This window comes from Lithobates pipiens, unplaced genomic scaffold, assembly GCF_037356315.1.
Source record: "Lithobates pipiens isolate NorthernLeopardFrog02 unplaced genomic scaffold, aLitPip1_a1.2 Scaffold_23, whole genome shotgun sequence".
Classification (NCBI taxonomy): domain Eukaryota; kingdom Metazoa; phylum Chordata; class Amphibia; order Anura; family Ranidae; genus Lithobates; species Lithobates pipiens.
The window spans coordinates 278,733,622-278,877,800 of NW_027507785.1; the positions used below are offsets into that span (position 1 = coordinate 278,733,622).

Consider the following 144,179-nt stretch of genomic DNA (forward strand, 5'->3'; position numbering starts at 1 on the left):
CCATTCACTTCATGTCCTGTAGCCAAAACAGGAAGTGAAAGGTAGTCCTCTCAAAGTAAGGGAATCCCAAACTGTCTACAGAGGCATCAGACAGAGCTAGTATCCCCATTGGTTTCCCCTCCATTCCTGTTCTGATGACAACACAATATTTGGGATTTTGTTTTACTTTAACTTTCAGTGATAATGGCCACCAGGACAAATAGAGGGTGAATCTCCCTAATGGGAACATAGACAACAGCAAAACTGACAGGTGTTCTAATCCCTCTCCGCTCTATCCAAAAAAAAAAAAAAAAATGTAGCTTTTTACTTTAAGGTCACTTCATTGGAACCCTTTGTACATCAAGACATGTCAGGTAAACGCAAAAGAGAACTTTGGGCAAAATATTAAATTAAAAACATTTTTGCAGATAATGGTTTACGTTACCTTCATGATTTCGAGTGCCTTTTTTGGGCCTGATACAGGAAATGAGGCAGCAAGCATGCAGCAAACTAGACACTTCATGCAATATGTAGTTTTATCCAACAGCAGCCCCAAACCCTATCCATATAGCAAATTTACAGACCTGCAGTGGAGTCATTTTTACCTTCAGAAACGTTGTTGAGGCCTTTGTCTACTCACTTCAGGCTTCCAGGTGCATTGAGCCTGCATTTGAAATCAGTTTGGGATACTTCTGAGATCATTCACAGTTTAATAAGAGATGTTAAGCTGGCCATAGATAGCTGGATTTTTTAAAGAATAGCTTGTATTTGTGTACACTGGTTCAGAAGCGATTCAGGTCTGAATTTTAGCCTGAATTTGCATCCAAACTGAGCTCAAAGACCCTTTTGCTATCCGGACTGCAGGCCCGGACGTGTGTGAACCCGCTCCATTGCCTGTCATCCAATTCTCATATTTGTGAACCCGGTCTTAATGGCATTAACCTGCTTCAAGTTTTTATTGCATTTCTTTCGACTTGTATGGGAAGGGAAGCATTTTTTATGTCAACAAAATGGAAAATTTCATATCAAATACTTACTGTAATTTTCTTTCCTGATGGACTCTATGGCAGCCTACGTATGGGTTAGTCCCGCCTCTCATACCTCAATGGACCCTTCTCCCATAAATCTTTGCTCTGAGCCCGAGGTCATGTTTCATAACTTAGCTTTCTCCAGCAAATGGGAGGGAACTCCTAATGACATGGACTCTATCAGGAAAGGAAAATTTACAGTAAGTATTTGATAGAAAATTTTCAGTTTTCCTGACAGACTCCATGGCAGCCTACGTATGGGAAAAAACTAGCCATACACACCCGTGTGGGCAATTGTTGGTCAAAAAAGAAAAAAGGTTTAAATGGCACCATCAAGAGACAGAATATGCAAAAAACAAAATTAACAGAAGAAAAAGAGGCTGGTTCTACGCAGTATTGTGCCATGAACGTATTAATTGAAGACCATGAGGCCGCTTTGCAAATAACTTCTGGAGCGACGTGTCGGGAAGCCGCCCATGATGTAGAAATGCTTCAGGTTCAATGAGCAGTCACCACCTCTGGAGGTATCAAGCCCTTAGCTTTAAAGGCCCACTGAATGGCCTGAACAATCCATGCTGCAATAGGTCTGGAAGAGGCATGCAAGCCCTTGTTTTTCCAGTGGAATAGAATGAACAGATGATCAGAATGACAAAAGTAGCTTTGTCTTCTAAATACTGCTTCAGAGCTTCTCAAACATGTAGAACATGAACACTAGAGTCTTCAGCTGACCTAAACATTGGAAGAGCAATCTCCTGATTCTCGTGAAAGACAGACGATACTTTGGGGTTTGAACCCAGCATAGAAATCAAAACTACACGATCAGGGGAAAAGGTTAGGAATGGCTCATTTCGGAGACCCTCTTGGCCGATGTTAGGCCACCAGGAAGGCAACTTTTAGAGAAAGTTCCTTGATAGAGAACAGATCAGTGTGTTCTCTTCCTGAGAAAAAATCCAGGAGAAAGGGAAGATCCCATTTAGAAAATCTTGGCTTTCTCTGAGGTCTGAGTCTTATTGCTCCTCTGAAGACCTGCAGAGTAAGAGGGTGTCTAGCCCAGGATAAGCCCATGAAGGCAGAAATTGCAGAGACTTGAACCCACAAGGAGCTGACTGACGAGGAAAGGTGCAGGCTCATTTGTAGGGAGCTCAGGATATCCTGTATCTTGTGTATAGCATGACTCACAGAGAGATTTAACCTTGGGGACCTGAGCCCCACATCCCCAGTAAGATTTCTTTTGAGAACAGCTGAAATGGTGGTGAGAGTGGTGCCCAGACATGGCTTTGGGCTCTTCTCTGTGACTTCTAGACTTAGAGGATGATCTATGGCATCTGGAACTTGAAGAGGAATGGCGGTGTTGTGACCTAGGATGGTCTTTATCTTTGTGTGGCGTATATTGGTGTTCAGACCTAGAAGGGGTGAGAGGGAAGAAAGAGTTAAAGTGGTGTTGCCACCAAAAAATTAAAACTACTTAAAATTCGTAAAAAAAATTTAAAAAAAATAATTGGCAAAAAAAAAATGTTTTACTCACCTCTAAATACCGGTTGCTAGGGGGTCCCTCGTAATCTGCCTTCTTCATTGCCCGGGCTGGTGACATCACTTCCTCTCACGCCGCACATTCACCTGGGACCTTTCATGTGTCCCAGGTGACTGTACGGCGTATCACGGCGCAGCCGGGTGCCCACAGTATGCATGACGGCGCCGCGAGCGGAGCGGGGAGCGAGGGGGGGGCTTCGTTCCCCTGCATCGCTGGACCCTGGGGCAGGTAAGTGTCCGATTATTAAAAGCCAGCAGCTGCAGTATTTGTAGCTGCTGACTTTTAATTTTTTTTTTTTTAGGGGGTACCCCACTTTAAGGCACTCCTGAATAACCCAAACAAACAGGCAGAAAGAAACCCAAACCCAGAAATCCTGCCTGTAGCATAAGGGTTGGCCATGGCGGGGGGGGGGGGGGGGGGGAGGGGTGCGGTCACACATCCGTAGCGAGGCAGCTTGATAACTGAAAAGCACCAAAAAAAAAAAAAATAAAAACTAAAAATCTCAGAAAAATTTCGCAAAGCTAAGACTTCACCTTGGTCCTAGGAGGATGAAAAAGGAACATGGCCTCTCGTTCAGAGCAAAGATTTATCGGAGAAGGGTCCTATGAGGTATAAGAGGGGGGATTAACCCATACGTAGGCTGCCATGGAGTCTGTCAGGGAAAGCCCGTTGACATTAACCCTTAAAACATATGTACATAACCCAACATTATGTAAACTTGCTGGTAACTATTATTATTTTACCCTTAAAGCGTAGTTCCACTAATATAAAAATCAGCTGCTACAAAAAATGTAGGTGCTGACTTTTACACACACAGATCCCAGTTCTCGCACTGTCACGAGTGATCGCGGGTGCCCGATGGTCATTGCGCATGCTGAGCACTCACATCAGCTCCGGGTACACGCAGGCTCGCCTCCTACAGTGTCTCAGGGCTGCCGTAAAGTTACGGCATTTTGCCCAGGGGAGCCAACCTGCCGCAGTACAACTGTGGCGGCTGGTCCAGAAGTGGTTAAATACTACCAAAAGGGGGGCGTGGTCAAGCTGGCAACCTGAGTGGACGTGTCCTACCTGCCTATTTTAGGGTGGATCTTCTGCTCTCATTAGCCCTAGGTGAGGCCTTGGCCCTACTGACACCACGTGAATGCCTTGTCTGGGAGCTCCCAGCGAGCGCACAAAGATTGCACATACTGCCTTTTTATTAAAATAAGCAAACTGTATTGGTGGAATAAACTTACAATATAACAAAGCAGATTGGTATGTTGGAGTCAATGCACATAAATGCTACAAAACAAATAGAATGCAATAAACAGAGGTACCTATTAAGGTAATACTGCATACTGCAGTACTAAGAGTATAAACAGTACCTCTCCAAATGAGAGGTTTTCGCCTCAAGTGACCAATGTAGGATTATAAAGACATACAGTACAACAGACCACTTAAGTCACTTAAGGGTTCTCATCTCCCAAGGCGCTAGGCTTAGGCCTTGACAATTCAAGCTCAATAACAGCAAACATGTTTTGCTCTTAAGGGAAATGTGGTGACTTGGACAGTCTTCATGGTGAGCTTCTACTGGTAATGTTGGGGCCCTTTAAACATCGACAAGCAAAAAGGTGAAGATGACTCAAAGGGGTGGTGTTTATCAGAGCTCTGGTGTAAAGTTTGGACTAGTAGGCAGGAAGGCTCCTTAGTGTAGCCAGGCAGAAAATGAAGCAAGTTCAAAGGGGCAGTTAGGGGTATAAAGTTTAAGATATTAGGCAGCGGGGGGGGTAGTTGGAGAGTAAAGCAGAGCCAGCATTCTGGGATATCAATGGCTTACAGTCCTGTATTAAGCTTTGATGGCTACCCGCCTAATGATGAATGCAGCCGTAGACAAGATGGATCTCTTATAGCAAAGAGATTGTGGATGGGAGTGATCCATTATCAGGTTTAGGCTGGAGGGTTAACAGTTAGTTAAGACTATGATGTGGATCAGAGAATCTCTCACCAGATCCCTCTGCAACAGTCCTTGAATAGAAGCAATTGGTGTCTGTATGGTGGGGGACCCCTTAAACAGTGACATAGCAGAGGCAGCAGATAGGATGATGACTTGATCAGCGATTCTAAGCCCACGCTCTGATCAACTCCTAGTCTCTGCGTCCAGCCCAGCAGTCAGCTCTCTATCGCTAGCACTGCACAGTTTGGTCAAATTCGGCCTGGCCTGGGACAACTCAGCCGTCAGTACAGCAGAACTCAATGCAGCACAGTTCTTTCACTCCTTCCCAGTTAGCATCCTTCCCTCAACTGTCCAGCTCCTTCCTGTCCTTTTACTTTTATAGCATCCCTCCAGGTCCTGATGGGCTTTGTAGTTGTGGGGCTCCAGGACAGCTGTAGACAGGATCGTCCTACAAGACTGCATCTTCCTGGCTGCCCCTGGCAGTTGTATTTCAGCCACAGTTAGGTAAAACTAGTTGGCACCGCCATCTTGTAGACAAATAAAATTATGCAACTCAGTAACAATCCCCAGTGTTACATATCATTAGGTGTCACTTTAAAAAATATTCCCATCTCTATACGTTGTTAAAGAGTTTCCAGCACTTCCTAGTGAAATAGTTGTCCCCGGGTAGGTGAGGGAAAATCTCTCTAATGGAGCCCGGGATAGCAGTAAAACCCAACAGAGCGTCTAATCTTTTCCTGCTCTTTCCAAAACATATAAAAAAAGAAAACTTTGGCTATAGATACACTTTAAAGATGGGTCTTTAAGTACCAGTTCCTGAAGATCTGAAATAAACATGATTATTATAACCTTTGCATTAAAGAGGAAGTAAACTCTGATGGGTTTACTTCCTCTTTTTTTCCCTGCAAAGGTAAAGCATAATGGACTACTATGCATCGCATAGTAGCTCATTATGTGTCACTTACCTGACACAGGAGCCAGCGAAGTCGCCGCTGATCCCTGTAGTCCGCCGCATCCATGTTGCTGGTGGCGTCTCGCAGCTCCGACGAATCACAGCGGCGAAGCCGCGATGACGTCACTCCCGCGCATGCGCACGGGAGTCGCGTCTCGCAGCTCCGCCGCTGCCACTCGGCGAAGCCGCGATGACGTCACTCCCGCGCATGCGCACGGGAGTCGACAAATTAGGCAAATCCATTCATGGATTTGCCGCATTTAGTGCGCCTGCGCGCCGCTGTCTACGGTGCATGCGCCGTAGACAGCGGTGCCCATTTTCGGGCAAATATCTCCTAAACCATATAGGTTTAGGAGATATTGCTTGGACCTACAGGTAAGCCTTAATCTAGGCTTACCTGTAGGTCCAAGTTGTTTGGAAGGGTTTACTTCCTCTTTAATACAAATATATTTGGCCAGGACAGAATCAATAAGTTGGAAGGCTGGCCGCAGGCTAGCCTGAATTTGTAGGAGGAGTCAGAGGGCTTTAAATCCCTCCTCCTCCTCCATCAGAGCCTTCGTCGGCTCATTTCTGGGTTCGGGCTTTGTCGGCTCTGGGTTATGCACGTCACTTCCGGCCGCAGCGTGATGTCCATTCCTCTCCTGGGCACCATCGAGGGACCACGCGCTCGTCCCCCCTGTCAGCCCCGGGGTTCTACCGGCCCGGGGGGGTGTGCAGTCAGCCGCATCTCCCGGCATTGATGCGGGGGCCGTCCATCTTTCCACCTCCTCATGCACTTCAGTGCGGCCCGCCCGCTTCTCACGGCGCTCGTGCCGGGGGGGGAGCGGGGGGGCCATCCATCACTCCTTCCTTCACGTCCTTGCAGTTTCGAGCCGCCCGCCCGCTTCTCCCGGCGCTCGTGCTGGGGGGGGGAGCGGGGGGGCGTCTTTCATTCCTCCCTCCACCTCCTTATGCTCCTCCGTGCCGCCCGCCCGCTTCTCCCGGCGCTCGTGCTGGGGGGGAGCGGGGGGGCCGTCTTTCATTCCTCCCTCCACCTCCTTATGCTCCTCCGTGCCGCCCGCCCGCTTCTCCCGGCTCGCGGGGGGGGGAGCGGGGGAGCGTCCATCACTCCTTCCTCCACCTCCTCGTGCAGGTTACTGATTCTGACTGGTCTGAGTTCAGTACTGCTTACAAAAATTCATCACTTCTAGGGATAGAATAATCCAATTAAAATATTTCATCGTTATCATCTCACACCTGTTCAGTTGTATAACATGGGCTGATTATTTTAGGGGCTGGGGGGACTCTGCTCAGCCATTCCTGGCCTGCCCCTCTCTCCCAGAGCTCATGGGGGGGGGGTCCGTCTTTCTCCACAGGTTTCTTATTTATGTATATACATATATTTAAATCTGCGATTTTCCTCGTGGGGGGAGGGGGAGGTGATCGGCCGCCGCCGGCTCCCCCTCTCCCCTCGCATGTGCTGTGCTCCCGCCGTTTCTCCCAGTATGGGGGGGGGGGATTGGCCGCCCGACAGCTCCTCTCTCCCCATGCACTTTGCCTGCCTCTGGGGGCCTCCGGCCGTTTCTGGGGAGGAGGGGGGATCGGCGTCTGTCCCCACATCCGTGCCGCACACCTGGTGGGGGGGAAGAAAAAAAAAAAAAAAAACTTTGGTCAGTGCAGTGTTTTGATCACAGCCAGCGTTTTCTGTCTTAAGCGTTTTTCTGTCATTAGCGTTTTTTCTGTTTCTGTCTCAGCGTTCGGTCCAGCATTTCTGTCTCAGCGTTCGGTCCAGCATTTCTGTCTCAGCGTTCGGTCCAGCATTTCTGTCTCAGCGTTCGGTCCAGCATTTCTGTCTCAGCGTTCGGTCAAGCATTTCTGTCTCAGCGTTCGGTCCAGCATTTCTGTCTCAGCGTTCGGTCCAGCATTTCTGTCTCAGCGTTCGGTCCAGCATTTCTGTCATAGCGTTCGGTCCAGCATTTCTGTCTCAGCGTTCGGTCCAGCATTTCTGTCATAGCGTTCGGTCCAGCATTTCTGTCTCAGCGTTCTGCCCAGCATGTCTTTCATAGCGTTCTGCCCAGCATTTCTGTGACTTCTCTTCTGGTCTTCTGTCTCAGCGTTTTCTGTCCACTTGTCGCTTGCCAGCCAGTTCACCTCCCAGGAACTCTCGCCATGCGCTATGGAAGGGATGCCCACGCGCTTTCCGGTTTTCATGGGGGGGCACTCACCCACCTGTTCACCTCCCGGCACTCTCGCACCCCCCCTGCACGTCCAGGCACCCATTTCAGTCACAAGGGTTTATCACGGCTCTCAGCCCCAGGTTTCTGTCTTTGCGTTCTTCAGTCATCATGTTCTGTCCAGGGGTTTTCGTCATATCGTTCGGTCCAGCTTTCTGTCAGTTCGTTCGGTCCAGTGTTCCTATCATATCGTTCGGTCCAGCTTTTCTGTCATATCATTCGGTCCAGCTTTTTTCCGGCATAGTGTTCTGTCCTGCATTTCCGTAATAGCGTTCCATCCTGCATTTCCGTCATAGCGTTTCCGTCCTGCATTTCCGCCCTGCATTTCCGTCATAGCGTTTCCGTCCTGCATTTCCGTCATAGCGTTTCCGTCCTGCATTTCCGTCATAGCGTTTTCCGTCCTGCATTTCCGTCATAGCGTTTTCCGTCCTGCATTTCCGTCATAGCGTTTCTGTCCTGCATTTCCGTCATAACGTTTTCTTTCCGTCATAGCGTTTTTTCCGTCCTGCATTTCCGTCATAGCATTTTCCTTCCTGCATTTCCGTCATAACGTTTTCTTTCCGTCATAGCGTTTTTCCGTCCTGCATTTCTGTCATAGCGTTTTTCCGTCCTGCATTTCTGTCATAGCATTTTCCGTCCTGCATTTCCGTCATAGCGTTTTCCGTCCTGCATTTCCGTCATAGCGTTTTCTTTCCGTCGTAACGTTCCTGTCCTGCATTTCCGTCCTGCATTTCCGTCCTAGCGTTTTCTTTCCGTCGTAGCTTTTCCATCGTAGCGTTTCTGTCCAGCGTTTCTGTCAGATCCGTACGGGCTGAGGTTTGTTTCATTTTGTTTGTCGTCCCTTTATTTTCTCCCCCATATAACACACATCATACGGTGCACGCTCATTTCTTTGCACGTCTACCCACCACGGTTTGTGGGTATTCTAGGCCGGAGGGTTGTTGCTGCCTATCTGCTTTCTGTCATGGCGTTTTGTACGTAGCTTTTCTGTTAGCCAGGGCTCATTTCCTGGTCTGTCACGCCTACGGACCATACGGGCTGAGGTGTCGTTTCAATTGATTGCCATTCCGCAATCTTCTCACCTGCATACCATACGTTATACGCTGCATGCTTTTTCATCTCACTTGTACATCTACCCACCACGGTCTGTGGGTACACTAGCCCTGAGGGTTGTTTGCTATCTGTCTCTGTTGTTCTGCCTTAGCTTTTCCATTCGTAGCATTATGGTCGTTCGTAGTGTATGTTAGCTGGGGCTCACATCCAGGGTCTGTCACGTCTATGGACTCATACGGGCTGAGGTTTCGTTATTAATTGATTGTCGTCCCACAATCTTCTCGCCCGTATACTGTACGTCATACGTTTGCACGCTTATTTCTTCACTTTTGTACGTCCACCCACCACGGTCTGTGGGTACACCAGCCCCGAGGGTTTGTTTGCTATCTGTCTCTGTTGTTCTGTCATAGCATTTCGTTTGTCATAGCATTTCATAGCATTTCGTTTGTAAACTTTCATGTCATAGCTTGATGTTCGTAGTATGTCTGTTAGCTAGGGCTCACATCCAGGGTCCGTCACTTCTACGGACCCATACAGGCTGAGGTTTTCGTTTTTAATTGATTGTCGTCCCACAATCTTCTCACCCGTATACCATACGTCATACGTGCACGTTCACCATACCTTTACTACTACCCACCACGGTCTGTGGGTACCTCAGCCCTGAGTGTTCGTTTTTAATTACTTGGCGCTGCAGGTTGCTTGGGCTCACTCACTACATACACTATGGTTGTGTCAGCATTAGGTTCATATTCACGCGCTGTTGGTCTTGTCATTTCTGCACTTACATCCTCATACTTGTTAGGTACGTAGGGGTATTGTTTCGTGTGTTGGTTGTCTGTTCACTTTTCGCTTGTTGGGTGTTTCTTGGTTCATGGTTTTGGGGGGGGGTTGCGGAGGAGGCCGGTGCTCATTCATCCCTCCACCGTCGCATGGGGGTTCAGTGCTTGGTAGCACCCCATTTTTAGGGGTGGGACCAAACTCTCTTAGCTCAGTTATCGCCGGGGTACCCCTTTCCCGGCCTCAGCTGGGGGGGCAGTATTCAGTGGGTTAGTCCCCACTCTGTTCAAACCTCTTACATCCACCAGTGCAGCGCATGTTTCGTGCAGGATTCTTCAACCCAGTGCATGAAGTTTCTCTATGCGCTCTTATTTGTTAGTCAGGATGGTGGGGTTCATAGCCCGTTAGGCTTGCACTGAGGTCTCATCTGTGGCTCCTGTTCTTCTCAGTGCGCCTTCAGGTGTTGTTGGAATTTCTCACAGTGGCTTGTAGAACTGGGAGCAGTGTGGTCTCGCATTATCAATCTGGCCATTGGTTCTTATCCAGAGTTTGCAGTGGGCTTCTCACAAGGCGGGATGGTCTCATAGGTTCATGTTTATGGCTTTCGCTGGGTATTGCATCAGCAATTTGGCCTCATCTGCCAATTCCATGAAGTTTCTAGCAGGTGACCAGTTTTCAGGACCTACAAACTCCTGTCAAGCTGTCCATTTTTGCGGCTCACCCTCTCTAACCATTAAGGGAGGAGAGTCAGGGATGTTTCTCTTTGGCACGGCTACCAGTTACCGGACAGGTTTTCGTGGTGTTTCAGACTTCCTGTCTCCTTCCCTTGGCAGTTCCCAGTTAGTGCTCTAGGCAGTTTCTCTCTTACCACTTACCCATCTATACCAATGAGGGGGATGTTGTAAGCTAGGGGTTTGTGGTCATATTTCGGTACCTTAGCCTTGGTGTCGGGCAAGTAAGTTGGCCTTCTCTGCATCATTCCGTGGGTCTGCGCTTTCTCCATCCTCTCACTTCCAACAGTTGTTCTCACGCCCAGGTTACTTGCCAAACCTGTCTGGAATCCAAACCCCCTTTTCTGGTTATTCATCTGGTTCCTTGGCAATTTTGGTAGGTCTCGCAGGGGGTCCTTTCTTTACATCAGGTTCATGGGGCGCTGGAGATCCTCCATGTTAGCAGCTACATACGTAACCCCCTTTCCTGTAGTCAGCCGGGCATTTGCATTTTCCGGACTAAACGATTGTTGCGGGCCTTCTTTGTAGCTTTCACATCACACCTACTTTGTGTCTTTTTGCCCTCTTTTAGGCATACTGTCCAGCCAGGCCAAGGCACACCTCAGGCCCTGGTAGTTGGGGTTATCGTATTTCCGTATAAAGACTCTGACTACAAGTTGGAAGGCTGGCCGCAGGCTAGCCTGAATTTGTAGGAGTCAGAGGGCTTTAAATCCCTCCTCCTCCATCAGAGCCTTCGTCGGCTCATTTCTGGGTTCCCACCCACCCGTTCCCCCATATTTTCATCATTTTATTTACATTTCATACATTCATTCAGGGTATGCCCTCTTTTAGGCATACTGTCCAGCCAGGCCAAGGCACACCTCAGGCCCTGGTAGTTGGGGGTTATCGTATTTCCGTATGAAGACTCTGACTACAAATCATACTTAGGAGGGACAGGGACCATGGATCATATTCTCTATTGAGAAACATCCATAGCAGAATACATTAATAACCCACTATGAACCACACACAAGTGAATGTGTATTCAAGAATATATGTATCTTCATATCAATGAATGGCAATGCAGCTTGACTGCTTAATGAAATGACATACGCTGTGGCAATGTGTATGCAGAAATTGAAGAATACAGTAAATGAAAGGAGTTAAGGATTATCTAAGAAAAAAAATGTTATACATTGCAGATTTTCATTCTTAGCTATTGTGGTGGCATTAGTTAATTTTCAGAGAAAAAATATGTTCAGCAAGTACATAAAATACCTGAGCTGAACTTAAGACACAAAGAATGTTATCTTCATTCTGTTGTCCCCCACAACTACCACCAAATATATGGGTAGAGAGGAAGAAATGTCCAGCTTGGGTGACAATATATGATAGTGTCATGGACTGGTGTGACCAGAACTGTGTGGACTGCAACAGAGCGAACCAACTAGTCGTAGCTGCAAAAAGTCCATGACATCAAACCAATCTTTGGTTAAAGGATCAGCAGAGGCTTGCTGGAATGCAGGCATTGGATAATCAGGCTGGGTGACAGGCAGAGGCACATCAAGCTGGGCAAAGGCACATAAAAACTGGGCAGCAGGCAGAGGCACATCGAGCTGGGCAGTGGGCAGAGGCACATCGAGCTGGGCAGTGGGCAGAGGCACATCGAGCTGTGTAGCAGGTAGAGGCACATCAAGCTGGGCAGTGGGCAGAGGCACATCAAGCTGGCCAGTGGGCAGAGGCACATCAAGCTGGGCAGCGGGCAGAGGCACATCAAGCTGGACATCAGGTATTGGATCATCAGACTGGAGAGCATGCACTGGAACATCAGGCCAAATAGTGGGCACTGGAAGATCAGGCCAGGCGTCAGGAACTTGATCATCAAGCTGGACATCGGGCATTGGATCATCAGACTGGACAGCAGGCACTGGAACATCAGGCCCAGCAGTGGGCACTGGAACATCAGGCTGGGCAGAGGGCATTGGAACATCAGACTTAACAGAGGGCACTGAAACATCAAGCCGGGCATCAGGAACTGGATCATCAAGCTGGATATCGGGCTTAGGATCATCAGACTGGACAGCAGGCACTGGACCATCAGGCCGGACAGCAGGCACTGGAGCGACAGGCTGAACGGCGGGCACAGGAGCAACAGGCTGAGCAGTGAGCTGGGCATCAGGAACCATTTTATCAAGCACCGTATCAGTAGGCTGGGTAACGGGCACTGGCCCAGTAGGCTGGGTAACAGGCACCGGCTCAGCAAGCTGGGTAATGGTCACTGGCCCAGCAGTCTGGGTGACGGTCACTGGCTCAACAGGTTGGGTGACAGGCATCGGCTCAGCAGGCTGGGTGACGGCCACTGGCTCAGCAGGATGGGTGACAGGCACTGGAACTTAAGGCTGGACCATTGGCACCGGAACTGCAGGCTGGACCATGAGCACCTTCTACCTTCTGCCTGCACCAGAACATCAGGCTGGACAGCAAATACTGGAGCATTAGGCCGGACAGCAGACAGAAGGTTGGCAGGGTTAGGTGGGTCTTCAGTTTCAGGACCATCAGAGGCTAGCCTAACACCATTGGCAATCATGGTGGCAGGTTGGAGCTGATCGGCTGGCGTGGAGCTAGGCTGGAGAAGATCGGCTGGCATGGAAGCAGGCTGGAACATGGCTGGTGTGGAAGCAGGCTGGAGCAGATCGGCTGGTGTGGAAACAGGCTGGAGCGGATCGGCTGGTGTGGAAGCAGGCTGAAGCAGATTGACTGGTGTGGAAGCAGGCTGGTGCTGATTGGTTGGTATGGAAGCAGATAGGCTGGTGTGGAAGCAGGCTGGAATAATGGCAAGATTGTATGAGTTGGGAAAAACTTTCCATTTCTTCTTTGGTTTAGCCACTGAAGTTCTGTAAATGACTGCAGGGCTGTAAGTAGGGGTGCAGCTGATTGAAGAGAAGGGCTGGAGTTTGGTAAAGAAGAGGGAGCAGTTACTAGGGGAGATCTTTGTGGAATTGTTGCAGGCAGCAGAGAGGAGGCAGATGGGTTAAAGGCAGGATAGGTGCAGCAAGTGGAAACAGGATACTGATATTTAGTTGGTGGCAGGGTATATTGGGCTGTGACTGTGGTGGCCGTGGGTGATGGAGAAAGAGACCACTGAGCATGCAGGTCTCTGGCAGCAGGATGGCAAGGACAAGGAGGGAAAACAGTCATGGGATTTCAGCAGTGGAGGTTTCTAGTCTCCCCTCAAATTTGCGGGAAGAGTTCCTTTTGGCTCCCTGACCTCTGGAAATAGGTCTAGTTGTATCCAGGCAGTGACAGGGGGTGTCCTTAGTCTACTATTGGTAACCTCCTCTGGTCTGGAAAAGTGCAGGAAGCATTCCCATTGGCTTTTGGCTACCTAGCTGGTCAGGTGAACTCTGTATCTGGGCAGCTAGGTGTTTTTTGCTATGAGTATTATCAAATAAAAGGGGGATTCAGAGCCCTATGGGCTCAATCGCCTCAGTAGCATCAGCTGTGTTCAGGGATTTTATCCTCAGAGCAAACAGCACTACTGAGGTGGAAGAAGATGTCCCTCCTGAGGAGCCTAATTGAAAAAGCCAGAGAAGAGAATGGGGAAGATTGGATCTGCAGATGCCTCGACCTATCTCTGTCTGTGAGTCAAGATACGCCTGTAGCTCCAGGATCCATCGGCAGCAGCCTCGGATGAAATTTGCCTAAGCTGGCACTGTCTCCGCCATGGCTGGGGCTCCTGGTGGCCACGATGGAGCTTCCGAGGCTCTGGAAGGAGGAGAGATCTGGAGCGAGGGGATAGCGTTAGAGGCAGAGGACGTTCTGCACGAGGTAGCGGTTCCGGGTCAGAGGTCAGCCCAGCAAGTCACTTCTCTTCCAACACAGGGGCCGGTGTTCTGGCAGATAGTGTCCTGCCATCATATAGTGTCCGCCCCGTACTGTGCATGCACAGTACGGAGCAGAAGAAGCTTCGGAAAATTTCCGAAGATGAATTGCGCCTGCGCTGTGAGTGGAGGTGGTAGCCCCACCATCCAAGCGGATATAGGGCTGGGAAAATTAGAGGGCCCCTCGCCAAGCTTCGGGCTCAGCCTCGCTGCGCTCGGCTCTTTTATATTTCAGCTCTATGTCCACTTGGATGGTGGGGATAGAACCTGGACTCATGGCACAGGCGCCGTTCATCTTCGGGTATTTTCGGAATCTGTGTGTGCTGTGTACTGCGCATGCGCAGTACACAGTGGACACTATCCGATGGGGGACAGTATATGATAGGACACTGGCGAAGAGGCGGCGCTATAGAAACCAACGCTGCTCCCCCTCACCACCACGCACTATTCCTTCCTGCACCGCTGGAGGTCCTCCTCAGCGTAAGGCTAACATGCCTGTCAGCGGGGTTGGGGAGCGCAACAAGAGGAGAAAGAGCCCGGCAAAGATAGCGCTGCCTGTATCGATAGGGGCGTGGGAAGAAGGCGGATCAAGATCAGCACGTCCAGTCCCTCCGGTGGTCGGTCAGCATCCAAGTGGACTTCCTATCCCAGTGGTCTGCTCATCTGGGGAACAACAGTCAGATGCTGCTTCTGCTGTACCTGACCCGGGTGAGTTTGCTCCTCTGTTGTTGAGTTTATTTTCATTTGTCTTAGTCAGAACTGTCAGGGAATTGAATGCTGTCAGAGATAGCACAGAAATGTCCTGATCTGGGTTACTGGACGCTGCTCCTTTCCTCTGGCTGTGAAGAAAATGTAGCCTCAGTTTGGGCGCCATCTAGTGGACTTAATGCTAACTCACAGGTTTTTTTCACACATACATTGTCAGCTTTTCCCTACAGTGGAGTCCAATCCTTTACAACAACAAAAAAAATCTAGTGTTCCTGAAATCTGTAGGAAGGAAGCTTTGCCTTGTACCTTGTCTCCTCTGGGATTTCATTTATCCACTGGTATAAAAGAAAAAATTGGAGGGGGGAATTTCTGGATTTATTATCTTTACTCCCTTCATCTAAAGAGTTTCTTCAGAGGGCCGGTGGAAAAGATGATAAATCTGGAGAGGATAGGTGACACCCAATCAATAAAAATTTTAATAATTCGTTACAAGCATTTTTGATATTTTCCCAGTGTGCTGTATGAACGGCATCCGCAGAAAAGTCCGGGGCTTTTCCAGCATTTGGACATAATCCTAGAGCCTTACAAAAACTTTGGTGCTACGGCTTGGTTTGATTATGACGAATCATTTTGTCAGAAATTGGCGGTTCACCCTATCTTACAATTCACACTACTGCGATGCGTGAACCCTGCGAATCCACTAGGGGTTCCCACGTTGCACCCAAATCGCATGGCAGTTCACACTGCCATATGCGGACTGCTGGGGAGCGTCATACAATGTTAACAACACCCCCATTTTAGCTCGCATATCGCATTGTGAACTGACAGTTTGGACATGAATCAGATCACATAGGTGTGAACACCCATGCGATCCAATTCTGGTGCGGACCAAAAAAAGGGTCCTGTGCGTGTTTGGTCTGAATGTGGTGCAATATCAGCCATACTATCTGTGTGGCTGAAATCACATTGTACAGACATCGCATGTGATTTGCACTGCAGTGCGGTGCAAATCACATGTGATCACGCACACCGTGCCCCAGTGTAAACCGGTCCATACAGATAACATGGCTGATATTGCACCGCATTCGGACCAAACACGTACAGGACCATTTTTTGGTCCTCACCAGAATCGGATCACATGGGTGTTCACACCTATGCGATCCGATTCATGTCCAAACTGTCAGTTCGCAGTGCGATATGTGAGCTGAAATGGGGGTGTCATTAACATTGTATGACACTTCCCAGCAGTCCGCATATGGCAGTGTGAACTGCCGTTTGGGACGGGTACGATGTGGGAACCCGCAGTGGATTCACAGGGTTCCTGCATCGCAGCAGTGTAAACCAGCCCTGAAAGGGGTCCTTCAACCTTTGTTCAGCATCACTCACATTGTGTAAGACCCCCTTTCATACTGAGGCACTTTCCAGGCATTTTTGTACTAAAAATAGCACCTGTAAACTGCTTCTTCTCTGCTTTCACACTGAAGTGGTGCGCTTGCAGGATGGGAAAAAATGTCCTGCAAGCAGCATCTTTGGAACGGTGTGGGAGCCATGTATACACCCGCTCCTCCACCGCCCCAGCCCATTCAAATAATTGGGTACAGCTTTCAAAGTACCTTAAAAGTGCTTTGAAAGCAGCACTAAGCGGGTGCTTTTAACCCCTTCTGCTTGCGGTGCCAAAGCACTGCTGTAACAGTGGTTAAGCGCCGCTAAAATTGGCGTCGCTATACTGTTAACGCCCAGACCACCCCAGTGTGAAAGGGGTCTCTAAGAGAGACTGACCACAGCATGCTTTCATTATGAATAGTTTAAAACATTGGCAGGCAGGATAAAAAAAAAACATTGGCAGCCAAGATACAAAAAAAAATTGTCAGGCAAGATACATTAAAATAAACACCATTGGCAGACAAGATACAAAAAAAAAAAAAAATAACACATTGGCAGGCTGGCACGGTCACTTACCTTTCTAGCAATCCTGGGTCCTTTCACAACATCATGCAAAGGCCAGAGCTCCTCCCCCTTCATGGTCACATGACCTATCCTCCTGACCTCTTCATTTCCTCCTAAGCTGAACAGAAGGCTTTGCGGGACAGCTGCAGCGGCGGACGTGGAGCCAGCTGTGGTGAGTGGCGCCGGCGCAAGGAGCAACCCAGGTGCTTTGAGAGTGGGGACCCGGGACTCTCTCAGAAAGAAATACGGCCATCTCCATGGATTCGCCCGCGAAGCCGGTTACGGAGCTGGCAGCAGAGAGATGCAGCGTTGGATGAGAGTGGGGAAAAGTGGCATGCGGCTGTGACAAGCAGAGATGGCCACGGAGCTGGCAGCAGAGAGACGCAGAGGTGGATGAGAGTGGGGAGAAGTGACATGCAGCCCCGGCCCATCGGGCCCATGCCCAGTGTGCCCTATGGCCAGTTCGGGCCTGGTGGCAAGGGTAACGGGTGTGTCCTCACTGATCCATTACTTGGATGATTTCCTTTTCCTAGGCCCTCCCAATTCTAACATGTAGGAATCTGCTGATCTCATTTTTTTCAGTTTGCGAGGCGTTTGGGGTCCCACTTGCAAAGAAAAAGACAGTTCTTCCATCTGTATCTTTGGATTTCCTGGGTATCACAATAAATATGGTTAATATGGAATTTGGGTTGCCCACACAGAAAATAAGCAGACTTACAGTATGTATTATTTTGTTGATCAGAAAAAGGAAAGTTACTCTTAGGGAGGTTCAGTCACTGTTGGGCCAATTGGCGTTTGCCACATGTATAATGCCCGTGAGGAGGATTTTTTCCCGAAGGTTTTATATGGCAATAGCCAGCCTCCCTTCAGCTCATATACAATTGTCACGCGACATTCAGGAGGATTTATTCATCTGGTTGGGGTTTTTGGAGTATTTTTACAGTAGGGCAGTTTGGTAAAGGGACACACAGAATCACAGATGAACAATTTTGTCTGCAGACAGATTCTGCGGGGTCCCTGGGTTTTGCCGTAGTTTGGATGACACATTGGTGTGCTAAGCAGTGGGATCCTACATGAAAGATCAAGGGCTATTTAAAGAACAATGTGTTAATGGATAAAACAGAGGGGGGGGGGGGGGGGGAGATTGGGACTTTAAATGAAGCACAACATAGTCCCGATAGTCAGTAAAAACTGTAAAGGGGTTTTGGGACTTTTAGATGAAGCAATTGTATAGTAAAGACAAACTGTAAATGAATAATATTTAAATATTTAATTGAAGACATTCATCTAGAATCATAAAGAATATCATTTATTTTATATACATATATACTGCACATAAGGCCTGAACGTAATGAGTAAGATAATATAATCAAAACGATATAAGATCAAAGTCAAATAAATAAGTAAATAAAAAAGGAAAATGATTTTGAAAAATTATAAATGCTATGGCGCAAAAAATGCCACAGCGACAGACCCAAAACTGGCATATGCACCCACAGGGTATATATAAATCTATTGGCTAATCTAAGAACAATATCATAAAATGTTGATAAAAGCTGGGTAGGGATCAATCCATATGGAATACAACTGTGTCATCAAGTATAGCTCGACGCGTTTCGTGGATTTTTCCACTCGTCAGGAGCAAATGCACCAGAGATTCCTATAAAGGTATATAAGATATATCAATATTTTAAATAGAATTATACAAAAGATTATATGTCAATAGATGGCTCACCAAACACACTCACCAACCCAAACCGCACACGCAGCGGATGGTGACCGGCGCAGGGTAGGCCACGGATATAGACCCCAACACGGGAGATGAGGCGGCATAATGTGGAGGTGCAACATCAGACGAACAGAGGAAGTGTACAGTGTGGACAGCCAGTTTGATATAGCCAGACGTGATGATATGTAATCAGTGGAACAGGAATATCTGAGAAACAGAATATTATACTAATTATGTGTGTTAGTGCATAACAAAAGTGTATTATAAATGAATTATTTGTGTAGTGAACTCAATGTGACTACACAAGGAGTAATTACCATGATGTATGAAATAGAAATAAAACAAAGAAAAATTAATGATAAAAAAAGATTCAATAATTGAATGATTGGTGAAGGGATATAAGGGTGTGAAAAGGAATGGTGAGAATGTATGAATGTGAGGACATGAAAAAAAGGCCCACCGATGAAAAAAGGAAAAGCAAAGAAAATAAAAAAGAGAGACAGGACATCGACAAAAGAAGATGGGGAAAAGGGAAAAAATAAATAAAATAAAATAAAACATACCAAAATGTTGCACCAAAGCACCACCGGCAGAAAGATACACTGGGTGTGCTGTACCCCCAGACAGAGACCGGTCCGATGAACGGCCAGCTCAGAATGAGGGATATATACTGTATATATATATATGCCGCCAACGCCACACGGTGAACCAATAGGGGGGATGAGACATCACCAGGGCTGAGTGACCACTTAGTAACCGGCAAGGAAATATATATCCCTCATTCTGGGCCTTTTTTTCATGTCCTCACATTCATGCATTCTCACCATTCCTTTTCACACCCTTATATCCCTTCACCAATCATTCAATTATTGAATCTTTTTTTTATCACAATGCATGCCTCACTTCACATTAATTTAGAATTGGGGCAGCCATGGAAGCAGCTAGACTGAGTCTCAGTGAGGGGGTAATCAAGAGTCTAGGGAGATGGAAATCGTATAGTTTTCTGTTATATGTGTGTCCTAATTCTTTCATTTGAATACTTTCAGGTCCCCAGAAAATATTCTGGATTATCGGTCATTCATTCATACACTGGGCCAGCAAAAGAGTGGATGAGAGAGTTTATCCTAAGAATTTGGGTTTAGCCCAGGAAGACTTCAAAGTAATGTGGCATGGAAAACTTGGTATGGTTTGGGCAGAACTGTTTAGAGCAGGGGTCTCAAACTAGCGGCCCTCCAGCTGTTACAAAACTACAAGTCCCATAATGCCTCTGCCTGATTGTAACAGTCAGCCTTGCAATGCCTCATGGGACTTGTAGTTTTGCAGCAGCTGGAGGGCCGCGAGTTTGAGATCCCTGGTTTAGAGAGTTAGGCATTCTATATTTACAGTGGCCCGCTCCTGATGTTTTGATCTTGCATTTAGGAGGTAATGACATCGGGAAGGTAAAGACCCTTGACTTGACTTTTCAAATCAGGGATGACTTATTGAGACTTCATTTGTCATCCCCAGGGACAGTTGTGTTTTTTTTCTGAAATTATCCCTAGATTGCGATGGTTAAATTCAAAAACTTTATGCCCTTTGTAGAAAGTAAGAAAGAGGATTAACAGGTCCATACAGAAGTTTTAAATTTCTATGGGGGGGGGGGGGTCATTTAAAAACAAACAAGATATTTGGGGGGCACACCCTGAAAGATGCATAAAGATGGTGCTGCCATAAGACCATACAACAGAACAAAAATATTACAGCGCACACATGCAAAACTGACATTAACCTCCAGCAAGGCTTTTTTAAAACACCTAGACATTTTCAAAAAACATTATCAAAAAATATGGGGATTTGGTCACACCATATTGCTATATGGTGCTTAAGCCCACTTACTATGACAAAGTACCCCATGGGTTTTCATTTAGGCACACTGAATTAGAAGGTGGGATTCCAAGCTTCTATAGACGGGATGGGGTACATTTAACGGAAATAGAATTGGACATTCTCAATGTTGGTCTCAGCACTTGCATTGACAAGGCCGCTGTTTTGGGGTGTGGGTGACAGGTGGCCTGTCTTTTGGGAGATGCCCCTTTATCTTGATTATACAGCTTGAGCCGTAGTGGCTGAGCTGTTTTACGTGTTATTAAAGTTTAACTTTTGAATATTTGTTTGTCAAAGCCAATAATAAAGGCCGCGGACAAAATATTTTCCAATAAAAAGGTAGTTGTGTTTTTTATTGTGTTTACAAATCTGATGACTGCTATCCCATGGGATGTTGAAATCTGACTGAGGCTGAGTGTAATAGATCTGACCATGCCTGTAGTAAAGGTTGAACAAAATTTGGCTTACATACTGCCTGTCTAACCAGGGGCTGCACTGCGTTAATACACTCTAACAACACCTGCTGAGAACATGAGGAATAATGCTCAAAGAAAGAAACTGGGTCATCCTCCAATAACCACACCAGAGACTCAACCTGATCAAAACTGAAGGGGGTGGGGGGAGGGGAATCATCACTGCCTTTTGGAGTACTGGACAAGGCTAGCTCTGCACACACCTGAATCAGAGGCTGAACTTCCCCAAACAGCATATGGCGCTGATCAACTAGGGAATGAGCCAGTCAGATACATTCTAGTGACTGGTCACTGGTCCACTCCTCTGCCACCAGCAAAGAATAATAAACAACTTCCTCTGGATGCATGTTAGCAAAAACAACAGAACCAAGATGGTTCCTCTGTGCAGCCACTTCTGGTCAGGGATGGCCTTGGTACTATGTCATGGACTGGTGCGACCAGAACTGTGTGGACTGCAACAGAGTGAACTAAACGTGTAAAGTGAAAATAATATAATTTATTATAAGGACAGTAAATAAATAAAAGTAAACGCACCTCCAATATGACAAACAGTGATTAACCAGCCACCAACCCCAGTGACACAACAAATGACTGCCTAAACCAAAAGTATATATAGGGGAAAGAGGTCTTATTAATCGTACACAATCCAGGGTCATACACGGGAGATCAAGATTGGGCTGGGAACAAGACAGGACAGGGAGAGGGTAACAGGAGATGGGGGGGGGGGGGACAGGTGGAAGGGATCAGGCTGCAGGGCAGGAGTCCAGGAACTAATACAGGGTCACAGGATCACAGGTCAGGGCCCAAGCAACAATACCAAGGCAAATGTGTGCAGCATCTGCTGGCTATATATACACCTCCTGCAATCAGTCTCAGGTGACGCCTTATTGCAGGAGATGATGTCAGATCCAGAATGCCAGGAGACACCGGCTGGTGAATACCAGTACTGCAACCCATAGAGCATCTAAGGACTAGTAATATGCAAAATATAAAAATTTGTTCTTGGGTTTAGATATGTTAAAAGGGGTCTGCCAACCACAGCCAAGCAACAAGATATTAATATACCAACACCTGACTTTCACAAGAGTCAGAGAGTAGAAACAGATAAATGGCAGCAGAAAAAGCCAAGTAAACCATCAAGTCTGACCTTTTTTTTTTTTTTGCAGAATTACACTCACCTAGGTGAATGCAGCATCGGCAGTGTTGCCAACCGTCAGTATTTTTACTGGCAGCCAGTAAAAAACAGGAAATTTTCCTCTGCCAGTAAATGCCAGTAAAAGGAAAAAGTTGCCAGTAAAAAATATGGCTGTGATGTTCGGCTCCGCCCAGAGCCGGCCGGGACCATCCGAGTCCCTGCTACAGTGTGTTCAGGTAGCTCTGATGAAGGTGGTGTCCGAGCATGTTGTGTGATGTCAAGGAGCCAAGCAGAGCAGCCAGAGCCTCGTGTTGGTCTGTGGGACAGGAGCAGGGCAGGTCGGGAGAGCGGGACTGTCAGTGCTGTTTAGACTGGAGTGGACTGAAGGGACCAAGAGTCAACTTCATATGTGTGTGTGCCTTCCTATTCTAATTTCTTGCCCTCCTGAGTCCTGTCCCTGAGCTACTTGCTTACTATATCGAAAATCAAATAAGAAATATGTTTTTTGCCCTAATATCTACCTTAAATCACATTGCTAATTGCATAGTGTACTTGTTTGTTGCCTAAATACTAAAATTTGCACTTAAAACTGTAATTTGTAACTTTTGGAAATGCCAGTAAAAACGTGGCTGTGCCAGGAAGTTTTAGGTGTCATGTCAGTAAATTTCAATCTGGTAGGTTGGCAACACTGAACATTGGTCCGATGCTGCATCTGTTCCCCGCCGGCTCTAAGGCTAAGAAACAAACGATCAAACATCCCCGAGCATGTGGTTCTCACAGTTCCATGAGCAGAGAGCTGATGACTGTCAGGCACCACTGTCTGCCCTGCTCCCCCCCCCCCCTGCTCACTGGAGCATTGGGCTGTGGAAGGGGCGTGAGTGGCCGGCTCAGGCTCTTTGGGGCTCACTGAGAGCCTGAGTCGGTTGTAGGTCCAGGCTTGGGAAAGATCACGACCATATGGTCGAGCTACACCCCTGTGCCTGGACCGACAACCGACTCAGGCTCTCAGTGAGACTGTGACGTCAGCCATCAGCGGGCTTCAGCCCGCTGTCTGCTGAAAACGGGTCACAGGTGTGCAGAACAAACTACACTCCTGTGATCCACAGAAGTACAGCCAAACCAGCTTTGGCTGTACTTTTCCTTAATTTTTTTTATTCACTTTGTCTGAATATAGATCTATGTTTGAAGGGGCATAAGGAAAGAGGGGAGGATATGAGAGCCCAAGCCTTCCCCAAAGCGCTTGTAGCACAGCAGCTACTACAGACAGTTGCTACACAGCAGAGGCACTTGCAGCTACTGCTTCTGCCACCTGACAACATTCAGAGACAGGTACAAGCAGTACAGAGGGAGGGAGATTCCTTATCTCCTCCTCACCTCTGGTCACCTGGCACAGTCACCTCCACCATACTCTGAAATACCTGGTCTAGTGAGTGGATTTCCTGAAGGCAGTAGAGATCTGTACTGGGAGGAGCTGTACTAGTTGGGTAGGTCTGTAGGAAGGGGGTGTGATTTTGGCATGTGATTTTTTTGGGGGACAGAGATCCGAGCAGAATTTCAACCCCCTCCTTCCCCCGCAGCCTTCTGAGACACATCACAATTCTCAGAAAGCTGCAGGGCCATTCAGATCACGTGGCTCTAGTATGCGCAGTAAGCAGCTGGCTGTGACATGACAAGCAGTCACAGCTGGCTCCCCACAGTTACTATGCTGGCACAGAAACCAGCCGGGTGAGGACAGCACTGGATCTTGGGACAGGTGAGTGTCTGTTTATTGAAAGTCAGCAACTGATGTTTTTGTAGCTGCTGACTTTTCATTTTTCCATCGGAGTACTTTGTATTTATTTATACATGTATTTTATTTTGTATGTTTTTTGTTTTTTTTGATGAGTTCAAATACACATATCATGTATATAGTTTACTGACCTGGATAAACAGTGGCAAGAGATATGAAAAGAAGGAGGTGGGGCACGTCAGCCTCCTGTCCCTCTGCATTCCTCTTGCCAATGCTTGTCTTGGGCAAGTGCTTAGAGCCAAGACAAGCACTGGTTATCAAGCAGCTGTCTCCTTGCTAGCTAGGTTGTTGGGTGGTCCTGTAAGTGCCCTGTCTAGCCTTGTAGCTAGGCTTACAAAGCATGTAGCAAAATGGTACAAGATGCTACATGTACTTTGTTACATAGTAAGTGAGGTTGAAAAAAGACACAAGTCCAACCTGTGTGTGATTATATGTCAGTATTACATTGTATATCTCTGTATGTTGTGGTCGTTCAGTTGCTTATCTAATAGTTTTTTGAAACTATCAATGCCTTCCCGCTGAAACCACTGCCTGTGGAAGTGAATTCCACATCCTTGCCGCTCTTACAGTAAAGAACCCTCTACGCAGTTTAAGGTTAAACCTATTTTCTTCTAATTTTAGTGAGTGACCACATGTTTTATTAAACTCCCTTCGGCAAAAAAATGTTATCGCTATTGTGGGGTTACCACCAGTATAGTATTTGTAAATTTAAATCATATCCCCTCTCAAGCGTCTTTTCTCCAGAGAGAATAAGTTCAGTGCTTGCAACCTTTCTTCATAACTAATATCCTCCAGACCCTTTATTAGCTTTGTTCTCGCTCCATTTCCAGTACATCCTTCCTGAGGACTGGTGACCAAAACTGGACAGGATACTCCATATGCGGCCGGACCAGAGTCTTGTAGAGCAGGAGAATTATCACTTATTCCTGGAGTTAATCCCCCTTTTAATGCATACCAATATTCTGTTTGCTTTGTTAGCAGCAGCTTGGCATTGCATGCCATTGCTGAGCCTATCATCAACTAGGACCCCCCCCCCCCCCCCCCAGGTCCTTTTCTATCCTAGATTCCCCCAGGGGTTAACCTCCTAGTGAGTAGATTGCATTTATATTTTTGCCACCCAAATGCATGATTTTACATTTCTCTACATTAAACCTCATTTGCCATGTAGTTGCCACTCCCATTAATTTGTTCAGATCTTCTTGCAAGGTTTCCACATCCTGCGGAAAAGTTATTGCCCTGCTTAGCTTAGTGTTCACAAATACAGTAGTGTTCACAAATACGGAGATTTAGCTGTTTAACCCATCCTCCAGGTCATTTATGAACAAATTAAACAGGATTGGTCCCAATTAAAATCCTCCATTATAATAACACTTCCCATCCTTGCTGCTAATCCAAATTGTGATAGGAGGTCTGTCTCCTCCTTCTCCCTCAGATTAGGGGGCCTATAGCATACTCCCAGTATTATTTCCCCTTAGCGTCATCCCTTTGGAGCTCTACCCATAAGGATTCCACCTCCTCCCTAGATTCCTTATTGATGTCATCTCCCACATTCACTTGTACATTATTCTTGATATATAGGCATACCCCTCACCCTTTTTGTACCATCTCTATCCCTCTCTATCCCTGCAATATAGGGAATAGCCTTGAATGGTTGCCAGCCAATCAAGAGAGCTGTTGAACCAGGTCTCTGAAATTCCCACAAAATCGTAATCCTCCTTGTTTAATAGTATCTCTAGTTCACCCATCTTGTCCACCAGGCTCCTGGCATTGGTGAACATGCCACATAGTTTTGAACCAGTCGCATACCGTCCTCTTATTGGGTGTTCTGAGATTGTAAATTACTTAGTATACTAAATATTACTATACTTACCTCGAGTTTATGTGCTCTACTCAACCTCACATACCTGGTAAGAGTCTGAAATTACCAGGTCGGCCTCTCTTGTATCTCCAGTCCAAGCCCCACTGAAGGTGGAACAGATGGTGGCTAGGGTCTGGAGGAACACAAATACCTGTAAGTGTTGCTTGCAGAACTTGCAGGACATAAAAAGAGATAACCCCTAACTGGACTTTTAAGGCATTAGGATTCCAATATAAGAAGAAAAGTATAAATGTTTTATTAATAGCGTACATGTGTCAAAGATACAAGATAAAAATAGAATATTTAACAATCACGCATATGAATTGAAACAGTCACCACAGTGAGTGATAATGTTGTCTTATATTTCACCCAACGCGTTTCAGGGTTTTAAAAACCTCCTTCTTCGGGGGTATGTAAGAGAATCAATTATGTGTCTATAATATATTAACAGACAGTTTAAATGCATATTTATTGAAAAAAATTTAAGCAGTACAAAAGAGTTGTAAATACGTTACAGTAGTCATTAATATTGGCTAAACATAGCAATGGCAACATCTTACAAGTTTCAAAAAAGTAAAGTAAAAACAGTTGTAAGTACCAAACAAGAAAAGAAGGAGGATACACCATGTATCTGTATACAATAATATTTGCATAATAAAAAGGAAGAAAAAAAAAAGGAAAAAACAAAGACCAAATGTGTGGGTAAGGGGGGAGGCACTGATCTGATACGATATGATATAATAAACCCGATGTCAGATCCCGATGAGGCTACCCTAGAGAGGGTATTAACAGACAGTTTAAATATACAACATAAAAAGTATGAAAAATGGCAGCATAGATTGTTAATGAAGATATGCGTATAACGTATACTTATATACTGAGACTGTCATATGCATAACATTCCACTTAAAGTATTAAAAACAACAAGAAAATGGAGCGGAAATGTGTCTTGGATATACCATCTATGATTATATGGTATCACACTAAGCGTGGGAGTAAATGCTGAAAAGTGGCCTATCCACCCGGGAGAAAGTCAACACCCAATATTGCCGAAGTCAAAGAGAGGCAGAGCCCTGCAGATAAAAGCAGTAAAGATGTTTTATATATTTATTATAGCTATGTCTGAAAATCACACATTTCCATACATAAGATATTACTTCAACATCATACCTCATAATGAGAAGTTTTGTACTGTTCATTCACAGGTAAGTATAGTACATTATCAAGCAAGTAGCCACTGAAAAATGAAGTATGAAGAGTGGGGGGTGTGTGAATATGATTACTATTAAATTAAGACTGCCAGAATGCCCAGGATAAATCATTGCGCACATCTAATCTCACAACCACTCACAGTGATGTGCCGCAGCCAGTATGTCAACACAAAAACGTGACAAATCTTCAATATAACATAAAATAAAAACTATACAAAATATTCATTATTGTGCATATAGATTTCAAAAATGCAAAAATAGTGCAATAAGTGATCTGTTAATGTCCAATATTCTCATGTCCTTTCTCTTTGTCTAAAATTTGGGATGGAGGTCAATTACTTTTGGTGCCTTGGACCACATCATTCTCTATCAATATTCTCATCAAGTGCATAAAACATACTAAAGTGCAATTTCCAAAAGTGCAATCAAACTCCAATAAGAAGGAAACAAATCTCCATATAATAGTTCATGCAAAAAGATAAAGAAAGTGCATGTGCAATATATTCAATCAGTGTCCACTTCCTACAATCACTAACACCATCCGCAGTGCACCAATTGTTCCCCCCAGCCTTTCACCTCAAATGGAGACCCATCGGGGTCAAATTGATCCTTAGTTTGAAGTCCCAGCAATCAATCGACTTCCAGCGATCACCACGAAAATATCAGTGTTTTTAAGACGGCTTTCAGGCTCATCCAGTACAGTGAGAACATGGAATAAAGAGGAATGGCTCCAGTGTGTATTATTTCCAAACCATTTATTAAAAAGAAAACGCAGTAACTTTGTTTGGGCCTATCCAGTGGGGTGAAGCTTGAGAAGTATCTCGAGTGCCAAGCTAGGGACCCAGAAAAGAAGCGGGGTTGACACTTGAGGAAGATACTATAGTGAAGATTTGAGGAGCTCAAGGGATTCAGTGGCAGTGAATCATCTAGTCTAGTGAGAGATTGGGAGCTCAGTGGTCTGAAGCACTACAATAAGTGATTGTAGTAGAAATGAAGTTACTGTTAGCCCTTGTACACACAGTCGGAGATTCCGACGACCAAATCTGTCGAAGTAATTCCGACGGATTAATTCCAGAAGAGGTCCGGAAGTGATGTTGCATTCACACGGTCGGACTAAGTTGTTGGAAAATCCGATTGTACATAACGTGATGACGTTATTTCATTACGACGGGACTACGTTCAGGCTAGTAGCCAATAGCTTTGGTCTAGGAATTTGATCTGAGCATGCATGGCACTTTGTCAATCGGAGTAGGCTACACATGATCGGAGTATGTCCGATAGGAGCATTTTGTCGGAAAATATTCCCGGCAAGTTGGAAAAGTTGGTCCGACGGATATTCCGACGGAAACAGTCCGATGCAGACCACATACAGTCGGAATATCCGACAAAACGCTCCGATAGGAAACATTCCAACGGAATCTCCGACCGTGTGTGCAAGGGCTTACACTTTGTGTTAGATACTGTTAAAGGCTGTTGCCATAGGAGGCAGCATTCCTACACATGCAGATGTGGCGTCTTGCTGGAGGCCTTTCCCTGCATGGCTGTCCTCCTGTTGAAGTCTCGGAGTCTGCCAATTAATATTGCAACTAGTGATGGACGAACTTCCGACGGGACGTTTCGCAAATGCGGACCGCGAACGCGGCCGATAGTTTGCGAACCAGAACGTTCGCGGCGGGCCCCATTGACTTCAATGGGAGGCGAACTTCGCAAACCTACAGGTCAAATTTGCAGCCACAAAATAATTAATATCTGTGCAAACATAGTCCCACCACATGGCCAATGACATAACACATGTATGAGGTGAATCTGGGATCGACAACTACAAGCATTCTTTTTTTATATGGGAAATTGTTGTAACAATTCAGGACTGTGGAGCGCATGAAGGCAATGGAGGAGAGGGAAGGTCAGGGACCAGGGTAGGCAAAGAAGAGGGTGCAGGAGATGATCACCAGCAGCGTGACATACAGCAATGACACCTGCACCGTGATAGAGTCATCTGACAACAGCACAGTGATAGAGAGCACTGACATCAGCAGCGTGACATAAAGCACTAACACCAGCACCGTGATATACAGCACTGACAGCAGCACCGTGATAGAGAGCACTGACATCAGCAGCGTGACATAAAGCACTAACACCAGCACCGTGATATACAGCACTCACAGCAGCACCATGATAGAGAGCACTGACATCATCAGCGTGACATAAAGCACTAACACCAGCAACGTGATATACAGCTCTGACAGCAGCACCGTGATAGAGAGCACTGACATCAGCAGCGTGACATACAGCACTGACACCTGCACCCTGATAGAGTCATCTGACAACAGCACCGTGATAGAGAGCACTGACATCAGCAGCGTGACATAAAGCACTAACACCAGCACCGTGAAATGCAGCACTGACAGCAGCACCGTGATAGAGTGCACTGTCATCAGCAGCGTGAGATACAGCAATGACACCTGCACCGTGATAGAGTCATCTGACAACAGCACCGTGATAGAGAGCACTGACATCAGCAGCATGACATAAAGCACTAACACCAGCACCGTGATATACAGCACTAACAGCAGCACAGTGATAAAGAGTACTGACATCAGCACCGTGATATACAGCACTGACACCTGCACCGTAAGTAGCCCCAGGAGGAAGTCAGCATAGCACAGGGATGGTGGGAGCCCCTCATAATGAGCATAGTACAGGGATGGTGGGAGCCCCTCATAATGAGCATAGCACAGGGATGGTGGGAGCCCCTCATAATGAGCATAGCACAGGGATGGTGGGAGCCCCTCATAATAAGCAGCCCCAGGAGGATGTCAGCATAGCACAGGGATGGTGGGAGCCCCTCATAATAAGCAGCCCCAGGAGGATGTCAGCATAGCACAGGGATGGTGGGAGCCCCTCGTAATAAGCAGCCCCAGGAGGAAGTCAGCACAGCACAGGGATGGTGGGAGCCCCTCATAATGAGCATAGCACAGGGATGGTGGGAGCACCTCAAAATATGCACAGCAGAGGTACAGCCCCAGGAGGAAGTCAGCACAGCACAGGGATGGTGGGAGCCCCTCATAATATGCACAGCAGAGGTACAGCCCCAGAAGGATGTCAGCACAGCATAGGGATGGTGGGAGCCCCTCATAATAAGCAGCCCCAGTAGAAATATGACACCGCTATGTCAACCTCTTCAAAGAGGAGGGTACGGGCATTTAGTACGATGTGCTTTTTTTGGACATGGAAGTGAGCCAAATGAAGAAAGAAGGTCTCTGTGCTCGATTAAAAAAATTGTTTATAGACATATATATGGTCTACTGGTCACATGTGTTGAATTCCTCCGAGATCCATGCCTCATTAATTTTTAGAAATGTGAGGTAGTTAACACTGTCGTGAGCTAGGCGAGTACGCTTATGGGTCACGACCCCCCCTGCTGCGCCGAACGTCCTTTTCGGACAGGACACTGGATGAGGGGCAAGCCAACAGTTCGATTGCAAATTGGGCAAGCTCTGGCCAGAGGTCAAGCCTGCCCACCCAGTAGTCCAGGGGTTCATCACTCCTCAGAGCGTCCACATCGGCCGTTAACCCGATGTAGTCGGACACCTGACGGTCTAGGCGTTCCCTGAACCTGGATCCGGATGACACCTGTCGATGGGTCGGCTGAAAGAATGACCTCATATCCGAAGTCACCAACACATCTTCAAACCGGCCTCTTCTTGCAGGCGCTGTTGGATTGGTACCCGCAACTCCTTCTCTGGGAGTGGGAATTGCTCCTCTGCCAGCACACGCAAAAGCAGAATGCAGCATTTCTCGAAGCAAGGCCTGGAAGTGCTCCATTCTGCCAGCCCTCTGTGACGGCGGTAACATTTCCGCCATTTTGTGTTTGTACCGGGGGTCTAAGTACGTTGCCACCCAGTACTGGTCCTTGACCCTTATGCTTTTTATACAGGGGTCCCTATTAAAACACTGGAGCATGAAGGCCCCCATTTGCACTAAACTGGAAGTGGTGTGGTGGCCTGGCTCCTGCTCATCATCCAGGATAATGTCGTCCTCTTCATTCTCCTCTCCCCATCCACGCATAACAGGGATCCCAGAAAGGTTTAAAGCATGCTCTTCTTGCTCCTCCTCATGCGCCCGGCACCATCCTCCTCTGACTCCTCTTCAGACTCCTGTTGTTGACTTGTCTCAGATAGAGTAGCCCCCCCTGGGAATTCATCCAGCATTGCGACTTCCTCATCTTCCCGCTCCTGCTCCTCCACAGCTTGATCAATGACACGACGCAATGCACGCTCCATAAAGAAGGCATAAGGTACCATGTCACTGATGGCGCCATGGCTGCGACTGACCAGTTTGGTGATCTCCTCAAATGGCCGCAGAAGTCTGCATGCGTCGCGCATGAGCAGCCACTGGCGCTGTGAAAAAAAACCCAGCTCCCCAGAACCGGTTCTGCCGCAGAGTTCATACAGGTAGACGTAACTGCACGTTTCTGCTGGAGCAGCCTATCAAGCATATAGAAGGTTGAGTTCCATCGCGTCGGGCAATCGCAAATAAGACGTCTGACCGGCAGATTGTGTCGCCGCTGAATGTCAGCAAGGCGAGCCATGGCCGTGTAAGATCTTCTGAAATGGGCTGAGATTTTCCTTGCCTGCCGTAAGATGTCCTGGACCCCAGGGTATTTGACAAGGAATCGCTGCATGACCAAGTTTAAGACGTGTGCCATGCATGGCACGTGCGTGATTTTGCCCTGTTTCAATGCGCTAAGCAGATTGGCACCGTTGTCACACACCACTTTACCAACTGTCAAATTGAGCGGTGTTAGCCACTGATCTGCCTGTGAACGCAAAGCCGAAAGGAGTGCCGGGCCAGTGTGGCTCTTGGCTTCCAGGCACAACAGACGCAGCACGGCATGGCAACGTCTCACCTGGCATGTCGAATAGGTTCTGGGGAGCTTGGGCGGCGCAGCGGAAGAGACGCTAGCAGCGGAAAAGGAGGAGTCAGCCGAGGAGGAGAGGGAGGAGGATGGAGTAGGAGGAGGAGGAGAAGAAGAGTCAGGCCTGCATGCAATCCGTGGCGGTAAAACCAAATCTACACGGGTGCCACGGGTTACATGCTTGACGACCATCAGAAGGTTCACCCAGTGGGCAGTAAAAGTGATATACCTTCCCTGCCCGTGTTTGCTAGACCACGTGTCTGTCGCACCGACACTGTGTGCCAGAGATACATTCACTTGCCGCTGAACATGGCCATATAGCTCTGGGATGCCCTTCTCTGAGAAATACTTCCTTCCTGGGACCTTCCATTGTGGTGTTCCAATGGCCACAAATTTGCCAAAGGCCTCCGAGTCCACCAGTTTATATGGCAGTAGTTGGTGGGCTATCAGTTCTGACAAGCCAGCCGTCAACCGTTGGGCAAGAGGGTTATCCGGCGTCATCATTTTTTTACGCTCGAACATTAGGCCCACGGAAGCCTGCCTTTTTGCAGAAAACCGTGAGCTTGGCGTGATGGAAGGTGGAGTGGAGGACAATTGTGAGGAGAGAGGAGAAGGAGAAGTAGAAGACGAGGCTGGATGGTGAGAGCCTGCATTGTGGCTTTGTGTGTTCCATTGCTTCCACTCGGCTCGGTGATGGCTGCTCATGTGCCTTCTTAAGGCGGTCGTCCCTAGGTGAGTGTTGGGCTTACCGCGACTAATGCGTTGACTGCAAAGATTGCAGATGGCAACGCTATTGTCAGCAGCGGACACGTTAAAAAAAGCCCACAGTGTGGAGCCATGTGCCAGTGTCCTGGGAGCGCCAGATGTGACCGTACATGGTCGATGACTCGCTCCTGATACATTTGCAGTCTGCTTTGTCCCTCCTGTGCAATGTAAGTTATTCCTGCTTCTCCTCCCTATCTGCTGGTCCATATATCCCTCTGAACTCCCCTCCTCTTCTTCTCTTGTGGGCACCCACGTGACATCACTAGACACGTCATCATCAACGTCACCTTCTCCACCGCTATAAGTAGAGATCTCGGAGTAGGCAGCAACACCGGGGACCAACCTCCTCCTTGGGCTGATCTGGGTACTGTCGTCAGACTGCTGAGTAGTGGTTGTTGCTACCTCCTCTTCCTGATCCAATGCCAAGAGTGGCTGCGCATCAGAAATTTCCTCTTGATATGGATCGGAAAATAATTCCTGTGACTCAAGCGGAAGGTATGTGGTGGTGGTGTTGTTGGTGGTAGTGTCTTTGGGGGTGCACATAGCAGAGAGTGAAGAAGAGGGTGCAGATCGAGAGGATGAGGAGGGTGCAGAAGAGTAAGGCTGAGCGAGCCACTCAACCAAGTCTGGTGCGTCCTTTAAAGTAATTGAACGCACCTTCTGCAACTTCCCACTTTGGCTTAAGCCTGTTGCTCCTGCCCTACCCCTACCACCCCTGCGGAAGGGCCTGCCTCTTCCTCTGCCTGTCATTTTTTAAATGACCCTGTGACAAAACTCTCAGTCCCTATACCGATGAAGGACTGCTGCAGTATAGGGCAGCGGTCAGTCAGCAGTAGTGCACCTCAACCCTATGTATTGTGGTCCTATACCAGTCCTTATAGAATGGCAGACTGTACCTCACTCAACCCTATGTACTGTAGTACCCTATACCTTACCAGTCCTTATAAGGACCTTTATGGAACAAGTAGGTTGTGAATGATTAGCAGACTGTACGTCAGTCCCTATACTGATAAAGGACTGCTGCAGTATAGGGCAGCGGTCAGCAGTAGTGCACCTCAACCCTATGTATTGTGGACCTATACCAGTCCTTATAGAATAGCAGACTGTACCTCACTCAACCCTATGTACTGTAGTACCCTATACCTTACCAGTCCTTATAAGGACCTTTGTGGAACAAGTAGGTTGTGAATGATTAGCAGACTGTACGTCAGTCCCTATACTGATAAAGGACTGCTGCAGTATAGGGCAGCGGTCAGCAGTAGTGCACCTCAACCCTATGTATTGTGGACCTATACCAGTCCTTATAGAATAGCAGACTGTACCTCACTCAACCCTATGTACTGTAGCACCCTAGACAGACCAAGTTACCAGTCCTTATAAGGACCTTTGTGGAACAAGTAGGTTGTGTGTGACTGATTAGCAGACTGTACGTCAGTCCCTATACTGATGAAGGACTGCTGCAGTATAGGGCAGCGGTCAGCAGTAGTGCACCTCAACCCTATGTATTGTGGACCTATACCAGTCCTTATAGAATAGCAGACTGTACCTCACTCAACCCTATGTACTATAGCACCCTACACCAGGTTATTACCAGTCCTTATAAAGGACCTTTGTGGAACAAGTAGGTTGTGAATGATTAGCAGACTGCAGGAGAAGGGCAGCAGTCAAGTATAATATTCTTTCTATATTTGGAAGAAAGAATATTATACGTGTACAAGCCTATTACCATACCACTGATACCAGTCCTGAAAAGAACCTTTGTGGACCTAATATAGTAACAGCTACTGATTAAACTGACCCTCACTGCCTCACACACTGCTTCCTGCCTGTCCCTATATAAACTGACAAAACAGAGGCTGCTGGAACAATAACTGGTTACTGGAATAGCACTTTTGTGGACCTGATAGTAACAGCTAATGATTAAACTGACTCTCCCTGCAGCATACACCGGCCTGTCCCTTTCTCTAAACTGACAAAAGACACTCAGGCTGCTGCAACAATCAGTAGCACAGCGAACCTATATACACCTAACACCTATACCAGTCCTGAAAAGAACTTTTGTGTACCAAATAGCTAGCGATTTGGGTCACTGCAATCTCTCCCTGCTCCACACAGCAACCTCTCCCTATAGTGACAGAAGAAAGAATGTAAAATGGCCACAGGATCGGGTGTATTTATAAGTTAGGGGGAATGTCCAAGTGTCTATGTGCTGTAATGTCTCAATTGGCTGTCCTGTACCCCATGATGGATGTGCCATCATAGGTCAAAGTTCTTTTTCACAGAAAACACGGAAGTCCGCCGGGCGAACGGCGGCAATAGTCTGCCGATCGGGCGAATCGCGAACAGCCGAAATTCGCTGCGAAACGACCGCAGGGCGAACCGTTCGGCCATCACTAATTGCAACTACTTAAGGGTGTCCTGGGCCTAACCCTCTCTCCTAAAGTTCTGTTAAGAGAAATAAAACCTCTTTTGCATCCAAGAAGTGTCTGGTACCCAATGAATCTACCTTGCATTACACCCACCATGCCTTGCAACCCACCATATACAGAAGGATGTCAGCTATCTCTGGCCCTGGAGGATCTCATTAGACTGAAGGAGGTCTGGGACCTTGCTACATTTACAAGAGATATGTTATTATCAGATTGTGTCAGTGCTATAACCTGGAGCTCCTGAGATCCTCAGCTCCTGTCACAGGTCTAATAATAGCCTTCCTAGAAAGCGAGAACTATTAAAAAACATTGCAAGGCTGTTATTACAAGAGATGATTCTATCTGAGACCAGCTTCTACAACAATCTAAATCTGTCACTAAATTCTCTATTTCTAGGAAAACCCTATCGACTCATTTTGTATGAAAGATCGGCTTCGGACACTATTTCTATGCTTACTGTATATATCAAATGACCTGCCACAATCATCTCCCAGCTGAGCTCATCAGCAGATCCAGAGCAGATATAGAGAACGATGACGACTAGTCATACATGTCAGAAAATCTTTGTATGTCATAATGATTGCTTTCAATGTGTTGAAGAGTTCATTATTACACTTGTTACCCCCACTGTGTCTGGTTTTCAAAAGCAGTGCACAGATCTCTTGTATGTTTTCCCAAGAAGTACAAGACTGCATTTACAAGACCAGGGGTGGCCGTTGGTGAGAATCACTAGATTCTTGCTGGTGGTTCTAAACACTGCCCAGATACATAGTGTACAAACAGCTGCAGAAGAAAAAGAACAGCAGGGCGCTGAGGTCAGTATCAAATTAAAAACTCTTTATTAAAATAAGCAGCACACTTACATTGAAGCAGGGCCATCTTAACCACTTTCAGACCGGACCAATTTGCTGGTCAAAGACCAGACCACTTTTTGCGATTCGGCACTGCGTCGCTTTAACTGACAATTGCGCGGTCGTGCGACGTGACTCCCAAACAAAATTGACGTCCCTTTTTTCCCACAAATAGAGCTTTCTTTTGGTGGTATTTGATCACCCCTGCGGTTTTTATTTTTTGCGCTATAAACAAAAATAGAGCGACAATTTTGAAAAAAACGCATTATTTTTTACTTTTTGTAATAATAAATATCCCCCAAAAATATATAAAAAAACATTTTTTTCCCTCAGTTTAGGCCGATATGTATTCTTCTACATATTTTTGGTAAAAAAAAATCGCAATAAGCGATTATTGATTGGTTTGCGCAAAAGTTATAGCGTTTACAAAATAGGGATAGTTTTATAGCATTTTTATTATTAATTTTTTATTATTTTTTTTTTACTAGTAATGGCGGCGATCAGCAATTTTTATTGTGACTGCGAAAATGTGGGGGACCCATCGGACATTTTTGACACATTTTTGGGACCATTGTCATTTATACAGTAATCACTGCTATATAAATGCAGTGATTCCTGTGTAAATGACACTGGCACTGAAGGGGTTAACCAGTGGGTGGCAGTGTAGGGGTTAAGTGTTCCTAGGGGTGTGGTACTAACTGTGGGGGGGTTGGGCTTTCATTTAGTGAACACTGATCTCTGCTCCAATCACATGGAGCAGAGATCAGCGTCACTAGTTGCTAGGCAGAATGAAGAAATGCTGTTTACAACGGCATTTCTTCATTTGGCCGCTCCGTGAGACGATCGCGGGGATTCCCGCGGCGATCGTGTCCGCGGGTCCCGCGACCGGACTCACGGGGGACCCGACCAGCGCGGGAGCGCGCCGCCGGCGGCGCGCTCCCGATGGCAGGGCGGCAAATTTAAAGGGACGTACATGTACGCCCATTTGCCTGCCCGTGCCATTCTGTCGATGTACATCGTCGTGCGCTGGTCGGCAAGTGGTTAATAACATCATGGGCTCCTGGGCAAAGTAATACACTAGGGCCCCTATCAGTGAAATGATGACCTGTGGTGCACTATGTGCGTGGTGGCAAGGAGAGGGTGTGGCTAAATGATGCTAAATATTGGCCGTGGCTTTTGAGTCTAGAAACAAAAAATACACACAACCAGGTAATTAAATTCACCCCATTCATACACACTGCCCCCACCCTATATACACTGACCCTCTGTATACACTATTTTTCCCTGTACACATTGCTCCCACTCCTTTTTGAAACAATTCCCTTCCCTGTACTCACTGACCCCCTGTCATAAATGCCTCTCCCAGCCTATCAACAGCCTGTATTTATGTATGACTGTACACAGTACGGGGGGGTTGGAGGACACAGTAAAGGGGAGGTCAGGAGGGTACAGTATAGGGTGTAGTAATGTATAGTGTCAGGTTTGGGTAGTATAGGTGGTATGGTGGAAGGTTTGGGTAGTATAGCGGAAGGTTTGGGTACTATAGGTGGTATAGTGGCAGGTTTGGGTACTATAGGTGGTACAGTAAAAGGTTTGGGTAGTATAGTGTGGTATTACTGGAAGGTTTGGGTAGTATAGGTGGTATAATGGCAGGTCAGGGTAGTATAGTGTGGTATAGTGGGAGGTTTGGGTAGTTTAGGGTGGTACAGTAAAAGGTTTGGGTAGTATAGTGTGGTATTACTGGAAGGTTTGGGTAGAATAGGATGGTATAGGGCAGTATAGTAGCAGGTATGGGTAGTGTTGGGTGGTGTAGTAAAAGGTTTGGGTAGTAGAAAGAGCACAATCACAAGGAATGTTTAAAGGACTGTTCTTTATAATGTATATATTTATGGACTTGCAATATGGCTTCTGATATGTAAATATCAGGTGTCCTATTTTGAGACACAAGGAAACGTTGGATTTTTAAGCACTATTAATCACTTTAAAGTGGTGTTCCACCCACAAAAAAATGCTTAAAATTCTTAAAAAAAAAAAAAAACATTTGGGAATTTTTTTTTTAACTCACCTCTAAATGCCTGTTGCTAGGGGGTCCCTTGTAGTCTGCCTCCTTCAGTGCCTGGGCTCCTGACGTCACTTCCCCTCGGTGCAGTAAGGGCTCAGCTCTGCCCCCTCCCTCCTGTCAGTCATCTGGGACACGTGACAGGTCCCAGATGACTGCGTGGCCAATCACGGTGCACAGTACCGCTCGCGCATGCGCAGTGGGTGCCCGGCTGTGAAGCCACAGCCGGGTGCCCACAGTTGCAATGCTGGAGCTGCCAAGAGGAGGGACGAACAGGGCTTCGTTCCCCCACATTGCTGGACCCTGGGACAGGTAAGTGTCCGATTATTAAAAGTCAGCAGCTGCAGTATTTGTAGCCGCTGACTTTTAATTTTTTCTTTTTTTAGGGGAAACTCCTCTTTAAATATATGAATTTGAATGTTAAGTATTAGTTATTAGGTTGGGTTGATCTACGATTTTTAAGATACATTTTGTTTGTTTGCACTATAAAGCACTTTCTAGCACTGTGATTATCACCAGGTGTCCAGAACTGACACATGAATTTTGAATTGTTTACACACTAAATCACTTTAAATACATGAATTGTTTAGGATTTGATGGTAGTGATCAATGAGGTTGACCAACCATTGCACAAATTGTGCACACACAGAACACATCTGTTATCACTAAATAACACAGGATTGCAACACGTTACTTTAACTAACAGCGTTTCACTATCTTTAATCAATGAAGAACTACTGCCCCCCTGTGGTGAGATGAATGAATTACTTCCAACATCAGAGCATGTAGTTTGTTGGCTAGGATAAGAGTGTTTAGACCCCTTTCACACTGGGGCCGCCTGTGCATTATCAGTAAAGCGCTGCTCGTTTTAGCTGTGCTTTACTGCTGTTTAAGCAGGGATTTTCAGACGATATTGGGGCACTTTTAACTCCAAAGAAGGGGTTAGAAATGCCCGTGCTGCGGCGCTTCGGAAGTGCTGCCTATTAATTGCAATGAGCAGGGGCGTTTTTGGGAGCGCTGTATGCTCTGGGGGTCACAGATCTTCCAACATCAACATATCCTACATAAGCCTACATTGCATATGAGGAAGCCAAGGAACAGTCCATTGCCATAGCATAGAGGAAACTACATGTCACATTCCCTAGACCTAAACTCGCGGTGCAGGGACAGCCCAACTGCAAGGAAAGACTTATTTTCCATGGAATTGGGCTTCAATTTATGTAATAATGCCCAGATCTAAAATTACATTTTTAAAAGAAAAATTGAGTTTAGAAGGTTTAGAGTCTCTATCAACATCTTACAGCTGGAAGTACTGCTCTTAAAGCTGTAGGTGTTCTATGTCAGGTCTTTTAGGTTCAGTTCACATACTGTATATGCGGTGCAGGAAACGCAGCGAATCCTGTGCATTTCCCGCATCGCATTGAAATAATTCATGCGAACCCCAGGGTTCGGTGTCAATGTTAAGTTAACAACGCTCCAAAACAGTTTGCAAAATGCAGTGAATCGGATTGCATAGGTGTGAACACCAAAGCGATTCCAGTGCGGGGGGGGGGGGGGGGGGGGGAGGGTCCTGCACCTTTTTTGTGCAGATTCAAATGAATGGCTCAAATCGCCCCCCACAGACACCACACGAGATTTGAAAAAGTACAAATACAGTATACATGAACCCAGCTTAAGTAAAATTACAGCTTGCCTATCACTTTTAATAGTTTGTTTTGGCCAACGTGACCCAAATGGACTATTTCCACTACATAATGATGCAGAAACTTTGGGCGCTGTAATAGACTTGGAGGAAGAGGCAAGCACCAACTAAGGCTGGCCATACATTATACAATTTTCCTTTAGATTTACCAAAACCATATAATATGAGGTCATACCTAAACACTTTCAATTTGTATGCAGTCCCTTGCACTACATTGTTGAAGGTAATTCTAAAGGAAATTGAATAAGAAAATTGTTTAATGTATGGCCAGCCTAAGTATAGCAATTGGATTACAGCAATGAACATATTCCAGAGGGTAGTATTGGGGGCATTAGTGGTAGCTTGACTAAAGCACATAAACCCGAGGCAAGTATAGTAGCATGTCCTATTTGCAATATTGAAACACCCAATAAGAGGGCAGTATGCGACCGGTCCAAACCAAATACTGGGAGTATGCTATAGGCCCCCTAACCTGAGGGAGGAGGGGGGAGCGGACCTCCTATCACAATTTGGATTAGCAGCAAGGATGGAAAGTGTTATCATAATGGGGGATTTTTTTTTAATCAGCCATAGACTAGACGGAGGGAACCATGGATTCGTCTAAGGCTCATCAGTTCCTAAATGTCTTGCAGGACAATTTCATGGGTCTGGTAGACGTACCAACTAGAAAAAAGGTGTTACTAGATCTACTGATTAGCAACAATACAGACCTGATCACGGATGTGGAAATAAGGGGCAATTTAGGAAACAGCGATCACAGGTAAATTGGCTTCACTATAAATCACACAAATAGGAAACAAAAGGGGAACACAAAGACACTGAATTTCAAAAGAGCCAACTTCCCTAAACTACAAATCTTGCTAGAAGATATAAATTGGGATAAAATCTTAGAAACAAAAAACATGGAGGAGAGATGTGTTTGCTTTAAGAGCATATTAAATAAGGGCATTAGCCAGTGCATCCCATTGGGAAAATCAAAATTGAAAAAATACAAGGTTGAGGGATCATCAGCATTCAGACTTTACAAAGAATGCAACAAGATATGCAAGATGGAAAGGTGCAATTAGGGTAGCTAATATAGGACACAAAATACACATAGCGGAGGAGAGCAACAAAAAAAATCCCAGGAAATCCTTTAGGTATATAAACAGTAAAAAAGGAGGACAGACCATATTGGCCCCATAAAGAATGAGGAAGGACATCTGGTTACAAAGGATGGGGAGATGGTGAAGGTATTGAATTTATTCTTCTCCTCAGCCTTCACGAGGGAATCGGGAGGGCTTCAATAACCAAAACTGCAGTGTTTGTCCTCATAACACATCACAGGAAGCATCATGGTTAAGGCTGGGTTCACACTGGAGCGATGCGGGAACGCCGCGAATCCGCTGAGGGTTCCCGCATCGCATGCCTCCCGCCGGCAGTTCACACTGCCCTATGCGGACTGCTGGGCGTGTCAGTGAAACCTTAATGACACCCCCAGATCAGTTTGCATATCGCAGTGCGATCTGCAAACTCGGACAGGAATCGGATCGCATTGTGTGAACACCCATGCGATCCGATTCTGCTGCGGACCAAAAAAAAGGGTCCCGTGCGAGTTTGCGGCGGGTGCGATGCGAATTCAGCCATACTATCTGAATGGCTGAACTCGCATCGCACAGAGATCGGATGTGATTTGCACTGCAGTGCGGTGCGAATCACATCCGGTTCTCGCTGCCGCAGCGGTGTGAATCCAGCCTTACAGAGGACAGAATTAGACTTGGGAAACTTAACATTAATAAATCACCGGGACTAGATGGCTTGCACCTGAGGGTACTTAGGGAACTCAGTCAAAGTAATTGCCAGACCATTGTTCCTAATTTTTACTAACAGTCTACTGACTGGAATGATACCAGCAGATTGGAGAAAAGCCAATGTAGCACCAATATTTAAAAAAAAAAGAGCCAAAATACATCACTGGGAATTACAGACGAGTTAGCCTAACATCAACAGTATGCAAACTCTTGAAGGGGATTATAAGGGACTATATACAAGATTTTAGTAATGAAAACGGTATCATCAGCATGGATTCATGAAGAATCATTCTTGCCAAACCAATCTATTAGCCTTCTATGAGGAGGTGAGCTGCCATCTTAGATAAAGGAAGGCCCCTAGACGTGGTGTATCTGGATTTTGAAAAAGCTTTTGACGCAGTTCCCCATAAATGTCTACTGTACGAAGTAAGGTCCGTTGGCATGGATTGAAAACTGGCTACAATGGCGAATTCAGAGGGTGGTGATAAATGAGGACTACTCGGAATGGTCAGGGGTGGGAAGTGGAGTCCCCCAGGGTTCTGTGCTGGGACTAATCCTGTTTAATTTGTTCATAAACAACCTGGAGGATGTGGTAAACAGCTCAATCTCCGTATTTGCAGATGACACCAAGCTAAGCAGGGCAATAACTTTTCCGCAGGATGTGGAAACTTTGCAAGAAGATCTGAACAAATTAATGGGGATGGCAACTACATGACAAGGTTTAATGTAGAAAAGTGTAAAATAATGCATTTGGGTGGCAAAAATATGAATGCAATCTATACACTGGGGGGTGAACCTCTGGGGGAATCTAAGATGGAAAAGGACCTGGGGGTCCTAGTAGATAAGCTCAGCAATGGCATGCAATGCCAAGCTGCTGCTAACAAAGCAAGAGAATATTGGTATGCATTAAAAAGGGTATTAACTCCAGGGATAAAGCGATAATTCTCCCGTTCTACAAGACTTGAATATGCTGTTAAGTTCTCGGCACCAGTCCTCAGGAATGATGTACTGGAAATGGAGCGAGTACAGAGAAGGGCAACAAAGCTGATAAAGTGTCTGGAGGATATTCGTTATGAGCACTGAACTTATTCTCTCTGGAGAGGAGCTAGGAGAGCCGCTGGGGGACCCCAGAAAACAACATTCGGGGCCACTACTTGCACAGTAGAGGTAAGAGTTATTTAAAAAACAAAAAAAGTAATAAGGGGATCGAACCTTTAGTGTCACTTTAGGATTGAACACATTTTATCATCTTAATACAAATACCACATACAGAGCGACCAGCAAGCACACCTGTTGGTGCAGTAAATAGTTTGTTTCTGTCAGCTTGGCCCAAACCAACTACTCAACCACTTGCCACCCGCCCACCATCAAATGAGTGTTGCTCTCATTCTGGAAGGACGTCATATGACAGCACCCCAGAACGGCCGATATGACATGTAGCGCGGTAATCATGGCCACGCCGTGTTGCTAGGACACGGCACAACCCCAATCTCTATAAAAAGCCACGGCTCTTTAACCATGTGATCGGCTGTGTGAAAATCACAGCCAGTCACATGCACATGTAAATATGGAAGTGCCCTGAATTGGCTCTCCTCGCCTCACACTGACAGAGTGTGTGGCGAGGAGTGTCGTTCAGCGGCATCTCCTCGCAGGGGAGACGTAGGCAAGTAATCACTAATCATCAGTGCCCCGATTACAGGAAAGCCCCAGCGATGCCCATAAGTCACCAATCAGTGCCCATAATTGATGCCAGTCAGTGCCTCCCATCAGTGCTGCCCACTAGTGCCACCTATCAGTGCCTCTTCATCAGTGAAGGAGAAAAATTACTTATTTTCCAAAATTTACTGACAGCAGTGAGTAAATATCACCAAAAGAAAGCTCTATTTGAAGGGCCTTGCTTAGGCTCTAAATATTTTGGGGTGACAACGGTCTCTCAATTGTGCGCCTGCATTTTCTCCCTGTCGCTGGCAGAGACTACAATCAGCCATGCCGACACACATTGCTCAGTCATGGTCAGGATGTAGGGAATGAAGGAGGCAGTGTTTTAGAAGTACTGAGATAAAAAAAAAAAAAGAAGGTAAAAAAGTAAAATCAAGCATTTTATGAAAGATGGCAGCAATTTATGATACACAATATTTAACAAATTCAATGTCATCCAGGTAGGGTTTATAACAGGTAAGAGAGAGTCAGTGTCCCTCAAGAAAATAAATCAGACATTATAAATATATTTAAAAAAAAGTGTAGAAAGCCTGAGATGAGAACACCCATTAACACACATTATTGTCAACCTGTTGGATGTACTAATCTCAGCTCACACATGGAGAAATAGCTATAAATCTTCTATGTACAATCCTTATCCTTGTCCTTCATTCTCCAAAGGTAATCTGTTCTGCTTCGGTTTGTTGTCTGTGTAGTTCTTTAGCGCGGTTTTTCAAGGACTCTGCTTTGACGGCATCTTTACTGACTCCATCACCCAGTTTATACATTCGGCTGGCATTGGCGCACGCCCATATGTGTCCCAGCTTGCAGGCTCTCTCAGAGTAGTGCAGGGCTTTGCTCATGTCCTTGGGTAGCTCAGGAGTTCCTTGCAAGTACATTGCACTCAGGTTAAAGCAGCTTGCAGAAAAATTGGCATCGCAGGCCTTTGTGTAATAATCTACAGCAGCAACGGGGTCAGGTTTTTTATCGTTCACATGACCGTCCTGTAATAGCAAGCCGACGTTATGGCAGGAGTCTAATGATTTTTTCCCTCCCTTGTTGCAGGATTTTAGGAAGCAGTTGTAAGCAGCTTGCAGATCCAATGGTACTCCCCCTGCAGGGCACAAATGGAATAGGTTACAGAAGATTCAATTTAAAGCAATACTAAAAAAGGTCATTATTTTTTTAAACAAAGATGTTATACTTACCTGCTCTGTGTAATGGTTGAACAGAGCAGCCTCGATCCTCCTTTTCTCAGGTCCCCCACCAGTGCTCCTCCCCCAGCTGCATGCCCCCATAGCAAGCCGCTTGCTATAGGGGCACTCGTGCGTGTTCGTTCCATAGCTCAGTCCCCCCCCCTTCTGCCTCCTCACAGGCTGTGATTGACAGCAGTGGGAGCCAATGGCTCCTGTTGCTGTGTCTGAGCCAAATAGAGAAAGGATAGCCTAGAGAGCAGTTGCTGAATGGAGATCGGGATCAGGTAGCTGTATGGGGGTGGATATGGAAATGCACACAGAAGCTTTTTTATCTTCATGCATGGAAAAAAAACCTTCAGAGTTTAGAACTACTTTAGGGTACTTTCACACTGGGGCGGTGCCAGCGTCAGCGGTAAAGCTGCGCTTTTCATGTGCTTTTAATCCCCGCTAGCGGCCAAAGAAAGGGTTAAAAAGCGCCCCTGTTGCAGCGCTGCCGAAGTGCTTCGGCAGGCTGCCCATTCATTTCAGTGGGCAGTGCGGGAGCGGTGTATACACCACTCCCAAAACGCCCTGCCCAAAAATGCTGCTTGCAGGACATTTTTTTCCGTCCTGCAAGTGCACCGCCCCAGTGTGAAAGCACTCGGGATTTAACACTGGGGTGGCTTGAGAGTCGCTTTTCAGGCACTAAAATGAATGAAAAGCGTCCCAGTGTAAAAGGGCCCCTTTCACACTTGTGCGACATGTCCTGCGACTTGGGACTGCAATGTCAGATGACAAGTCGTACCTCATGATGATTTCCAGTGAGTACCTTTCATATCTGTGTGAAAAAGTCGCAGCGACTTCAAAATAGACCGTGTACTACTTTGGTCCGACTTTGATGTGACTTGAGGTCCACAGATTTCAAGATTACACAGACACTGCTTCAAGTTGCATCAAAGTCATGCGACTTTCAGGTTGCACAAGTGAAAAAGGGGCCTAAGGGCAGGTCCACACCAGATGCCATCTAGTGTGTTTTTTTTCCTGCATCAAAAACACACGGGGCAGTAGGTTATATGGGTTCCAATAACAAAGTAGTACATGCAGCATTTTTTCTGCACAGAACTATTCTGGAATTTGAGAAAATGCATCAAAAATGCACTGGAACACACATGTCTCTATGCAAGATGAAAAAAAAAAAAAAAAAAAACATTATAAATTTCCTGAAAGCCACAACCCTGCAGAATACAATGGTGGCAGTTGCATTTTTTTAATTTATTGTTCATCATAGGGATATTTAGTAGATATTCTGACCGTTGCAAAGACAAAGGATGATGAAGAATTCCATCAAGTGTTTTTCCCTCTTCCATAAGTCCAGCTCTGTGTTTAGGCAGGACAGGCTCTTGGAGTATCTTCAGACACCTACCTTTCCCAGTTATGTGATAAGCCCCCAACTTGAAGCAGCTCTCGCTCTGCCCATTCTCTTCACAGTTGTGTTTCAGCACTTTTGCCGTTGCTACAAAGTCTTTCTTAATGCTTTCCAAGTATTCAGCTAAACGATGACAGCCTGGAAAAGAATGGTGACATGTGATTAGTGTTCCATTCCTCAATATGCAACACTAAAATCCCAGCTTATGGCTTTTAAAAGTGTACATACACTATACTGCCAAAAGTATTGTGACGCCTGCCTTTACACGTACATGAAAGTGGTTGTAAACTCTCCCCCACAACTTTGTCCCAAGTCAATCAGCATAAAAAAAACCCTAATGAAGTATTTGTTGTAATCCTTTTTGTTCTTTAGAATGACGTCACTGAGCATGCCCAGATCTCCCTTGATTTAGGGAACACTCTCTATTTGCTTATCTATCTGTTGGTCAATTTATATTTGGTTTAGGGGTTTCTGCCACACCATTATACATTCTTTGTATAACTTAATTATTTAAAAAGTTTATTATTTTTTACCCTTAGATCCATCTTGTGCCTGCTCCTGATGAGTGGCCGTCCAGCCACGAAACGCATTGAGATGCCATTATTTATGTTATACTACTTGAATATTAAGTTTATTTCTAATACCCTTTTTTAAGGATCAATAAGGTCATAGGTTCTGCAAGTATTATCTATTATTGTCTTACTCAACCATTTTTGGTGTACTCTGGAAGGATATTGCCTGTTATATTTTGTGATACGGTCTTGAAGATTTCATGCACTGTATTACTATTGTACTACTGTACCTTGACTACATGTTTACATTTGTTTTATCCGGTTGTAACTCCTGGTTAATAAATATCCAAGCAGATTCACCAATATTATTCTTTTGCATTTTCATGCTTCATAAAAAGTCCCACCCCGTGTTCTCTCTTTTTTGATGCCCGATAGGGATGGAAATGAGTGACCTTACCAGGCCACAATTTTATTTAAAGTCCCAAGGGATGGAATTACTAGCCTTAACAGGTCAGGTGTTCTTAAAGTCCCTCAATAAAAATATGTCCATGATTTTAAATACTTATCTGTTATCAGGACTTCCTACAGCACACCACTGATATCACAGGAGGCTGCATACTCACTCAGAGCTTCCTCCTACACCCCATGTGACATCACATGCAGTGTAAAGCAGGGCATGGGACAGCATTACTGTAGTCTTATCAGCTGAAGCTGATAGGACTTACACAGGCCAACACTAGATAATCAGCACAAGTAAATGCTATGAAATAAAACAAGTCAGCTATGAACAGGGAAGCAGGGTTGCCATAGAAACGTTGGATTGATAAGGAGGCTTGGTTAACAGTACAGGAAGTGCTCAATGTAAGGGCGGAAATACACTCCACTGTGGACTCAGAAAACAATACTTAAGATGACGCTGCCTTACCCCTGGAAACAAGTTATTTAAAGTTTTTTTTAAACAGTAAGTAATATGCAATTTGGGCTGGATTACAGTGGCTATAGTTTGATAATTACTTATTATAATGGACTAAATTAAAAGAAGCATCAGAGTGCCCAGTCTGGCCTCAGACTGGGCCAATTCTGGCACTTCGCTCCTACACGTAAAAAAAAAAAAAAAAAAAAAAAAAATCATAATTTTTTCTTTTCTCTAGAAAATTACTCAGAACCCCAAACATTATATGTTTTTTTTTTGTCGCAGAGACCCTAGTGAATAAAATGGCGCTTGTTGCAACTTATGTCACACTGTATTTTTTGTATAATGTGTAAGATGATGTTACACCGAGTAAATGGATACCCAACATGTCACGTTTTAAAATTGCGTAAACTCATGGAATGGTGCCAAACTTTGGTACTTAAAAATCTCCATAGGTGACGCTTTAAAATTTTTGTGTTTAGAGTTAAAGAGGAGGTCTTGGGCTAAAATTTTTTTTTTTTTGCTCTTGCTCTAATGCACACGCCACTACCACACATGCGTTTTGAACGTCGTTTACAGATGTGGGAGCAACTTGGTTTGTATATCTAAATATGTAGAATCTAAATAGTAAATTGAAAGTGGTTGTAAAGGCTGAAAGTTTAACTTGTTCTATACATTCTATTCATAAAAAAGGTAGAATACCTTCTGTGTGCAGCTCCCCCCACAACTTCCTCTTAATTGGCACCTAAGCCCCCTCCCAATCCAGCGATGTGCACAAGATCATCGGCTGTCCTGGGTCTCTCTCTCCTCACTGGGCAGGACAGCATCAGGAGCCACTACTGTCAATAACCAGTGAGCCAATGAGAGAGCGGGGGGGGGGGGGGCACAGCTGTGTGTCTTATGGACGCAGGGCTCAGGAGCGAGCATGCACCAGTGGCCCCATAGCAAGCAGCCTGCTATTATGGGGCACCGGTCAAGGTCAAGGGGTGACAGCGTGGGACCAGAGAAGAGGAGGATCGGGGCTGCTCTGTGCAAAACCATAACACAGAGCAGGTAAGTGTAACATGCTGAAAACCTTTAACCATTTCAGCCCTGGAAGGATATACCCCCGCCCCAATTGTGATAGGGCACTGCGTCGCTTTAACTGACAATTGCGCGGTCGTGTGACACTATACCCAAATAAAATTAACGCCCTTTTTTTCCCCACAAATAGAGCTTTCTTTTGGTGCCATTTGATTACCTCTGTGGTTTTTATTTTTTATATAAAAATTTGTATGCGTATTTATATTGCAATAAGCATATGTTGATTGGTTTGCTCAAACCTAATAGCGACTATAAAATAGGGGAAGATGTAGGAACTTTATTATTTTTTTTCCACTAATAATGGTGGCGATCTGCCTTGTTTAGCAGGACTGCAGCATTGTGGCCGACAAATCTGACCCCAAGTGTCACCAGTACAGTTAACAGTGCTATAAAAATGCACTGATCACTGGATAAATGGCACAGGCAGAGGAGGAGTTAACGCTAGTGGTTAACAAAGGGTTAAGTGTTCCCTTGGGAGGTGGTTTCTATCTGTATGTGGGATGGGCACATTGGGAGTAGAGAGAGGTCACTGTTCCTGATCACTAGGAACAGCTGATCTCTCTCCTCCTTTCAGAACAATGCACCCGCCTTGTTTACATAGGCAGATTGCCATTCTGCCTCTCTTCACTACGATCGCGGGTGGCTGGCGGACATCAAATCCACTGGACCCGCGGGCGAGCTCCCGCGGCAAGTTCCCGCCCGCTGTATCCAATACAAGTACGTTGGTTCGTGCAGCTGAGCCACCCTGCGGTGGGTGGTCCGAAAGGGATTAAAGTATAACTAAAGGCAAAACCTTTTTTTTTTTTTAGCTTTGGATAGAGTGGAGATGGATTAAAACCCCTGCCAGGTTTTTATTTCCATTTCTGTCCAAATTAGGGAGATTCACCCTATTGGTTGTGTTTACCATGTTGACCGACAGTGAAAGAAAATCCCAAATTGTAGGTTGTCACTAGAACAGGAATAGGGGGCAAATGTTTTAATGGGGACACCAATTCTGGTGACAACCAGGGATTCCCTCCGTTTAGAGGGTTTTCCTCTCCACTTCCCATGTTGGCAATGGGACATGAAGGAAAATCTCCCCAATGGGACACAAATGGTTAGTACTGGGTTGGACCCCCTTTGGCCTTCAGAACTGCCTTCATTCTTTGTGGCATAGATTCTACAAGGTGTTGGAAACATTTCTCAGATCTTGGTCCATAGTGACATGATCGCATCACTCAGTTGCTGCAGATTTGTCGGTTGCACATCCATGATGCGAATCTCTCGTTCCATCACATCCCAAAGGTGCTTTATTGGATTGAGATCTGGTGACTTTGGAGTACAGAGATCTCATTGTCATGTTCAAGAAACCAGTGGTGAGATGATTTGAGCTTTGTGACATGGAGCATTATGCTACTGGAAGGAGCCATCAGAAGATGGGGACACTGTAGTCATAAAGGGATGGACATGGTCAGCAACAATACTCAGGTAGGCCGTGGCGTTTAAATGATGCTCAATTGGTACTAAGAGGCCCAAAGTGTGCCAAAAAAATATCCCCCACACCATTACACCACCACCAGCCTGACCCATTGATACAAGGCAGGATGGATCCATGCTTTCATTTTTTTTTTTTTTTTTTACGCCAAATTCTGACCCTACCATCTGAATGTTGCAGCTGAAATTGAGACTCATCAGATCAGGCAACATTTTTCCAATCTTCTATTGTCCAATTTTGGTGAGCCTGTGCAAATTATAGCCTCAGTTTCCTGTTCTTAGCTGGCCGGAGTGGAACCTGGTGTGGTCTTCTGCAGCTGTAGCCCATCTGCTTCATGTGTTGTGCATTCAGAGATGGTATTCTACATACCTTGGTTGTAACGAGTGGTTGAGTTACTGTTGCCTTTCTTTCATCTCAAACCACTCTGCCCCTTCTCTGATATCAACAAGGCATTTTCCTCCACACAACTACCGCTCACTGGATATTTTCTCTTTGTCGGACCATTTCTGTAAATCCTAGAGATGGTTGTATGTGAAAATCCCAGTAGATCAGCAGTTTTTGAAATACTCAGACCAGCCCATCTGGTTTAACAACCATGTCATGTTCAAAGTCACTATAATCCCCTTTCTTCCCCTCTCTGATGCTCGGGTCTGAACTTCAGCAAGTCGTCTTCACCACATCTAGATGCCTAAATGCATTAAGTTGCTGCCATGTGATTGGCTGATTAGCCATTTGTTTAACCAAGCAATTAAACAGGTGGGGTGTTCGTAATAAAGTGGCCGGTGAGGATATCTATCTATATAGAATTTTTTTTTTTTTTTAATGCATTCTGCCCTCATCCCATCATAGCAGTGACCAGGCCAAAGATTTCAGCTCTATCATGGGGAGATCATCTAAAGTAATTGTTAGGATTTAAAGAGGAAGAAAACCCTGATGGGTTTTACTTTCTCCTTTTTTTCACCCTGCAAAGCAAAGCAAAAGCATAATGTGCTAGTATGCATCGCATACTAGCACATCATGTGACATTTACCTGCAATCGAAGCCCGCATTCATGTTTGCTCCTCTTCCTTCCAGGGCCACAGACTCCGGCTGTGTGACTGGCTGGAGACACGAGATGTCACTCCGAGAACATGCGTGTGGGAGCCACCAGTCTCAGCACTCACGCGTGAAGAATGTGACGGTATACAGTAAATATCTCCTATATGGCGCACGTTTAGGAATTATTTACAGTATAGATAAGTAAGCTTCATTGTAGGCTTACCTATAAGTAGGGATGAGCTTGGGCGTGTTCGCACACTCCACATGCAGAAGTCGGCATGGCGCTGTGCTAATCACAGGCAGTGAGACATTTCCTGATCTCTGCAGCTGCACATCGGGCAATGTCTCGCTGCCTGTGATTATCGTAGTGCCGACTTCTTGGCGGGCTCAGCACGTGGCGTGTGCGATCACGCCCGAGCTCATCCCTACCTATTAGTACAACTTGCAATGGGAGGTTTACAAGCACTTTAAGCCTTCATCACCCAGAGAATTCTGAAATCCTGCTCTCAGGAGGATCCACTCTTTCAGAAGAGGAGAAATAAAACAATGATCCTCCCATAGCACAGGCTTCTCCTGCAGCCCATGCCATGCCATGCTGTGTCTATGAGCCCCTCCCCCCCCACACCGAGCACACTCTCACCATCAGGCAGCTTCTCCTTGTAGCACGCATAGTGGTACTCCACACCCAGATTGTCCAGGTACCCCTTCACCTCCTCCTCGTTCTTGAAGTCCACCAGTCCAGCCATAACTGACACACATGTACCGGTGTCACACTGACCTCTAAGCCCCGCCTCGCCCACTGTAAACCGGATATGACCATTGCTATAGAAACAGCGAAAGTTTGGGGGCGGGTAAGTACCTGATAGGACGAAATAAGCACAAGGCGCGTGCGCAGTACCGTCATGTGACCGGCAAACTGCGAATCAGAACGATTTAGGGAGGAGCAAAGGCAGAGGCAGGAAGTGGGCGTGGTGCAGGTGACCGGTGGTTAGGGGTGTTGGCACGTGATGATAGCTGCTTGTCTGTTATGGGCGATGGAGAGATCTCTTAGTGCCCGGTGACATCACTGCATCACTCTATCAGGAATGTGAAAAGAAAGGCAGATCCTTTGGTTGCTATGACACCGTGCCTGGGGGAGGGGAGTAGAGGATTCCGAGTCTTTTTCAAAACTGAAAAGACAAAAATATTTTGATTGAGCTAACAAGAGATATTACCCAGAATGTGTCACTATTACAAAATGTAACCCTTTCTCTGCCAGAGCAATTTTTGCATTTATTTTGCAAACGTTTAAAGCTGCGAGGCAAAGGCATAATGAGCTAGTATGCAGATTTTTTTTTTTTTACCAATGCTATTCCTCTATATTGGGTTTTGGAATTTACAAATGCAGCAATTTAGAAATCAGATGAAAGGTTTAGTGCTGAGAAACACTTTTTGATAGATAAAAAGTGCGTTTTATGTGCAACTATATAGATCAGACTTAAATGAGGAGGAAAGAGGGACAGCGGGGCAAATCAGGGACAGTCCCTCGAAATCAGGGACAGTTAGGAGCTATGCCTATAGGTAGTGTAAATATCTCCTAATTGTGCACCAATTAGAAGATATTTACATTACATGCAACCAGTGATATGACTGGCACATGCGATCTGAAGGAACGGCCACCCGTGCCATTGTGTCAGAGCCCTGTGTGCTGTGACTGGCGGCTCCCGCGTGAAGAAGTGATGACATCACGGTTCCTGCCAGTCACAGAGTCGGTGCCCGCGAACCTGGAAGCAAGACGGGTGAAGATGGGAGCCCCTGCAACCGCTGACATTGCGGTGCTGGAACAGCTTAGTTTTAGGCCCCTTTCACATTTGTGCGACTTTGGACTTGCATGACAAGTCGTACCCCATGATTTCCAATGGGTCTAGTTCATATCTGTGTGACTTCAGAGTAGTCCATTCACTACTTTTGTCCAACTTTGATGCAACTTATGGTCCATAGACCTCAAGATTACACAGGCATTGCCTCAATGCCCCTGACAGGGTATTACTGTACTGCTTGACCCCCCCCCCCCACAACATGGTACGTGCTATGTATATTACTGTACCCTCTGACCCCCCCTCACCAATATGGTACGTGCTGTGTATATTACTGAACTGACCCCCCCCCCCCCCACAATATGGTACGTGCTGTGTATATTACTGTACTGCCTGACCTAACCCCCCCCACAACATGGTACGTGCTGTGTATATTACTGTACTGCCTGACCTGACCCGACCCCCCCCCCCCCCCACAACATGGTACGTGCTGTCTATATTACTGTACTTCCTGACCTGACCCCCCCCCCCAACATGGTACGTGCTGTGTATATTACTGTACTGCCTGACCTGACCCCCCCCACAACATGGTACATGCTATGTATATTACTGTACTGCCTGACCTGACCCCCCCCCCCCCCACAACATGGTACGTGTTGTGTATTTTACTGTACTACCTGACCTCACCCAGAACATGGTACGTTCTGTGTATATTGCTGTGCTACCTGACCCCCCCCAACATGGTACGTGCTGTGTATATTACTGTACTGCCTGACCCCCCCCCCACAACATGGTACGTGCTGTGTATATTACTATACTGCCTAAACTGACCTCCCCCCCACAATATGGTACATGCTGTGTATATTACTGTACTGCCTAACCTGACCCCCCCCCACAACATGGTATGTGCTGTGTATATTACTGTACTACCTGACCTCCCCCACAACATGGTACGTGCTGTGTATATTACTGTACTGACTGACCCCCCGCCCACAACATGATACGTTCTGTGTATATTGCTGTACTACCTGACCCCCCCCCCCACAACATGGTACATGCTGTGTATATTACTGTATTGCCTGACCCCGCCCCACAACATGGTACGTGCTGTGTATATTACTGTACTGCCTGAACTGACCCCCCCCCCCCCACAATATGGTACGTGCTATGTATATTACTGTGCTGCCTGACCTAACCCCCCCCCCCACAACATGGGAATAAGGGAATCCAAGGTTGTCACCAGAACTAGCGTCCCCATGGGAAGATTTTCCCTCTGTTCCTGTTCTGGTGACAACCCAACATTTGATATTTTCTTTTATTTTCATTTGAGCCACCTACCCCCCCCCCCCCCCAAACATTAGGGCTCATTCACACCACACCGCAAGCTGCTATGAACCTCTTGTGTCTGTTGTTTAGGGGCAATGCTTAGTGATGTAACGCAAGACACTGTTTACCTTTTTTGCTTAACTTTATTGAACTGTCTCAAAATTACACTTTATTCAACTTACCCAACGCAGGATTCCTCAGCACAGTGAATGTTTTCTATGTAGCCTGTTTTGATCTATGGAGATGTGTAAAGGAGCCTTACCATCTCTCACCACCTTAAAGCGGAGTCCCACCAAAAGTGGAACTTCCGCTCATTTGTCTCCTCTCCCCCTCCGGTAACACAGTTGGCACCTTTCGGGGGGGGGGGGGGGGATCTTTGTTCCCACTTCCGGGAGTCTGGGCCGCGGCCTGTGACATCACCGCAGGCTCCCTCCTCTCTGTCGCCGGGCTGTTAGGAGTGGGGCCTCGCGCATGCACAGTAGAGTTCTTGGCGTGAAGGCATAAGGCTACACTCCCAGGCTCCCATACCTGCAATGGCGGCGGCACCTGACAGCTGATGGAAACATCAGTGCCGACATCGCTGGACTCCAGGACAGGTAAGTGTCCGATTAGTAAAAGTCAGCAGCTGCAGTATATCTGCTGGCTTTTATTTTTTTTTAGGTGGACCTCCGCTTTAAAGTGATTGTAAAGTCTCATTTAAAAAAAAAACAAGATTCTTTTCTATACTCACTGTGTGTGTGTGTGTGTGTGTGTGTATATATATATATATATCTATATATATATATATATATATATATATATATATATATATATATATATATATATATCACAGTCAGTGGCTGCCTTGTATACTGTGTGGAGTATATAGAGAGATGGAGATGGTCCAGGGAAGGAGGAGGTTCCTGTGTGATGTGAAGGACACGTCTCAGAGAATTATGTAAGCAGGGATCTGTCCTGGCTGACCCCAGTCCTCTATGAAGACTTGCGGCCCCTTTAAGAGAGGTTGCCTAGCAACGCGTTCATTTCCCGGCCTGCTGTGCCCGGGCCTCCCACTCCGGGCTGGAGGCTGCACCTTCACAGCGGGCCGAGCCCAGCTCCCCGGGCCCGAACCCCACCGCACACCTGACAGCCCCACTCCGGGCCGCAGTCACCACACCGGAAGCGCAACAGGGACACGGTCTGGGCACAACATGGTACGTTCTGTATGTGTGACTGTACTGCCTGACCCCCCTCCCCCATCTCCTTCAACAACATGGTACGTGCTGTGTATATTATAGTTGGGGGACTGCACTGCCTGACCTGACACCCCCTTTTACCATAACATGGTAGGGTCTGTTTATTAGAGGTGGGGGGACTGTACTGCCTGACCTGACACCCCGTTCCCAACAACATGGTATGAAATATATATATATATATATATATGGGGGGAGAGGGGGTGTACTGTCTGAACCCCCCAACATGGAATGTGAAATGTATATTAGAGGGGGACTGAGGTTCCTGACCCCCCCCCCCCATAACCTGGTACATGCTGTGTAAATTAGAGGCTGGATGGCTGTACTGCCTGACCCCCTCCTTACAACAATATGGTATGTGCTGTGTATATTACTGTACTGCTTGACCCCCCACAACATGGTACGTTTTGTGTATATTACTGTACTGCCTGACCCCCCCCCCCCCCCCACAAGGCACGTGCTGTGTATATTACTGTACTGCCTGACCTAACCCCCCCCCCACAACATGGTACATGCTGTGTATATTACTGTACTGCCTTACCTGACCCCCCCCCCCACAACATGGTACGTGCTGTGTATATTACTGTATTACCTGACCCCCCCCCCACAACATGGTACGTTCTGTGTATATTTCTGTACTACCTGACCCCCCCACCACAACGTGGTACGTTCTGTGTATATTGCTGTACTACCTGACCCCCCCACAACATGGTACGTTCTGTGTATATTACTGTACTACCTGCCCCCCCCCCCACAACATGGTACGTGCTGTGTATATTTCTGTACTGCCTGACCCCCCCTCCCACAACATGGTACGTGCTGTGTATATTACTGTACTGCTTGACCCCCCACAACATGGTACATGCTGTGTATATTACTGTACTGCCTGACCCCCCCCCCCCCCCTCCAAAAAGGCACGTGCTGTGTATATTACTGTAATGTCTGAACAGACCCCCCCCACCACAATATGGTACGTGCTGTGTATATTACTGTACTGCCTGACCTAACCCCCCCCCCCACAACATGGTACATGCTGTGTATATTACTGTACTGCCTGACCCCCCACAACATGGTACGTGCTGTGTATATTACTGTACTGCCTGACCCCCCACAACATGGTACGTGCTGTGTATATTACTGTACTGCTTGACCCCCCACATAGGGCTGCAACTAACGATTATTTTCATAAGCGATTAGTTGGCCGATTATTGTTTCGATTAATCGGTTAATAACCTTAAAAAAAACAAAAAGTGGGTCAAATTGACGTTCATTTTCAACCACAGTGACGGAAAAATTAGAAATAATAGAAAACTTATTTTTCAAAGGAATTTACAGACAGTGTATGTGGTTTTCGTTCAGATATTACATTCATTTTAAAAACAACAAGTGAAAATTTCAAACAAAATTCTTTCATTCAGCGAATGTACAAAGATTTTTTTGTCTGAATATTCTCATCTGAAAATTGATCTGTGTGGCCAGCACAAGGCTCGGTGCACACCTATGCAGTTTGCTTTTGATCTGTTTCTGCAGTGCTTTTTGCTGTGCGTTTTGATTTTTGCCCACGTGATTTTACTGCAATTTGCATTTTTGCATTTTTTTTGGGCAGATTAAAAAACACAAATTGCTGCAAAAACGCATTACATCCTTTTCTGCAGCTTCTCCATTGAAGTATATTGATCCAATAAAGCACCATTTTGCGTTAAAAGTCCCTGACCCTTTCAGATGTGAACGTGTAGGAAATCATGTAAATGAATTGTAGTGCATTTCTGCAAAAAGCACCAATAAACATATAGATGTGAACCAGATCTAACACGTTTAGTAACATAATGGGGTTAAAAAAATGAAACTTAGCCCTTTACAGTAGAAAAAGCAGATAATCACTACTACTACTGTAGAACAGTGAAAGTAATATTTACAGTAGCGATTATTTGCTCTTTTTGTACTATAAAGGGCTCATTTTAGTTTTCTTTAACCCATTATGTTACTGCCCGATTAATCGATTATGAAAATAGTAATCGATTTAATTTCATAATTGATTAGTTGTCGATTAATCGATTAGTTGTTTCAGCCCTACCCCCACAACATGGTACGTGCTGTGTATATTACTGTACTGCCTGACCCCCCCACAAGGCACGTGCTGTGTATATTACTGTAATGCCTGAACTGACCCCCCACAATATGGTACACGCTGTGTATATTACTGTACTGCCTGACCTGACCCCCCCCCCCACAACATGGTACGTGCTGTGTATATTACTGTACTACCTGACCCCCCCCCCCATACACACACACAACATTGTACGTGCTGTGTATATTACTGTACTGCCTGACCTGACCCCACCCTCCACAACATGGTACGTGCTGTGTATATTACTTTACTGCCACAATATGTTACATGCTTTGTATATTACTGTACTACCCGACCCCCCCCCCCCCCCCCCCCACACACACACACACACACACACACACACACACACACACACACACACACACACACACACACACACACACACACACACACACACACACACACAGATAGTACGTGCTGTGTATATTACTGTACTGCCTGACCTGACCCCACAACATGGTACGTGCTGTGTATATTACTTTACAGCCTGACCTGACACCTCCACAGCATTGTACATTAGTGTCGGGGGACTGTACTGCCTGACCTGACCCCCACCCCCCCAACAATATGGTACATGCTGTGTATTACTACTGTCTTGTCTGATCTGATCACCCCCCCCCCCCCCCACACTCAATGGTATGTACTTTGTATATTCGAGGTGGCTGACAACCCCCCCCCCCACAATATGGTAGTTGTATATATTACTGTACTACCTGACCCCCCCCCCCCACACAATATGGTATGTGCTGTGTATATCACTGTACTACCTGACCCCACCCCCCAAAATATGGTACGTGCTATCTATATTACTGTACTGCCTGACCTGACCCCCCCCCCCCCCACAATATGGTACGTGCTGAGTATATTACTTTACTGCCTCACCTGACACCTCCACAATATGGTACGGGCTGTGTATATTACTGTACTACCTGACCCCCCCCCACAACATGGTATACTACTGTCTTGTCTGATCTGATCACCCCCCCCCCCTCAATGGTATGTACTTTGTTTTTTGGAGGTGGGGGCTATACTGCTTGACCTGACCCTCCTCCATCCCACAACATGGTACATGCTGTGTATATTAGAGGTTGGGGCTATACTGCCTGATTTCCCCCCCCCCCCACCCCCCCCACAACATGGTACATGCTGTGTATATTACTGTACTGCCTGACCTGACCCCCCCCCCCCTCCACAACATGGTATGTGCTGTGTATATTACTGTACTACCTGACCCCCCCCCCCCCCAACAACATGGTACGTGCTGTGTATATTACTGTACTGCCTGACCTGACCCCCCCCCCCCCCCCACAATATGGTATGTACTGTGTATATTACTGTACTACCTGACCCCCCCCCCCCCCATACACAACATTGTACATGCTATGTATATTAGTGTATTGCCTGACCCCCCCCCCCCCCCCCCAAAAATATGATACATGCTTTGTATATTACTTTACTGCCTGACCTGACACCTCCACAACATTGTACATTAAAGGGGGGGGGGACTGTACTGCCCGACCTGACCCCCCCCCCCCCCACAATATAGTACGTTCTGTGTATATTACTGTACTACCTGACCCCCCACAATATGGTACGTGCTGTGTATATTTCAGGGGTTCCCCCAAAGTCTTAAATGGCCAGGGGTTCCTCCAAGGTAAAAAGATTGAGAGACCTTGGCTTTCTTTTGTTAATAAGAACTAATATTTGCGTAAGGATTTTGTTTTTGATTTTGTCCTGATGTTTTATTACAGTAAGTCCTGGTTCACATGGGGCCTGCCCATGCCTTCACCCCTACATGGGCCGTCTTTACCAGCTTGGGATGAGTCCGCTTGCAGGCAGTCCCATTCAAGTTTAGGATAGCTGGCTATAAAATAATTTAAATTACAAGAGATAATGAGAGGGGGAATCTTTTTGCTATTCACGCTCCTGTCCCCTTGTTAAGTTTCGACATGCAGCTTTGTCCATGCAGCCAGTGATGTATTTTTGTGTTGTGCTGCCCTAGGCAAGACTAATATCAGGCGCTCTCCCATCTACATTTGTCCCACCCCATCCGCACTATACTGTTCTTGTCTCGGGGTCTGTTGGGGGAAGCTGCAACCATTCACAGTGAACAGCTGGGGCTTCCTCCTCAGACCCTGAGACATGATTCGTCTAAGTGTCATATAAAGAATTACGGCTCATGAACTGACGCTTGCGGTGATACCTCAGTGTGGGGCTATCGCTGTTTACGTGCGTGGGGGACTGACATGGGCGTTCACCTTTGCGTGTGAGCACAAGAGGATGGGGGCACTTTCATAATTTTTTTTTTTATTATTAATTATTTACTAATTTGTTATTTTTTTACACTCGCTTTCATTTTTTTTTTTTTTTTTTAAAGCGGAGGTCCACCCTTAAGTGGACCTCCGCTCATCGGAACCCTCCCCCCCTCCGGCGCCACAATTGGCACCTTTCAGGGGGGAGGGGATCTTCCGGGATAGCTCTCTGCGGAAAGGGGCGTAGATTACGCCCCTTTCCGCAAGTGCCCGCCCCTTTCTGCAAGTGCCCCGCTGCCTGCTGGGAAACACACAGATCCCAGAGGCAGCGGGGACCATCCTTATTGCGCAGCGCGATTCGCGCATGCGCAGTAGGGAACCGGTAAATGAAGCCGAAAGGCTCCACTTCCTGATTCCCATACCCAAGATGGCGGCGGCAGCACCCGACAAGACGATCTAGAGATCGGCTTCGGGTGCCGACATCGCGGGCGCGCTGGACAGGTAAGTGTCACTATTTTAAAAGTCAGCAGCTGCAGTATTTGTAGCTGCTGGCTTTAAAAAAAAAAAAAAAAAACGCGGAGTCCCGGCGGACTCCCGCTTTAAGCACTTTTTTAGGCCTCATGCACACTGGACGTTATAATAATGTTATAAAAACACCAGTAGTTTTATGAAGAGTTTTTCAACGTTTTGTAATAACGTTTTTAGCGTTCGTATTTTTCAGTGTTTTTTTTTTTTTATTTTATTATTTCAGTGGGATCAAAAATGTTGATAAACGCTGGTGAGCCATGTTTTTGAGCGTATTGGCATTTTTTGATGTTAAATCGTTTTTATAGCTGAAAAACTCTTGGGGATTTTTTTACAGCCAAAAAAACACCCCAGCCAAAAACAGTTAACAACAGCCTATGTGTGCATGGACACATAGGATAACACCTTGGTGAGTTTATTGACTGTAAGGGGGAAAAAATATGCCTGAAGCCAAAAACAGCAGCTGTAAAAAAAGTCCAAAAATGTCCAGTGTGCGTGAGGCCTTATTGCTGTTTTTAAGGAATGTAAACAGCCTTGTGACAGCAATTGGCATGTGACAGGTACTCTTTATAGAGAGATCTGAGGTGTATAAGACCCCAAATCCCTCCTCTGTACTCAAAAGCATCCATAACACCAAGATCTGTGTTTTTGAATGCTTTCGATTTTTAAAAACTGGCGCAGATGCTTTCCGAGTAAACTGCAAGTGATGTCATGTCATTGCTTCCGGTTTACTGCTACAAACAGTCAATCAAAGCCAATCCCAGTTTGGCTCGGCTGTCCAGCCAACCGGTAGACTCAACGACTGATCGCTCAAGTTTACCGGTGGGCCTGGAAAGCCGGAGAGAGCCGCGGGAGGGGAGGGGGGGGGGGGGAACGTCCCGTAGGTCGGCTTTCTCTCGGCTTACTAGCCACTCAATTGCTATTGCAAGAGAGGCATCATCCCGGTACAACCACCAAAAGGTGCTTGAAAACTGCTGCCCAAGGCAAATGCCTTGTTTGCCTCACGGTAAATATGCTCCTGTACGCAGGCCCCCTGCATCCACCTCTATAAGCTACCTGCACCCAGCCGGATGCAGATGCAGGCACAATAACAAAGGGGGCTTGCAGGAAAGGATAGGTGTCAGCATCCATCTGAATAAAACCTTAACCCTAGTTCACACGTGCGATGGCTCTAAATTTGCCATTTAAAAAGTAAACCATTGTGGATCACTTTTTAGAGGTGGTTTAGAGATGGTTTACAGGTGGTTGTGAGGCGATACTGCCACATTCTGGATGCTTGCCTTTTTTTTTTTTTTTTCCCGATCCAAACCTTTTTTCGTATCGCAACCACGAGCCAATTGTTTGTCACATGATTGAAGCATGGTTCTGTTTGATTTCAATGGATATGCTAATATGCTTGGCAAGCAGCACCACCTGCCACATGCGGCCTGCTGTATACATTTTGCCACACTGCAATACAGCCATGACAATGCGTACGAACCCGAGCGACTGCCATGTCTCAGCTTGTAGGTAGGCAGTTTGGTGGCGGTGAGAACTAGGGCTGCAACAAACGATTATTTTCATAATCGATTAGTTGGCCGATTTATTGTTTCGGTTAATAACCTTTAAAAAAAAAAAGGGTAGTGTATAATTTAGTTAATATGTAACGTTAGAAAAAAACAATTTATTCTTAAATATCTCTATGCAGTGGTAAATATAAATAACCAACTATATGGTTAGAGAGCAAAATCTCTAATCTACTCTGAGAACAGACAGAAGAGATCTACTGTATATACTATTAGAGGATCTTCCTTAAAAAAAATATATATATATATAATTTTAAGAACGTTTGTTCGATTTTCTAATCGTTAGTGGGGTCAAATCGATGTTCATTTTTAACCACAGTGACGGGAAAATTTGGAAATAGAAAACTGCTTGGTGAAAGTAATTTTCAGACATTGCATATGCTTTTCGTTCAGAAATTACATTCATTTTAAAAACAGAATGTTAAAAAACAAGTGAAAATTTCAAAAGGACACTCTTTCATTCAGCGAATGTACAAAGATTTTTCGTCTGAAAATTGATCCGTGTGGCCAGCATTAGGCTCAGTTTGCTTTTGATCTGTTTCCACAGTGCTTTTTGCTGTGCGTTGTGATTTTGCTGTGATTTGAGTTTTTGCATTTTTTTGGCCAATTTGTTGTTGGGCAGATTAAAAAAACACAAATTACTGCAAAACCCATTACATGCTTTTCTGCAGCTTCTCCATTGAAGTACATTGAACCAAAAAAGCATTGTTTTGCATAAAAAAAAAGTCCCTGACCGTTTCCAAATACACAGCGGCTGAAAAAAGCATAACGTGTTCCATAGGAAACCATGTAAATGAACTGTAGTGCGTTTCTGCAAAAAGCACATAGATGTGAACCAGATCGAAGACGTTTAGTAACATAACTGGGTTAAAAAAAAAAAACTAAAAGTAGCCCTTTATAGTACAACAAAAAAGCAGCTAATCACTACTGTAAGGTGTTCATTTTTTTTTTAACCACTTAAGGACCAGGCCTCTTTTTCAGACTTGGTGTTTATATGTTTAAAACAGTTTTTTTTGCTAGAAAATTACTTGGAACCCCCAAACATTTTATATTGTTTTTTTTCTAACATCCTAGAGAATAAAATGGCGGTCATTGAAATACTTTTTTTCACACCGTATTTGCGCAGCGGTCTTACAAGCGCACTTTTTTTGGAAAAAATTCACTTTTTTGAATAAAAAAATAAGACAACAGTAAAATTAGCCCAATTTTTTTTTATATTGTGAAAGATAATAGTACGCCGAGTAAATTGATACCCAACATGTCACGCTTCAAAATTGCGCCCGCTCGTGGAATGGCGTCAAACTTTTAGCCTCAAAAATCTCCATAAGCGACATTTAAAAAATTCTACAGGTTGCATTTTTTGCGTTACAGAGGAGGTCTAGGGCTAGAATTATTGCTCTCGCTCTACCGATCGCGGCGATACCTCACATGTGTGGTTTGACCACCGTTTTCATATGCGGGCGCTACTCACGTATGCGCTCGCTTCTGTGCGCAAGCTCGTCGTGACGGGGTGTTTTTAAAAAATGTTTTTTTTTTCTTATTTATTTTAATTGATTTTATTTATTTTTACACTGTTTAAAAAAATAAAATAAAAAATGGATCACTTTTATTCCTATTACAAGGAATGTAAACATCCCTTGTAATAGAAAAAAGCATGACAGGTCCTCTTAAATATGAGATCTGGGGTCAAAAAGTCCTCAGATCTCATATTTGGGCTAAAATGCAAAAAAAAAAAAAAAGAAGAAAATCTGACATCTAAAAAATATATACCTTTAAGAGGTATGGGCGGAAGTGACGTTTTGACGTCGCTTCCGCCCTCCTATGGTATAGAGACGAGTGGGGGCCATCTTAGCCTCACTTGTCTCTATGCACAGCAGACGAAAGGACCCGATCGCCTCCGCCGCTACCGACGGCTCCCGCCGCCGATAGCGGTGATCTCGCGGCGAATCCGCCGCGGAGACCACCGTTATCGTACAGCCGACCGCCGCCTGAAGAGATGGATATCTCGGTTGTGGCAGCAGCTGCTGCCGTTACCGAGATATCCCTCTTCAAAAATAGGACGTACATCGTCGTGCGGCGGTCGGCAAGTGGTTAAACTGTAGAACTGTAAAAGTGGTATTTTCAGTAGCGATTTGCTATTTTTGTACTATAAAGGGCTCATTTTAGTTTTTTTTTTTAACCCCATTATGTTACTGGCCAATTAATCGATTATGAAAATAGTGAATGATTATTTTCATAATCGATTAGTCGTTTCAGTCCTAGTGAGAACACAGACCAACCGCCAGTTATTATCGCCTCTTTGATTGCACGTGTGCATGAGGCCATAGTGCAAAGTGTCACCATATAATTGTGCTCATAAGTTTACCCTGGCAGAATTTATGATTTCTTGGCCATTTTTCAAAGAATAAGAATACCACAAAACACTTTTCTTTCACTCATGGTTGGTGTTTGGCTGAAGCCATTTTATTATCATTCAACTGTGTTTACTCTTTTTAAATCATAATCACAACAGAAACTACCAAAATGACCCTGATCAAAAGTTTACATACCCCAGTTCTTAATGCCGTGTATTGCCCCTTTAACATCAATGCAGCTTGCAGTCTTTTGTGGTATTTGTGGATGAGGCTCTTTATCTTCTCAGATGGTAAAGCTGCCCATTCCTCTTGGCAAAAAGCCTCCAGTTCCTGTAAATTTTTGGGCTGTCTTGCATGAATTGCACGTTTGATATCTCCCCAGAGTGTCTCAATGATATTGAGGTCAGGAGACTGAGATGGCCACTCCAGAACCTTCACTTTATCCTGCTGTAGTCAATGACAAGTCAACCTGGCCTTGTGTTTTGGATCATTGTCATGTTGGAATGTCCAAGTACGTCCCATGCACAGCTTCCTGGCTGATGAATGCAAATGTTCCTCCAGTATTTTTTGATAACATACTGCATTCATCTTGCTAACAACTTTGATAAAATTTCTTGTGCCTTTTGTATCTCACACATCCCCAAAACATCAGTGATCCACCTCCGTACCTTTCATCATAGGCCTTGTTGACTCCTCTCCAAATGTAGCGTTTATGGTTGTGGCCAAAAAGCTCAATTTTGGTCTCATCTCTCCAAATGACTTTGTGCCAGAAGGTTTGAGGGTTTTCTCTGTGCTGTTTGGCGTATTGTAAGCAGGATACTTTGTGGCATTTGCATAGTAATGGCTTTCTTCTGGAAACTTGACCATGCAGCCCATATTTCTTAAAGTGCCTCCTTATTGTGCGTCTTGAAACAGCCACACCACATGTTTTCAGAGAGTGCTGTATTTCACCTGAAGTTATTTGTGGGGTTTTCTTTGCATCCCAAACAATTTTTCTGGCAGTTGTGGCTGAAATTTTAGTTGGTCTACAATCGTGAAATACTTGGATGACCATCTATTGCAATCGATGTGTTTTTTTTTTTTTTGTTTTTTTTTTTTTTTTTAGTTTTTTTTTTTTTTATTTTTTTTAAGGATGGAGTCCAATAAATCCATCACATCTGGATTTAGACCATCAGAAATCCTTGCTGATTCTGTCACTTTGCCTGGAATATTTGGGCCTGATGTTGAATACTAGCTATCTTGCGTCAGAAAAAATTTCATAAGCTCCAGCTTCAGATGTGTCTACTGTATGCCTGCAAGTGATTGATAATTTTTCAATGTATGCAACTACTGGTTCTTTTGGTAGTGTCCTTCAAGACCATTCCTTATGTACAACATTGCACCAGGATATTGCAGCACAAGATCCTGTTGCAGTAGAACAAATCTTCCTTCGCCTCTTCACAAGGAGATCAATGAAAGTCTCCTGGGAAAGTCATCTTTAGTTTAGTGACTCCAGTCTCCTCTGCTACTAGCTGGGAAGTAATTTCTTCCTTACTGGAAGATGGCAACAATGCATGTCTGGCTGTTAGGCTGGGAAGAAGTGCAGGGTCTCCAATCCACTCAAGGATCCTGGAGCCCAGAAGAGTCCCTGTTGCGCATCAGTGTGCTGGAAATTTGAGTGATAAGGTAGACTCTGATTCACTGGATGCACCTCCTGGATGGACACCATATACAGATGTAGTGAGCCAATACCACAGTTGAGGTGTATGTAAACCATCGGAGAGGGACCAAGCATGGCAGCAGTGCTGGAAGTCTCACACAACCTGAATTGGGCAGGAGGTCCAGTTCCATTTATGTCCACAGTATACATTACCAGGATAGAAAACTGGCAGGCAGATTCTCAGCCTAACAGCTCTGGCTAGGGGGAGAGTGGACCCCTCATCCAGATGTCTTCCAACTGGCCTGCCAAAAATGGGAGACACCAGATGTGATCTGCCGACTTTGCTTAATTGGAAGGTAAACAGGTTCGTAACAAGGGCAACCGACCCTGCAGATGCACTGGTAGCTTTGTGGGATCACTGCACTTTGATATATGCGTATCCACTGATAAAACTGTTGCCATGACTACTATGCTGGCTAAAAGTTGAGGGTATTTGGATTGGCCCTGCAGGTTATAGTATGTGGACACACCATGGCATGTCGTCTATCATTGATGAAAATGTTCGTCTATCACCCTACTTTACAGTTGCTGGCTTTAGTAGCTTGGCTGTTGAAAGCAAAATGTTTGAAAACCGAGTGTCTATGCTCAACGTTCGCAAAGGCAGTGTCCTGTAAAATCTGCCATTGCATGGTCTAAATCCCTAGGGGGGTACACTTTTTCAGATTTTTTTTCAGTTGCTTTTCTCCCCGGCCATTTCCCAACGTGGACTGGAGCAGCAGCCTTAAGCACAATTAAGGATCAGGTGTTAGCCTTGGCTTTCTTTTTCCAACACCTTCTGGCATTGCTGCCACATGTCTGCACTTTCATTCATGTAGTTAAACATGTTGCTCCTGTAAATCCACCATTGTCACAGTTTTATCTAGTATTGTTGGTTTTTAAAGAAACTGTCTTCAAGAATATCAGAGAGATCCTGCTGCTAAATCCCACGGCTGGCATTGTCCCAGAAAGTGGCTTTCCTGGTGACCATTATTTGGTCACAGAGTATGGGAATTTGTAATATTGTCCTGCAAACCTCCATAGTTTGTGTTGCACAAGGATAAAGTCATCCTGCATCCAAGACTTTCTTGCCAAAACAAGTTTTGTAAGACAAACTCCCTGTTTATGGTTGCAGAGGCCCTGTCTTGTAGCGCTGAATGATATAATCTTGCTCTAGATTTGGCAAATCATTGTACAAACCATGGCATCAAACATGAGAGCCATGTGCTGGTAATGGCTCTCTCGACTAGCGTGGCAAGTCCATCCTGGGCGTTCTGCCTTTAGGCATCGATAATGAAGATTTGTAAGGTGGCTATGTGTTCATCACCATCCACAAGATGGATGTGGCAGCATCAGCCAATGCCAGTTTAAGGCATAACATTTTACAGGTGGCTGGCCTGTAGCATTTAATTTATTTTATTAAAGTGGTTGTATACCCTTCTTTTTTGTATTTTTACCTACAGGTAAGTCTTGCTTACCTCCTACTTACTCTCACTTTGCATGCAGCCGCTGACGTCATCGGTACATGAGCTGTGAAGGTCCGGCAGAAGTCTCCCACGCACATGCAAGTGATGACGAACCCGGAAGACACGCCAAGGGGAAATGTCAGCTCCCTCGGCGTGGACCGAAATCTGATGCCGATGCCTCATTCTAAGGTAAGTATTTCATAATAAGCTAGTGCTTTTTGCCTTACAGGTTTAAAAAATAATTTGTGTGGGTATACAACCGCTTTAACCACTTACCAACCGCCTCCTGTACATATACTTCGGCACTTTGAAGGGACATCTCGGTAACGGCAGCAGCTGCTGCCACAACCAAAATAACGATCTTTCTTTACAGGAGGCAGTCATGTTTACGATAATGTTGGTCTCCGCGGCGGGTTCGCCACAAGCTCACCGTTATCAGCGGCGGGAGAGGTGACACCCCCTCCCGCCACTCTCCCGCAACCTCCGCCGCTTACCGGGGCCGTCGGTAGCGGCGGAGGCGATCGGTTCCTTTTCCATGCTGGGTATGGAGACGAGTGAGGTTAAGATGGCCCCCACTCGTCTCTATACCATAGGAGGGCGGAAGCGATGTCAAAACGTTACTTCCGCCCATACCTCCTTTAAAGGAACATTTTTTCAATGTCATTTTTTCAAATGACGTTATTATTTTTTTTTTTATTGCATTTAAGTCCAAATATGAGATCTGAGGACTATTTGACCTCAGATCTCATATTTAAGAGGACCTGTCATGCTTTTGTCTATTACAAGGGATGTTTACATTCCTTAAAATAGGAATAAAAGTGATCCTATACTTTTACAAAAAAAATAAATAAATAAATAGAATCAAGTAAATAAGAAATGTTGTTTTTTTTTTTTTTTGTTAAACACCTCGTCCCGACGAGCTCGCTCACAGAAGCGAACACATACGCGCGTAGCTCCCGCATATGAAAACTGTAGTCAAACCACACATGAGGGATCGCCGCGAACGGTAGAGCGAGAACAATAATTCTAGCCATAGACTGTAATGCAAAACATGCAGCCTGTAGAATTTTTTTAAATGTTGCTTATTGAGATTTTTGAGGATAAAAGTTTGACGCCATTCCAAGAGCGGGCGCAATTTTGAAGCGTGACATGTTGGATATCAATTTACTCGGTGTAACGTTATCTTTCACAGTATTAAAAAAAAAATTGGCCTAATTTTACTGTTGTCTTCTTTTTTTCTTTTTTTTTTTTTAATTCAAAAAAGTGAATGTTTTCCATAATAAAGTGTGCTTGTAAGACCGCTGCGCAAATATGGTGTTAAAAAAAGTATTGCAATGACCGCCATTTTATTCTCTAGGATGTTAGAAAAAAAAAACAATATATAATGTGTTTTAAGTAATTTTCTAGCAAAAAAGAAAAATATTCTAAACATGTAAACACCGAGTCTAAAAAAGAGGCCTCTCATTTTTTTTTTTTTTTTTTGCCAACTCCATTGTGACACTGCTCTGGTACCCCACAGTAAGTGATGCAAAGCAGAGCTGTATCCTCAGTGACTGAAATAATTTTTTTATTTTTTATTTTTATTTTTATTTATTTATTTTATTTTTATTTTTTTTTTGTACCCTCTGTAATATCCTTTTTTTTCTTTCTATTTTGTTAGTACAGAAATCCGTCTTTTTTGGGATAACATTGGGAATGCGCGTATTCGTAAAATTTTGGATTTCCCATCAATTTCAGTGGTCACCATGACAAATTGTCATGCAGATTCTCTCGAGCCAAAAGCTTTGTGTGTCTTATGGACACGCTTAGTGGGGCTCGGGAGAGAGCATGCACTAGTGCCCCCATAGCAAGTAACTTGCTATAAGTGGCACTTGGCGGAGGGGAGTCAGGAGTGCCGGTGGGGAACCGAGAAGAGGAGGATCAGGGCCGCTCTGTGCAGAACCAACTGCACAGAGCAGGTAGGTATAACATGTTTGTTTATTTTAAAAAAAAATGTAATTAAAAAAATAGCCTTTATAATCACTTTTAAGTCAGTTTTAAAGCTGAAGTGTAATCCACTTATATTTTACCCTCCCTGGTTCCTCTCCCTTATTAACACGCTAACAAAAGCTTTAAATGAAACCTTTTCTTTTTCATTACAAACCTCATTTTAGACCCGAGGATGTCATCACCAGTTCTCTGAGCTTCACTATGAAGTCAGATTATGTCTGGAGAGAGGGTAGAAGGGTTGTATGTTGCTCCCTGAAAACACAAGTACCTACCTCCGTACGCCTCAAGAGTTGTCAACCCTCATGCAAGCAGTGAGGTTGTTTTTGGCAGACGTTAGGCAAATTTCAAAATGTCTTAATGGGTGGGTGTAAGTCTGGAGGAGACGGTGGTGTGAGGCAGACTGCATGTACCTCCCCAATAGTTTCACTTCCTCCACAAGTGAAAGAACTGAAATTCATGGAATGAATGGGGTGGGCCAAGGACAGTCAGGCTGGGGAAGAAAGAACTTGATGATGCTGGGTGTCCTCAAGCCAGGAAATTAGAAAGGCACTATATGCCTTGCCCAGCTTCAAATGCACGCTGTGGGCTACCATTAGATTTTTTTTTTTTTTGCATGTGCATCCTGAATAGCAATGCACTTCATGCTTTGTGTAGTACCATGCGTTACCACAGCACAAAGGCCCTGATCGTGAACCGACCTGCCGCTGCATGAGCAGATCCATAAGCTTAAGCTAAGGGTGTTCACCCTTTTAATTGGTAGAATCAGAAAATAAAACCTTCTATGTTTAGAGCTTGGTTATCCTGCAATGCAAGGAGATGGGACGGAGGGAAGAGATTTTGCTGACCATCATAGAAAGATGGGGGGGGGGGGGGAGTAAGAAAGTCCAATAGTCACGGGTATTATACTAAAACTTGTATTTAAATGTGACCCCTGCCATACACTCTTTAGGGCGATTAGGTCATCTGATTGTCCAATGCATTGCTTGGTCTCTAAGTAGCCAATCATCTGGCTCTGTTGCCTCTTGGCAGGGTTACAGTCTTTAGCCTTCTGTGATTCAAATCCGAGTGACTTGGAGCTTACCCAGATCTTCTACTGTTTACTCTGCAGGCAAACATAGGCAGAGAAAAGGAAAGTTAAAGTAATACAACTGGGAATTCCAAGCAAGCTGCTAAATACAGATACATACACTATATTGTCAAAAGTATTGGGACGTCTGCCTTTACACACATGAACTTTAATGTCATCCCCGTCTTAGTCCATAGGGCAGGGGTTGGCAACAGTTTTCCACTTAAGAGCCGGATTTAAATGCATGGAGGGCCACATTCACCTGCTAATAAATTAAGATAATGTTACACAGCCCTTGCACCTCTGGCCCCCTTTAAATCACACCACCCCCTGCACCTCTGGACTCCTTTACATTACACAGGCCCGCACCTATGGACCCCCTGTTCATCACACAGCCCCCCCAGCTATGTAAGCATAGAGGGGTGGGGCGCTTAAAATGTTGTGTTTTTTTATTTACTTTATTTTTATTAGGTTTTTTATACACTTTGAAAAAATATTTTCTGATCACTTTTATTGCTGTCAGAAGGATTGTAAACATGTCTTGTGACAGGTACTCTTTATGGAGGGATCTTGGGTCTATAAGATCCCAAATCCCTCCTATGCACTTAAAAAGGCACCAAAACAGCCAAACCTTTTAAATGCTTTTAAGTCCTCTGTAAACCGGAAGTGATGTCATGTTACTAGATCCGAGACCCGGTTGAAGCCGATTCCAGTTTTGTTGGTTCAATGGAGAGGTGCGTGCGTGTTGTGTGTATTATTATTTTTTTTAAACTGACCAAAAATGCAGCTATCGAGATTAACACCACAAGGGAAGCGCAACGGACCAATGTGACGGCATACTTAGAATTTAAAGGGATGCATTTTTCTTGAGCTTTTCTTCCGCTAAAAATGCTGATAATGGCCAACAATAAATTCATTTTCATTTAAATTCATGATATTAATTAATAAGTCAAGTATAATACTTTTTTTTACACAGCTATATATACAATTGTATTTGCCCACGCTCTGATTTTTTTTTTTTTTTTGGGATATTTGTCACAATTAAATGACTCAGATCATCAAACAAATTTTATTATTACAAAAAAAATAAATATATATATAAATTACATTTTAAAGCTGTAATTTTCAGTTTTCAGCAACGTGCATCCTGCATTTTCGGTTTCGGCACCAAAATTTCCATTTGGTGCACCAGTAGTTTTTATACATTTATCGAGGAACAAAAACTGAAAGTTGAACTCCAGGAGTGGATTTGTTATGATTTCAACCTCATCCGGTCAGAGACTGCCTTAATGGAAAGAATACAAGCCGTTCTCTGAATAGTGGAGGTTCTGAGTGAGTGACAGTATACTGGGGTTGATTTACTAAAACTGGAGTGAAAGCAGTACATAGTAACTGATGCAGCTCTACATAGAAACCAATCAGCTTCTAACTTCAGCTTGTTAAAGCATATGTAAACCCAATGTCATCCTTTCTAAACTACTGCAATAGGGGTTATCTATAAGGATATACATGCCTCCTGCATGTATCTTTACCTGTCAAATGTCTCCCCTCTGTCTGTTATGAGACCCGAAAAACTGCAGATTCTGTGGGTGGGTCTGTTGTCTGGAGCTCAGTGGGTGGAGTCGTGATGTCAGTAGACTTCCCGCCCACCTCTACACACCCCTTGTCAATATGCATTTTCTCCTGTGTATTTCTTACACTGAACTGAAATTTCTTACACTGAGGTGGGGAACATCCAATCCTCGCAGAGCAGTAGAAGAAAGTAGTGGGAGAGAATTAAAAAATAATGCACGTCTCTTAGGCTAGTGCACGAGATATGTAAATCACCTGTCACTCACAGCAAGGGGGAGGATTTGACAACATTTTTCTCTGTTTGTCAAGATTTATCTCACTGAACAATAAGAGGATTGCTCAGAGCTGGATTAACTCTTTGTGGCAATACTGGGCTAAAATGATAGGAAATCTTATATTCTACGTTATGACATCAAAAAAAAATGTTTTTTGGGTTTACATCCACTTTAAGTTGTTTTTTGACAATAAAACGTGGAAGCCTATTGATTTCTTTGCACAGCTGCACCAGATTTTCACTCCAGTTTTAGTAAATCAACCCGACTGAAGACAGGTCACTTAAAGTGGTTGTAAACCCTTACAAACCACTTCGACCTACAGGTAAGCCTAGATTAAGGCTTACCTATAGGTCCAAGAAATATCTCCTAAACCTATGCGGTTTAGGAGATATTTACCCGAAGGCAGCCACCACTGTCTACGGCGCATGCGCCGTAGACAGCGGCGCACAGGCTCACTGGGCAAGCCGCAGATCGCGGCGTTATGCCGCGAGTGTCGGCTCCCGTGCGCATGTGTGGGAGTGACGTCATCGCGGCTCCGGCGAATCACAGCGCTGGAGCAGCGAGACCCACCAAGAAGATGGACGCTCGGAACTACAGGGGGCAGCGGTGACTTCGCTGGCTCCTGTGTCAGGTAAGTGACACATAATGGACTACTATGCGATGCATAGTAGTCCATTATGCTTTACCTTTGCAGGGAATCAAAGAGGAAGTAAACCCATTAGGGTTTACTTCCTCTTTAAGAAGCACCTGTAGATGACCAACCCCGGCTGTATGTAGCAAAGGCTGCTACGGTGAATTTTAGATGTGAAAAAGAATTCCTGGTGTTCAGATGTAAAAACTCTGTGCACCTAGTTATTTATTTATTTATTTATTTATTTATTAGAGGTTAGGTTCAATTGTATTTGTTCCCCCATTCTCTGGGCTCTCCATCCACTTTGTGAACATTTTTATGATGTTTTATTTTTCAACAGTCACATTAGATTTCTATGGAAAAGCACTGTAATGTTTCTCTCCATGTATCCTTCTCCTAGGAGGAAGCCTCTCCCAATTCATTAGTTGATATAACTCTGCACTACTTGAGCTCCAACTTAGAAAAGTTTTGCAGGGAGAGACCCGATGGAACGTTTTGTTTACAAGATGCCGCAGTGTTTCCACAGGAAGTTGCGGATCGGCTTTTACAAACGATGGCAATTCAAAGTAAGACTTTTTTTTTTTTTTTTTGTTGTAATAATTTATGCTGATATGTTTTTAAAGAGAACCCCAAATTTCTAACTGTTTTATATTGCACCCATATTTAGGGTGTAACATATAACCTGGTTAGTCTGCAGTCCCCAGCCTCAGGGGTTCTGCTCTTCTCTGCTTCCTTGAATTTGGCACGCCTGTGCCAGCGATCTGTGAATGACTAAAATACAGGGCTCATCTACCACTGCAGCAGGGGGACTCTTCTTGTAAAGGAAAGAAAGTTATAAAAAAATAAATAATGAACATTTTATATGTACCTGCTCCGTGCAGTGGTTTTGCACAGAACAACCCCAATCGTTCTCTTCTTGGGTCCTCTGCTGGTGCTCTGGGCCCCTCCTACTTGCTGAGTGCCCCCATAGCAAGGCTTTAGTAAAGAAAACCCCTAAGGCCCCTTTCACACTGGAGTGGTGCAGGCGTCGGCGGTAAATCGCCGCTATTTTTAGCGGCGCTTTACCGTCGTTTTAGCGTCACTATGCGGCCGCTAGTGGGGTGGTTTTAACCCCCGCTAGTGGCCTAAAAAGGGTTAAAACCACCCGCAAAGTGCCACTACAGCGGCGCCTTGCCGGCGGTATAGCCGTGTTGCCCCATTGATTTCAGTGGGTAGGAGCGGTGAATACACCGTCCTGCTAGCGCACCGCTCCAGTGTGCAAGCCCTCCGGCTTTCACACTGGAGTGAAAGGGGCCGGTTTTTACAGGCGCTATTTTTAGCGCTGTAGTGCCTAAAAACCGCCTCGGTGTGAAAGGCCTTAGTGTTTGTCTACTGTGACTTAGATGAGGATCCAATCACATTTTCTAGCAAATTACTGTAAAAAAAAAGTTATTTCCAAGGGTGTTCACATCGTTTTTATTGCCACTGTATAAAGAGATGGAGTCCCCAGCAGAGATTTTATTAGGGATAGCCAATAGCCAACTGGCCTCTTGATACAAGGCAGCGATTGGGGTCTCTGTTCTTGCATATATAAGTATAGAACCCCATAGGTTGCAATTTATTTTATTGGAGTTGTGAAGGGGGCCTTTTAGCTAGCTGGTCCGTTTCCAAAAAGCCAGACATCTGTCTAACATCTGTGGATAGTTTTCAATGTTCATATGTCATGGATATTGACAAAAGCTCCTAAATCAGTTCTCCTGTGTACTAATTCAGTTTGCATCACCTTGTTTGGAAGCTACTGTTTGGCAAGGTATTCCTTGGCCAAGTTGTCTAAGATGATCGCTGGGCTGAACGAAAAAAAAAAAGGTACAAATCGCCGAACTAACACGAGCTAGGATCTCTGCCAGTGAGCTATTGTGTTCTGCATGGGAGACGGCTGGTTTGCCAGCATACGTGTTCAACAGAAGCTGGTCATGAGGCTGGCTTCTGTCAGGCAGGGATCTGTACTCATAGGCCGAAAGTCGACCGGTTCTTCCCGAACCGACCATTTTTGGCCATTGTTCAGCTTGTGTATACCCAGCCTTACACACTTGTGGTCTGTTAGGTCTGGTTATATCCAATATGTGTGAATCTGCGTTGGGGGGGGGAGAGAATGTATGAATATACCCCTTGTTATTTCTGCCCCCCATTCTCTGGGTAAGATCCTGGCACTCTGTACACTCTACCTTCAGCAGGAAGCCTGCCTTTGCAGCTTTTGAATAACATGCACCAGTATTTTAAACCCTGTCCATTTAAAACAGATGGATCACAGAACTACGAGGGACTTGCTTAGGTAAAAATTGTTTCCCTTTATTTTATTTCCAGAATAATAAGGAATAATAATTGCTGGTGGTTTACAGCTTTTTTTTTTTTTTTTTTTTTTTTTTTTTTAAACATGTTGCTTTTTTATTTTTTTTTTATTTTTTTTCAATTTTAGGAAAACTAAATGAAGTGTCTGTAGGAATTTTCCGTGGAAACCAGTTGAGGCTGAAGCGTGCCTGCATCCGCAAGGCCAAAATATCTGCTGTTGCCTTTCGTAGGGCGTTCTGCCACCACAAGTTGGTGGAGCTAGATGCTACCGGGGTCAATGCTGACATAACTATTACTGACATCATCAGTGGGCTCAGCAGTAGTAAATGGATCCGGGAAAACCTCCAGTGTCTAGTCCTAAACTCTCTTACTCTATCATTGGAGGATCCATATGAACAATGCTTTAGCCGCCTGTCTGGACTTCGGGCTCTGAGCATCACCAACGTTCGGTTTTATAATGAAGACCTGGCAGATGTTGCATCACTTCCCAGACTGGAAAGCCTAGATATCTCCAACACCTCAGTGACTGACATCACTGCCCTTCTGGGGTGCAAGGACAGACTGAAATCCCTGACAATGCACCACTTGAAGTGTTTAAAAATGACAACCACACAAATCCTGGAAGTGATCAAGGAGTTGAACCATCTTAACCATTTAGATATATCCGATGACAAGCAGTTCACTTCAGACATAGCTTGCCGTCTGCTAGAGCAAAACGATATTCTTCTCAAACTGGTTTCACTGGACATCTCTGGAAGGAAGCATGTTACGGATAAGGCAGTGGAGGCTTTTCTCACGCAGCGTCCTCAAATCCAGTTTGTTGGTCTTTTGGCCACAGAGGCTGGTTACTCGGAGCTTCTTTCTGGAGATGGAAATGTAAAGGTGCGCATGCCATGTGTCTGCCTCTGATATTTCTGTATTTTGCTTTATTACAATTACATAATTTTTGGTTAACAGGTATCAGAAGTAAGTATTTCCAGGAAACCCATCATATGTCATGGCGTATTGCATTAGTTCTGGGTGTTTGTGACCCTCTTCCCACCTCCTGAGATCTTTCAGGATCTATTACCATGCAGGGCAAAGCAGGTTAAAATGGTTGTAGACCTTAGACATAAAATATGAACAAAGCATATCCCTCTATAGTGTTTACTTGTCTCAGTTAAAGTGGAATTAAACTCCACTTTTGAACTTATACATACAGGTAAGCCTATAATAAGGCTTACCTGTAGGTACAGTGAATATCTTCTAAACTTGCTCTGTTTAGGAGATATTCACACTGCATGCAGCCGGTGACGTCACGGGCGCATGCGCTCTGCGGGGATGGCATACGCATGCCAGACTTTCAGAGCTTTGTATCAAAGGTGATGGATCCCACGTGCATGCGTGGGAGTGACATGATCTTGGCCCCAACCATTTATACAGCTGAAGTCTGCAAACCCAGAAGAAAGACTGGGTGAAGATGGCAGTGCCGGGGTGCTGTGACGGTGCTGTGCTGGAGAGCTCCGTATACAGGTAAGTCTATCATAATGTGCTAGTATGCAGTGCAGACTAGTAGATTTTTACTTAAACCTGCAGATGGGCCCATTGTGGGGGTTTTCTTTTTTTTTTTTCCTGGTGGTTTACTACCACTTTAGGCTGGGTTCACAGTCACACTGCAGGCAGAAGTGGCTGTCAGCAGGGGTCCGGTGCGCCTCGGTTCTCAGTCTCGGGGACAAATTGGGCCCAAATTTTTGCCTGAATTCATACCTGAAAATGAGCCAAAGACACGGGACCCCTGTGCAATTTGCTAGGCGACCACTCCGGAGATGTGTGACCCGGCTCCATTGAGTGCCGGTCGCAATCTCTTGTCGTGCATATTGGATGCGGGAAAACTCAACCTTAAGAGCACAAAGTGTAATTTCTGTCTGTTTCTTCATTCCTCTGCTATCATCTTAAACCAATTCTGCCAAGCTTTCCTGACACTAAGAGAAAAACTGGAACGAAGTAGCAGACAGAAATTACACTTAATGCTTTGGATTGAGATAAGTATATGCAATAGAGGGATATACTTTGTTCATATTTCATATCAGAGGTTTACAACCATTTTAAGAACTGGAGTAGAGGATTTTGAAGAAAGAACAAAAGTAAAACGTTTTGAAGTTCGCAGGCTTGATTTCCTTACTTATATTAAAACAATCACGTGAATAGGAAGTGTCCTACACATACAGGCAGTCAAGGTGTTTAAAATAAAGTTCATGGCTGCCGCAAACTTGTTTTACAATCAATCTGCAGCCTCTGCTGTGTATTGTAGAAGTGATCTGTGCCGTTGTTAATCCGCCAACACTCTTCTACAAACCCCTAAAAGATGCTATAACGTTTAAAGTGATTGTAAACTCCCAAAAAAACCTGCAAGACAAAGGGATAATGAGCTAGTATGCATACTAGCTCATTATGAAATACTTACCTTAGATCAAAGCCCCCGTATCGGTGCCCGCACACCACTCTGGCAGGTGACATTGCTCCCAGAGTTACTTCCGGGTATCGTGGGCTCCGGTCCTGTGATTGGCCTGAGCCGCAATGACCTCACTCCTGCGTATGCATGCAGGAGCCGCTGTTAACGGCAAACTAGCTGAAGCAACAGCACAAACGTGCCATTGCTTCAGTGCGCATGTGCCGATGACGTTGGCACATGCTGATATAGAGGATATCTCCTAAACCATGCAGGTTTTAGAGATATCTGGGGGATATATACAGGTAAGCCTTATTATAGGCTTTCCTGTAAAAAAAGGTGGTCTGTAAGGGTTTTCAACCAGTTTAAGTGTGAATGAAAAATAAGTCCATGTGATAAAATAATGGTAATGGGGGGGGGGGGGGGGGGTACATAAATGGTAATCGCACACCACATTTTTGGTATCGCTGCACCCCCTGGACTGAGAGCAATAATTCTAAGGCCACTAAGATAATGAGCTGTAAATGTTTTTTTTAAGCTTTGTGCACAATTTTGGTTATCAGTTTTCCACAAACATTTGAGACTTACAGCATACATTTTATTCCACACAGTCTTGTCTTCATTTTACAGAGATGACATTGTTTTTAAGGCCTCATTCACATAGGTATAATTAAAGTGGTTGTAGAGGCCATTTTTGTTTTTAATTAAAATAAAATAAAAGATTTTATACTTGCCTGCTCTGTACGATATTGCACAAAGCGGTTGCTTACCTCCTCTTCTGGAATTCCCTTTATCGTGCTCCCTCAGCAAGCCGTGTGGTGGTGGGTGCACTCTCGAGCCAGGCTGTGTGCACCCATGGACACACACAGCGCCACTGGTACATGCTCCCTGGTCTACCTTCGCAGGATTTGACTGACAAAAGCAGCTCTCTGAGTTTTGTGTGAGACTAGGAAGAGGGCACAGCTGGACAGTGATGGGTTGTGATAACAGATAGGTAAGTGTTTAGGAACAGGGAGGCTAGAAGGGGGGGTGTGTGTTTGTGTTTTTTTTTTTTTTTTTAACCTTAATACAGAGAATGCATGAAGGTTAAAAATGATCTAGTCATGCAGGCAGTCCCATTCATGTCAGTTGGGACACAGCATGCGGGTACGTCTCCCTGAGCACACACTCTCTGCATTCAGAAACTTGTATACATTCAAATGGCTGTCTAATTTAGAAGCAGCGGCCCAATTGACATGAATGGGACTGCGTGCATAGAGATGTGCAGAACACCTGTGCATCCTCCTGCAGGCAAGCACCACCCTCACTTGGAAATACACTTAAGTACACCTGTGTGACTGAGACCTAATCGTTTTCATTGACATCTATGCTGTACGTTGATGTTTCTTGGTTGGAAATAATTCAGGAGTCAATGAACATTAAAAGGGCCTAGTGAATGAAATGGTACACCCATCAACTGCAACAAAATATGCTGGAAAATGCTGACGCATAGAATGTGAAGCCTTCCTTACTGTGAGGGTTACAGTTGGTAATTTTTTATTATTTTTTGTCTTTATGATATTGTTTGATTTTTTTTTTTTTTTTTTTTTTTTTTGTATGTTTTTATATAAAGGTGTCTGGAGAAGCAAATCAGACACAGATTGCCGAGGCGTTGCGTCGTTACAGTGAGCGCTCCTTCTTTGTGCGGGAGGCTCTCTTTCACCTGTTCAGTCTGACGCATATCATGGATAAAGCCAACCCAGAGATGCTGAAGGTAATAATTGGCTCCTGTCACTTTGGACAAATCGGCTGTTTTTTCCCTCTATGTAATATGTATGTATATGACATTTTTTATTTTTTATTTCCCCCCTTCCCCCCCAGTTAGTTGTGGTAGGCATGAGAAACCACCCAACAAACCTTCCTGTGCAACTAGCGGCCAGCGCCTGTGTTTTCAACCTGACCAAGCAGGATCTGGCAGCAGGGATGCCCGTAAAACTCCTGGCAGACGTGACCCACTTACTTCTAGAAGCCATGAAACATTTTCCAAATCACCAGCAGGTAGGTTCTGTACGCCTGCATCCTTCACGGGGCTGAGCATATTCTAGGAGGAACATAGTATGCACTACAAATTATAAGCAAGTTGTGTGTTTTTTTTTTTTTTTTTTCTCCTGATTATATAAAATCAAATTTGATCTTATTTTTGTTATTACCGGTACTTTATGTAGCGCCAACAATTTACACAGTGGTTATATATAGTGTAGGCACCTTTACACTATCCCTGGTATCTGCTGATAGTACAGCAGCAAGCTTTTATGTCCTGCAGACTCCTAAACATGGGAGCAGTTTGTGAACAAACGGTTAGTTTTTTGCATAGCCTTGACAGTTTAAAATGGTGACGGTCACATGACTACCCTTTGTATTTCAGTTGCAGAAAAACTGTTTGCTGTCCCTTTGCAGTGATAGAATCTTGCAAGATGTCCCATTTAACAGGTATTTCATAATTTTTCTTTTCTTTGTGGTTAGAACAGAACTTTGTACTGACTGACACATCCCAGTGCCTCATCAGATAGCTTTGTTCAAAGTTATTTTCAGACAAACAAAGCTTCAAAGCTGGCAGCTTTGCTCTCTTTGTAAGCCATTGTGCTCTAGGGATTCTTTATCATATATTTAAAGGGTAACTCCACTTTTGTGGAGAAAATAAATATATAGAATATACAATTGTGACACAAGTCATCTTGTAATGTTATTAAAAACGACCTTTCCCTTTCAAACTGTAGTTTTCTGTACAATGCAATATGCCAACCTGGAGGCAATTCTGTACATGGTTGGTGTACAGAACGCCCCTCAGAAAAGTAATTTACTGCTTTTGTGATTGGCTCACTGATTTTCCCAGAAGTCTGCATTAGGATACAAGAAAGATTTTGGGCATCTCCTGCAACAAAACAAAAATCTACTTTTCTCTTATATTCACCGACCGACACAGCTCCTCTCTTAGCCATTGGGTTGTTTGCCCTATTACTAGGCGTAGGCTTGTACTACAGTCTGTCTGATCCACCTGGAAATGGTGGCCGACGAGACCGCCATGCCTTTCTTGGGACCAGCCACGGAAACAAACAGTGAGTCTGACTTCCGAAAGGGGGCAGTGACAGACAAATACACCCTCAGAGCCCGAACCACGTCCAGAGCGTGAAGGGCCACTTCCTTAGGGTGTTTCGGCTTAGGACACAGAAATGGTAATACAATGTCCTCATTGATATGAAAAGCCGAGACCACTTTCGGCAGAAAAGATGTACTGAGGTCTGCCTGTCGGGTTGTTGCCCAAGGAACCGCCCCTTGGGCAGAACTAAGAGTTCTGAGTGTTGTGTTACAACTAATGCCTAGTATCTCCTAGTAATAGGGCAAACAACCCAATGGCTAAGAGAGGAGCTGTGTCGGTCGGTGAATCACAGAGAAAAGGATTTTAAGGTGAGTACAAAAATTCCTATTTTTGGTAAGATACTCCCAAAGGAAAATAATATCTAAAGGGATTCAGACTGTCACTTTACTCATTAGAAGCCTGCAAGTGCAACAGCTGATTGATAATTATGAAGTGTAAATTTAAAGGTGGGTGGAGAGTTTACTACCACTGATTTATAACGACATGGGAGGCATCATCCCTTAACAATAACCCCTTGAAGAACCCAATTAAAGGAGACTATATATGTGCCTCACAAGGTCAACAAACAAGAATTTAAAATCTGTATATAATTTATTTCACAATACAACTTAAAACATATAAAAAAAGTTCTTGTGAGCTACCAATATATTTTTATAGAGTGTCCACTATGTGGAACAAGGAGTTAACTTCCCTTAAAGCTGCTGACACCAGTCACGCTCCCATATGTTGTGTAAAACCAATTACATTTTTTTTATATATGTGGGTGACTATATATGATAGTCAATATTCAAACATAAAGTACAATTCATCAAGTGCTAGTAAAGTGCGAATACCCGTATATGGAATCTTATAAAAATTATGCCACACTTAGATATTTAGTATGCAATATAGTAATTCACAATCGACACCAAATTGATAAAGTGCAAGTGCAAGTGTATAAATCATAATGCATACATAATTCACTTAATATTTCACATGATGATGAAAAGTGACCTAAATAACTAGTATTCAATTGGTATATAGTACTCCAAAAGAGAAATTCTCAGTAACTTGTGGTGATACTTCAATGAGACAAATTAGTATTGCACATAATCAAAATAATCATATAATAATATTGAGTTCATATAACTATACAAAGTGCTCCAGGAACAAAAATCCTCAGTAACTTGTGATGATACTTCATGTGTGCTCCCCCTGTGTGATTGCGCTGTCCTCAAAGGTAGTGACCGCACAGCTACGTTTAATCAGATAAGCAGTAGAACCAACATTGGGCTCAAGGTTAATGGACTCTCCAAGATGTCAGATCCTTACTGTGGATATCCTCGATATGTGTAAAAAAAATAGGCTAGATAGTGAGGTACTGTTTCAACTCAAATTTATTGTGTAAAATAAACTCAATGTACTTGCATATTAGAGGTGCTTCCAGCACACCACTCTATGTACAGCATGAATAAGCAAGACCCCAATCCAATAAACTGACCATTTATGCTTCCAGCAGCCACGCTGAGAAAATGGCGCCTCTGCCGGCTCCTCCACCGTCCTGGCCCCTCCCCTACACGTGGCGACACAGGGCATGTTACGTGTCTTTAGAAACCTCTTCTTATCAAAGTGGTCATCCTTTAACCATTAACCTGTCCATAAAGCATACAATGATAGATTTGTGAATACAATCGATGTGTCGTGGTCATGTTTCGTGGGATCCCCAGCTTCTTCTGGACCTTTTTTTAGATCTCTAATATCTCCAGAAGTATTAATTTACTGAAGGAAAAAAAAGTGTGTGTAATATATTCACTCTCACTCTCACTCTCACTCTCTCTCACTCTCTCTTTCTCTCATATCGTGCATGCATAAAAATGGAAAATTGTATACTCACCTTTCCGTAATTTTCCTTTCCTGACGCATCTTCATGGCAGCACACACTGGGGTTGTGACTCCGCCCCCACAACCTGACAGGATTGGATTAACTATAAATTTGAAGGGGAGACACCCTGCTGCATTCTCTGTAAATATCATCACAAAAGAAACAGGGAGGGCAACTGTGTGCTGCCATGAAGATGCGTCAGGAAAGGAAAATTACGGAAAGGTGAGTATACAATTTTCCATTTTCCTGACGCCTTCATGGCAGCACACACTGGGAAATAACTCGCCAGTCGGGTGGGTGCAAGTAAAATATTTATTCCTTATAATGCTGAAGAATTGGCTCTAATGACGGATCTGCCGAAGTCAGCCATGGATAAATGAGCAGAATCCACCTTGTAGTGGGAAATAAAGGTATTCCTGGAGGACCACGTTGCTGCCCTGCATATTGTCTCTGGTGAGACCCTGCAATACGCTGCCCAAGAGGTAGCCACTGCCCTAGTTGAATGAGCCCTGATGTCTTCAGGAATCGCCATATGCTGGGTGGAGTAAGCTTTTTTTAATGGTTCTGACTAACCAGGATGCAATAGTGTGTGAGGAGGCGGCTTGCCCAAGCCTGGTTCCATGGGGAATGATCAAAAGAGAGTTAGTTTTCCTAAAAGAGGTGGTAGCAGTTAAATAGTTCATGATGGTTGTTTTGACATCTAGTGGATGAGGATTACCCTGATCATCTGTGAAGGATGGAAGGATGATGGTTGTAATGGAAGGAAGTTGCCACTTTGGGTATGAAGTGTTCGGAAGGTCTGAGGACTACTTTGTCAGAGAACTAACTTAATGCTTGGATCTCCGACACTCTCCTAGCTGATGTAATCACAATGAGAAAAGACAGTTTTAAAGTCAAGTCCCATAAAGAGATAGTTTCAAATGGAACAAACGGAGGAGAAGCGAGAGCATGGAGAACTATTGAAAGATCCCATGATGGAAAGACTGGCCTCCTGGGGGGTTTAATGTTTAGATAGGCTCTGTAAATTGGATTACCAATGGGTGGAATGCCCACTTAGTATCCGTTTTAGCTGACAGAGCTGATACCTGAACCTTTAGGGTACTTAAGCTTAGACCATTGTTGACCCCTGACTGGAGGAATTCCAGGACCTGAGAGGGTTCCGGAGAAAGGGAATTCCATCCTTTCTATTGTGCCATGAAGCAGAATCTTCCCCAAACCTTTGAATAGATGGTATTGGTAGTGGCTTTCCCTGGCTTGCATCAGGGTTGACTTCATGAGAACAGCCTTGCGCTCTTAGTCTAGCCCTCTCAATCTCCAGGCCATCAGGTGCAATTTCTCTGATGCAGGATGTAAAAATTGACCTTGAGACAGAAGATCCGGAGTTATTGGGAGAGGAACTGGAGGTTGAAGGCTGAGCTGTAAGAGTGTCATGAACCACGGCCCCCTGGGCCATAGTGGAATAATCGTAAATACCGTCACCGAGGATCTCCGAAGCCTGGATAGGAACCTCACAATTAACAGAGTTGGAGGGAATATATACCCCAACTTGAAGTTCCATGGGTGAACTAGACAGTCCACTCCCTCCACCGATGGGAATGAACCTCTTGACAAGAATCTGTGGCACTTGGTATTCGTCGGAGTGGCTGCTAAATCTACTTCCGGCGTTCCCCAGATTTCCGTAAGGAGGGAGAAAGTCCGAGGGTTCAACCACCACTCGTTGTTGGATAGCGTTTCTCAACTCAGGCAGTCGGGTAGTATGTTCTGTGCCGCTGGGACATACACTGCTTTTAAACTTGTTAGATGTATCCAAGCCCATTCCAAGATGGGCCGAACTTCTTCCATCAAGGTGGCACTCCTGGTACCCCTTTGCTTCTGAACATAAGACACTGCTACTTGGTTGTCCATTCGAATGAGCACATTCTTGTCCGTCAGAAATGGTGCAAATGCCCTTAAGGCATAAACGGCTTCCCTGAGCTCTAAAATGTTAGAGACCAAACCTTGAGCCTGAATATGCCACTGGCCCTGGGCTGCCTGGTCTTGATAGTGGGCCCCCCAACCCCTCTGGCAGGCATCTGAAGTGACTACTTCCGGGTCTGGAGGGACTATCGGTTTGTATTTCTTGAGATTGCTCAGGCGCGTCCACCACCATATCGATTGCTTCACCGATCTGGAGATGAAGATGGTCTGACGCATTGAGACTCCATCCCACTGCCTGAGGAATGAGTTCTGTAAGGTTCTCATGTGTCACTGTGCCCATCGCACCATGGGTATGGTTGTGGACATGGACCCTAGTACACTCAGACAGGCTCTGGCTGGTAAGTGATTCCTTGATAGCAGCTTCTGCATTTTCTGTATCAGAGGCCAGATCTTGTGGGAGCTGTATCTGGTTTGTTTTGGTGTTCAGATCTGCCCCTAAAAATATCATATTTTGTGTGGGTCGCAGACAGCTCTTTTCCCAATTGATTATCCACCCACTTCTGGAGGGTTGTAAGGAGGATCTCTCGGTGATGAGTCAACGTCTCTTGATGCTTTGCTAAAAGTAGGATGTCGTCCAGATAATGGTGGACGCGTAATCCCTTTTCTCTGAGGAAAGCCACCAATGGTAACAATACTTTTGTAAATGTCCTGGGTGCCGATGAGATGCCGAATTGGAGGCACTGGAATTGGAAATGATGTTGGTTTATGGCTAACCGGAGAAACTTTTGAAAGGCCGGATGAATTGGTATATGCAGATAAGCGTCCGATAAATCTATTGAAATCATCCAATCGCCCAGATTTATTGCTAGAAGTATGGATTGAAGGTTTTCCATTTTGAAAGCCTCCACCTTGATATCCTTGTTGAGCATCTTGAGGTCTAATACAGGACGCAAATCCCCTGTCTTTTAGCAGAAACAAGGAAGAGTAGAACCCTCTTCCCTTTTGGCATGATGGGACCTCCAGGATCGCTCCCTTTTGTTTCAATTCTGCTACGTACTTTACTAGCAGAATCCTTTGGGGTACTGAGGATGGTACTCTGGTTGCCTGGAAATGATTTGGTGGGAGTCTGTTTTTGAATTTCCACCTGTGTCCGAATCGGATTGTGGACAATGTCCATAAATCCTTTATATGGTCTGACCAGATCTTGGTGAAGTTCCTTCTGTTCCCCTGCCGGGTGGCCTTAGATTTCTGTATCCTTAGAAAAGAAGGTTTTGTGTTTTTCCAGTCCCTTCTAAATTCCCTACCAGGAGAGTAGGACCTGGACTCTCTATATTTGTCCGGAAGATTACTTCTGTGAACAGGTCCCTTCTGCGTCTCGGGTCTCCTGTCGGAGGGGATCAGGCCTGACTTCCCTCCTGTTACATTGGATAAGGCAGAGTCTAACTTGGCACCGAACAGATTTGTGCCATCATATGGAATTCTGCACCAATTTATTTTTGATGCTTTATCGGCCATCCACGGTTTGAGCCATAGCGCTCTTCTCGCTGTTACGGAGGCCAGCATAGCCCTGGCTGAAGATCTTATAATATCTACTGATGCCTCTGCTAGCTTGACTTCTTGCAGAGAGGAAATAATCTTTCCCATTTCAATGCCATCCTGTAGGTCTTTTTCTATTTTAGATGCCCATCCTGAGATGGCTGTGGCCACTGCTGCTGTGGTAATTGCTGGTCTACAGGCTCCCCCAGCCATGGAATATGCCTTCTTCAATTCTAGGTCCATCTTTCGGTCGAGCACTTTTAAAGGGTGACTCTTTTAAAGGGTACATCTTGGCTAATCTGTTTGTAAGACTAGATCTTTTGTCAGACCTCTCCCACTCGTCTTTAATGAGATCCTCCAGCTCCTCTATAAATGGGAAGGATAACGGATCTCTTTTATTATTCTTATTTTCTGAGGTTCCACCGCATCATCTTGCCAGCCGAATGCTTCTTTAACGCCTTTTGCAAAGGGTTCCACCAGGGAAAAATCAAAGCCCACTGACATCTCCTGACCCTCATCTTCAGAGGAAGATTGTGATGCCTGAGTGAGATGGGGGTCTGCTGAAGATGTACTGGGAGCAGCTCTATCTAATGCTGCTGTTGTTGTTTCCAGTATGGACTCCCGCACTGATTTTCTTATGAGGTCTGTAGCAATTCTTGCGTCTGCGACAGGCAAGTTATCTGGCAGTGCCGGAGCGCCGCATACCCAACAAGCGTTTGCTGCAGGTTGGGTGTGGCGGCTTTGACATTGTGAGGAAGGAGATCTCCTGTGACTTGATCGACTGTGGCGTGAGTAGCTATGTTGTAAGTGGCTGTGTCTTCAGTTCCATGAAGGAGATCTTGAGCGGCTCCTGCGGGACATCCTGCTAGACGTATGGCTAGACCTTTTCCCATGGCTGGAACTTGCGCCTCTTGATCTAGACGGGCTGCCAAAAAAATGCAGCATTTAACGTCTGGCACTCTTTTTTTTTTTTTTTTTTTCTCCCCTTCAATACTTACCTTGCCCGGTAAAGCCTCTTACCTAACTTGCTGATGGTGGTCTGCGTGGGCAGTGGACTCCATAGAAAAAAAAGGGGTGAAGGACAGTCTGAGATATAGAGAGAAATAATGTGTACACATATATATATATATATATATATATATATATATATATATATATATATATATATATATATATATATATATATATATATATATACACACATATATATATACATACATACACATACATACATATACACACACACACATACATATACATACATACACATATACACATACAATTCACTTATAAATATAAATATATATATTATTTATTAACAAAGTTTATCTGCAAGAAACAATATAATAACCATAATAATACATATAGGAGTCCCACAGGGACTTACCTGGAGACTGCAGAGTGATCTACATGCAGAGGCAGCAACCTTCCTTCAGTTTTGCAGATTGCACAGCAGAATCAAGAGAAATACAGCTCTGTATTTGAAAATAGCGCCATTGCGGCGGCTAATTGACGCTCTGCGCATGCACAGAAGCATCCTGAGTGTTCCAGCGCCATTTTGGATAAGGGAACACACATTAAAAACATAGGGGGAAAAAAACACTAGCACTGCACGTGCTCAGAGTGGCCGAACGACGCCATCTAGGCTGGAATTACAGCATAGAGAAAACACCACTGAAGGAGAAACAAACGGTGGCCATGACAGGGGACTACAAAAGACAGCAATCCCAAAGGTAGAGAAAAAAGGGAATATAAACCACCACTTACTATAGGAATAAAAGATGGATATTATTTAAATAAGAGGAATCAATAGGCAAAAGAAGAAGGGGAGTCCACTGCAAAGCAAAAAAGCTTCTTTAAAGCTTTGGTAATGCTAGAAATCCAGTAGCCCCTTGAGACCACCAGAGCGGGGGTTCCCTCCATAGAAGCTCCTTTAGAGACTGTACAGGAGGGACTTCCAAACAGGAGAGGCTTGAACCTGCTGGGGCGAATGCGGTAGAGGCTTATTCATCTGTAACAGGAAAACTCCGTCCGTCCAACCTGTCAGGTGAGGATAAAAAAGAGAATGCAGCAGGGTGTCTCCCCTTCAAATTTATAGTTAATCCAATCCTGTCAGGTTGTGGGGGCGGAGTCACAACCCAGTGTGTGCTGCCATGAAGGCGTCAGGAAATAGAATCTATCCTCTCACAGAGGTGGGGGGAGGGCATAATATTGAAAAATACATAAATAACATAATTTTGAAAAATATCTCCCCCCCTTTGCCTCTGTGTATATTACATTTTTTTTTTATTGGTTTAACAAATACATGTATACAATAATTCTCTTGGAACTAAGTAATAGCCATCACACACATTTATCCACAATAATATAAAAAGCCATAAACCCTTTTTGTGGTCATACCCTTGACTTGGCCTCAACTTCCTCCCCCCCCGAATGTACACCACGAGTACCAATTTTTCCCAGTCGAGTTTCTACTCCACTGGATGGGAGAGATGGAACAGAGCACCAGCGTAGCTAGGAGGGGGTTGGAGTCCTCAACTGGTCCGTCTGATAAACCCAAATATGCTAGCTAGATAAACCTACAAGGGGGGAGAGGTTCCTTCCTCTCCCTCCGTTCCTCCCACCCACACTTTACTTATTACTTATGTGGACATTTTAAAGGTCTGAGGTCCTGAAGAAGCTGTGATCCCATGAAACGCGTTGAACACAACACATATTTTAAAAGATTGATAGTTAAAGGATGACCTCTTTGTTTAAACACTTGTATGTATTAATCATGTCAAATGACATGTTTTAAAGTTGTATTGTGAAATAAGTTATATACTGTATATAAATTTCTATTCTTGAGAATTATTAAATCGCTCCCATTCACATCCATTTTGCCCATGGACACAGACAAAGTTTGTTAAAAGTTAAAAGTCTGACGGACCTAGAAATAGAACATGTTTCAAATCTTTCCGACAGACTCGAATCCGTCCGGTCGTACGTCATCACGTTCAAATCTGTCAGACTTTGGTGTGCTTGTGTGTGGCCAAGTCCGTTCGTTCAGAAAGTCCATCTGTACTCCGCCGAAAGTCCGTCGGGAAGACTGTCAGACCTAGACTGTCAAAGTCTGGTCGTGTGTACGCAGCATTACATTTTAATATTTGTGTGTGTGTCTCTAGGGAGTTGGAGAGAAGCCCTCTAAAGCCTGTTACACACTACAGTTTTTGGTTGCAAAAAAAAACGCTCAGCTCCGGTCGGAAGTTGCTGTACTAACCATGCGAGGTTAGTCGCTGATGTTGTATTCTGACAGAGGGACACGCCCCTCCAACCAGAACACTCCGATAATTGGAAGTCGTTCGGCTGCTAGTTCTCCAGCATACGTGTCTGACATTTTGTACTGGCAAATGTCTCCCCACATTCTGCCCATGTGTACGGGGCTTAATGAGGTGTTTTATCTTTTTGATCATTGCTGATAAAGGACAATGGAACCTTGGTGTCAATTTGTACAATTTTTTTTTTTTTTTTCAGATTTGATGCAGCAAAGCTTGTAATGCAGTGGTTGTGTAATCATGAAGACCAAAACATGCAAAGGATGGCGGTAGCCATTATCTCAATTCTTGCTGCAAAGGTTTGTTGATTGTGTTTTTTATTTTATTTATTCTGTTAACAATATAACCCAGATATAATGATGCACATTGAACAAATTGTATGTGCTTTTGGTTTTGCATTTCACGTTCCTGTGTCTGGTGAGGATTGTTTTAACATGCTATATCACTGTATCTGTATAATTTTATAATGACGATTATTGTCTATTTCCCATACTTGTGTAGCACCAAGATATCACATAACATAGTACATTATACCAAATGTCTCAGTATGTTTTAATTGGTGTAAGCAGCAGCTGGAAAAGAAATAATTACTCCCCCACCCCCCCCCCTTTATAAGTGATCACATTCATTCTGTTCTCAGCTGCATACGAACTGGGGGAGGAGAAGCAACAGCACACTGAGCTTCCTAGTGAATGGCTGTGGGGGAGGGGGATTCAGGATAAGTCTGATCATTGGAGGAGAGCACATGTTCAGCTTTGATCATCTTAATTTTATTTATTTATTTTTCATTAAAATGAATAAGGTTTTTTGTTAATGTGCTTCTTTGACAGCTTTCAACAGAACAGACAGCTCAGCTAGGAGCAGAGCTTTTCATCGTAAGGGTATGTATTTCACTATATAGAGGTTTCCCCTCCTAAACAGTTTGTATATGATTTTTACTTGTGTTTTTTTTTTTTTTTTTTTTTTTTTTTTTTTTTTTATTGCTTCTAAACATTTTTGTGCCCTTTTGCATTCAGCAACTTTTGCAAATAGTGCGACAGAAGACCAACCAGAGCTTGGTGGACACGACTTTAAAGTTCACCCTGAGTGCCTTGTGGAACCTGACAGATGAATCTCCAACCACATGCCGCCACTTTATAGAGAACCAGGGCCTGGAGCTCTTCATGAAGGTCCTAGAGGTAAAAAAAAAATGTACTTTTTCCAAACCTGCAAAATTAACCCTACATCCCCAATCCTAGATGTCCAGGTCAAACGTAGTTGCGAGAACTTGTTTGGTAACTTAGCAGTGTGACTAATTTTGCATGCGTAAATACTTTTACGCAAAAAAAGTATAATTAAAAGATTTCTTTCAATTAAATTTTATTTTTAAATTGATTTTGACAGTTAGTTACCTGTTGCTGGGGGGGGGGTTGTTTTTTTTTTCTCCTGTGGGAGGAGGTAAACATTATGAGGCTGAGTGCCGATGTTGTCTGGTGGGTGGAATGTTACGTGCGCAATCTGTGCCCTTTCCTGCCATACAGAATCGGTGAAGCATCTTCCAACTGCTACTGCTTGCAGGTGCATTGTGGAACTCTGTTCGGTTCATAATGTCTGCCTATAGTGACTTTGATCATCTCCAGCCATCCTCTCCTGCAACAAACTGTCTGGTTTTCACAAGTAGTTGAGACCGTGCCACATACCTATAATGGACCTATAATGTTGCCTTACCACCACATGGTCACAATCTCTAATTCTAGGCACAGGATTGGGACGAGCATGCAACAGATTTGCTGTACCTGGTGCCCCCAACTCACTTTATACTAATGGCTCATGGGGCTGCTGGCAACATGCCTACTAACAGTGCCAACATCTTCAGCCTGAAGTCATGTTGCCCTCTGCTTCTTAACATTCTATTCCATCCTCAAGTCTTTTTTTTTTTTTTTTTTTTTTTTAACTCTGTCAAAACATTTTATGGCATAAATCACCCAGTTATTTACGTGTTAGTGAGCCCTCTCCTGCAGATTCTCTCTCTCTCTCTCTTATTCCTGCAACCTTGGCAGCATTTAAACCATTGGTCGCACAGACTCTGTCTGAGTTGCTACCCATGACTGTTTAAGCCCCCTTTCACACTGAAGATGCTTTTCAAGTGTTTTAGCACTAAAAAATAGCGCCTGAAAAGCGCCTCTCAAGGCACTCTGAGTGCTTTCACACTGGGGTGGTGCGCTTGCAGGATGGGAAAAAAGTCTTGCAAGCAGCATCTTTGAGGTGGTGCGGGAGCGGTGTATACACCGCTCCTTCACCACCCCTGTTCGTTGAAATGAATGGATGGACAGCGCTGCCGAAGCACCTGAAAAGTTATTCGGCAGCACCACAACAGGGGCGCTATTAACCCTTTATTCAGCCACTAGAGGGGATTAAAAGTGCCCCACTAGCGACCGTAAAGCACTGCTAAAACTAGCTGCGCTTTACCGCTAACAACCTCTCTCTTTGCTCCTCCCCCATGACCAGTGCCCCCCTATGTGCTCTGGTGGATAGAGCACTGGGTGTTTCATGTATGAGAGCATTTGAAGAACACTCTTCTTTGTAAAAGAGGATTCTCACATTGGTGGATACAAACCTTTCATTGTTGCATGGACAATTGTTTAATATTTGGACTTTAGGTAATGCTATTAATTTCATTTTTATTTATGTTTAAATATTGCACTTGTTGTTTAATGAGCGTGGCATATGTTAAATTGAATATCTTTATGGTATGCCCTGCACTTATTTGTGTGCTTCTGGTTCTCACTAGTTTGTATTACCTTTTGCGCAGTAATTTTGTTTCTGTTTTTATAAAAAATGCAGTTGCAGCTCATCAATCCATAGATGTGGTAGCTGCACTAGTTTTTTCTTTTCTCAGACTTTTTACCCATTCATTGTCACCCAGCAATCCTGCAGGGACTGCACTCACTCATTGCATTGTCTCTGTGGAGGAGCAGTGTTATCACCCTAGGACATGAAGTGATTTAGCACTATAGAACACCTCCCCTTGCGTAACATAGGGGAAGGTGTTCTGTAGTCCAAAAAGAAGAATGCTTGGAACAGGACTAACTGATAACTTTCCGTGTCCTCTGTGCTGCACAGTTATCAGCTTACATGATTTCTGGCAGGATCAAAAGGTGTTTTGTCAGATTTATTGAAGGAACATAACCAAACTCTTTTTCAATGGTATATTTAACAGACCCAAAGGGAACAAACAAAATTAGATGATTGTTTGTTTGTTTGTTTGTTTTTACAAAGTTTACATTCAACAATTAACTTCTCCTTTTTTTTTCTCTTCTTAAGACTTTTCCCTCTGAGTCATCCATCCAGCAGAAAGTTCTGGGTTTACTGGTAAGAAATAAACAACGGCTTCATGTTTGTGTGTCTTGGAAGTGTTCTGAGCTTTGCCCCTTTGGTCATTTGTGCTTTGTTTATACCAGTCTAGGGAGTCGATCTTCGTATGGGTGATGGCACTCCTGGTAATCATGTTTGCACACCAGCAGTGATCTGTGTTTGGTTTGTGTTTCCACTGATTTCATTATAATACATTCAAGGCCTGGGACAATGAAGCAATACTTAATATATATTCTGCAGTTTTTTTGAAAAATTTATTAAAGCAACAAAAACTGTAAACGAGCACACAGCATGGCTCTGTTGACTTTCAATGTTGCAAGAAAATTATATGTAAAACCTTTAGGCTAGGTTAACACCTATGCTAATTGGATGTGGGTTTCTCTGCATTCAATTCGCATAGCAGGAGACTATGACCTCTTCTCTATGGAGCCGGTTTACATGTCTCCGGGGCGGCAGCGGTGCGCACTGCACAGAAACGCTGTGTGTCTTTGCCTTCGTTTCAGGGCAGAATTCAGGCAAAGATTCTGCCCTGATTTGCCCCTGAAATGGAGAACAGGGACGGACGGGGTTGCTGTGTGATCCGCGGCCGGTTTAGGTGTGAACTGAGCCTAAGTGGGGATGTGTTGAGACCTCCCTTTAGGGAGATTTATCCACCGTCTCTCTGTTGTCTTGGTGACTATTGTCAGAACGTAATAGAAAATCCAAAAATCTTCATATGGTGACAACTGTTTAAGAGATTTGGAGAGACTTCCTCTGACTTCTCTTGTTTCAGGAACAGGAAGTGAGGTTGCTAAAAAACTTTTAATACATACATACTGTACATACATACTGTACATACATACTGTACATACATACTGTAAATACATACATGGATACATTGCCCTGTACACAGCCTCTGTGGAGTATGTATGTATAGATGAGTGCGAATGTAATATAAATGTGGTAACTGATTTAAAGCATAGGTTCACCTTTCATAACATGTTACACCCATATTCAGTGTGTAACATGTTATGAAATGCTTTACAGGCTTCTGCACCAAAAATAATAAATGCACATTTTCCCTAATCGTCTTTCAGGACAGCCACTATGAGAGCTAGTCTCCTCCTCTTCCTCTGGAAACACTGCGCCAGCCCATAAGTTCTTACTTCCCCTGCCGGACTTCAGTTATTAGTGTTTCCTCTGGCGGGGAAACACTGTGCAGGGACCAGGCCGGTCCGTCAGGGAGGCTGTGGCCATTTTTTTCGTCAAGAACCCGGTTAAAAGAAGCAGGGGCTTCGTAAGGAGAAACTGGGTTCAAGCCATTCGAATTGACGTTCAGCTTACTTACCTCACCAAGTATTGCCACCCCTTCCTAGTCGAGCGTGGCTTCAGGTCGTGGGGGACTCCTATCGCGTCTACAGGGACGCCGCTGGCAAGCCATTCGGATTTCCCTGTACAAGGGTACAGACCGCCTTTTTTTTTCTTCTTGGAACCGTGCGGGCCGAACGACGGGCGACGTCGTATCCGGTGGAAATGAAGTCTTGACCTCGAATACGATCGACTTCCGGGTCGCGGAGCTGATAGAAGGGCTGGGCACAAGCTGGAGACGAGTCGGGAACGCGCACAGGCAGTGTGAGACTCGGTAGTAAGCAGCCACCTGCAGTCATGTCGGAAGCTGATGCTCAACCTACAGACACTACCTCCAGCATTCCTAAGGTAAAAGCACCCTGGGGAGGGGTACTCTCTATCTAGGATTGCGCCCCCCCCCCCCCATGTATGGTTCCTATCAATAGGGAGGGGGGAGGGGAGGCTCAGATCCCTGCATTTAAAGAGGGGTCTAGTGCACTCCCAGGGTTGTATCCTGAGCCTTGTAATGACTTTTTTTCTCTTTCTGTTTTTTCCTTTTTTACTTGTATTTCAGAAAGCTACGGAAAAAACTAAGTCCACGCATAGCTCTAAAAAGAAGTGTGCCTCCTGTAGGGACATTTTAGGGGAATCCTGGACAAAGGTGTTGTGTTGTGCAGAGACTGTATAGACTCCCTTGTTAAGGAAAGGGAATCTGAACAGGAGTCAGGACTAGCAGCTTCAGTCAAAGAGCTCTCGTCCACCTTCTCTTCATTTAGATCCCTGTTTGAAAAGTTTCAGCTTCCCACGGGTCCAACTTCCCAGGAAACAACCCCACCTCTAGCACAGAGTTCTGCTCCGGTTCAACCTGCTACGACAGGGGGGACAGAGTTTGCAGGCCCTTCAGGGACAGGAAGGGGACTTCCAGACAGTTCCTCTTCAGATTCCCAGGAGGGTTCAGAGGGGGAGGACCAGGATGGGGGGTCCAGGAAAACCTCCAGATATAAATTATCCCTTGATGAGGTAGAGGACCTCTTAAAGGCGATTTATACAACCCTCGGTATCCAGGCGGATAACAAACCCCTAACCCTTCATGACCAAATGTACTCGGGTTTAGGGGAACAAAAGAGAAGGGTGTTTCCAGTACACGAGGTACTGATGATAACCGTTAAAAAGGAGTGGCAGGATCCTGAGAGAAAGCCCTTCTTTTCTAGATCCCTTAAAAGAAGATTCCCATTTAAAGAGGACCCGGCATGCATTTGGAATAAAAGTCCCAAATTAGATGCAGCCTTCTCCCAGGTCTCCAGACACTCGGATCTGGCGTTTGAAGACATGGGGGCCTTGGCAGATGTCATGGACAAAAGGATTGACTCTCTGCTTAAAAAAACGTGGGACTCGGCTATCGGCAATTTAAAGCCTGAAGTGGCAGTTACAGTAGTGGCTCACAATTTAGAGCACTGGCTCTCACAGATCCAACAACATATTCAGGCAGGCACAGATAAGGAAACCATTCTGTCGTCCTTCCCTACTATGCTGCGAGGTGTCGCTTACATAGCAGACGCCTCTGCTGAGTCTGTCTGCATGTCAGGCAGAACAGCGGCTCTAGCCAATTCGACCAGAAGGGCCCTCTGGCTAAAGACTTGGCCAGAGGATAGTGCCCCCAAGGTAAAACTGTGTGGGATACCTTTGACGGGGGACCTCCTTTTTGGCCCAGGTCTAGAGACTGTTCTAGACCGCACAGTGGACAGGAAAAAATCCTTTCCTCTTAAACGGAAAACCCCCCTGTACGAACAAAAAAGGGGTTTCGTCCGCAAGGGCACAAGGAAACCCCAAAACCAGAGGGGGGAAAAAAGAAAACCTGGCCCCAAAAAGGCAGGGGCAGAGGAGTGACGTTACAGTGGGAGGAAGATTGGGGGCCTTTCTCCCACAGTGGGAGGCAATATCCCCCAAACAATTTATTTTAGGGGTGATAAGGGGGTACCTCTTGGAATTCTCAAGTCCGCCCCCACAAAGATTCCTTGTCACGCATCTACCCAGGTGCATGGCAAAGGCTGAGGCCTTGCTGGAAGCACTGAGGGAATTAGAGAATCAGGATTTTATTTTCAGAGTCCCAAAAGCGGAAGAGGGAAGGGGGTTTTATTCTCATGTCTTTGTAGTAAAAAAAACCTTCAGGAAAATTCAGATTAATTCTGAATTTAAAGCCCCTGAACAGGTCAGTGGCATACAAAAGATTCCGCATGGAGTCAATCTTTTCAGTAAGGGCTCTACTACCCTGCAACTGTTTCATGGTATCTTTGGACCTAAGGGACGCGTATTTACACATCCCTATAGCGGAGGCCTCGCAGAAGTTTCTACGCCTTGCCATAGAGCTAGGGGGAGAAACGGTACACCTATAGTTTTAGGCTATCCTCATCACCCCGCATTTTTACCAAGGTCCTGGCAGAAGCCATGGCCTTTCTTCGGCTCCAGGGGATATCTATAATAGCCTACCTGGACGACCTGCTCTTATTTGCAGCGTCCCCAATACAATTAGTCAAGGATCTCGACCTAACCAAAAGGGTCCTTACAGACCTGGGGTGGCTACTAAACTTGGAAAAGTCCAGCCTGATCCCCTCGCAACAGATCTCCTATTTAGGATTCCTGTTGGACTCAACACTGTTGAGAGTTTTTCTGCCGAGGGAGAAGGTGCAAAAGCTGGACAGAGCTGTGGCCTCTCTTCAGAGCAACCAGCTATTTTCCATAAGGTTTCTGATATCAGTATTGGGTCTACTTACATTTACCCTCCCAGCAGTGCAGTGGGCGGGACTACATTTTCGTCCCCTACAGACCTTCGTCCTAGGGATGTGGGACCACAGTCAGGAGGCTCTAGTACATGTTCCACACCAAGTAAAGAGATCCCTCTGGTGGTGGAGGAAAGTGACGAACCTGTCGCAAGGACGTCTGTGGCTCATCACGGTTTCTCGGGTAGTTACCACAGATGCAAGTGGCAGAGGTTGGGGGACACATTTGGGTTCCCTTCTAGCCCAGGGCACTTGGGAAGACAACGAGCTGTCTCGGTCATCCAACTGGAAAGAACTAAGGGCAGTGGGACTAGCCCTTAGGTTTTTCAAAAAAGAGTTCCTGGGCCACCACATTCAGGTGGTTTGACCACACATTCAGGTGTGGTCAAACAACTCCTCTGCAGTGGCCTACCTAGAACAAGCAGGGTGGCACGAGAAGCAGAGCCCTGTTGTCTTTAGCAACAGAGATCCTGAGCTGGGCCGAGACCTACACCCTTTCACTCTCGGCAGTTTTCCTGAGAGGAGAGAAAAACGTGATGGCAGACTTTCTCAGCCGAAAGAGGCTGAGGGAGGGCGACTGGGTTCTCAACCAGGAGATCTTCAATCTCATAATAAAGAGATGGGGGGGCCTCCGGAGGTGGACCTTTTCACGTCCAAAAGCAATGCAAAAACCCCCTGTTTTTTTCTCCCTGAGAAGGGGAGAGGGAGCTTTAGGTATGGATGCTTTGAACCACAATTGCCGCTTCAGAACATGCTATGCCTTCCCGCCTCCGGCGTTGTTGCCAGCAGTTCTGAGAAAGTTTCAGATGGAAAGCACATCTCTGATTCTGGTGGCACCGCATTGGCCCAAGAGAGCATGGTTCTCAATACTGAAACAGTTGGCTGTAGAACCTCCCTTATTCTTGCCCCCTCGGGACGATCTCCTCTCTCAGGGGCCAGTCCTCTGTCCACAAGTACGCCAGTGGAAGTTGGCGGCCTGGCTACTGAGGAGGGTATATTAAAAGCTAAGGGGTTTTCAGAGGCTAGTTTCTACCCTCCTTGACATTAGGAAAAAGGAAACACGTCAGATCTATGAAAAGGTCTGGTTACGTTTCAATAAATGGTGTGTAGAAAGCTCTTTCCCAGTACGGAGCTCCTCTGCAGCGTTGGAATTTTTGCACTGTAGGGCGGATAAGGGCTTATCCATTAGTACCCTCAAGGGTCAAGTGTCAGCCCTCAGTGTTTATTTAGAAAAGCATCTGGCTGCCAACCTGTGGGTAGTCAGATTCTTTAGGGCCCTGACTAGACAGAGACCTGTCCAGGGTCTGCCCTTTCCCAGATGGGATTTATCCTTAGTTTTACAAAGCTTAACGGGACCCCCTTTTAAGCCTTTAGAAGAGTGTTTATTAAGAGAGCTTACTTTGAAGACAGTTTTTCTGGTAGCGGTAACAACTGCCAGGAGGGTCAGTGAGATTGAGGCCTTATCAGTCAGGTCTCCCTTTTGCGTTATTTTCCCGGACCGGATAGTTTTAAAGACCGATCCGGCCTTTTTTTACTGAAAGTGGCATCCAGCTTTCATAGAAGCCAGGAAATAGTTTTACCCTCATTTTGTCCCAATCCCTCAGATGAGAAGGAATTGAAATTCCATTATTTGGATGTTAGGAGCTGTATCCTACACTATTTAGAACTGACCAAGGCATTTAGAAGGTCGGACTGCTTTTGTTTTCCGGGGCCAGAAAAGGATGTAAGGCGTCCCGACGCACTATCGCTCAGAGTAGCCATCGAGCAGGCTTATTCAGTTGCAGGGAAAGAAATCCCAGTGGGTATTAAAGCACACTCTACTAGAGCTATGGCAGCCTCCCAGGCAGAAAGAGCGGGAGCAACGCCAGAGCAGATTTGCAGGGCAGCAACATGGTCCAGCTACTCCACTTTCGTAAAACACTACAGAGTGGACCTGGTGTCGGCAGGTGAGCAGGCCTTTGGGCGAAAGGTTTTGCAAGCTGTAGTCCCACCCTAACTGGTAAGTGCTCGTTTTATCCTCTCATAGTGGCTGTCCTGAAAGACGATTAGGGAAAATTAGAGTTACGCTTACCGGTAACGTCTTTTTCCAGTAGTCTTTCAGGACAGCCCTAGTTACCCACCTGAAAATTGGGGGGGGGGGGGGGGGGGTCTTACAAAAGACCAGAACACAGCAGGATAATGATATTTGACAATGTGTTTATTAATGTGTTCTTGTGTCTCCCCAGCTGGCCAGAGGGAATCTCGCTATAAACTGAGGTCCGGCAGGGGAAGTAAGAATTTATGGGCTGGCGCAGTGTTTCCAGAGGAAGAGGAGGAGTCTATCTCTCATAGTGGCTGTCCTGAAAGACTACTGGAAAAGACGTTACCGGTAAGCGTAACTCTAATTTTTTTTTTTTTTTTTTTACCTGCAATGTGCATTTATTATTTTTTGTAAAAAGGTGAGCTTATCCTTTAAAGAGGAACTGCAGTCTGCTCACCTAATTCTCAGGAGAGTGAGAGAGAGCTGTGCATGATGTGGTAAGCCTAGGCTTTTTACCAGACAAGAAATAGGAAGTGGGCTATATAAGGGATTTACTGGCAGAAAAAAAAATTTTTTTACAAGAGCAGAAAATTTAATGGCTGGAAAGTTGAAAAAGTGACTGAAGGTCCGCTTTAAGTTTTAGATTTTTCAACAGCTCTATTAGAATTTAGACTTGTATTACAGCAGGATTATGTGTGTTTTTTTTTTTTTTCTGTCCTTTTTTATTTATTCTCTCCACTATCAAATCTTCCATCTATCTTCTAGAACAACATAGCAGAGGTGAAGGAGCTGCACTCGGAACTCATGTGGAAGGACTTCATTGATCAAATCAGCAAGCTCCTGCACAGTGTAGAGGTGGAGGTCAGTTATTTTGCAGCGGGAATCATTGCACATCTAGTATCCCGGGGAGAGGAAACCTGGACCCTCAGCACGAGTTTGAGGGAGACACTGCTAGAGCAGCTGGTAAGTAGAACGGTAACAGATTAAAATGCCCCGTGTGAACGAGACCTTGATTTGCTTTTAGATTCACTGATCTGGAACTTTTGTGTAGCAAGTGGAGTCATAACTCTTTCTGATCTGCATGCTTGTTTAAGTTATTGACTCTGATCACTAAAACTAAAGACTTTGAATAACAACCTGGCAATTGCCGTTTTCAGAAAAAAGTGGGCAATAGGGGTCCATTTAGTAACAGCGGAACTCTACACAGAGCTAAAGGACACAAGTTAATGCAGCTCTGTATTTATAATTACGCTTTCATTTCACTTGCATTTAACAAAATATATGTAGGTACATGAATTTAACTTAAGAAGCCACTACAAAGAGCTGCCATGGTGCAAGAAGTATACTGATCGTGGGGGGGGGGGGGGGGCAAAGTGATGGAGAGATGAGCTCATCAGTCTGCTGCTTTCCTTTTCACTGTCCAGTCAGGACCAAGACAACCATTCTAAACTATTCTTTTGAAATTGCTAGTTCTCTGCTTCTCTGCCTGTCATTCTAATGCTTTGAATTCAGTTCTGAGTTGCTGACCCTACACAAACCATAGAAAAAAAAGAGGTCAGATTATTTTTCCGACACTCCTTGTTCTGGATCTATGACAGAAACCTACTGAAATCGGAAGCAGCCAGGCTTCTAGCATTTTCAGAAGGAGGCATGTAATGGCAGCCCCCATACTGCTCTCAAGTCACTTTATGATTGAAGTCAGTAGTGTCGCTGCCTATATATCTATTATTCCAAGATTTGTCTGCTGTGGTGCATGCCTTTTGTCTGCTCTTCAGATTCAGAATGTGTAACTTATTTCAGGCTTCTTAGTTACTTTTTTTTTTTTTTTACTTCTTGAATTTATCTTTGCAGCATTCTGCCATACTAGGTTGGCCAACACCAGAATGTGAGATGGTTGCATATAGGTAAGAGCCAATACATTACTGCTGTCCACTTAGTTTCAGTTTGTATATACGACTTACAAATCTGTTGCAGTTGGCCCGTTTGTGCAATTATGTCATGTATATGCTTTCATTTTAACCACTTTCAGACCGGACCATTTTGCTGGTAAATGACCAGAGGTCTTTTTACAATTTGGCACTGCGCTGCTTTAACTGGTAATTGCGCGGTCATGCAATGTTATACCCAAACAAAATTTGCGTCCTTTTCTTCCCACAAATAGAGCTTTCTTTTGATGGTATTTGATTGCCTCTGCTATTTTTATTTTTTGCGATATAAATGGAAAAAGACCGCAAATTTTTTAAAAAAATGATATTTTCTACTTTTTGTTATTAGAAAAATCCAATAAACTCAATTTTAGTCATACATTTAGGCCAAAATGTATTCAGCCACATGTCTTTGGTAAAAAAAAAAGTCAATAACTGTATATTTATTGGTTTGCGCAAAAGTTGTCACATCTACAAACTAAGGTACGTTTTCTGGAATTTACGCAGCTTTTAGTTTACGACTGCCTATCTCATTTCTTGAGGGGCTAAAATGGCAGGGCAGTACAAAAACCCCCCAAATGACCCCATTTTGGAAAGTAGACCCCCTAAGGAAATTGATAAGTGGCATGTTGAGCCCATTGAATATTTTATTTTTTTGCCTCAAGCGATTGAATAATGACAAAAAAAAAATTATTTTTTTTTTACACAAAGTTGTCACTAAATGATATATTGCTCACACATGCCATGGGCATATGTGAAATGACACCCCAAAATAAATTCTGCTGCTTCTCCTGAGTACGGGGATACCACATATGTGGGACTTTTTGGGAGCCTAGCCACGTACGGGGCCCCGAAAACCAAGCACCGCCTTCAGGCTTTCTAAGGGCGTTACAGTTTTGAAGGCCATAAAATGCCAAGATGGCACAAACGCCCCCCAAATGACCCCATTTTGGAAAGTAGACACCCCTAAATTTAGGGGTACACTAGTGAGACTAGGTAATAAATGGCGGGTGCCCTGAAACTATAAAAAAATAACTAACCAACCAGCGTCACCTGTAACCGTTATATGGTGATCACTGGTGAAAGGGTTAACTAGGGGGCAATCAGGGGGCTTTATGCGGTAGTATATGGGGGTCCCTGGCGCTATAAAAAGCTGCGGCGAACCTAAATACCTACCTGCCTAACTAGCGTCACCTGTGACACTAATACAGCGATCAGAAAAACGATCGCTCATTAGGCTGGGTTCACACTGGAGCGATGCAGGAATGCCACGAATCCGCGGCGGTTCCCGCATCGCATGCCTCCCGGCGGCAGTTCACACTGCCCTATGCGAACTGCTGGGAGTGTCAGTGAAATGTTAATGACACCCCCAGATCAGTTCGCATATCGCAGTGCGATCTGCAAACTCGGATCGCATGGTGTGAACACCCATGCGATCCGATTCTGCTGCGGACCAAAAAAAGGGTCCCGTGCGAGTTTGCGGCGGGTGCGACACGAATTCAGCCATACTATCTGTATGGCTGAACTCGAATCGCACAGAGATCGGATGTGATTTGCACTGCAGTGCGGTGCGAATCACATCCGTTCTCAAACCGCTGCAATGTGAACCCAGCCTTAGTGACACTGGCGACGGGGGTGATCACGGGGTTAAACCTTTATTGGGGGGGTTAGGGGGGTACCTTAGAACTAAAGGGGGCTAACCCTAACTGCCCTAACAGTTATTACAGTCACAAATGACACCCGCCGGGTGATCAGGGGGTTAAACCTTTATTAGGTAATAAATGGCGGGTGCCCTGAAACTATAAAAAATAACTAACCAACCAGCGTCACCTGTAACAGTTATATGGTGATCACTGGTGAAAGGGTTAACTAGGGGGCAATCAGGGGGCTTTATGCGGTAGTATATGGGGGTCCCTGGCGCTATAAAAAGTTGCGGCGAACCTAAATACCTACCTGCCTAACTAGCGTCACCTGTGACACTAATACAGCGATCAGAAAAATGATCGCTTATTAGGCTGGGTTCACACTGGAGCGATGCGGGAACACCACGAATCCGCGGCGGGTTCCCGCATCGCATGCCTCCCGGCGGCAGTTCACACTGCCCTATGCGAACTGCTGGGAGTGTCAGTGAAATGTTAATGACACCCCCAGATCAGTTCGCATATCGCAGTGCGATCTGCAAACTCGGATCGCATGGTGTGAACACCCATGCGATCTGATTCTGCTGCGGACCAAAAAAAGGGTCCCGTGCCAATTTGCGGCGGGTGCGGCGCGAATTCAGCCATACTATCTGTATGGCTGAACTCGAATCGCACAGAGATCGGATGTGATTTGCACTGCAGTGCGAATCACATTCGTTCTCATAAACCGCTGCAATGTGAACCCAGCCTTAGTGACACTGGCGACGGGGGGTGATCACGGGGTTAAACCTTTATTGGGGGGGTTAGGGGGGCACATTAGAACTAAAGGGGGCTAACCCTAACAGTTATTACAGTCACAAATGACACCAATGCAAAAAAATAAATAAAAAATAAATGCAATTGGTGTCACTGTGACTGGGGGGGGCAGGGGTAATTGGGGGGGGTGATCGGGGGGTAAAGTGGGGGTGTGAGTGTGCCTGGCATGTTCTACTGTACGTGTGGTCTGTTGGTGCAACTCACCGATCCTCTCTCCTCGGTGCCGGAACGAAAAATACCGACACGGAGGAGAGATCACATCACTTCCTCTCCTGTGAGGAGAGGAAGTGATGTCACGGAGCATTTCTATTCGTCGGGAGCGATCGCGAGGGGGTGGCCATGAATGAATGGCTGCCCCCTCATCCCGGATCGCTCCCGAACGAATGCCGACCGCCGCAGGCACCGGGGGGGGCCCGATCGGGCCCCCCACCCGCGAGAAGGCAGGGACTTATATATACGCCCATATGCCTGCCCGTGCCATTCTGCCGACGTATATCGTTGTGCGGCGGTCGGCAAGTGGTTAATGTAGCAATATTGTGCCAGTGAGATGAAGATTTCATATTAACTACCAGTTATAACCGGAAGCTGCAAGAAATTTTCAGATTAAGATATTTAACTTTTCAAAGCAACTTTTACTGGAAATCTTTTTAAATTCCCGTATTTATCGGCATATAACACACACTTTTTTCCCCCCTAAAATAGAGGGCAAACTGTGCGTGTTATACGCCGATTGTTTATTTTTGTGCCACACAGTGGGGGGAGGTGTCAGGTGTCCTGCCTCTCCTGGCCCTGGGACAGCATTGCCAACATACTTTAACCCCTTCATGTTGGCTACCGGGGGTTATATCTCCCCCCCGCCGCTCTTACCGGGGTTCCCGTTCAATCAGGAGCACCGATGAACAATCCAGCGCTTCCAGGGGGGGACTGGATTGAAGCTGTAAGCGGTTTCATTCCAGTCTCCTATTTGTAAACACGGAAGTCATGATGTCACTTCCTGTTTACTCGGCTGCCAATGGCGCCAGATTTAAAAATATATATACAGTTTTCAGAATCGCCGAAAACGGCGATCTGAATACTTTGAAGTGTTTTGAAGTCTTTTAGACCCACAAGCCCTCCATAAAGAGTACCTGTCAACACCTTTTTACTGTCACAAGGGAGGTTTACATTCCTTGTGACAGCAATAAAAGTGATCAAAATTTTAATAAGAAAATATATATATATATTTTTAAAGCGCCCCCGTCGCCGCGAGCTCACGCAGCAAAGAAAACTCATACGGAAGTCGCGCCCGCATATGTAAACTGTGTTCAAATCACACATGTGAGGTATCGCCGCGATCGTCCGAGCGAGAGCAATAATTCTTGTACTAGACCTCCTCTGTAACTCTAACCTCGTAAGCGGAAAAAAAATTCAAACGTCGCCTATTGAGATTTTTAGGTACCGTAGTTTGTCGTCATTCCACAAGTGCGTGCAATTAAAAAGCGTGACATGTTTGTTATCTATTTACTCGGCGTAACATTCTCTTTCACGTTATGCAAAAAAATTGGGCTAATTTTACTGTTTTGTTTTTTTTTAATTCATGAAAGTGTCAATTTTTCAAAAAAGTTTAAAACGCCACTGCACAAATACCGTGTGACGTAAAATATTTTTCAACAATCGCTGTTTTTATTCTTTAGAATCTCTTCTAAAAAAAATATATATATAATGTTTGGGGGTTACAAGTAATTTTCTAGCAAAAAATATGGATTTTAACTTGTAAACACCAAATGTCAAAAATAGGCTTAGTCATGAAAGGGTTAAACTTAAGATAAAATCACTGCCAGCCCCTTCTCATACACTGCTCTTCCTGTGTCATTGTAAATCGAAGCTTCTAAATACCTAATTAACGCCGTTCTTTCTAGTTGCTCTACCCATACTGTAGCTTTAGATTGGAGGAGGAGAGCGGTCATGTGACTTACCATGCAACATCAGAGAAGAGCAGTCACATGACCAGGGAGCATGAAAGAATGGGGTTAGTGAGGTATTTAGAAGCTTTGATTTACAATGACAGTGACACGGGAGGAGCAGTGTAGAAGGGGCTGACAGTGATTTTTTTTTCTAGAGTATGCTGGCAGTGCTGTCCCAGGTGACTGGGGGTCCCCTGGGAGTGCAGGGGGGCTGTATAATGAAAGGGGCTGTGTAATGTAAAGGGGGCTGCATAATTTGCAGGGTGTCTGTGGAAATGTATTTTATTTTCCTGAAACTTCCCTCTTTTATAATTGTGGTGTATTAGAAGCCACCCAATTTTCAGGGTCCTCGGTGGTGATGTACAGTATTCTCTATACTGTGTAGTACAGTACAAAAGTATTGTGCATGGAAACAAGGCTAAGAACTGGTTTCAGAAAAATGGCAGCAACGATGAGTCAAAATGTGAAATATTTATCTGTAGCAGGAGGAAGTTTGTTTGCCGAAGGGCTGGGGAGAGGTACAATAATGAGTGTCTACAGGCAACAGTGAAGCATGGTGAAGGTTCCTTGCAAGTTTGGTGCTTCATTTCTGCAAATGGAGTTGGAGATTCGATCAGGATCAATTTCCGAGAAATATAGCCAGATATTTATCCATCATGTGAATGGCCCCAAATTTATTCTGCAGAAGAATAACGACCCTAAACGCAACACGGAAGGATTTGAGGCAGCCTATATCCACAGAAGATCTGTGGTTAGTTCTCCAAGATGTTTGGAACAACTTACCTGCCAAGTTCCTTCAAAAACTGTGTGCAAGTGTACGTAGAATTGATGCTGTTTTAAAAACAAATGGTGGGCACGCCAAATATTGTTTGGATTTGGATTTGTCTTCTGTTCATTTACTTTCCATTTTGCTTATTGATAAACTATTAACACTTCAATTTCTGAAAGCATTCTTAATTTACGGCATTTTCACACCTCCCTAAAACTCTTGCACAGTACTGCACATAAGTAAGGAATCTAGCTGTGAGAGAGACAACATCACTATGGATTTGTAAGTTGACAGTAGAAGCGTAAACTGCTGTAAGTAAGAAATCCAGAGAGACAGTAGATTCGAAAAACTGGTTAACACCAGGAAGTGAATACAATACAAGTTTTGGGCAGAGTTGGCTTTTAAGGCTGTCTGAGGGCATAGTACATTAGACTGACCAGCTGTTCTCATTGCAGGTCATTTAACCCTTTCTTCCCGCTGCTGTCATGTTTCGGCACACCAGGTGTGCAGCTCTGGGCTGTTTGGGCAATGCAGCACGTCTGCAGCAAAAACCGTATGTATTTCTTTGCTCTGTGATATATTTGTTTATGCTGTGTGTGTGTGTGTGTGTGTGTGTGTATACTGCCAAGATCACCAAAAAACCTTGTAAAGGAACACACAGCTTGAGGATTTGCAACACCCCCTTCTATGAGACATGAGGTGGTGAGCATACTGATGTACAACGGCTATATGCTGCCCAGTGAATGCTATATGAAACTTGTATGTGGCATCCCGCCCTTATCTCCCTATCCAGCCTGTATTGCCTTCATTGCGGTTCATTTGAACATTCAGCCTCAGTAGCTTTCAATGATTGGAAGATTACCAGGGTTTTGGTCCCTGTGGATTGAGTGGCTTTGCCATTTGAATAATCTCATCCTTTCTTATCCCACTGACTGTGGAAGAGCCCATGTATCCCCATAGTAATATTGCAGTGTGGACTGAATGTGGTGGTTGTATGAGGTGTGCTGCCGGCAGGTCTCTGAGTTGTTTGACAATGTTGACATTTTTAACGTTTGCATCAGTGGTAGTTTTTTGCATTAATTCAGTTTAACCATATTCAATAAAGTTGATTTTTTAAGTTCATGGTGTTTGAGGTTTCTTGGTGATCTCTAATCTAATTTTGTTTTTTTATATAAACCTGAAACTTTAGTGTCATTTTAACATTAGGAAACCTACCTGTCCTGGAGTCCAGCGATGTCGGCACCACAGCCAATGTTTAAATTGGCTGGTCGGGTGCCACAAGTGCAGTGCGGTTCCGATTTTCAGTTTGTGCGCCATGCCATTAGGATTAATGGCATTCGCACACATCTGAATTTTTCTGTGTGGGTAGTTGCAGGAACAGGTGCAGACTTGGTGCGGGATCCGCCCACACAGCTGTGAACCTAGCCTTATGATAATGGGGGGGGGGGGCGGGGTGGTTTTTATCTAGACCAGGAGCATCCAGTAGATGCAGTACTTGATTGAGGCTGTCACTAGGACATGGTGTGTTACCTGAAAAGAGAAAACTAATGTAGCCACCACTTCTAAAGCCGGCCATGGATGGATCAAGTCTTGGCATGTTCAGCAGGGACCGGATGAGATTTGATCCACCTGTGGGCAGACTGGATTGTACTGAAGTCAATCTATTGATCTACTTGGGTACAACCAGCCTGACTGATCTTGCCGTTACTATAGCCGCTAGCAGTAATTATTGTATTCTGACTGGGAAGGCTCCTTGCCGGCAGAATACAATAGCGCTGCAGGAGGCATTCCCCATAAACAATAACTGTGTTGATGGGGTAATCTAGCAATTTTCTTTTTTCGGGAGGGGAGGAGGAGAGAGGCGGCTGGTCACATTAGCACTGATTGGCGCTCTAAAATTTTGATTTATAAAGAAAATGCAGTATAGACCTATCACATAGGGTTACCTGTCATTAGGAGACAGTGAGGATAGTATAAAGATAGGTCAGAGTGGCTTAACCACTTTGTCCTGTAAGTTGCGTGGTGTGGCCTCCATGGAACGGATGTGTTTTTTCCAGCACATCCCATGCATGTGGATTGAGACCGGGGGAATTTGGAGGACAAGTTAACACCATAAAATCGTTCTTGTGTTCAAACCAGTCTTGAATTCATCAGACCTGGCCACCTTCTTCCATTGCTCCTGTGGACCAGTTCTGATGCTCATGTGCCCAGGTGCTATTGGCTGTGGACATGGGTCAGCATGGGCGCCCTGATTGGTCGGTGACTACCCAGCCCTATACGCAACAAACTGCGATGTGCTCTGATGCCTTTTATCAGAATCAGCATTGACTTTTTAAGCAATTTGAACTACAGTAGCTCTTCTATTGGATTGGACACTGACCAGCCTTCGCTCCCCATGTGCATCAGTGAGCCTTGGCTGCCCATAACCTTGTCACTGGTTTTGCAGTTTTCCTTCCTTATACCACTTTTGGTAGATCCTGAACACTGCAGACCAAAAACACCCCACAAGAGCTGCAGTTTTGGAGTTGCTCTGACCCAGTTTTCTAGCCATTACAATTTTGACCCATGTCGGTGGCTCAAATCCATATGCTTGCCAATTTGTCATCTGCTTTGAACACCTCATCGGGGATAACCTATTCACCTGCTGCCTGATATACCCTACCCATTTTCAGATGCCATTGGATCGAGATCATTTAATGTTATTCACGTTACCTGTCAATGGTCATAATCTTATGGCTGATCGCTGTATGCAATCATTGAACAAAATTCCTGTTTCTTTATAACTTAATTGCTTCTCTTTACAGCTGTTCGATACTGCAGCATGTTAATCGAAGAGGGTGGTCTGATGAAGCTGCACAATATCAGAGATCACGCAGGTGCCAATGTGGATGTTTTGCGTATTACCATCTCCATCCTGGATAACCTTGAAAGGCACCTTACACGGCACGGCAATTCTTTATTTCCAAGTCCACCACCCTGCAAGTGATCATGGAGCCATCCTGTGAGAATCCGCCTAGTATATATTGAGGTCTGTGTGTTGTATGTATCAAAAAACATTCTAGAATGCTTTTGAATTAGGTGACAGAGGCTTGAAAAGGATGAGGATATCAGTATTATCATACACCTGGTTGCTGCATTGCTTCGTGTTGCTGTGAGCATGAATCCATTGTAAGACCTCACTTTTAAAAAGCCACTGCAAATTTCCCGTTTTATCTTCCTCATTTGGTGCCGCCACCACTGTTCTCTTTTTAAGTTTTCTTTTAGGGCTCTTTATAAAGCGAATCTCATGAAATATGGACATTCATGTGTTTAACTGCAGCTGCCATTTGCACAGCTCAACTTGGACTGTATAGGAGACACAATACAAACAAATGAATATCCTGGGCAGAATGGATGATTGACATTTGTCCTTAAGGAGCTGCCTGACTCATAAAATGCTCTGAAAGAGATCAGAACCATCAAGAGAGCCTAAATACTGTAAATATGTGATATTGGGAGATTATGCTGAAGATAATATAGTTTGAAGTTTTTTTGATAACTAGCTGTGCATCACAACTGTTGGAAACAGGAATACTGGCAGCCCTCAGCAGAAAGTTGCAAACCACAAAAGACTTCATGCCAAGTTGTACAGAGTTTATAAGCCGTTGTGCAATATGGAGACGTTTGGCAGCAAATATGCATCTGGCTGTAACCCTCGGATATCAGAGATTTAGGTTTCTGCTCTGCATGGACCCTGGCTGGGAATAGTCTTAATTATAAATTGGATCACCTTTTGTGCATGTATGGCAGTTCTAATTGCTTTTCTCCAAATGTCTATTAATTGAGGTTTTGTGCCTCCTTCATCAGCATGATATGATCTGGAAGCATCAAAGACTGCAGAAACGGTAGTGCCCACGAGTGCTCACCTGGGAAGTTGTGCCTGATTGTAAACAAATAGTGTTCCTTTAATAAAGCCCAATTCCAGGTACAGTTTTTCTATTTCTTTATATTTGCAATCTTTCCTTTAAACCACAACAGTTTTTTACTAACATAACTGTCTCTAAATTACAGAGAGCTGTACTTGGTGGCTCCCCATTGCACTGGGTCAGTGTCTAATAGATGCTGGTTCCAGTGTTGTGCCCCCACACCTTTCTCTACTTTGCCATTCACGGAGCTTGGCTGCAGTTTCATCACAGTCTGTGTTTTGTGAATAGCAAAGAGGGAGGGAGCGAAGAGACCACACCAGAATCGTTGTCTATCATAGATACCTTTCTGATGTAGTGTAGAATCAGAAGTACAACATCCTGTACTTTCCATTGCCAGCTTAAGTGAACTTAAGCCAGCCATCTATGGATCGAGCATCAGCCGGTTCAGCAGGGACTTGCTTGTACACAAGTCAATCCCTTGTACAAACCAGCCTGTTGGATTTTTCCCCAACAATTGATGCCTCTGGCTATAAGCCGCAAATACTAATCATTGTGTTCTGCTGCAGGGAAGGCCCCCCCCCATACTTTCTATCTGCAAAATACAAGAGTGCTGCAGGAGGGATTCCTCCATAAACGCTGAATGTGTTCATGGGGGAATACAGCAAGAAAATTGCATAATCTGTGGTCTGTTTTAGAACCCGCTATTTAAATAAAAAATCAGTTCTAGATTAAAGTGAGTCATAGAAAATATTAAGGTTACAAAAAAAGGAAAAAAAACATTGTGCATGGATCTGGGCTTTTAAAGGATGACTAGTTTTATAAAAAATGCATTGTAAATTAGACAGCTGATATGTTGCCATGCTGGAAATAGAGATGTACCGTATATACTCGAGTATAAGCCGAGATTTTCAGCCTCTTTTTTGAGGCTGAAAGTGCCCCCCTCGGCTTATACTCGAGTCATCGCTGTCTGTCTGCCCGATCAGCGTGTCGAGCAGACAGACAGCGGCCATTCTAGGATTCAAAGGCCGCGCCTCCGTCTCCGCCTTCGCCTGTGATAGGCGGAACACTGAATTTCCCAGCAGTCTGTGTTCCGCCTATCACGGACGTCCTCTCATCCTCGTCCGTAGTATGAGGATGAGCGGACGTCCATGATAGGCGGACCACTGACTGCTGGGAAATTGAGTGTTCCGCCTATCACGGACATCCGATAGGCGGAACACTCAATTTCCCAGCAGTCAGTGGGAAATTGAGTGTTCCGCCTATCACCGACGGAGGCGCGGCTTTTGAATCCTAGAATGGCCACCGACGAAGAGCTGCGGGACGGGCCGGGACGCAGGCCGGGACGGGACGCAGGCCGGGACGCAGGCCGGGACGGGACGCAGGCCGGGACGGGACGCAGGCCGGGACGGGACGCAGGCCGGGACGGACCGCAGGCCGGGACGGACACAGGCTGGACGGACACAGGCAGGCTGGACACAGGTAGGCTGCACGGACACACACACACACACACACACACACACACACACACGCACACACACACACACACGGATGCATGCACACACAGGGATGGATGGACACACACGGATGCATGGACACACACACACACACACACACGGATGCATGCACACACACAGGGATGGATGGACACACACACACACGGATGCATGGACACACACACACACACACACGGATGCATGGACACACACACACACACACGGATGCATGGACACACACACACACACACGGATGCATGGACACACACACACACGGATGCATGGACACACACAGGGATGGACGACACACAGGGATGGACAGGCATGTCTCACCCTCGGCTTATACACGAGTCAATAATTTTTTCCAGTTTTTTGGGGGTAAATTGGGGACCTCGGCTTATATTCGGGTCGGCCTATACTCGAGTATATACGGTACCTGTATTTTGACAGAGTTATGTCAGTATTCTTTAAGGCTGGTACACACGAGCTGAATATTGGCCTTGACATTCAGCTGTTTGTACACCAGCCTTTTCGACAAAAGCTGGCTGAATGTCTGGCTTCTGTTGAACGGGCATGCTGGAAAACCCAGCATCCGATCAGTGCTGGCAGCCGATGGCTGCAAACACTGAATGTTGTGTTCTGGAGAAGGGGCAGCCCCCCCTGTCAGAACATAATAGCTCAGCGGGGTGATCGCTGTTCTTACATTGCATAGTTAGTACGGCAATGTCCTATCGAGCGCTTCAGTTTTTGTTTTGTTTTTTGCTTAGCCTGCTGGGTTAAAAAAAAAATAGACAGTAGTGTGTACCTAGCATTACAGTGTCTATAAAATCACAGAAAGGTGATTGCGAGAAGTGAGGGAGCCTTTTGATACTGCCCATTATATGGCATCATGAGGCACTACAAGAAGAAACAAAGGATGAAGATTCTGCTCCAGCTATATACAGGCTGAGTAGTTGGGATTAAACGTCTGATGCAGCTGCACAACTTTATACTTTGGTCCATCCAAACAGATATCCCAGTTTTCCTGGATGCTGGAAAGTGTAATTGTCCATAGACACCTCTCGTCTCTGGTGGATAACGGGGGTTCCCAGCATTACAAAAGGGTCCCACTCAGCCTTTTGAGTTTTTCATATATTTTCATGATAATGCAATGGAGATTGAATTTCTCTTTGCAGAAAAACTGAAATGCCAAGGGTGACAGGTTCCAGGCATCGTCTACACAACCCAGAGATGGAAAAAAAGCTGGTGGCCAATCTACCAGGAATGGCAATATCTGTTTTGGATGGACACACCCTTTAAAGCGGCCCTGTAGCCACAGTACAAAGATTAGATCATTGAAAAGTCTGTAAAAGGATAGACTTGATACTTGCTTTTCTGGTGGGCTGGTAAAATGTTCACTCTCCTAAAGGGCTCTGGTCACTGTTGCTATCCAACTCTTTTGTTGTGTTGAATGTTTGGTGCCCCACTCCATGATGTGGTTCCCCCTGCTGGCTGCTACACCCCTACAGAAAAGAGGGCAAAATCCAACTGCCCACCAGAAAGGTACGTTTTCAGATCACTTTTTAATAGGCTTTCAGTGATCTAATGTTTGTACAGAGGTGACTTGATGATATTAAATAAAGTTTAACTGGCCCTAATATAATAAAAGCTGTGCACAAAAAAGTTGAGGTGGATTCCATGGCAGCCTCCTAGCTAGTACTTTTTTTTTTTCCTTCTTAAATAACTGAGCCCAGTCTATTGATAATAAGGTAATGACTGCTGATATATAAGCCTTTACAAGGTTCATCTTTTTATAGTCTGTGGAAGGATTTTCAGAACTAAAATAGAAATTACATCTATGGAGCTGTAGTCCACATTTCTTAGAGCAATTCTGGGCTTTTTGTATGAAGATTTTTGAAGGAAAAACTGTGCATTGCCTCTAGGAAGTTCTCAAATTCCCTCTCATGTTTCACGATTTTGAATCCATTTGCTTTGAGCAACATAGTCCAGCTTTCCTTTAGCCCTCATGCATACTGGGGGTTTGGCCTGTCCAGCATACAAAAACGGGCGTATTTCAGTGCCCAGGAAGCAGAGGTGCAGAATACAGCCCGCTGCCAGAAGCAAGTCAAAAGCATTGACTGGTTGCAATTTGCAGCTGCTGTACGCTGTTCTGAGTGGTATTTGCATAGAGACCTGTATGCCCTGAATGTGGACTTTCTGCATTCAGGCATTTATCTCTGTATGCCTCCCGTAAGCACAGGAGATGGAGATGAGGGGCCTAGCATGCACGTGAGTATGGATTTGGAGGATAACCAAGCAAACAAGGTAAGGGATCATTTAAAAAAAAAAAAACATGGAAGGGGGTGACTTCCTCTAAATTCCTTTAGGCAGAGTTTAAAAGAAGCAGATTATTTCATCTGCTTCTGTGAAGAAATCTGGAAAATGTGACCACTGAATACAGATTTGAATAGCATTACATTAAAGCCAGTCATACATGGATCGAAATTCGGTGGACTCAGCAAGGAACAGCCAAATTGCAATCCACGTATGGCAACCCTGATTGTACACAAGTCGATCTATTGATTAACTCGTGTACAACCAGTCTAGGTAGGTAGGGAACACAATAGCGCTGCGGGAGGGATTTCCCTATTATCACTGACTGTATTGATGGGGGGAATCAAGCAATTTTCTTTCCACCTTTAGTGAAAGGAAAGAAAATGGTATGATCTATGGCCTGCCTACATCTAAGGGCTTTTCCTGTGCTGCAGTACATTTTAGCTGTATACACTGGGGTCAAGGATGCAGAGTAGAACTGAGAACTTATAACTGCTCTGGCTATGTTAGTATAACAAGATGATCAGGAGTTGGGTAAACTGAAGGCATGTACCCAAAACTGAAATGCCAGTGCACCTAGAATGTCGTATTGAATTGCATAAAACTGATTAATGTAAACTCAGTTTAGCTGTTTCCTTAAAGGTCTGCTTTAAAAGTAAACCTGGCTTCAGAGAAATACCCTTCTGCAATTTTAGTTGCCTGGCAGTTACGGTGACCCAGAACAAGAGGCAGTTCAAAAAAGTCAGAAATCCTGATCAGTGACTCTGTACACTATATAGCTAAAAGTTTGTAGACTCCTATCACACATATACGGTACGTGGGCTTGCTGGACAACCCATCCCAAAACTATGAGCTTGAATATGAAGACTTTCCACAAGATTTTGGAGTGTGTCTGAGGGAATTTGTGCCCATTCTGCCAAAAAGGCATTTGTGGGGTCAGGTACTGATGTAGAACCAGAAGACCTGATTGGCAATAGGTGTTCAGTTCAACTCAATGATGTTCAGTGGGGTTGATAACAGGGCTCTGTGCAGGCCACGTGAGTTCCTTCCGCCAAACGCCTCAAACCATGTCTTTAATAGAGCTGGCTTGGTGTACAGTAATGAAAAAAATAAGCCTAAATGCTGCCAAAAGGTTGAAAGCACACAAATGTCTAAAATGTCTTCATTATTATGAGAGGAGTCCACTTGCATACATATTTACCACATACTTGGCCATATAGGTAAGGGTGATGGGCAGATTTAGTGTAAAAGCAAGAGCGTCAATAGGACAGCCATACAACCAGCTTTTCTAGAAGAATGGGTTGGCAATGACCACATACAAGTTTCTCTCATTACAAGTATATGTATCACTTATATATAATTAAAGAGGGCTAAAGATCCTCGAGACTCATCAAAAAGGAGTAAGGAAGGTAGAAAAATTATAAATTGCTTTATTGAATAAACATTAATAAAACCACATAACCTTCACCATCTAACCCAGCATTACTTATCAGCTTTGATATCGAGCAGAAACCCTTCACTTCACCCACCTCATCTAGTTACTGATTAATTTGATTCTAGACCCCTGCATCTCACGGACGTTTTTTCTCACATTGCTATTTTGGACCGGGGACACTTTGTGATCAATTTCATCAATCGGCAACATTCCCCAAATGGGGATCTAGTTCTGTGCGTGTGTGAGTGCGAATAATGGAGGCATGAACATTGTGGCTGCTAGTCTGATCTGACAACGTTGTCATTTTTAATATGAAATGGTGAAGGCTATGTGGTTTAATTTAATACATTTATATTTTTTCTACTACCTGCCTTACTCATTTGTGATGATTCTCTTGAGAATCTTTAGTCCTCTTTAATTTATATGCTGCCTTCTGTCTAGAGGAGTTTACTGTCTCTAATTTGAGGAGAGGCGGGTGCTATTAGGTTTGGCTTATATTTGAAGTAATTCCTCCCTTGCCTAACTACAGGGGTGAAGCTCATTTAAGCTTTTTTTTTTATCTATGTTAATATATGCATGTAGCACTTGGTCCTGTTTAGGTTCTGTCCAGCTAATTCTAAGCAGGGTGGACAAAAGGTTCCTGCCCTACTTGGGGGCGACTTCAGAGCGACTTGCATTGACTTCTGTTAAAGAAGTCATTTGCAAGCCGCAATGCGCTGTGCGGTGCAGCTTCAATTTTGGGTGACTTTGAAGCCGCATTAGTGTCAACCGAGACTTAAAGATCTTTCAGCCCTGTAGGGCTGTATGATCTGTCTTGCAGCTGCTTGTAAACATACACAACCCCTCAGTGATGAATGATTTTTTTTTTTTTTTTTTTTACTATTATGATTGAACCAGCAGCCCTGATTGATCATTGCCAAAAGTAAAAACAGTCAAGTTAGAGCGGGGCAGGGACTCAGTGTTCACTGTATCTCTCCCCGCAGGAAGGCCTATAAATTGGGCTTCAGAATGGGGTGGAGCTACAGCCAGCAAAAGAGGTGCTTTTAATCTGAAAGAACCAAACTAGCTGATGCGCAGATCAAGGAGAGAATTTCCTCTTGCTGGCTGGTGGTTGTAGTCTTACAAATTAAATAAGTATAATATTCTACTGTTCCACTGGGTGGCAGGAACATACCTAAACAAAAGGGAAGAGAGCGCACATCCGCCCATAGTACATTACAGCTTTAAAGTGGTTGTAAACTGTTACACCGCTTGTACCTACAGGTAAGCATATAATAATAAAATAATAAATTTAAATGCATTTAAAACTTTTCTGAGTTCACAGGCTAAAGATTTACTATGTTTTTAGGAAATGTCTGTTTTTTTTTTTGTCTTGAATTTCTCCTGAAAAACATCAGTGTACATTCTGTATGTGAGGGTGCCTAGGCATTCCTGTGTCTACAGCCTCATAGCTGTATGTCTGCAGAGATGAGATATGTGTGAGATCTAAGGCACTGCTTCTTCTGACTTCTATTCTCAGGAGATAAGGAGTGACATTTTGGTGTTGTTACTACTGTGCTGCTGGTTGTCCTTGCTGGAGGCTCTGACAGGAGGAAGCAATGTTCTGCCTCCAGCAAGATGGCCACCTCCCGGTAATGAAGTAAAAATTAGCTGCAAGGAAACCACAAGGCGTTTCTGGTGATTAGTCCTCTGCCTTCTACCTGCCTTTTTTGGGCACAGCTTCCAGAGTTTAGCACCCATTTTAAACACACTGCCAGGGGTGCTTTTGTGAACGTTTTGGGATGATCTTGTTTGTTCTAACCAGCTGGTTGGTAAATTAATTTGCAGTGATAATTTTGTAGCCAGACATGCATGTAAATGTTTATTTTGCATAGATCACTATGTCTGTATATCTGTACATCATTATGTTAGCATTCTCAAAGAGAATACACATTAGCTTGTAAAACGAAAAAAAAAAAAAAAGTTGAAATTTGTATATATGTGGAGTACTCAAAATTTTAATTATTTTGAATTTTAACTGGCAAGTTATAGCAAGAGTAAAGATTTGTTTCCTATTTAACAATGTAAGTTATATGAATTTTGGGTTTGCTAGTATGTTAATGAGAAGGAAAATGAATTCATGTTTAAAAAAAAAAAAAATTTTTACCTACAAGATCAAGTTAGTACTGTGAGTTGTGTCGTCAGCCCACTACAATGTCCCCCTTGCTGACTTTAGGCAAAGCTTAGACGAGCACCTTCAACACTGTGTCAGTTTATTTTTCTTCTTCCTTTTTTTTTTTTTTTTTTTTTTTTTTTTTTTTTGGATAGAGTAAAGCATAATTTAGAACTTCTCATTTTTACTGCTATCTAGTCATGCCTCTATCCAAAACGAAAAATAATAAATCAAATGTTTTGTCTTTTAAAGCTGAAGTTTAGCTATAAATTTTATTGTCTAGTAACTACATTGGTCCATGGTCCAACTTGGACCAATGTAAACATGCATATCTCATACCTCAGCGATTCCTGTGGAAGCTGCAAAACATTGCAGTAGTCGCTTCTTCCGGGTCCAGTGGCAAGCGCCTGCCCTTCTGCATAGTAACCACAGGGGGCCACCCACTTGGCACTGCCACTGTTCACAAGAATGCCTTGTATTTATTTATTTTTTTTTAATGAATGCAAGGCATTATCTAAAAGTATTAGGAGGAGAGTTGGGCAGTGACAACACCTCGTCCAAACAGAGAATGTGGTCCAATAAAATTCATACGTAAACTACAGCTTTTAATTATGAACTTGACTATCTTTTGTATTTTAATGAGTAGCTTTCCTGGCCCTGTTACGGTGCAGTGTTAAGGAATATTATATGCTCCATGTTACAGGGCCAATAAAATAATAGTTGACATTGTACACTGTGTATTAACAAAAAAATATGGAGGATCTAATGTTCAATGGTGTAATACAACTGTACAAAAAGAAAAAAGTGTGTGTATGTGTATCTTTGTAAACCTTTCAAGGACAAAACATGGAGCCAACCCTTGCTCTCCCTTCTGAAAATGCAGGTTACTGGCTAATGTGCTGACCCTTTTGCTTTTGAGTCATGATTCTACAAGAAGTATGCAGATATTGATTTATGATGACTTCTTATAAAAACTTGTCCCGGGATTCCTCAAAAGCAATAGTAGAATTAGGCCCAGTGGGGTAGAAGTTCAGCACAATATCCCATACACACGGGCTTCAAAATTTGGTGAAATAGCTACATACGCAGGGGGAACTCTGAATCGGTAGTCATCATCCTTGATTCTGCAACCAAAAATATTCTGAAGACCTCCCCTAGGCAGTCCCTTTGTATATTTCCTAGTATTTCAATCATCGGCATTCGTTTTGGGTTTCTAAATAAATAACTTTTTTTTTTTTTTCTTCTTCTCGTACATTATATTCTACTAATGTGATCGTCCTCTTATATGAAATAATGGTCTGCATGTGGTCACTACCCTCTGTTCTGACAGGCTCACTGCTGTAACAAGTAGTTCAAGTGATATTTAAAGGCTTTTTTTTTTTTTTTTTTTTTTTTAATAAGACATTTTATACTTCCCTGCTCTGTGCAACCCGATCCTTCTCTTCTCAGGTTCCTCATTGGTTCTCCTGCCGAGTGCTGCCAGAGCGGGCAGCTTGCAATGGGGGCACCAGCATTTTCTCTAGGTGGGAAAAAGACCAGGGACTTCAAGGGGTTGTAAAAGCCCATGTTTTTTTCACCTTAATGCATCCTATGCATTATGCAAAAATCCCTTGCAGTCACCGGCCCCCTCCCCCTGGTTTTTACTTAACCGAGCCCCAAATTTACGTCAGCGCGTCCCCGCCATGTTCCCAAGGAACCGCTGAGGGATCCCAGAAATGGATGTTCGGGGTCACTCTGTGCAAATACGACATGTTTGTTATTTAAAAAAACAAAACAAAAAAACAATCCTTTTAGTATCACTTTCAGCCCAAAGGTAAATTTGATAACCCTCCCACATTTTAAAGTCCTGGCATCATTGGGGGAGGGGTGGGTCGTTGGGATCACTTGCTGGTTGCTGCCTGGCTGGGCTGCGGCCTGTTACAGAGCTGTCCAGTGGCCCTCAGTGACGGGGGGATGAGAGTTCACTTGAGCTGGCTGTGGAGTGTGCTGCTGTTGTGGCATCTGCTGTGCTGTCCCGTGGGTGGTGGACTGCAGCACAGCAGATGGGGAGGGCTTTAAAACAAAACTGGAACTGGATGGTGGCCGCACTAAAGCCAGTGTAACTATCCTCACTTCCCCGCAATAAATTATTCATTTGGTTTTTGCCATTCTTGTTCTGGGAATTGCCTGGTGAGTGAGCGGTGATTTGTGCAAACTGCACAAGACTGGGAATGAAAACTAGCCCTGGAAATAATCTCATATCAGCCCCATAGCATTATTATACCAGCCCAACAGCATAACATCATTATTTTCTTGTTCATCAAAGGGAAAACCCATGCATTTTAAAGCACATTTGAAGAGTGTATTATACGCACCAGTGCACATCAATGCATCCTGATCAGTGCAGCCTTGCCAGTGCATGGGGAGAGGAGAGCTACCGGTTTACACAGAGCGGGGATCTCCTGCTTACCCAGCATAGCCGCTGTTGCACTAAGTTCCGCCTCCTGGACTCGCTCCTATGATGGACTTCACACGTCCCGGCATTGGACCAGTGTGGCGTCCATCATAGTAGCCTGTCTAGGAGGTGGGACTTCGTATGACACTGCGCCCGTGCCGGGTAAGTGGGACATCCCTGCTCTGTGTAATCCAGCTCCCTTCCCTTCAGAGGCAGCCCGTGCACCCGCCCAGAATCTGCCCTGCACCGCAGCCCCAGGGCAGGCAGCCTACTGGAAAATCTCCCGCTAACCCAGTACGCTAGTCCAGCCCTGTATATGCCCGAGGCTAATAATTGTCAGTGGGTTTAAATAAATAAAAACAATCATGGAATCCACTTTGCATAAACTGCAAATGGCAACATAGCATATTGTTAATCAGTACCAATTCATCAGCTAGACGGGATCCCTTCTAAGCTCAGATATATCAACATTAAAAATTTATGGTGATGGAACAAAGAGACGTCCCACAGAAGCAACAATGGAGGATCGATCAGAGTATCTAATTAAGAAATAGCTTTATTAATTTACAAATATAGAGTCCCCCTCCCCAAGAATACCCCGCAGTAAAAACATACAGAAAAAAATGACGTCACAATATAGCGCCAATCTCGGGGCCCCACACATACACACGCATACATGAACCAGCTAAAGAAAGGAAGGAATGGTGCTGCTGCAGATAAAGCTAATGTAGATACTTAGTCCTGTATGGTCAAAGATAATGGACTATATATATACCACATGTCCATGTAGTGGGCTTGTGCAGTTATAGTATAGCCAGATTGCCTTAAAGTCAAACCTATAAGGCTATATTGTGGTAAAGATCAATCGGCTTGTAGTGGTTTCAGCAGGCTGCCAGTTGAATGATACATATATAGCATCAAAAAAAGAAGAAATTACTAAATGGAAAGCAAATAATTTGGGCATATAAAATGGATGGATTATGAAGCATATTATATATGCATGTATTGACTTCACAGTTCCTTGACCGAACATAACGCACCAAACAGTGCTCATTTTAAGAATAGTTTCACTGAATGTCAGCAGGCATCAGAGGGAAAGGAGGAGAGAAAGAGAAGGATGTTATATTTTCTTACATCAGGGGACACAGGGCCATAGTAGTTACTATGTGGGTTATAGGCCACCTTCAGGTGATGGACACTGACACGCCCTAAGACAAAAGGTGCACTTCCTATAGAATGAGTGCAAAATATGTAGCACTATATTTTTGAACTCGTTCAATTTGAATGTTTGTCACATTCCTGTATAGCACCTATCCTAGTCACTTTTGTTGATATCTTACGCAGTAATATTATTCACATTCACTTCCGATATAACCCCTCCCACTACTGGGAGTACCTCAGGTTTTTTCGCCAGTGTCTAAGGTGTTGCTCACGAGTAAAGATATGCTGTGCAGAGCTCCACTGGAGCAATCCTTGCGGGGGCTAGCCATGCTGACCGGCCCCATTCAAAGTGTCTTTTTTGGGCCAGATTGAATGGTACCCGGGCCTCATATACGAAGAAACAAGGTTTTTGCCTGTGAATGCTTCTCTTTTTAGAGAGCTGGACCAGGATTGTGGGTTTCCTCAAGGATCCCCTGCTCCTGAAGGTTTAACGGAACCCACCGTGAAGGGCGAAGATTGGGTCTGTTGGTTTACCACAGAAAACCATGCGGCGGGAAAGGTAAGTGGAGTTTTCTAGGAAATCTTTTTGAATTTTCTTATGAATGTCTCCTTTGACATGAAAATGTTGTCATGCCTCTGTGTCACCACTGGGGGCTGTATTGAGCCTTATGCTGAGAACAGCGCTGTGTCAGACAGCCGAAATGTTTCCTCCTCCAGCCGAACAGTGGATCCTCTGGAACGTTTAAGGTGGGGTTTGCATCCCTGCTCATCGCCCCCCTATGCTGATACTCTCCCTCATGGGGAAGAAGCGCTCGAATCTCGTTTTTTTTTTTTTTAAAGGGGGGGACAGGAAGCGCGATTAGCTTGTAAACCCCCCCGCCATGCTTCTTTCTGTAGGTCTGAGAGGACCTGTAGTCTGCCGCTCGCGTGGGAAAAACCTTCTTTTTGAAATAGGGGGTGGAGCCATAAGCAATGCGGGGGGTGGCACTTAGCGGCGTCTGTGTTCTCTGACGCCAGGTGCAAGTGGAGGCAAGTTTTTAAAAGCACACTGTGTGCTACTGCAGGCTGTGGAGGGACACAAGCAAAGAGGTGGCATTATCAGGTTTGGTGACACAGGCATTTCCTTTGACACATTGTTACTGCTGCATCAGGCTGGGCATTAATAGCAGCAATTTTGCTGGACTATAGACCTAGCAGCGTATGCATTCCTTCTGGTAGTGCCTCTGCTTTGTGCATCAGGCTATGAGCAGAAGGGGGACAAGGAACACCTCAAAGGATGCTAGAGGATCGATTGTTTTACGGCTACTTTAATCCTAACCTAAATGTCTAAGAAAATGTCATCCTCCCCTGAGAGTGATGAGGCCGGCCAGAGTGAGCCGTCAGGGGGGACTGGTGTTGCAGCAGCTCTGGACACTTCAGCCCCTATATTTATTACTCAGGAGGTTTTGTCTTCTACCATTTTAAGTTTAGAACAGAAGATTGATGCTATGTTCACTTCCCATAGTGGGTCCAAGCGTAGCGGATCCCCATCCATTGCTCAGGACCTGTCGGGAACCATGAAACAGACAGAGACAGAAGTACAATCTAATCACACTTGTTTGTTAATAAAAATAAAAAGATAAATAGGAAAAAGCGTAGTCAAGCAAGCCAGAGTCCAGTAGCCAGATCGAGTAGTCAGCCAGTCCACAGTTCATAAACCAGATCGGGTAAGCAGCCAGTCCAGACGTCAGGGCTCCATGGAGAGCAACTGCAAGCAGGATGGAAACCAGGAGGGATGTTAGCAAGCCAGTCTTGAAACAACAGCAGGAGATGGTTCCTAGTGATGTGACCAAACGTGAAGGCAAAGGAGAAATGAGCTGGAAGACTTTATATAGGCAGGCTAGACGAGCCTCATCGGGAACAGCTGGTAACTGAAGAGAGAGAAGAGAGCTGGCAATTAGCCGACAGCTGAGCGGCCAGCCCAGAGGAGGAAGGGCTAAGCCAGACCTGACAGTACCCCCCCTCAATGACCCCTCTCCCTCGGAGGGCCACCGGGCTTGAGGGGAAACCATCTATGGAACTCGCGGAGGACAGGGGCATGTACGTCAGAGGATGAAACCCAGGAGCGTTCCTCCAGACCGTACCCCTTCCAATGCACCAGGTACTGTATGCGCCCACGGAACCTACGGGAGTCAACAATGGATTTTACCTCATACTTCTCATGGTTCTCTACCTGAATAGGGTGAGGACGTGGCACCGAGGTGGTAAATCGGTTATAGACCAACGGTTTCAATAAGAAGACATGAAAAACATTTAGGATGCGCATACTAGGAGGAAGTTCCAACGCGTAAGCTACTGGGTTAATCCTGTGAAGGATACGGAAAGGCCCAATAAACCAAGGTGCAAACTTCAGTGAGGGAACACGAAGCCGGAGGTTGCGAGATGACAGCCAGACCCTGTCCCCAACCTGGTAGGAAGGCGCTGGCAGGCGTCTGCGGTCAGCATGGAGTCTGTACCTATCATTAGCATGACGCAAAGCCTCCTGGACTTGTACCCAAGTGGAACGAAGACCACGGAGATGCTCCTCTAATGCAGGAATACTCTGCAGAACAAACGAGTCGGGCAACATGGAAGGTTGGAAACCATAATTCGCCATAAATGGAGACAATTGGGAGGCAGAATTCAAGGCACTGTTGTGAGCAAACTCTGCCCAAGGTAATAGGTCAGACCGGTTGTTATGATGGTCAGAAATATAGCAATGTAGGAATTGCTCCAAGGACTGATTGGCTCGTTCTGTGGCCCCATTAGACTGCGGGTGATACGCAGAAGAGAACGCAAGCTGGATTCCCAACTGTGCACAAAAGGCTCGCCAGAACCGGGAGACAAACTGACTGCCCCTATCCGAGACAATCACCTTGGGTAGCCCATGTAAGCGAAAGATCTCCTGAGCAAAAATGGAAGCCAGTTCCTTAGAGGTGGGCAACTTCTTAAGTGGAATACAATGACACATCTTTGAGAACCGGTCCACCACCATAAGGATAACAGTGTTGTCTTAGGAGTTGGGCAATTCCACAATGAAATCCATAGACAGGTGAGTCCAGGGCCTCTCTCCATTGGGTATGGGTTGTAGGAGGCCCACTGGAAGGTGTCGTGGAGTCTTACTCTGAGCACACACGGGACAGGCAGCTACGAAAGCAGTAACATCAACCCGTAGACTAGGCCACCAGAATTGTTGGGAGATGGCCCAAATGAGTTGATTCTTCCCAGGATGGCCAGCTGCCTTGGGAGAATGATAAGTCTGGAGCACTGCAGTACGGAGACTCTCTGGGACAAAGCAGCAGTCACAAGGTTTATCAGGAGGAGCATGGACCTGAGCAGCAAGAATTTTGTCACCCAAAGGAGAAGTAAGACTGGTGGGAACCGTAGCTAAGATATGATCAGGAGGAATCGTAAGAACCGGAACCGACTCAGACTTTGAAGTGGAGGAAAATTGTCGTGACAAGGCATCCACCCTTACATTCTTAGTACCGGGTAAGAATGAGACAATGTAGTTAAAGCTCGACAAGAAAAGAGCTCATCGCACCCTTCTGGGAGAGAGTCGCTTAGCCTCAGACAAGAATGTAAGATTCTTATGGTCAGTAAAAATAAGAACAGGTACAGTGGTACCTTTAAGGAGATGTCTCCATTCTTTCAGGGCTAAAATGATCGCCAACAGCTCTCTGTCACCAATCTCATAATTGCACTCAGCAGGTGACAATTTCTTGGGAAAAGTAGCCACACGGATGCATAGCGCTCTCAGAGTTAGGACGTTGAGACAGAAGGGCGCCAACTCCAGTCTCAGAAGCATCAAATTCTAGGATAAAAGGCAAAGTAGGATCAGGATGTGCCAACACAGGAGCAGAAACAAAGGCAGCCTTGAGAGTCTCAAAGGCCTTAATGGACTCCGGAGACCAACTCTGTGGGTTACCGTTCTTTCTGGTCATATCAGTCAGAGGCTTGACCAGAGACTAGAAGTTGCAAATAAACTTCCGATAGTAATTGGCAAAGCCCAGGAAACGCTGCAGAGGACGTAAACCCACGGGTCGAGGCCACTGTAGGACTGCCGAAAGTTTCTCTGGGTCCATTGAAAAACCAGCAGTGGAAATGACATAGCCCAGGAATGTAACCTGTTCATGATGGAACTCGCACTTCTCCAGTTTACAATAGAGATTGTTCTCTCTTAGTTTCTGAAGTACACGACAGACATCTGTGTGGTGGCTCTCCAGGGAAAATATGAGGATATCATCGAGATAGACCACCACACACAACTGCAACAAATCTCGGAGGACATTGTTAATAAATTCCTGGAAAACTGCCGGGCGTTACAAAGGCCAAAAGGCATTACCAGGTATTCATAATGGCCTGTTCTGGTATTAAACGCAGTTTTCCACTCGCTGCCCTCCTTAATGCGCACGAGATTGTATGCCCCTCTCAGGTCAAGCTTCGTGAAAACCGTTGCTCCCTTGAGGCGGTCAAATAACTTGGTAATCAATGGAATCGGGTAGGCATTCTTAATCGTGACACGATTGAGACCCCTATAATCTATACAAGGTCTCAGTTCACCGCTCTTCTTTTTCACAAAGGAGAAACCAGCACCAGCAGGAGACGAGGATTTGCGGATGAAACCTCGAGAAAGGTGCGTAAGCAACATACTCCTTCATGGCCTTATCCTCCAAGACCGACAAGGGGTAAACCCGGCCATGAGGAGGTATGGCACCAGGTTGAAGGTCAATTGCCCAATCATAAGGGCGGTGTGGAGGCAAACTACCGGCTTGACCCTTATCAAAGACATACCCAAAATCACGGTACTCCTCCGGCAGGGAGGGGAGTGAAGCGGTGCAGAGGACCTTGGATACCTTCAGGAAGCATGCCTCACTGCATTGTGACGACCAGGAGAGAACCTCAGCATGAAGCCAAACAAGAGGGGTTGTGCCTCTGTAATCCAGGATAACCAATAACCAGGGGAAATCTGGGTGAGGAAATAACTTGGAATTGGATTATCTCATGGTGAAGAGCCCCTATGGCCATGGACAATGAAACCGTCTCATGAGTCACATGGGCAGGCTGTAAAGTTCTCCCGTCAAAAGCCTCAATGGCAAGTGGAGTGTCGCGCAGCTGCAGTAGAATCGAGTGCTGCAAAACAAATGCAGCATCAATGAACAGGCCTGCAGCCCCAGAGTCGATTAGAGCCTGTATCTCGATGGACGACTCAGCACAAGAAAGAGTGACCAAAACCAGGGGCTTATCCTTCTAGATAACTGGGGATGAAACAATGCCACCTAAGGTCTGTCCATGACAGGACCCCAAGGTTCGGGCGTTCCCTGCACAGGTAAGACAAGACTTCAAAAAGTGACCTGCCTGGCCACAATAAAGGCACAATCTCTCCCTTCACCCAAAGGCTCTCTCATCCGCAGAGAGACGCGTGAAGCCCAGGTGCATGGGTTCATCTTCACTGACCAACTTGGTACCAGGAGGCATGGGAGGTGAGGGAGGCATGGGTGGTACTACAAAGCGCGGAGGCTACAGGAGGCTTCCGCAAGCGCTCCTTAAGAGAGAGTCTTTGAGTCTGGAGTCAATAAGGATGGCAAAGGAGATCAAGCTCTCCAGCTCAGTGAGTATATCTCGGGCTGCTATCTCATCCCTTGATGGAATCCGAGAGACCATGAGAAAAAGCAGCCACGAGGGCCTCATTGTTTCAAGCAACCTCTGCTGCCAGACGTAGTCGGCAACAGTTCCCGTACTCTGTTTGAAGGACATGAGGCACTTGGCAGCAGAAGTGGAGCGTGCGGGAACGTCAAAAACCCTTTTAACCACTTCCCGACCGCCGCACGACGATGTACGTCGACAGAATGGCACGGGCAAGCATAAGGGCTTACATGTACGTCCTTGCCTGCCCGCGGGTCGGGGGCCCGATCGGGCCCCCGCCCGGTGCCTGCGGCGGTCGGTATTCGTTCGTGAGCGATGCCGGACGAGGGGACGGCCATTCATTCATGGCCACCCCCTCGCGATCGCTCCCGACGAATGAAAATGCTCCGTGACATCACTTCCTCTCCTGTAATGTAAACACAGGAGAGGAAGTGATGTAATCTCTCCTCCGTGTCGGTATTTTTCGTTCCGACACCGAGGAGAGAGGATCGGTGAGTTGCACCAACACGACACTACACAGTAGAACATGCCAGGCACACTCACACCCCCCCGATCACCCCCCCAATTACCCCTGCCCCCCAGTCACAGTGACACCAATGTCATTTTTTATTTTTTTTGCATTGGTGTCATTTGTGACTGTAATAACTGTTAGGGCAGTTAGGGTTAGCCCCCCTTTAGTTCTAATGTACCCCCCTAACCCCCCCCAATAAAGGTTTAACCCCGTGATCACCCCCAGTCGCCAGTGTCACTAAGGCTGGGTTCACATTGCAGCGGTTTATGAGAACGAATGTGATTCGCACCGCACTGCAGTGCAAATCACATCCGATCTCTGTGCGATTCGAGTTCAGCCATACAGATAGTATGGCTGAATTCGCATCGCACCCGCCGCAAATTCGCACGGGACCCTTTTTTTGGCCTGCAGCAGAATCGGATCGCATGGGTGTTCACACCATGCGATCCGAGTTGCAGATCGCACTGCGATATGCGAACTGATCTGGGGGTGTCATTAACATTTCACTGACACTCCCAGCAGTTCGCATAGGGCAGTGTGAACTGCCGCCGGGAGGCATGCGATGCGGGAACCCGCCGCGGATTCGTGGCGTTCCCGCATCGCTCCAGTGTGAACCCAGCCTAATAAGCGATCATTTTTCTGATCGCTGTATTAGTGTCACAGGTGACGCTAGTTAGGCAGGTAGGTATTTAGGTTCGCCGCAACTTTTTATAGCGCCAGGGACCCCCATATACTACCGCATAAAGCCCCCTGATTGCCCCCTAGTTAACCCTTTCACCAGTGATCACCATATAACTGTTACAGGTGACGCTGGTTGGTTAGTTATTTTTTTATAGTTTCAGGGCACCCGCCATTTATTACCTAATAAAGGTTTAACCCCCTGATCACCCGGCGGGTGTCATTTGTGACTGTAATAACTGTTAGGGCAGTTAGGGTTAGCCCCCTTTAGTTCTAAGGTACCTCCCTAACCCCCCAATAAAGGTTTAACCCCGTGATCACCCCCCGTCGCCAGTGTCACTAAGGCTGGGTTCACATTGCAGCGGTTTATGAGAACGGATGTGATTCGCACCACACTGCAGTGCAAATCACATCCGATCTCTGTGCGATTCGAGTTCAGCCATACAGATAGTATGGCTGAATTCGTGTCGCACCCGCCGCAAACTCGCACGGGACCCTTTTTTTGGTCCGCAGCAGAATCGGATCGCATGGGTGTTCACACCATGCGATCCGAGTTTGCAGATCGCACTGCGATATGCGAACTGATCTTGGGGTGTCATTAACATTTCACTGACACTCCCAGCAGTTCGCATAGGGCAGTGTGAACTGCCGCCGGGAGGCATGTGATGCGGGAACCCGCCGCGGATTCGTGGCGTTCCCGCATCGCTCCAGTGTGAACCCAGCCTAATAAGCGATCGTTTTTCTGATCGCTGTATTAGTGTCACAGGTGACGCTAGTTAGGCAGGTAGGTATTTAGGTTCGCCGCAGCTTTTTATAGCGCCAGGGACCCCCATATACTACCGCATAAAGCCCCCTGATTGCCCCCTAGTTAACCCTTTCACCAGTGATCACCATATAACTGTTACAGGTGACGCTGGTTGGTTAGTTATTTTTTTTATAGTTTCAGGGCACCCGCCATTTATTACCTAGTCTCACTAGTGTACCCCTAAATTTAGGGGTGTCTACTTTCCAAAATGGGGTCATTTGGGGGGGTTTGTGCCATCTTGGCATTTTATGGCCTTCAAAACTGTAACGCCATTAGAAAGCCTGAAGGCGGTGCTTGGTTTTCGGGGCCCCGTACGCGGCTAGGCTCCCAAAAAGTCCCACATATGTGGTATCCCCGTACTCAGGAGAAGCAGCAGAATTTATTTTGGGGTGTCATTTCACATATGCCCATGGCATGCGTGAGCAATATATCATTTAGTGACAACTTTGTGAAAAAAAAAAAAAAAAGTTTGTAAATTTCCCGCAACTTGTGGCAAAATATAAAATATTCCATGGACTCAACATGCCTCTCAGCAAATAGCTTGGGGTGTCTACTTTCTAAAATGGGGTCATTTGTGGGGGTTTTGTGCCATCTTGGCATTTTATGGCCTTCAAAACTGTAATAGGTAGTGAGCAGTGAAGTCAAATATTTACGCCCTTAGAAAACCTGAAGGCGGTTCTTGGTTTTCGGGGCCCCGTACGCGGCTAGGCTCCCAAAAAGTCCCACATATGTGGTATCCCCGTACTCAGGAGAAGCAGCAGAATTTATTTTGGGGTGTCATTTCACATATGCCCATAGCATGTGTGAGCAATATATCATTTAGTGACAACTTTGTGTAAAAAAAAAAATTTTTTTTTTGTCATTATTCAATCGCTTGAGGCAAAAAAATAAAATATTCAATGGGCTCAACATGCCTCTTATCAATTTCCTTAGGGGGTCTACTTTCCAAAATGGGGTCATTTGGGGGGGTTTTGTACTGCCCTGCCATTTTAGCACCTCAAGAAATGAGATAGGCAGTCGTAAACTAAAAGCTGCGTAAATTCCAGAAAACGTACCTTAGTTTGTAGATGTGACAACTTTTGCGCAAACCAATAAATATACAATTATTGACTTTTTTTTTACCAAAGACATGTGGCTGAATACATTTTGGCCTAAATGTATGACTAAAATTGAGTTTATTGGATTTTTCTAATAACAAAAAGTAGAAAATATCATTTTTTTTTCAAAATTTTCGGTCTTTTTACGTTGATATCGCAAAAAATAAAAATCGCAGAGGCAATCAAATACCATCAAAAGAAAGCTCTATTTGTGGGAAGAAAAGGACGCAAATTTTGATTGGGTACAACATTGCATGACCGCGCAATTACCAGTTAAAGCAGCGCAGTGCCAAATTGTAAAAAGACCTCTGGTCATTTACCAGCAAAATGGCCCGGTCTGAAAGTGGTTAAAGGAGGCCACAAACTGAGGGTAACTCAAGACAACAGGTTTTTGCGTCTCCCATAGAGGGTTAGCCCAGGCCAAGGCTCTCTCAGAAAGCAAAGTTATCACGAAACCTACTTTGCTTCTGTCCGTGGGAAACGCCTGGGGCAGCATTTCGAAGTATATCTCAACCTGATTGAGAAACCCTCTGCATTGAACTGGATCGCCCCCAAATCGCTGGGGAAGCGGAGCCGTGTGATTCAGGAGCATTTGTAACGCCAAGGCAAACTGATCCATGCGGTGATCTTGCTCATCCAATCTGGAAAAAATATTACCAACAAGTGGATGCACTGTATCTTCTGAATTCATGGCCTTCACGTACTGTCAGGAACCATGAAACCGACAGAGACAGAAGTGCAATCTAATCACACTTGTTTATTAATGAAAATAAAAAGATAAATAGGAAAAAGCGTAGTCAAGCAAGCCAGAGTCCAGTAGTCGGATCGGGTAGTCGGCCAGTCCACAGTTCATAAACCAGATCGGGTAAGCAGCCAGTCCAGACGTCAGGGATCCACGGAGAGCAACTGCAAGCAGGATGGAAGCCAGGAGGGATGTTAGCAAGCCAGTCTTGAAACAACAGCAGGAGATGGTTCCTAGTGATGTGACCAAACGTGAAGGCAAAGGAGAAATGAGCTGGAAGACTTTATATAGGCAGGCCAGACGAGCATTATCGGGAACAGCTGGTAACTGAAGAAAGAGAAGAGAGCTGGCAATTTGCCGTCAGCTGAGCAGCCAGCCCAGAGGAGGAAGGGCTAAGCCACCTCTGACAGGACCCTTGTTCTGAGGAGCAAGGGGCAGGAGATCATGAAGTTCTTTCAAAGGATCAGGAAGACGCTGATGTCTCTTTTTCCGAAGATCCTAATATGGAGGCAGCAGTCTCACAAGAAAGACTGTTGGTACACTCCCTTACTAAGTTGGTTTGCTTAACTTTTTTTAACTATTGATGAGCCCACCTCTCGTTTGGGATCACTAAAGCCTCCCCAATCTATGCTTTTCCTATCCATTCATGGCTAAAAAATCTGATGTATTTGGAGAGGGAGCATCCAGATAGTTTTTTCCTCAAATTTTTCTATACATTATCCTATGGAGGAGGAATTCTATACGAAATGGGGGATTCCAGCAATTGATGCTGCTATATCCTCGGTAAATAAACCTCACTTGTCATGTAGACAATGCGCAAATGTTGAAGGATCCAACCGATAAAATGGAATTTCTTTTTAAAAACAACATTGCTCTTGCAGGTTCAGTTGTGCAGCTGGCTCTTGCGGCAATTGGAGTATCTCAGTCCATAAAGGATCAACGACTGGCGGCGGGTAGCCAAGGTACATCCACGTGTAGATGGTGAGAAGATGGTCAAAAGTTGAAAAATTTAAAATAGGGAGGGAAAGAAAAACAGGTTCTCCACATGGTGCAAATCAACAAATTACCGTTTATTAGGCATAAAACCTCTTACAATAGCTTGCAAAATAATGATAAAAATGTGATCACGAATACAAAAAATAATTTAAATTATATAAAAAGCAATGTGGGTGGCATAAATGTGCCAGACTGACGCATTTCGACACAAGGGGTCTTCAGCTGGGGCATCTTTTACATTTTTCCACTTCTGACCATCTACACGTGGATGTACCTTGGCTACCCACTGCCGGTCGTTGATCCTATCTGGTCCCGCACCTTGGAGTTGCCTACCATCACACCCAATGTGACACCATTAAGGAGTCCAAAGCTCGTTAGACTCACTGCCGTACAGTATGTGTGTCCACTTAAGTCGGTAAGAGTACCTTATCGTGCACACTTTATCTCTGGGAAAAGTTTATTGGCACACCAATCGTTCCATCTAGACTACACTCCAGTCAAATCTATTTGGAAATGGGGCCATAAGAACTTTCTCTTCATTTCTGTATTTAACATATGGATTTGGTCCTAAAGTTTATTGTTACAACAGCACAGTTGGAGCTCTTATTTTTTGTTTACATTTATATTGTTTGCTTCACGCTTTTGTATTATTATTTATATTATTTGTAGTGAATTATTCACAAGTCACTATACGTCATGTTTCCATTTTCATGGCCAGGTCACGTGTTTGAGCGCTGCACATATTTTTTCACGTTACTTTGAACTTTGAGTGCTAGCTGCTGTTCATATAATTTTTAGTTCTTACTGAGGTTTAGCGCAGCATCTTCCCCCACTTACACTTGTTGGGTTCCCACCATGACATTGTACAAAATGTTAGGCCACAGGAGTGTCTTCTTTTTGCTTTATACTCTTTAGGTGTTCACCGAACCTGATACGGAGTTGGCGTTTCGTTTTACCGATGCAAATTTTTTGCATGGCCACTCCAAAAATAGAGGACCTGCATTGTAGCACAGTTGATAAACTGTTTAATCTCGTACTCATGCCTTCTTTCAGATTTGGTGAAGACCCTTGGCCACAGGCTTTCAGTCTGGGAAGATCAGTGAACCAGTTTCTATTTTGTGGGTGGGCAAATTCAGATTGGACCAATGTGTCGTTTAAATTGTCTTGCCACCGTATGGGTCCTAGAGCCTACTACGTCCTCCATACCCTTGGAGCGTGTCAGGATTTGCCAGTGATCCTGCACGATCTTGCCAATCTGATCCCACTGTAGACCATATTGTTTTATTAATCTTACAGGTCCCTCTGGTACATCAGTTGTCCTATCTTGGGCCAAGAGGAGGTCGGCCCTAGTTCTCTGCCCTTAAATTTTCCTTGCTGTTCTAAGGACACAATGGGGGATAGCCTCTCTCCCTAAAGTGTCAATAGAGTAAGTTAGATTTGTAACGGTAGTCCTCCTTGGTGGAGCAGTTCCTCTGTATCTCGAGGACCTGTCCCACCATCTTTAAAAAGATGGAAATGCCTTATGTCGTATGTCCTGGCGAAGCACATGGTCACGTGTGCGAAATGCGTTGATGTAGGCAGCCCCATATCTACCCCACGCTCCACCATGCATTATATCGAGTGCGTGAGATAACATCGCACTGCCACTTCCGCTTGGACGGACTGGACAAGCCTGCTTTGCACCTCCTTATGGGCTACTGTAGCCGGCATACCTGACACATGATCGGAAGCTTTTGAGAACTGACACTCCACAACAGACTGCCATTGTAACACGCTGATGAACTTTTCCAGCGTTCACCTACATGCTAATTAGGGGGACTGCTTCAGCAGTCCCTCTAATGTTCGTTTTTATTAGTGGGACTGCTTCAGCAGTCCCACTATTGTTCGTTTTTTATTCTTCATTTTATTCCGTACGTTTTTTGGCTCTGCATAACTTCTGCATACTTTCAGCTATTAAAACCATTAATTTTTTTTTAAATGTTCAGCTCTTTCAGCTGATGAGAATTCAATTTCTACTATTTATACTTTTTTTTTAAATATTAAGCTTTTTAACACTTTTTTTTTTTTTTTTTTTACATTGAAGTCAATGAGAGCATGCTTCAAATCCTTAAAATCTTCTGCTACCAAAAGTTTCAGCTCCTTCATACTTTCACCTACAGATGCCAAACAAACTTTACAATGTTCACAAAATATTCAACTATCTGGCTAAATCTTTTCAGTTTGATATCTTTTACAGTTTTTGTGAAAAAGCTGTTTAAGTTTAGTGATCATTTCAGGAAATTTTATTTTAAAGGCTTTTGTTGTCATGGTTACCAAAGCTTCTTATACACAGTGATGGAAAGTGGGGGAGAGCACAGACACACCATGTACTGATTTATAATAGAGCAATATGATGGGGCAGTTTTGATGGTGGCAATATGACGGGGTAGTTTTGAAGGTGACAATATAATGGGGCAGTTTTAATGGGTGCAATTTTGATGGTGGCAATATGATGGGGCAGTTTTGATGGGGGCAATATGATGGGAGCAGTTTTGATGGGGGCAATATGATGGGATCAGTTTTGAGGGGGATAATATGATGGGGCAGTTTTGATGGGGGCAATATGATGGGGCAGTTTTGACTGGCAATATGTTGGGGCAATTTTGATGGGGGCCGTTTTGATGGTGCAATTCTTATGGGGCAGTTTTGACTGTGGCAATATGATGGGGCCGTTTTTATGGGGCAATATTATGGGGGTCGTTTTTATGGGGCAATATTATGGGGGCAGTTTTGATGGTGCCAATATGATGGGGCAATCTTGATGGGGCTGTTTTGACAAGGCAATATGATGAGGCATTTTTAATATGGGCCATATTGATGGTGGCAATATGATGGGCAATTTTGATGGTGGCAATATGATGGAGGCTGTTTTGATGGCGCAATATGATGGAGGCTGTTTTGATGGGGCAATATGATCAGGCAGTTTTGATGGGAGCAGTTTGATAGTGGCAATATGATGGGGAAGTTTTGATGTATAAAATTCTTCACATTTCCCAGCGAAACGCACAGCCAACTTCTTTTTTAAATCGCTGACATGCCCACATTTTTAAGATTAGCAACATAAATTTCATACCGATACATAGATACACATAGCATGTACTGTTGTGGATTCATTAAGGCTTGTTTGAAGGATTCTCTCACGCTGTCTCTCACTCAGGCAGCTAGCAGATAGTGAGGAGATGTTTTTTCAGTTTTCCTACGCATTTTCTAGTTTTTAATTTTATTATTCTGTATGTCTTTTGGCTCTGTGTAACTTCTGCAAACTTTCAGCTATTAAAGCCATTCAACTTTTAAAATGTTCAGCTCTTTTAACTGATAATAGGACGACTTCAACTTTTTTTCTACTATTTATACTTAAAAAAAAAAAAAAAAGTGTTAAGCTTAATAATTTTAAACATTGAAGTGAATGTGAGCATGCTTCAAATCCTTAAAATCGGCTTCCGCTCCCAAAAGTTTCAGCTCCTTCATGCTTTCACCTACGGACGCCAAACTTTAAAATGTTTACAAAATATTCAGCTATCTGGCTACATCTTTTCAGTTTGATATCTTTTACAGTTTTCATGAAAAAGCTGTTTAAAGAGGAGGGCCGGTTCTAAAAAAAAAAAAAAAAATTAAAAGTCAGCAGCTGCAAACACTGTAGCTGCTGACTTTTAATAAGCACACTTACCTGTCCAGGGCGCCCGTGATGTCGGCTGCCCGAGGCTGACTCTGCTCTCGGGTCCCGGCGCCGCCATTTTGGCTAAGGGAAACAGGCAGTGGAGCATTGCGGCTTCACTGCCCGTTTCCTACTGTGCATGCGCGAGTCGCGCAGAGCTTTGTGAATGGGGTGCGCTGTGTTCTGGGACACACAGTTCTCAGAACACAGCGCGACCCATTACCCAGAAGACGTCGCACGGAGGAGAGAAGATAGAAGATCTCCGCGGAGGAGGAAGAGGCAGATTAGGATGATGTGCCTAGCAACAGGCATTTCTGGTAAGTTAAAAAAAAAAATTCATTTTTTTTCCCCTAATTTTTAATGTATTTTTTTTCAGGGTGGCCCTCCACTTTAAGTTTAGTGATCATTTCAGGAAACGTTTTCGATTAAATAGTGTCCATTGGGCTGCTTAGAGTGGATGATGTCATAGCTAGAGCACAGAGACTTACAAAAATGATCTTCGCTCTTTCTCTATAAATTGCTCTCATGCCTACAAGATCTATTTGTCATACACAATTTTATACATCAACGTTAGTATTTTTGTCTAGTTTCAGGAATGTGCTCAGTTTTGTGATGTGCTTTTTGCTTTTGGCTGGTTGAGCTTCCAAATGACAAGAGTTCTTGTCACTTGACACTTTCTTCCATTGACTACCATTCCATTGATACATTTCCCAGCGAAACGCACACCCAACTTCTTTTTTAAATCACTGACATGCCCACATTTTTAAGTTTATCAACATAAGTTTTATACCGATACGTTCATAACGGCCGTGTGTCTCTAACGGTGAAGTCGATTGTTTCTTTAGCATGTACTGTTGTGGATTTATTAAGGCTTGTTTGAAGGGTTCTCTCAAACATATTTCTTAGATACTTTATGATTGATCCTCCATTTTTGCTCCTTCGAGACATCTCTTTGTTCCATCACCATAAATTTTTCATGTTTATATATCTGGCTCACTGATCTGCCTGAAAGGAATGTATCCCTGTGAACACCTAAAGAGTATATAGCAAAAAGAAGACACTCCCTTGGCCCAACATTTTGTACAATGTCCTGGTGGGAACCCTGCTGGTCCGAGGGTTAAGGGGTTTTATGCCATGAACCTAACAGAACATAGAGGTGACTTTAACACAATCCTGTTGAGGAAAGAAAAGTTTTGGATATTCAGGCTAGATACTTTACAGCCTAAAGGACTGAATAATGAGCTAAGTCTTAAAGTTTTCCAATTTTGTTTGGGTGCAACATCGCACGACCACGCAATTGTCGGTTTAAGTGACGCAGTGCCAAATAGCAAAAAGTGTTCTGGTCAGGAAATCTTCCAGGGCTGAAGCGGTTAAAATACTATGTATACCACGGTCAGTGATAAACTACACAGTTTCTCCAGTGCTGAACTTTCAGGTAAGAGGAGATTTCCACTACAGCCTGTATACATGTCCAAATGTGTGATGTCAATATCATGTGACCTGGCTATCTCTGAGAACAAGTAACTGTTTTCTCCAGTATAAGACACAACTGAGCATGTGCAGGTTGGCTACCCTGCCTGTGTTAGCTGGCCTTCCCCGGATAGACAGCACAGGAGGGAAGGATCTATGCATACAGGATAAAATAGCCTTTTTACACAATGCAGAGGATTAACCCCTTAGGTTCCACAGTGAATATAACAAGCATGCTATGCTGCATATACAGAGCACTTTTACTGTTGTGGGTTTAGTAACACTTTAAGCTGACCCATACACATACAGATTCCTACATCCGCTAACAGTGCAGATGGCAGAATTCCCCTGCTGAACAACTGTAACCTGACAGCTGGCACCACGAGCTGTCAGAATACCCCAACCAGTGCCTGCACCTGAAGGGATGCAGATGCTGTTTGGCTGACATGTCTCAAATCGACAAAAGTCAATTGAACAATTGTTTTTTGTCGAACGGAGTGGTGCCAGCAGGGCAATACACTGCTCAGATTTCATCAAAGAAAGCAGGAATCGTAGGACATTTAAGCAGTGTATGGCCACCTTTAATCTCCCCTGTGGAAAAACAGACAGCAATAAAAAATGGACAGTTTTTCTAACCCTTCCCTACATCCGATACCCTTTGACTAACAAGTACAACATAATGTTATGGGCAACAAGGTGATTTTTAATGGCGGGGGTTGCCTGTTTGTTTACAGAAGACATACAGGGCAGATAAATCACATAAATGTAATTTTCAATTGACTGCAGTTTACCTTTAAAGAATATGTAAACCCAACATTTCATAGATATGTGCCTGCTGTATGTACTTGTATGAGAAAGTGTCCTGCTCTTTGTATTGCTTCCTTTGTGTGAAATCCCTGGTGTTCATTTTCTACTGTGCTGAGAACTAAGCCTGCACTCCTCCAATGATCCGGCTTGTACTAACAGCCCCCCCCCCCCCCCAATCTCTGCACAGCTATTTACTGGGAAGACCAGTGAGCTGCTGTTTCTCCTTCCTGAGCTCTTTATGCAGCTGAGAACACAGGGTATGTAATCACTTATAAAAAAGGGGGGGGGGTATTTAATTGTATTTTAATGTTTTTATTATATGTATACATATATGTTTTGCCTATTTTAAACTGAATGGATTGTTTTACAAGCTGTGGGTTTACAGACAATATACTTTATTGGCAGAACTGAGGATTTTTATAAAGGTCAGAGGTAGCATGGCAGAACTATCACTGTGAATGACCACATATTTTATGAATTTCGGAAGAGATTATGAAAAGCAAGGTAAACCATGTAAACGTGAACCACAAACTATTCATATTTGGTCCCATTAAAAGTATTTGGCTTGTTCAAAGTGCAAAAAAAAATGGATGCTTCTAGTTAAAAACAAACAAACAGCAACCTCACAACTTCCTCTGCCCTCAACTACCTTGCTCCTAGATTTCACTGTGGACTACAAAGGGCAGAGTGTTCTGGAGTCCTGTCCGAGGGTGACAACACTGTTCCTCCCTAAATAAATAAAATATGGTGTAAGCATTGTCACCCTAGGACAGGAAATACCCTACTGGCAGGATCACCAGCAGAGGCGGCTCTAGGATTTGTGAGGCCTTAGGCAAAACTTACACATGAGGCCCCAATCACGCCCATAATGGGAAAAAAATTCAAGCAATAAAAATGGCTGCAAAAAGATGCACAGATCTAGCAAACAGTTCATCTGCACCACTTCCAGGGCACCCTCCTCACCCATCAGACATATGCAGCCATTAAAACATCTGGGGCCCACCAAGGTGGCAACCCCTCTAAGAATTTCCTGTGTCTTGGGAGAATGGGGAGGAGATGTCACTGAGCCATTCCATATCCGCAGAGGAAGTAGAGCGGGGGGATCCCAGCACAGTGCAGGGGGAGCAAGAGTGGGGAGGGGAGACAGAGAGGAGAGAGAGGGGAGGGGAAGAGAGAGATTGTGAGAGATAGGGGGTGGGAAAGAGAGAGAGGGGGAGGGGAGCAAGACATTGTGAGTGAGAGGGGGAGAGGGGGGTGAGAGAGGGGTAGATAAAGGGTGCACAAAAGGGGGAGTGAGTGGTGGAAAGAGGAGAGGAGGGGAGGGGGAGAGAGAGGGAGGAGAGAGAGAGAGAGGGGGAGGAGAGAAAGGGTGGGCAAGAGGGGGAAGAGGGGAGGGAGGAGAGGGGGAGGGAAGAGAGGAGAGAGGGAGGGAAGAGAGGAGAGAGGGAGGGAAGAGAGGAGAGAGGGAGAGGGAGGAAAGGGAGGAGAGAGGGAGGGAGGGAAGGGAGGAGAGAGGGAGGGAGGAGAGAGGGAGGAAAGGGAGGGGGAAGAGAGGGAAGGAAGAGAGGGAAGGAAGAGGGAAGGAGAGAGCGAGGGAAGGGGGAAGAGAGGGAGGGAAGGTAGGAGAGAGCGAGGGAAGGGGGAAGAGAGGGAGGGAAGGTAGGAGAGAGGAAGGGAGGGAAGGTAGGAGAGAGGAAGGGAGGGAAGGTAGGAGAGAGGAAGGGAGGGAAGGGAGGAGAGAGGAAGGGAGGAGAGAGAAAGGGAGGGGGGAGAGAGAGAGGGAAGGAAGGGAAGAGAGAGAGGGACGGAAGGGAAGGGACAGAGAGAGGGACAGAGAGAGGGAAGGAAGGGAAGGGACAGAGAGAGGGAAGGAAGGGAGGGGAGAGGGAAGGAAGGGAGGGGAGAGGGAAGGAAGGGAGGGGAGAGAGGGAAGGAATGGAGGGAAGAGAGGGAAGGAATGGAGGGGAGAGAGGGAGGGAAGGAAGGGAGAGAGGGAGGGAAGGAAGGGAGAGAAGGAAGGGAGAGAGGGAGGGAAGGAAGGGAGAGAGAGGGAAGGAAGGGAGAGAGAGAGAGGGAAGGGAGAGAGAGAGGGAGGGAAGGAAGGGAGGGGAGAGAGGGAAGGAAGGGAGGGGAGAGAGGGAGGGAAGGAAGGGAGAGAGGGAGGGAAGGTAGATAGAGAGGGAGGGAAGCGGAGGGAGAGAGGGAGGCAAGAGAGAGAGGGAAGGAAGGGAGAGTGGGAGGGAGAGAAGGGAGGGAAGGGAAGGGGGATAGAGGGAAGGGAGAGAGGGAGGGAAGGGAGAGAAGGAGGGGAGAGAGAGAGGGAGGGAGAGAGGGAGGGGAGAGCGAGGGAAGGGAGTGAGGGAGGGGAGAGAGCGAGGGAAGGGAGTGAGGGAGGGGAGAGAGCGAGGGAGGGGAGAGAGCGAGGGGAGAGAGCGAGGGAGGGGAGAGAGCGAGGGAAGGGAGTGAGGGAGGGGAGAGATTGAGGGAAGGGAGTGAGGGAGGGGAGAGAGTGAGGGAGGGGAGAGAGTGAGGGAAGGGAGAGAGCGAAGGATGGGAGAGAAGGGAGGGATGGGAGAGAAGGGAGGGAAGGGAGAGAAGGGAGAGAGGGAGGGAAAGGAGAGAGAGAGGGGTGGGAAGGGGTAAGGGAGAGGAGTGTGGTGAGAGAGGGGGAGGGAGAGGGGGGTAAGAGAAAGAGGGGGAGGGAGGGAGGGAGAGGGGGAGAGGGGTAAGAGAAAGAGGGGGGAGGGAGGGAGGGAGAGGGGGAGAGGGGTAAGAGAGAGGGGGGAGGGAGTGAAAGATAGAGGGGGAGAGAGGGGGTAAGAGAGAGAGGGGGAAGTGAGAAAGAGGGGGGTGAGGGAAAGGGGGTGAGAGAGATCTAGAGATCTGTCCCTGTCTGATCTGTCAGAGAGGAGAGGAGAGAGAGGGGAGGGGAAGAGAGAGATTGTGAGAGATAGGGGGTGGGAAAGAGAGAGAGGGGAGGGGAGCAAGACATTGTGAGTGAGAGGGGGAGAGGGGGGTGAGAGAGGGGTAGATAAAGGGTGCACAAAAGGGGGAGAGAGTGGTGGAAAGAGGAGAGGAGGGGAGGGGGAGAGAGGGGGAGGAGAGAAAGGGTGGGCAAGAGGGGGAAGAGGGAAGGGAGAGAGGGAGGGAGGGAAGAGAGGAGAGGGGGAGGGAAGAGAGGAGAGGGGGAGGGAAGAGAGGAGAGAGGGAGGGAAGAGAGGAGAGAGGGAGGGAAGAGAGGAGAGAGGGAGGGGAAGAGAGGAGAGAGGGAGAGGGAGGAAAGGGAGGAGAGAGGGAGGGAGGGAAGGGAGAGAGGGAGGGAGGAGAGAGGGAGGAAAGGGAGGGGGAAGAGAGGGAAGGAAGAGGGAAGGAGAGAGCGAGGGAAGGGGGAAGAGAGGGAGGGAAGGTAGGAGAGAGCGAGGGAAGGGGAAGAGAGGGAGGGAAGGTAGGAGAGAGGAAGGGAGGGAAGGTAGGAGAGAGGAAGGGAGGGAAGGGAGGAGAGAGGAAGGGAGGAGAGAGAAAGGGAGGGGGGAGAGAGAGAGGGAAGGAAGGGAAGAGAGAGAGGGACGGAAGGGAAGGGACAGAGAGAGGGACAGAGAGAGGGAAGGAAGGGAAGGGACAGAGAGAGGGAAGGAAGGGAAGGGACAGAGAGAGGGAAGGAAGGGAGGGGAGAGGGAAGGAAGGGAGGGGAGAGGGAAGGAAGGGAGGGGAGAGGGAAGGAAGGGAGGGGAGAGAGGGAAGGAATGGAGGGAAGAGAGGGAAGGAATGGAGGGGAGAGAGGGAGGGAAGGAAGGGAGAGAGGGAGGGAAGGAAGGGAGAGAGGGAGGGAAGGAAGGGAGAGAAGGAAGGGAGAGAGGGAGGGAAGGAAGGGAGAGAGGGAAGGAAGGGAGAGAGAGAGGGAAGGAAGGGAGAGAGAGAGGGAGGGAAGGGAGAGAGAGAGGGAGGGAAGGGAGAGAGAGAGGGAGGGAAGGAAGGGAGGGGAGAGAGGGAGGGAAGGAAGGGAGAGAGGGAGGGAAGGTAGATAGAGAGGGAAGGGGAGGGAGGGAGAGAGGGAGGGAGAGAGGGAGGGAAGCGGAGGGAGAGAGGGAGGCAAGAGAGAGAGGGAAGGAAGGGAGAGTGGGAGGGAGAGAAGGGAGGGAAGGGAAGGGGGATAGAGGGAAGGGAGAGAGGGAGGGAAGGGAGAGAAGGAGGGGAGAGAGAGAGGGAGGGGAGAGAGGGAGGGGAGAGAGCGAGGGAAGGGAGTGAGGGAGGGGGAGAGAGCGAGGGAAGGGAGTGAGGGAGGGGAGAGAGCGAGGGAAGGGAGTGAGGGAGGGGAGAGAGCGAGGGAGGGGAGAGAGCGAGGGGAGAGAGCGAGGGAGGGGAGAGAGCGAGGGAAGGGAGTGAGGGAGGGGAGAGAGTGAGGGAGGGGAGAGAGTGAGGGAAGGGAGAGAGCGAAGGATGGGAGAGAAGGGAGGGATGGGAGAGAAGGGAGGGAAGGGAGAGAGGGAGGGAAAGGAGAGAGAGAGGGGTGGGAAGGGGTAAGGGAGAGGAGTGTGGTGAGAGAGGGGGAGGGAGAGGGGGGTAAGAGAAAGAGGGGGGAGGGGGAGAGGGTAAGAGAGAGGGGGGAGGGGAGTGAAAGATAGAGGGGGAGAGAGGGGGTAAGAGAGAGAGGGGGAAGTGAGAAAGAGGGGGGTGAGGGAAAGGGGGTGAGAGAGATCTAGAGATCTGTCCCTGTCTGTAGCCCCTGGGGGGGCAAAGAGCAGGAGAAGCTGTAGAGTGCTGGGGGGTGGGGACCGGAGAGTGCTGGGGGGTGGGGACCGGAGAGTGCTGGGGGGTGGGGGCTGGAGGGTGCTGGGGGCCAGAGAATGCTGGGGGGCAGAGAGTGCTGGGGGGCAGAGAATGCTCGGGGTGGGGGGCGGAGAGTGCTGGGGGCCAGAGAATGCTCGGGGTGGGGGGTGGAGAGTTCTGGGGTCCAGAGAATGCTCGGGTGGGGGGCGGAGAGTGCTGGGGGCCAGAGAATGCTCAGGGTGGGGGGCGGAGAGTGCTGGGGGCCAGAGAATACTTGGGGTGGGGGGGCGGAGAGTGCTGGGGGCCAGAGAATGCTCGAGGTGGGGGGCGGAGAGTGCTGGGGGCCAGAGAGTACTGGGGGTGGGGGGCAGAGAGTGCTGGGGGCCAGAGAGTGCTGGGGGTGGGGGGCAGAGAGTGCTGGGGGCCAGAGAGTGCTGGGGGGTGGGGGCCAGAGATTGCTGGGGGGTGGGGGGCAGGGAGTGCTGGGGGCCAGAGAGTACTGAGGGGTGGGGGGGAGAGTGCTGGGGGCCAGAGAGTGCTGGGGGGTGGGGGCCGGAGAGTGCTGGGGGTGTAGGGTGGAGAGTGCTGGGGGTGTGGGGTGGAGAGTGCTGGGGGCCAGAGAGAGCCGCAGGGGTGTAGGGTGGAGAGTGCTGGGGGCCAGATAGTGCTAAGGGTGGGGGGTGAAGAGTGCTGGGGGGAGCTTGAGAGGGGAGGCAGAAAGAATTGGAGAGCAGGGGGTGCTAGCGAAATGGGGGTGGAGCCAGAGAGGACAAGAATGGGCTGGAGAGCAGGAGGGGAGGAGCCAGGGAGCAAAGGGAGGGGCTGAAGAGCAGGAGGCGTGGAGAAAGGGAGCACAAGAAGGGGCGGAGCCAGTGAGCACAAGGAGGGGCTGGAGAGCAGGAGGGGCGGAGCCAGGGAGCAAAGGGAGGGGGTGAAGAGCAGGATGCGTGGAGAAAGGGAGCACAAGGAGGGGCTGGAGAGCAGGAGGGGTGCAGCCAGTGAGCACACGGAGGGGCTGGAGAGCAGGAGGGGCGGGGCCAGGGAGCGCACGGAGGGGCGGAGCCAGGGAGTACACAGAGGGGCCGGAGAGTACGGGGGATGCAGAAAAAGTTAGATAGGAGTGGTGGAGAGACTGCACATAGATAGTGGAATTGATTTTTCCATATTCCTCCATGCAACCGCTGAATGATCACCTCTCCTCCCTGCAGACATTCAGCGGCTGTATGGAGTAATATGGAAAAATCAATTCCACTATCTATGTGCAGTCTCCCCACCGCTCCTCCTATTCAGGCACACAGGGAAGGCTGCACGGCATGGGCACTCACCTTTCCTCTGGTCGGCAGCATAAGAGTTCCTCCCTCTTCACACTCATGGTGGGACTATCCAGCTGGGTGGTTTTTCAGCAACCCCCCCCACTCCAGAACCAAATAGGAGGCAGGTGTGGAGGAGAGGTCTGGTGAGCGGCACAAGAGAGAAGCTCAGGTGAGGGTCCCACATGGACATGCCGCCCTCATGCCGTCTGTCATCCAGCCACTGCGCCACCTAGAGGACTCTACTGTCCCGCTCCCCGCACTTGCTGCCACCGCATTGATCACAGGCAAATTAGTCGATTGCGAGGCCCTTGAGACTGCGGGGCCTTAGGCAATCGCCTAATTTGCCTAATTAGAGAGCCGCCTCTGATCACCAGGTGAGAATAAAAAGTGCAAAACCATGAACAAAAAGAAAACAAATGCAGTCACTACATCTAAGCACTGGTAAACTGTAACAGATTACAATTTGGTTCTTGGGTATACAAATAAAGCAATGTTTTAATAGGTTTTAAATGCAGTTGCAATGTGAGGTTTTAATGCTGAAGTTCAGAAAGGAGGCAATGTTTTCCAGTCCATCAAATTTGGTGCTGTGAGAATAGCGCGCTCGTTGTTCTGACCCCATAAAAGAGAGGCCTAGGATAGGAGCACTAGACTGACCCTTCAGGCTTGTTTTGCTGGGTGATCACTCAGTCAGATTCTGTTGTAACAGTCAATCGATCATATGCTTACTACTCCCACTGATTTTTTATTACGTCCTGAACAAAAGTTTATTAACTATAAATGATATTAACCACTTAAGGACCAGCCTCGTTTTGAGATTTTGGTGTTTTTTTTTGTTTTTTTTTGGCTAGAAAAATACTTAGAACCCCCAAACATTATATATTGATTTTTTTCTAACACCCTAGAGCAGGGGTTTCCAAACTATGGCCCTCCAGTTGTTCAGGAACCACAATTCCCATCATGCCTACTCGTGTGCGAATGTCAGAGTTTTACAATGCTTCATGGGATGTGTAGTTCCACAACAGCTGGAGGGCCAAAGTTTGGAGATCCCTGCCCTAGAAAATAAAATGGCGGTCGTTTAAAAAAAAATTTCACACCGTATTTGCGCAGCGGTCTTACAAGTGTACTTTTTTTTGGAAAAAATTCACTTTTTTGAATAAAAAAATAAGACACTAGTAAAATTGGCCCAATATTTTATAT

At 45.4% G+C, this 144,179-nt stretch overlaps 3 protein-coding genes across 5 annotated transcripts in view; 1 reads left to right on the forward strand and 2 right to left on the reverse strand.

Annotated features, from left to right (window-relative positions):
- Nucleotides 1–43,370: 43,370 nt before the first annotated feature.
- On the reverse strand, nt 43,371–51,414 carry COA7 (cytochrome c oxidase assembly factor 7). The gene is made up of 3 exons (XM_077453305.1): nt 51,244–51,414; nt 45,581–45,721; nt 43,371–44,096 (listed from the first exon to the last, which is right to left on the reverse strand). The coding sequence occupies exons 1-3, from the start codon at nt 51,347–51,349 to the stop codon at nt 43,651–43,653; spliced, it is 693 nt and encodes a 230-aa protein (XP_077309431.1). The 5' UTR covers nt 51,350–51,414; the 3' UTR covers nt 43,371–43,650.
- A 3,270-nt stretch (nt 51,415–54,684) lies between these two features.
- ZYG11B (zyg-11 family member B, cell cycle regulator) lies at nt 54,685–109,512 on the forward strand. 3 transcript variants are annotated; one of them, XM_077453306.1, is made up of 14 exons: nt 54,685–54,918; nt 72,856–73,021; nt 74,911–75,665; nt 78,824–78,964; nt 79,072–79,248; nt 79,616–79,680; nt 89,175–89,274; nt 89,806–89,856; nt 89,992–90,153; nt 92,279–92,326; nt 99,218–99,415; nt 100,304–100,356; nt 106,001–106,098; nt 108,350–109,512. In XM_077453306.1, the coding sequence occupies exons 1-14, from the start codon at nt 54,700–54,702 to the stop codon at nt 108,529–108,531; spliced, it is 2,415 nt and encodes an 804-aa protein (XP_077309432.1). In that variant the 5' UTR covers nt 54,685–54,699; the 3' UTR covers nt 108,532–109,512. The 3 variants fall into 3 exon arrangements, 2 of the variants coding, with proteins under 2 accessions (XP_077309432.1, XP_077309433.1); XM_077453307.1 differs by lacking the exon at nt 54,685–54,918 and adding an exon at nt 66,973–67,111; XR_013262401.1 differs by lacking the exons at nt 100,304–100,356; nt 106,001–106,098; nt 108,350–109,512 and adding an exon at nt 98,658–98,800 and having other exon boundaries at nt 99,218–99,362.
- Nucleotides 109,513–143,457: 33,945 nt separating this feature from the next.
- ECHDC2 (enoyl-CoA hydratase domain containing 2) overlaps nt 143,458–144,179 on the reverse strand; it is a 33,249-nt gene continuing 32,527 nt past the window's right edge. The window contains exon 10 of the mRNA XM_077453313.1: nt 143,458–144,179. This exon is cut by the window's right edge and continues 1,027 nt beyond it. The gene's annotated coding sequence lies outside the window, so the exon portion shown is untranslated.

Bases quoted from the DNA above. Each gene is read 5' to 3' on its own strand.
- COA7 (XM_077453305.1), bottom strand. From the start codon at position 51,349: ATGGCTGGACTGGTGGACTTCAAGAACGAGGAGGAGGTGAAGGGGTAC. The intron at 45,722-51,243 runs GTGAGAGTGTGC...ATTCTTTTCCAG, and splicing joins CAAGGAGAAGCTGCCTGATG to GCTGTCATCGTTTAGCTGAA. The intron at 44,097-45,580 runs GTAGGTGTCTGA...TGTGCCCTGCAG, and splicing joins TTATCACATAACTGGGAAAG to GGGGAGTACCATTGGATCTG.
- ZYG11B (XM_077453306.1), top strand. From the start codon at position 54,700: ATGAAGACTTGCGGCCCCTTTAAGAGAGGTTGCCTAGCAACGCGTTCA. The intron at 79,249-79,615 runs GTAGGTTCTGTA...TTTGTATTTCAG, and splicing joins ATTTTCCAAATCACCAGCAG to TTGCAGAAAAACTGTTTGCT. The intron at 90,154-92,278 runs GTAAAAAAAAAA...TCTCTTCTTAAG, and splicing joins TCTTCATGAAGGTCCTAGAG to ACTTTTCCCTCTGAGTCATC.